This window comes from Zea mays, chromosome 6 (assembly GCF_902167145.1).
Source record: "Zea mays cultivar B73 chromosome 6, Zm-B73-REFERENCE-NAM-5.0, whole genome shotgun sequence".
Classification (NCBI taxonomy): domain Eukaryota; kingdom Viridiplantae; phylum Streptophyta; class Magnoliopsida; order Poales; family Poaceae; genus Zea; species Zea mays.
In genome coordinates this window covers 138084895-138228716 of record NC_050101.1, presented here as the reverse complement: position 1 = coordinate 138228716, position 143822 = coordinate 138084895, and the positions used below count along the sequence as shown (strand labels likewise).

At 51.2% G+C, this 143822-nt stretch overlaps 2 protein-coding genes, 1 non-coding gene and 1 pseudogene across 3 annotated transcripts; 2 read left to right on the top strand and 2 right to left on the bottom strand.

Moving 5' to 3' along the window:
- Positions 1-44394: 44394 nt before the first annotated feature.
- On the top strand, positions 44395-49100 carry LOC103630068 (probable ethylene response sensor 2). Its single transcript, XM_008651158.4, has 6 exons — positions 44395-44919; positions 45027-45999; positions 46886-47254; positions 47339-47605; positions 48203-48330; positions 48426-49100. The coding sequence occupies exons 2-6, from the start codon at positions 45094-45096 to the stop codon at positions 48643-48645; spliced, it is 1890 nt and encodes a 629-aa protein (XP_008649380.1). The 5' UTR covers positions 44395-44919; positions 45027-45093; the 3' UTR covers positions 48646-49100.
- A 784-nt stretch (positions 49101-49884) lies between these two features.
- On the bottom strand, positions 49885-52799 carry LOC100194344 (60S ribosomal protein L18-like). Its single transcript, NM_001139380.1, has 5 exons — positions 52719-52799; positions 52546-52635; positions 52095-52223; positions 51697-51879; positions 49885-50272 (listed from the first exon to the last, which is right to left on the bottom strand). The coding sequence occupies exons 1-5, from the start codon at positions 52719-52721 to the stop codon at positions 50114-50116; spliced, it is 564 nt and encodes a 187-aa protein (NP_001132852.1). The 5' UTR covers positions 52722-52799; the 3' UTR covers positions 49885-50113.
- LOC111589643 (small nucleolar RNA snoR53Y) lies at positions 51379-51454 on the bottom strand. Its single transcript, XR_004850995.1, has one exon. It is a non-coding gene; the product is annotated as a small nucleolar RNA snoR53Y (small nucleolar RNA).
- A 1061-nt stretch (positions 52800-53860) lies between the features above and the next one.
- LOC103630067 (mediator of RNA polymerase II transcription subunit 28-like) lies at positions 53861-119489 on the top strand (annotated as a pseudogene).
- The last annotated feature ends 24333 nt before the right edge of the window (positions 119490-143822 follow it).

Genomic DNA, 143822 nt, shown 5'->3' with positions numbered 1-143822 from the left:
TTCAGCCTCAACCCGCCTAGCGACCCCGCTTTGGCGGGCGCTCTCGTAGAGGCGAGTCCAAACCCACTGGGGTTTCGTATGCGGACACCTTGGGACCGGCTGACGGACGTCTCGACCTACGGGCCCTCCGGGTCCGAGGAAGACGACGAACCCTGCTTCTGTTGGGATTTCTCTGGACTTGGCAACCCCAGTGCCATGCGGGACTTCATGACCGCGTGTGACTACTGCCTCTCCGACTGTTCCGACGGTAGCCGTAGCCTCGACGACGAGGACTGCGGCCCGAGCCGCGAATGCTTCCACGTCGATCTAGGGGTTCCCTCCGAAGGCAACCATCTCGGCATGCCGGAGGACGGTGATCTCCCTAGGCCGGTGCCTCGCGTTGACATCCCACGGGAGCTAGCTGTGGTCCCCGTTCAGGCCAGGGGCCATGACCCACAGCTCGAGAAAATCCGCGGGGTGCAGGCCAGGCTCGACGAGGGAGCAGGAGCGCTTGACCGATCTGCCGGGACGCCGGGCAGGCATGGGCGGGCCAACCCCCGACCGGAGAAATACGTCATCTACCCCAGGGCTTCCAGCACCGCATCACCGACGGCGTCAGGGTCAGGCCACCACCCGCATCTAGTGGGGTAGGCCAGAACCTGGCCGCAGCAGCGATGCTTCTCCGCGTGATGCCGGAGCCATCAACCACCGAGGGGCGGCGAATCCAGGGAGAGCTCAAGAATCTCTTGGAAGGCGCCGCGGTCCGACGGGTCGAGAGCACTGCGTCCCGAAGGCAGGGGTACCCCTCGGAACCTCATGCCGCGACTTCCCGATTCATGCGGGAAGCCTCGGTCTGCACCGGGCGCACGCGCAACACCGCGCCTGCGGCCCCGGGTCGCCTCGGCAACGAGCACCGTCACCGCGATCGTCGGGCCCACCTCGACGAGAGGGTGCGCCGAGGCTACCACCCCAGGCGTGGGGGACGCTACGACAGCGGGGAGGATCGGAGTCCCTCGCCCGAGCCACCCGGTCCGCAGGCCTTCAGCCGAGCCATACGACGGGCGTCGTTCCCGACCCGGTTCCGACCCCCGACTACTATCACAAAGTACTCGGGGGAGACGAGACCAGAACTGTGGCTCGCGGACAACCGTCTGGCCTGCCAACTGGGTGGAACGGACGATGACAACCTCATCATCCGCAACCTCCCCCTGTTCCTCTCCGACACCGCTCGCGCCTGGTTGGAGCACTTGCCTCCGGGGCAGATCTCCAACTGGGACGACCTAGTCCAAGCTTTCGCCGGCAATTTCCAGGGCACGTACGTGCGCCCCGGGAATTCATAGGACCTCCGAAGCTGCCGACAGCAGCCGGGAGAGTCTCTCCGGGACTACATCCGGCGATTCTCGAAGCAGCGCACCGAGCTGCCCAACATCACCGACTCGGATGTCATCGGCGCGTTCCTCGCTGGCACCACCTGCCGCGACCTGGTGAGCAAGCTGGGTCGCAAGACCCCCACCAGGGCGAGCGAGCTGATGGACATCGCCACCAAGTTCGCCTCCGGCCAGGAGGCGGTCGAGGCTATCTTCCGGAAGGACAAGCAGCCACAGGGCCGCCCTTCGGAAGATACTCCCGAGGCGTCAACTCAGCGCGGCGCCAAGAAGAAGGGCAAGAAGAAGTCGCAAGCGAAACGCGACGCCGCCGACGCGGACCTTGTCACCGCCGCCGAGTACAAGAACCCTCGGAAGCCCCCCGGAGGTGCCAACCTCTTCGACAAGATGCTCAAGGAGCCGTGCCCCTATCACCAAGGGCCCGTCAAGCACACCCTTGAGGAGTGCGTCATGCTTCGGCGCCACTTCCACAAGGCCGGGCCGCCCGCGGAGGGTGGCAGGGCCCACAACGACGACAAGAAGGAAGATCACAAGGCAGGAGAGTTCCCCGAGGTCCGCGACTGCTTCATGATCTACGGTGGGCAAGCGGCGAATGCCTCGGCTCGGCACCGCAAGCAAGAGCGCCGGGAGGTCTGCTTGGTGAAGGTGGCGGCGCCAGTCTATCTAGACTGGTCCGACAAGCCCATCACCTTCGACCGAGACGATCACCCCGACCATGTGCCGAGCCCGGGGAAATACCCGCTCGTCGTCGACCCCGTCATCGGCGACGTCAGGCTCACCAAGGTCCTCATGGACGGAGGCAGCAGCCTCAACATCATCTACGCCGAGACCCTCGAGCTCCTGCATGTCGATCTGTCCTCCGTCTGAGCAGGCGCTGCGCCCTTCCACGGGATCATTCCCGAGAAGCGTGTCCAGCCCCTCGGACAACTCGACCTTCCCGTCTGCTTCGGAACACCCTCCAACTTCCGAAGGGAGACCCTGACGTTCGAGGTGGTCGGGTTCCGAGGTACCTATCACGCGGTACTGGGAAGACCATGCTACGCGAAGTTCATGGCCGTCCCCAACTACACCTACCTGAAGCTCAAGATGCCGGGCCCCAATGGGGTCATCACCGTCGGCCCCACGTACAAACACGCGTTCGAATGCGACGTGGAGTGCATGGAGTACGCCGAGGCCCTCGCCGAGTCCGAGGCCCTCATTGCCGACCTGGAGAGCCTCTCGAAGGAGGTGCCAGACGTGAAGCGTCATGCCAGCAACTTTGAGCCAGCGGAGACGGTTAAGTCCGTCCCCCTCGACCTCAGCGGCGACGCCTCCAAGCAGATCCGGATCGGCTCCGGGCTCGATCCCAAATAGGAAGCAGTGCTCGTCAACTTTCTCCGCGCGAACGCCGACGTCTTCGCGTGGGGTCCCTCGGACATGCCCGGCATATCGAGGGATGTCGCCGAGCACTCGCTGGACGTCCGAGCCGGAGCCCGACCCATCAAGCAGTCTCTGTGCCGATTCGACGAGGAGGAGCGCAGAGCCATAGGCGAGGAGATCCACAAGCTAATGGCGGCGGGGTTCATCAAAGAGGCGAAAAGCGTCGAGCTCAATCCCGAAAAGTGTGTCTTCGGGGTGCCCCGGGGCATGCTCTTGGGGTTCGTCGTCTCCAAGCGGAGCATCGAAGCCAACCCGGAGAAGATCACGACCATCGCGCAGCACCCCGAGCCCTTGTTGGGGACACCCGGGGGCTACACGCACCCCTGGGGAGGGCTGCTTGTCATCGCCAAAGTTCTGAAGCCCGGAACGTACAAGCTGGCCAACAGCCAAGGCGAGGTTTACAGCAACGCTTGGAACATCCAACAGCTACGTCGCTTCTACCCTTAAGATGTTTTCAAGTTGTTCGTATACCTCGCTCCCACGCGAGTTTTAGTCGTCAAGGAAGGGTCAGCCTTGCCTCGGCAGAGCCCGACCCTCCCTCGGGGGCTAAAAAGTGGGGAACCCCTCTGCGTTCAAAATTTTCAATCAAAAAGGCTTTGGCGTTCCCCGGCTATGTCGGAAGCAGGACCCCAAGGAGCGAATGCGGGTGCATGTAAGTGGCAAGGCCGACTGAGCCGAGGGACTCCTATGCCTCCGGGTTACGGACACCTCACTCGTCACCCGCCACGAAAAGTGACCCCTACTTGGGGAAGCCACCCTGTTACTAACAGGCGAAGCCGGACACGCAAAATCAAAGGGAAAGGAGTACGACTTCATGCAACGGTAACAAGGTGTTCGGGCCTCAGCGGCCGCAGAAAGACACACGTGCATCCCACAGAAAATGTTCCAACAGAGTTAGGCATCGCCTCGGGAAGGAGCCACGACTTCGGCTTCGTCCCCACCTTCGGCAAAGTCCACCTCGACTTCCGATGACGGCGCAGGTGGGAGGATCTCTGCCTCAAAGGTGGTCGCCAGCACTGCGCTTGGACCCGCGGCGGCCGCGTCGAGCCTCTGGACTTCTGCCAGGGCGGCTTCATCTTTGTCGGGAAGGCAATACCCCTCGCTGACCCGCTCCAGGTCCACAACGTAGTGGGAAGCGAGCACGGCGAAGGCCTGCCTGACGCCGTGGTGTAGCGCCTCGCGGAGTCTGCCGCGCACATGATCGCCCAAGACTTGAAGGCGACTTTGAGGGGAGCTTCCTAAGGGGACGTCGCCAGAGCCAAGGACCCGGCAAAAATCCGAGACGGCCTCGGACATGGCCGCGTGGTCGGCCTCCCTCTGCTCGACCGCCCCGGCAAGCGCCTCGGCAAGCGCCTTGGCGGACTCATCAAGGGCGGACTCGAGCTCTGCGAACAGCCAGAAGAAAGATCTCAAGCACAAGCAGAGGAAACAAGCAGAAACGAAAACCGAAGATGGCCAAGGCGTACCTCCGGCTCGGGCACGCTGCTCCGAGGCTGCTACCTGGGCTACGGCTAGGTCGGCTGCAAGGGTTTCGGCCCGGCTTTTGGCCTCGGCAGCCCGACCCCGAGATTGGTCCCGCTCCTTGACGACCCGGTCAAACTCCGACTGGTGTCGTTGCGCTTCTGCGCGCACCGCGGCCGCCTCCGCGCGCACCGCTGCTGCCTCGGCTCTCAGATCGGTGCAGAGCAACCGAAGGTCCGCCACCTCCGCACCCTGCTGAGAGAGGCGCGCAGTAGCCCCGGCGAGCGAGGTCCTCAGGGATCGCAGCGAGCCCCAGACGTCGACCTCGCGGCGGATGAACGACGACTTGGCGGCGCTCAGATCCGTCAGATCCTGAGGGAAGGAAGTGGGGCGTCACGAGAGCTGCCTTGGTCACAAAAGAGAAAAGGTATGCCTGACACCATTACCTGGAGGATTTTGGGGACGTCCCTGCAGAAAACCTCCAGCGACGACCGGAGCGACCCCACCGTTGCTTCGGCACACTCGCGGAGCTCGTCCCAGGACTGGTCCTCCCGTTCATCGTCGAGAACGAAGATGGGATCCGAGCCCTCACGGGTCCGGAACCGGAGCAGCTTGCGCCGGCCCTCGGAGCTCCGCCGTACAGCGACGAGGCTGCCACCCGGCGGGACGGGTCGCGTCTCCACGCCCCCCTCTTTCGAGGCACCAAGCGCCGACGCCTCAGCCGTCTCGACGTCGGCAGCGACCGGCCGCTCCCCGACCGGGATGGCGGCGACTTCAGTAGCGACAGGTGCCGACATCGCCGACACGTCCGGTGGGCCCGGGGCCACGTCCACATCAGCCGCCTCCCCTATCACAATGACCGCCTCAGCAGAAGAGCCAGCCTCGGGAACCCGCTCCATGGCGGCTGGTGCCGCCTGAGCCCCCTGCTGTCGAGCACCTTGCGAGAAGGTCAGCTGAACGGCAAGGCCCGGAGCGGCGCCGGCCGCGCAAGCCGGTGCTGTCTTAAGGGCCTTCCGGGGTGCCAGGTCAGTCAGGCCATGGCTTCGCTTGCTGAGGGAAGAAAGAAAAATCACGGTCGGGACATACGAACGAAAAGCCAGGACGAAGACATTCCAAGATACTTACCCGCTCCGGGCCATGATCAACCGAGCCTGGGGGAGGTCTCTCGGATCTCGACCCCCGGAGCCGCCGCCGAGGTCCGCTTCGCCGGCAGCTTCGGCACCACCCTTGCTTTGGGCGCCCTGGACGCCCGGGGGGTGGACTGCCCAGGCACTGCCACGGCGACCTGAGGGTCACTCCCCTGCGCTGCCGGCGTGGGCGGCGGCTCTCGGGGAACAGACGCCTCGGCCTGGCTCCCTGGGGTCGCCTCAACTCCTCCAGCCGAGGGGTCAAGTACCCTCTCGGATTGCCCCCGCCCCTCGGGCCGGGACCCCGGCGTCCTGACTCCAGGGACTGACGGCATCAGCCCGCTCGGGGGCTGGCTTGGCGGCTCCTGGCCTAACCCCAAGCCAGGGTTGAAGCCGAGGCGGGCACCCATGTCGTCTTCCTCGTCATCATCTTCATCATCGTCGTCTTCGTCGGGCGTTTTCGGCGACGGCTCCCTCGGGAGCCCCTCCCTCTCCTGCCGACGACGAAGCTTTTCCAAGGCGTCTCGAGCCCGCCTCCGCTCGCGGGCCCAGGCCTTCTCCGTGTCCTTCTTTTTCTTCTTCTCCGCAGCAACCCACCACGCTGCTCGGTCCGCCGCATCCTGCGGGACCCGTGGCAAGGAAGGCTTGTGCCACCCTACCTCCTGAAGACGGATGGAAATCCTGACCGTAAAAACCAAGGGCAATCCGACGCAAGAAGAAAGAGGGAGGGGACACTCACCAGAGTCACGCACCCTTGGTCAGGGCGCATCAAAGGCTGGGAGAAGGCGTCGGGGTCCGGCTTCCCCAACGCAACGGACACCCGCCCGTGGAGGACGTCGAAGGGAAGAGGATCAGAGGACATCCGCGAGCCCTCCAAGTCAGCCTCCGGTGTCATCTCCCAAAGCGGCAGCCGTCGCTCCGCCAAGGGAAGCACTCTCCGGCGGTGGATGGCGGCAATCACTCCCGCAGCGGTGAGTCCCCCCTTTCGCAGCACCTCCAAGGCCTTGAGAAGAGGTTCAAGGTTCTTCTATTTTTCGTGCGGGGTCCCGTGGCGCCAAGCATCGGCGGCGGTGGTGACTACTCGCTGGGAGAACGGCGGGAGCAACTCGCCGTCATTCCGAAGGTAGAACCACCGGCGCTGCCACCCCTTGTTCAAGGACGCAAGGATGGCGGGAATATACAGCGACGCCCGCGACTGCCTCAACAGGAGGGTGCAGCCACCGGCCCACACCGCTGCGCGGACCTTCCTCTCCCCCATCGGCGAAGCAAAAAGCTCCGCAAAAAAGAGATGGGTCCACAAATCCCAATGGGGGCGATCCCCAAGTACCCCTCGCACACCGCTACGAAGATGGCGGCCTGCGAGATAGAGTTGGGGCTGAGGTTGTGCAACTCCACCCCGTAGTGGTGCAGGATTGCCCGCATGAATCGGCTCGCCGGCACACCAAATCCCCGCTCGTGGAAGGAGACGAAGCTTACGATGTACCCCGGCGGTGGGGACGGAGCGGCCCCGCCCACGGGGGGAATCCATTCCGGCCGCTGCTCATCGGTGAGAGGGCGGAGTAAACCCTCGCCGACAAGATCCTCCAGATCACTCGCCGTCACCGTGGAAAAAGGCCATGGGTCGCGCGGCGAGATGATGGTCACCCGGTCAGCCATCACCGAGCGGAAGGGGTGGCGGCGCAAGGGACAGGAAGGGCGGTTTCCTCTTCTCTGGCTAAGTCTCTCGGGTTGCGAAGACCTGAGAGGGAGGCAGGAAGCGGAGCAAAGAACCATCGCCGGACCCTCTCCCGAGTATATAAAGACCAAGGCGAGACCGGTCCAAACGTTCCGCCCGGACCGGACGCGGGATTCAAAAACGCAAAGCAAAACAGCCATTCCCCGAATGGCTCGCGCACGAACAACGGCCGCCTCGCCAACCACTCGCCCCGTCGCATTAACTCCAAGGTGGGACAGGCGGCGCCTCTGGCAGGAGAAGCGGGCGACGCTTCGCCTTCGCCATAATGACCGCGTCAAAAAAGGTACGCCGTGTCGTTCGATTTTGTATCCTTTTCCCTTTTTCCTCTTTCTCTCTCTTGCAACAGGGACCGGGAAAGGGGGATACCCTGAAAAGGATCCTTCCCCGAGAAGGAACCAGGCTCCGAGCCCCCCCTACTGATCAGAGGTTCGAAGGCTGGCCCCTCGGAAGGGTTCGACAGCCGCCTCAGATCGCGTGGGCTCTACACCCACTACTGGTCAGAGGTTCGAAGGCCGGCCCCTCGGAAGGGTTCAACGGCCGCCTCAGGCTACTCGGGCTCCACGCCCACTACTGATCAGGGGTTCGAAGGCTGGCCCCCGAAGGGTTCACAACCGCCTCAGACGCCGAGCAAGGGATGACCATGGGTACGTTCGATACATAACCCAGGCTCGGGCTGCGCTCCCGAGGTACCCTAGGACATTTCCAAGACCAGCGGGAATGATCTTGTAACGGAATCCCATCAGAGGGAGGCATCGAGCCCTCGGACCCCGTCGCCAGGGGACCGGGTCCGGCAGATCACCCGTAGGTACTTTTGGACGTGCCTCTGGGCCCCTAGCCGACCCCTAACGAACGGGGCACGGACGTCCACTCGGATTACCCGCTTGCAGCTCACCGGAGACACCATGTTCGGCGCCCATCGAGGGCAACATGGCGCTTTCCTTCCCTCCTCCTTGTGGAAAGGCGACGCAGGGGCGTATGTAAAAAAGCCGAGTCTGTCCCTGATCACCCTCTCGCCCTGTGCAGAGGCTCGGGGGCTGCTCTCGCAAACCCGGCTCCGGCCGAACCGTTGACAGCGTCAACATACCAGCCCGAGAACTTGGGACCCGACCGTACACCCGGGCTACGGCCAGCTCGCATGAGGGAACGACCAGACCAGCCGAAGCATTACGCGAGGCATTAAGACCTCGAAGGAGTGAAACCACTCCTCCGAGGCCTCGGGGGCTACACCCGGCGGGTGCGCTCGCGCGCACCCACCGGAACAAAACGCAACCGAGAAAGGCTGGTCCCCTTGCAAAAAAGTGCGACGAAAGCCTCCAAGCGAGTGCTAACACTCCCTTCGAGGCTCGGGGGCTACTGTCCGGGCGGAACGTTTGGACCCTCAAGGCTCCTAATTCTCAGCTGGTAACCCCCATCAGCACAAAGCTGCAAAGGCCTGATGGGTGCGATTAAGTCAGGGATCAGTCCATTCGAGGGACTCGATCACGCCTCGCCCGAGCCTAGCCTCGGACAAGGGCAGCCGACCCCGGAGGATCTCCGTCTTGCCCGAGGCTAGGGCTGGAAAAAAAGCTCGAGCTCGACGAGCTGGCTCGGGCTCGCAGCAGCTCGGCTCGGCTTGGACCGGCTCGACGCTCCGAACGAGCCCGAGCCGAGCCTGTTTTTCTAGCTCGTGAAAAGAGCGAGCCAGCTCGGCTCGGCTCGGTGCAGCTCGCGAGCTGGCTCGTGGCTCGACCCAACAACAATTTGTTACATAAAATCTTAATTAGCATATAATAATAATACCGAGTAGGCAATTAATTAATGTTATTTGAGATTACTATACAAAAATAATCTATTTTATATATTATATTAGTGATATATTTATTTTACTAATTTAAAATATGTTATTTAAAATATTTTTAAGATTTTATATTATAATTTAAAGAGCAGATTTAATTTTATGCCTAGGCTCGTTGGCTCGGCGAGCCGGCTCGCGAGCCAGGAGCGAGCCGAGCCGAGCCGAGCCGAGCCGAGCCGCTTTTTCGAGCTCGTGAGATGAGCGAGCCGAGCCGAGCTCGGCTCGTTACATGAGCGAGCCGCAGCGAGCCGAGCCGAGCCGAGCTCGGCTCGGCTCGTTTCCACCCCTACCCGAGGCCCCCTCCAGCGGCGAATGTGTTCCCGGCTCGCCCGAGGCCCTGTCTTCGCCAAGAAGCAACCCCGACCAAATCGCCGCACCGACCGACCAAGTTGCAGGAGCATTTAATGCAAAGGTGGTCCGACACCCTTATCCTGACGTGCGCCTCCCAGCCGGCAGAGCCGAAGTGACCGTCGTCACTTCGCCGCTCCACCGACCGGCCTGATAGAAGGACAGCGCCGCCTGCGCCACTCCGACTGCAGTGCTACTTGACAGAGGGAGACTGACAGGCAGTCAGTCCCGGCCAAAGGCGCCATCGGAAGCTCCGCTCCGCCCGACCTAGGGCTCGGACTCGGACTAAGTCCCGGAAGACGACGAACTCCGCCCGACCCAGGGCTCGGACTCGGGCTAAAGTCTCGAAAGACGGCGAACTCCGCTCCGCCCGACCCAGGGCTCGGACTCGGGCTAAGTCCCGGAAGACGACGAACTCCGCCCGACCCAGGGCTAGGACTCGGGCTAAGTCCCGGAAGACGACGAACTCCGCCCGACCCAGGGCTCGAACTTGGGCTAAAGTCCCGGAAGACGGCGAACTCCGCTCCGCCCGACCCAGGGCTCGGACTCGGGCTCGGTCCCGGAAGACGGCGAACTCTGCTCCGCCCGACCCAGGGCTCGGACTTGGGCTCAGCCCTAGAAGACGACGAACTCCGCTCCGCCCGACCCCAGGGCTCGGACTACGCCCCGACCTCAGCCGACGGTCTCCGCCTCGCCCGACCCGGGGGCTCGGACTCGACCTCGGCCACGGGAGACAGACTCGACCTCGGCTTCGGAGGAGCTTCCACATCGCCCAACCTAGGGCGCAGACTAGCCACGTCAACAGGAGGCGCCATCATCACCCTACTCCGAGCTGACTCGGGCCGCAGGGAACAAAACCGGCATCCCATCTGGCTCGCTCCGCCAGATAGGCAATGATGGCGCCCCGCATACTCTGTGACGACGGCGGCTCTCAGCCCCCTTACGGAAGCAAGAGGACGTCAGCAAAGACTCAACCGCTCCTACAGCTATCCCTTCATCAGGCTCCAGCACTCCTCTGACGGCCACGACATCACACCAGCAGGGTGCCAAAATCTGTCCGGCTGCCACGACGGCATGTACTTAGGGCGCTAGCTCTCCTCCGCTAGACACGTAGCACTCTGCTATACCCCCCGTTGTACACCTGGATCCTCTCCTTACGCCTATAAAAGGAAGGACCAGGGCCCTCTTAGTGAGGGTTGGCCGCGCGGGGATGAGGACGAGACAGGCGCTCGCTTGAAGCCGCTCGCTCCCTCTCCCGCGTGGACGCTTGTAACCCCCTACTGCAAGCGCACCCGACCTGGGCGCGAGACGAACACGAAGGCCGCGGGATTCCCACCTCTCTCACGCCAGTCTCTGGCCGCCTCGCTCTCCCCCCTTCGCGCTCGCCCTCGCGCTCGACCCATCTGGGCTGGGGCACGCGGCGACATTCACTCGTCGGCTCAGGGACCCCCCGGTCTCGGAACGCTGACAGAGGCCTACCTCTGTACCGCCTCTTAAGAAAGACCGAGTGCTTCACTTGGACCCCCGAGGCCGAGGAAGCCCTCGGGAACCTAAAGGCGCTCCTTATGATCCTGGTGCCTCCCGCTGCCGGAGAAGCCCTCTTGATCTACGTCGCCGCTACCACTCAGGTGGTCAGCGCCGCGATCGTGGTCGAAAGACGAGAAGAAGGGCATGCATTGCCCGTCCAGAGGTCGGTCTACTTCATCAGTGAGGTACTGTCCGAGACCAAGATCCGCTACCCACAAATTCAGAAGTTGTTGTACGCGGTGATTCTGACACGGCGGAAGTTGCGACACTACTTCGAGTCTCACCCGGTGACTGTGGTGTCATCCTTCCCCCTGGGGGAGATCATCCAGTGCCGGGAGGCCTCGGGTAGGATTGCAGAGTGGGCGGTGGAAATCATGGGCGAGACAATCTCGTTCGCCCCTCGGAAGGCCATCAAGTCACAAGTCTTGGCGGACTTTGTGGCTGAATGGGTCGACACCCAGCTCCCAGCAGCTTCGATCCAACCGGAACTCTGGACCATGTTTTTCGGCGGGTCGCTGATGAAAACAGGGGCAGGCGCGGGCCTGCTCTTCATCTCGCCCCTCGGGAAGCACCTCCGCTACGTGTTGCGCCTCCATTTCCCGGCGTCCAACAACGTGGCTGAGTACGAGGCTCTGGTCAACGGGTTGCGCATCGCCATCGAGCTAGGGGTCCGACGCCTCGACGCTCGCGGTGACTCACAGCTTGTCATCGACCAAGTCATGAAGAACTCCCACTGCTGCGACCCGAAGATGGAAGCCTACTGCGACGAGGTTCGGCGCCTGGAGGACAAGTTCTACGGGCTCGAGGTCAACCACATCGTCCGGCGGTACAACGAGACTGCGGACAAGCTGGCGAAGATAGCTTCGGCACGAACAACGGTTCCCCTGAACGTCTTCTCCCGAGACCTACATCAACCCTCAGTCGAGACAAACGACACGCCCGAGCCCGAGAAGGCCTCGACCGGCCCGAGGCACCCTCGGCCCCGCCCGAGGCACCCTCGGCTACTGAGGGTGAGGCTCTGCGCATCAAGGAAGAGCGGAATGGGGTCACGCCTAATCGAAACTGGCAGACCCCGTACCTGCAATATCTCCACCAAGGAGAGCTACCCCTCGACAGAGCCGAAGCTCGGCGACTGGCGCGGCGCGCCAAGTCATTCGTCTTGCTGGGTGACGGGAAGGAGCTCTACCACCGCAGCCCCTCCGGCATCCTCCAGTGATGCATATCCATCGCCAAAGGCCAGGAGCTCTTACAAGAAATACACTCGGGGGCTTGCGATCATCACGCAGCGCCTCGAGCCCTTGTTGGAAACGCTTTTCGACAAGGTTTCTACTGGCCGACCGCGGTGGCCGACGCCACTAGAATTGTTCGCACCTGCCAAGTGTGTCAATTCTACGCAAGGCAGACGCACCTACCCGCTCAGGCTCTGCAAACAATACCCATCACCTGGTCGTTTGTTGTGTGGGGTCTGGACCTCGTCGGTCCCTTGCAGAGGGCACCCGGGGGCTACACGCACCTACTGGTCGCCGTTGACAAATTCTCCAAGTGGATCGAAGTCCGACCCCTAAACATCATCAGGTTCGAACAGGCGGTGGCATTCTTCACCAACATCATCCATCGCTTCGGGGTCCCGAACTCCATCATCACCGACAACGGCACCCAGTTCACTGGCAGAAAGTTCCTGGACTTCTGCGAAGACCACCACATCCGGGTGGACTGGGCCACCGTGGCACACCCCATGACGAATTGGCAGGTAGAACGTGCCAACGACATGATTCTGCAAGGACTCAAGCCGAGGATCTACAACGACCTCCACAAGTTCGGCAGGCGATGGATGAAGGAACTCCCCTTGGTGGTCTGGAGCCTGAGGACGACGCCAAGTCGAGCCACGGGTTTCACGCCGTTCTTTCTAGTCTATGGAGTCGAGGCCATCTTGCCCACAGACTTAGAATACGGTTCCCCAAGGACGAGGGCCTACGACGACCGACGCAACCAGACCAACCGAGAAGACTCACTGGACCAGCTGGAAGAGGCTCGGGATGTGGCCTTACTACACTCGGCGCGGTATCAGCAGTCCCTGCGACGCTACCACGCCCGAGGGGTTCGGTCCCGAGACCTCTAGGTGGGCGACTTGGTGCTTCGACTACGACAAGACGCCCGAGGGCGGCACAAGCTCATGCCTCCCTGGGAAGGGCCGTTCGTCATCGCCAAGGTTTTGAAGCCCGGGACGTACAAGCTGGCCAACAGTCAAGGCGAGGTCTACAGCAACGCTTGGAACATCTGACAGCTACGTCGCTTCTACCCTTAAGATGTTTTCAAGCCGTTCATATACCTCGTTTACATATGAAGTCTAACCATCAAGGAAGGGTCAGCCTTGCCTCGGCAAAGCCCGACCCTCCCTCGGGGGCTAGAAGGGGGGAACCCCCTCTGCGTCAAAATTTTCCTCGGAAAAAGTCTTTCTGCCAGAATATCTTTCGTGCTTTTCGACTACTTCGGTAGTGGGATCATGAAAACGACGGAGTACACGTAAGCAGGCAAGGCCGACCGAGCCGAGGGACTCCTACGCCTCCGGGATACGGATACCTCACTCATCACCTTCTGCGAGAAGTAACTCGCGTTCGGATGAGCGATCCTGCTGACCGAACAAGCCTTAATGCTCAAAAGACTTTCTGCCGAAACGGTTTTTCGGGTTTTCTCGGCTACGTCGATAATAGAATCCCACGGACGAGCAAGAGTACAAGTAAGCAGCAAGGCCGACCGAGCCGAGGGATTCCTACGCCTCCGGGATACAGATACCTCACTCATCACCTTCCATGAGAAGTAACTCTAGCTCGGATAAACGATTCTGCTACCGACGAGCAAGCCCTGATACTCGAAACAAGAGGAAAAGAAATACAGCTTTACAACGCGACGACAGTATGTTTGGGCCTCAGCGGCCGCAAAAAACATATGCATACTACAGGCGAACCGATCCTCCAGGCTCAGACGTCGATGGAGGGGGAGCAGCAGCACCCTCGGCGTCAACTCCACCTTCGGCGAAGTCCGACCGAGCCTCAGACGGCAACACGGGCGAAGGATCTCCGCTCCGAAGTACGACGTCAGCACCACGCCCGGGCCATCGTCGCCAGGGTCTCCTCCAGGAACCCGGCCCGAGCAGACGGCTCGGTCGGCCGCCCCAAAGCCTCGGCCAGCTGTCCCTCGAGGACACCAGCCCGGCTCGTGGCCTCGACAACTCGACTCCGGCGTTGGTCCCGCCAGTGGACGACCCGGCCAAGCCTCGGCCGACGAAGCTTCCTTTTTCGAGCCAACTCCGCCTCTGTCCACGCTGACACCGCTGCCCTCAGCCCCGGCTCACCGCAGAGCGGCCGAGGGTTTTTTCGACTAAGCAAGTGAAGCCTCGGGCGGCAAGGCCGACCGAGCCGAGGGATTCCTACGCCTCCGGGATACGGATACCTCACTCGTCACCTTCCGCACAGAGCAACTCACATTTGGTTAAGCGGTTCGGCTAGCCGACAGGCGAGTTCCAGTGCTCAAAATGAGGAAAGGACACGGTATTACACCCAAAAATACCTACATGTTCAGGCCCCGACAGCCATAATTAACAAACACCGGCACTCAAGGTGCCATTACAAACGGAACTCCGGTTCCACCCCCGCGGGTATCAACAACCTCCACATCGGAGAGCCTGCGGAACGACAGACTCCGGGCGACTCGCCAGCGACCTCCACAGCAGCAGCCATGGTCCTAGGACGGACGCAGCCACCAGAAGGCTCTCGTTCGCGTCCCCACTCAAGGGACGCGAACTAGATATTAAAGCCAAAGAGCCGGAGGTTGGTCCGCGGGTGGCGCTGACGGTCTCGTCGATGGAAAAGCCTACCTCTCCAGCTGCCACCACCTCAGCACCGACGGCGGCGTCCACCTGTCCACCAACACCGCACCGGCGGGCGCCGGCCGCTCCAAAGCGCACCGGCAGGTCCTCGCTCCCATCCTCGCCACGAAAACGAGAATGGAGTGAGACCTCCCGGTGCGGCTGACCACCGTCGCCCGGACAAAGGACGGAATGTTGCACCCTGGCTGGGCAGCAACAGTTCGCCTTCCCCGGCATGGCTGGGGGGCGCCTCCTCCACAGAGCTGGAGGATGGTTTCCACCCCCAGAAGCTGGAAGAGGCGGGACGCCAGCCCACGCGAAGGCAGGCCCCGGCTCGCCTCGCTCTCCGCCCCAGCAAGGATGATGAAGATCCTTGAAGCTGAGGGCGGGACTGAGGTCGCAACCCGGCTCGCTTCTCCCCACCATCAAACTGGTGGTCACCGTCTTGGGTGACCACCGACGAGAGGATGCAGTCAGGCTGCCTGATGAAAATCCTTGAAGCCAGATAGTCGCCTAGAGGGGGGTGAATAGGGCGAAACTGAAATTTACAAATATAAACACAACTACAAGCCGGGTTAGCGTTAGAAATAAAACCGAGTCCGCGAGAGAGGGTGCAAAACAAATCTCAAGCAAATACGGAGTGTGACACAAGGATTTGTTTTACCGAGGTTCGGTTCTTGCAAACCTACTCCCCGTTGAGGTGGTCACAAAGACCGGGTCTCTTTCAACCCTTTCCCTCTCTCAAACGGTCCTTCCGACTGAGTGAGCTTCTCTTCTCAAATCAAAACCGGGAACAAAACTTCCCCGCAAGGGCCACCACACAATTGGTGCCTCTTGCCTTGATTACAATGGAGTTTTGATCACAAGAACAAGTGAGAAAGAAAAGAAGCAATCCAAGCGCAAGAGCTCAAAAGAACACGGCAAATCTCTCCCGCTAATCACTAAAGCCTTGTGTGGAATTGGAGAGGATTTGATCTCTTTGGTGTGTCTAAAATTGAATGCCTAGCTCTTGTAAGTGGTTGAGAAGTGGAAAACTTGGATGCAATGAATGGTGGGGTGGTTGGGGTATTTATAGCCCCAACCACCAAACATGAACGTTGATGGAGGATGTCTGTCGTATGGTGCACCGGACAGTCCGGTGTACACCGGACATGTCCGGTGCGCCAGCCACGTCACCAAATCCGTTGGGTTCCGACCGTTGGAGCCCTGACTGCTGGGCCCGTCTGGATGTCCGGTGGCGCACCGGACATGCACTGTAGAGTGTCCGGTGCGCCAGCATGGGCGTGCCTGACTTCTGCGCGCGCTGGCGCGCATTTAATGCGTCCGCAGGTAGCCGTTGGCACCGAAGTAGTCATTGCCCCGCTGTTACACCGGACAGTCCGGTGTACACCGGACATGTCCGGTGAATTATAGCGGAGCAGCCGTTGCAAATTCCCGAGGCTGCCAAGTTCCAGAGCCGCGTCCTCTTGGAGCACCGGACAGTCCGGTGAATTATAGCGCGCCGGCTCTGAAAATTCCCGAGGCTGAGAAGTTCAGCGCAAAGTCCCCTGGTGCACCGGACACTGTCCGGTGCGCCACCGGACAGTCCGATGCGCCAGTCCAGGGAGCCTTTCGGGATGCCTTTAGCTCTCCATTTTGAACCCAACATTGGTCTTTTTAATTGGCTTGTTGTGAACCTTTGGCACCTGTATAACTCATACACTAGAGTGAACTAGTTAGTCCAATTATTTGTGTTTGGGCAATTCAACCACCAAAATTATTTAGGAACTAGGTGTAAGCCTAATTCCCTTTCAATCTCCCCCTTTTTAGTGATTGATGCCAACACAAACCAAAGCAAATATAGAAGTGCATAATTGAACTAGTTTGCATAATGTAAGTGCAAAGGTTGCTTTGAATTGAGCCAATATAACTTAATCATAAGATATGCATGGATTGTTTCTTTGTTTTTAACATTTTGGACCACGCTTGCACCACATGTTTTGTTTTTGCAAACTCTTTTGTAAATCCTTTTCAAGGTTCTTTTGCAAATAGTCAAAGGTAAATGAATAAGATTTTGCAAAGCATTTTCAAGATTTGAAATTTTCTCCCCCTGTTTCAAATGCTTTTCCTTTGACTAAACAAAACTCCCCATAAATGAGATCCTCCTCTTAGTGTTCAAGAGGGTTTTGATATATCATTTTTGAAATACTATTTTCTCCCCCTTTTGAACACGATAAGATACTAATTTGAAATTTACCAATTGAAAATCTCCAATTTTAAAATTTGGTGGTGGTGCGGTCCTTTTGCTTTGGGCTCATACTCTCTCCCCCTTTGGCATGAATCGCCAAAAACGGAATTATTAGAGCCCTTTAAGTACTTTCTTCCCCTTTGGTCATAAATAAATGAGTGAAGATTATACCAAAGATGAAGTCCTTTTGCTCTTTCCCCTAAGGATGGAGAGTGCCCGTAGCGATGGCGAAGAGTGAGTTACGAAGTGGAAGCCTTTGTCTTCGCCGAAGACTCCAATTCCCTTTCAATATACCTATGACTTGGTTTAAAATAGACTTGAAAAACACATTAGTCATAGCATATGAAAGAGACATGATCAAAGGTATACAAATGAGCTATGTGTGCAATTTAGCAAAAGAAATTGCGCGAATCAAGAATATTGAGCTCATGCCTAAGTTTGTTAAAAGTTTGTTCATCAAGAGGCTTGGTAAAGATATCGGCTAATTGATCTTTAGTGTTAATGTAAGAAATCTCGATATCTCCCTTTTGTTGGTGATCCCTAAGAAAATGATACCGAATGGCTATGTGTTTAGTGCGGCTATGCTCGACGGGATTATCTGCCATCTTGATTGCACTCTCATTATCACATAGCAAAGGAACTTTGGTTAATTTGTAACCATAGTCCCGCAGGGTTTGCCTCATCCAAAGCAATTGCGCGCAACAATGGCCTGCGGCAATGTACTCGGCTTCGACGGTGGAAAGAGCGACCGAATTTTGCTTCTTTGAAGCCCAAGACACCAAGGATCTTCCCAAGAACTGGCAAGTCCCCGATGTGCTCTTCTATTGATTTTACACCCCGCCCAATCGGCATCCGAATAACCAATCAAATCGAATGTGGATCCCCTAGGATACCAAAGCCCAAACTTAGGAGTATAAGCCAAATATCTCAAGATTCGTTTTACGGCCGTAAGGTGAGCTTCCTTAGGGTCGGCTTGGAATCTTGCACACATGCATACAGAAAGCATAATATCCGGTCGAGATGCACATAAATAGAGTAAGGAACCTATCATCGACCGGTATACCTTTTGATCCACGGACTTACCTCCCGTGTCGAGGTCGAGATGCCCATTAGTTCCCATGGGTGTCTTGATGGGCTTGGCATCCTTCATTCCAAACTTGCTTAGTATATCTTGAGTGTACTTTGTTTGGCTTAGGAAGGTGCCTTCTTGGAGTTGCTTCACTTGAAATCCTAAGAAATACTTCAACTCCCCCATCATCGACATCTCGAATTTTTGTGTCATGATCCTACTAAATTCTTCACATGTATATTCGTTAGTAGACCCAAATATAATATCATCAACATAAATTTGGCATACAAACAAATCATTGTCAAGAGTTTTAGTGAATAAAGTAGGATCGGCCTTGCCGACTTTGAAGCCATTAGCTATAAGGAAATCTCTTAGGCATTCATACCATGCTCTTGGGGCTTGCTTGAGCCCATAAAGCGCCTTAGAGAGCCTATAGACATGGTTAGGGTACTCACTATCTTCAAAGCCGGGAGGTTGCTCAACATAGACCTCTTCCTTGATTGGTCCATTGAGGAAGGCACTCTTCACGTCCATTTGATAAAGCTTAAAGCCATGGTAAGTAGCATAGGCCAATAATATACGAATTGACTCAAGCCTAGCTACGGGTGCATAGGTTTCACCGAAATCCAAACCTTCGACTTGGGAGTATCCCTTGGTCACAAGTCGAGCTTTGTTCCTTGTCACCACACCATGCTCATCTTGCTTGTTGCGGAAGACCCATTTGGTTCCTACAACATTTTGATTAGGACGTGGAACTAAATGCCATACCTCATTCCTAGTGAAGTTGTTGAGCTCCTCTTGCATCGCCACCACCCAATCCGAATCTTGGAGTGCTTCCTCTACCCTGTGTGGCTCAATAGAGGAAACAAAAGAGTAATGCTCACAAAAATGTGCAACACGAGATCTAGTAGTTACCCCCTTATGAATGTCACCGAGGATGGTGTCGACGGGGTGATCTCGTTGGATTGCTTGGTGGACTCTTGGGTGTGGCGGCCTTTGCTCTTCATCCTCCTTGTCTTGATCATTTGTATCTCCCCCTTGATCATTGCTATCATCTTGAGGTGGCTCTTTTGCTTGATCTTCTACTTCATCAACTTGAGCTTCATCCTCATTTTGAGTTGGTGGAGATGCTTGCGTGGAGGAGGATGGTTGATCTTGTGCATTTGGAGGCTCTTCGGATTCCTTAGGACACACATCCCCAATGGACATGTTCCTTAGCGCGATGCATGGAGCCTCTTCATTACCTATCTCATCAAGATCAACTTGCTCTACTTGAGAGCCGTTAGTCTCATCAAACACAACGTCACAAGAAACTTCAACTTGTCCAGTGGACTTGTTAAAGACTCTATATGCCCTTGTGTTTGAATCATATCCTAGTAAAAAGCCTTCTACAGTCTTAGGAGCAAATTTAGATTTTCTACCTCTTTTAACAAGAATAAAACATTTGCTACTAAAGACTCTAAAATATGAAATATTGGGCTTTTTACCGGTTAGGAGTTCATAAGATGTTTTCTTGAGGATTCGGTGTAGATATAACCGGTTGATGGCGTAGCAGGCGGTGTTGACTGCCTCGGCCCAAAACCGATCCGAAGTTTTGTATTCATCAAGCATGGTCCTTGCCATGTCCAATAGAGTTCGATTCTTCCTCTCCACTACACCATTTTGTTGTGGCGTGTAGGGAGAAGAGAACTCATGCTTGATGCCCTCCTCCTCAAGGAAGCCTTCGATTTGAGAGTTCTTGAACTCCGTCCAGTTGTCGCTTCTTATTTTCTTGATCCTTAAGCCGAACTCATTTTGAGCCCGTCTCAAGAATCCCTTTAAGGTCTCTTGGGTTTGAGATTTTTCCTGCAAAAAGAATACCCAAGTGAAGCGAGAATAATCATCCACTATTACAAGACAATACTTATTCCCGCCGATGCTTATATAAGCAATCGGGCCGAATAGATCCATGTGGAGTAGCTCAAGCGGCCTGTCGGTCGTCATGATGTTCTTGTGTGGATGATGGGCTCCAACTTGCTTTCCTGCCTGGCATGCGCTACAAACCTTGTCTTTCTCAAAATGAACATTGGTTAATCCTAAAATGTGCTCTCCCTTTAGAAGCTTATGAAGATTCTTCATCCCAACATGTGCTAGTCGGCAATGCCAGAGCCAGCCCATGTTAGTTTTAGCAATTAAGCATGTGTCGAGTTCAGCTCTATCAAAATCTACCAATTATAGCTGACCCTCTAGCACACCCTTAAATGCTATTGAATCATCACTTCTTCTGAAGACAGTGACACCTACATCAGTAAAGAGACAGTTGTAGCCCATTTTGCATAATTGAGATACGGAAAGCAAATTGTAATCTAATGAATCAACAAGAAAAACATTGGAAATGGAATGGTCAGGGGATATAGCTATTTTACCCAGACCTTTGACCAAACCTTGATTTCCATCCCCGAATGTGATAGCTCGTTGGGGATCTTGGTTTTTCTCGTAGGAGGAGAACATCTTCTTCTCCCCTGTCATATGGTTTGTGCACCCGCTGTCGAGTATCCAACTTGAGCCCCCGGATGCATAAACCTACAAAACAATTTTAGTTCTTGACTTTAGGTACCCAAACGGTTTTGGGTCCTTTGGCATTAGAAACAAGAACTTTGGGTTCCCAAACACAAGTCTTTGATCCCTTGTGTTTGCCCCCAACAAACTTGGCAACTACCTTGCCGGATTTGTTAGTCAAAACATAAGATGCATCAAAAGTCTTAAATGAAATGCTATGTTCATTTGATCCACTAGGAGTCTTCTTCTTAGGCAACTTAGCACGGGTTGGTTGCCTAGAGCTAGATGTCTCGCCCTTATACATAAACGCATGATTAGGGCCAGAGTGAGACTTCCTAGAGTGAATTCTCCTAATTTTGCTCTCGGGATAACCGGCAGGGTATAAAATGTAACCCTTGTTATCCTGAGGCATGGGAGCCTTGCCCTTTACAAAATTAGACAATCTTTTAGGAGGGGCATTAAGTTTGACATTGTCTCCCCTTTGAAAGCCAATGCCATCCTTGATGCCAGGGCGTCTCCCACTATAGAGCATACTTCTAGCAAATTTAAATTTTTCATTTTCTAAGTTATGCTCGGCAATTTTAGCATCTAGTTTTGCTATATGATTATTTTGTTGTTTAATTAAGGTCATGTGATCATGAATAGCATCAACATCAATATCTCTACATCTAGTACAAATAGAGGTGTGCTCAACGGTAGATGTAGAGGGTTTGCAAGATTTTAATTCTACAACCTTAGCATGTAATATATCATTCTTAGTTCTAAGGTCGGAAATAGTAGCATTGCAAACATCAAAATCTTTAGCCTTAGCAAGCAATTTTTCATTCTCAATTCTAAGGCTAGCAAGAGATATGTTTAATTCTTCAATCCTAGCCAGCAAATCATCATTATCATTTCTAGGATTGGGAATCGAAACATTACAAGCATTTGAATCAACCTTAGCTAACAAATTAGCATTTTCATTTCTAAGGTTGTTAATAGTTTCATGGCAAGAGCTTAGCTCACTAGATAATTTCTCACATTTTTCTATCTCTAGAGCATAAGCATTTTTAACCTTAACATGTTTCTTATTTTCCTTAATTAGGAAGTCCTCTTGGGAATCCAAAAGGTCATCCTTTTCATGAATGGCACTAATTAATTCATTTAATTTTTCCTTTTGTTCCATGTTAAGGTTGGCAAAGAGGGTACGCAAATTATCTTCCTCATCACTAGCATTATCATCACTAGAGGACTCATATCTAGTGGAGGATTTAGATTTAACCTTCTTCCTTTTGCCGTCCTTTGCCATGAGGCACTTGTGGCCGACGTTGGGGAAGAGGAGTCCCTTGGTGACGGCGATGTTGGCGGCGTCCTCGTCGTCGGAGGAGTCGGTGGAGCTCTCGTCGGAGTCCCACTCGCGGCACACGTGGGCATCGCCGCCCCTCTTCTTGTGGTACCTCTTCTTTTCTCTCCTCTTGCCCTTCTTGTCGTTATCCCTGTCACTGTCACTTGATAATGGACATTTAGCAATAAAGTGACCGGGCTTACCACACTTGTAGCAAACCTTCTTGGAACGGGATTTGTAATCCTTCCCCTTCCGTTGCTTGAGGATTTGGCGAAAGCTTTTGATGATTAAAGCCATCTCCTCGTTGTCGAGCTATGAAGCGTCGATTGGTTGTCTACTTGGTGTAGACTCCTCCTTCTTCTCCTCCGTCGCCTTGAATGCCACCGGTTGTGCTTCGGACGTGGAGGGATCATCAAGCTCGTTGATCTTCTTTGAGCCCTTGATCATACATTCAAAGCTCACAAAATTCCCGATAACTTCCTCGGGGGTCATTAGTGTGTATCTAGGGTTACCACGAATTAATTGAACTTGAGTGGGGTTAAGGAAGATGAGTGATCTAAGAATAACCTTAACCACCTCGTGGTCATCCCACTTCTTGCTCCCGAGGTTGCGCACTTGGTTCACCAAGGTTTTGAGCCGGTTGTACATATCTTGTGGCTCCTCCCCTTGGCGAAGACGGAAGCGACCGAGCTCCCCCTCGATCGTTTCCCGCTTGGTGATCTTGGTGAGTTCATCACCCTCGTGCGCGGTTTTGAGTAGATCCCAGATCTCCTTTGCATTTTTCAACCCTTGCACCTTGTTATATTCCTCTCTACTTAGAGAGGCGAGGAGTATGGTTGTGGCTTGGGAGTTGAAGTGCTCGATTTGGGCTACTTCATCTTCATCATAGTTTTCATCCCCTACGGATGGTACCTGTGCACCAAACTCAACAACATCCCATATACTTTTGTGGAGTGAGGTTAGATGAAATCGCATTAAATCACTCCACCTAGCATAGTCTTCACCATCAAAAGTTGGTGGTTTGCCTAATGGGACGGAAAGCAAAGGTGTATGTTTAAAAATGCGAGGGTAGCGTAGGGGAATCTTACTATACTTCTTACGCTCTTGGCGCTTAGAAGTGACGGATGCCGCGTCGGAGCCGGAGGTGGATGCCGATGAAGAATCGGTCTCGTAGTAGACCACCTTCCTCATCCTCTTTTTCTTGTCCCCACTCCGATGCGGCTTGTGGGAAGAGGATTTCTCCTTCTCTTTGTGGTGTGAAGAAGATTTCTTCTCCTTCCCTTTGGAGGAGTCCTTCTTCTTCTCCTTCCTCTTGGTGCGGGACTCTTCCGATGAAGTGCTCCCGTGGCTTGTAGTGGGCTTTTCGCCGGTCTCCATCTCCTTCTTGGCGTGATCTCCCGACATCACTTCGAGCGGTTAGGCTCTAATGAAGCACCGAGCTCTGATACCAATTGATAGTCGCCTAGAGGGGGGTGAATAGGGCGAAACTGAAATTTACAAATATAAACACAACTACAAGCCGGGTTAGCGTTAGAAATAAAACCGAGTCCGCGAGAGAGGGTGCAAAACAAATCTCAAGCAAATACGGAGTGTGACACAAGGATTTGTTTTACCGAGGTTCGGTTCTTGCAAACCTACTCCCCGTTGAGGTGGTCACAAAGACCGGGTCTCTTTCAACCCTTTCCCTCTCTCAAACGGTCCTTCCGACCGAGTGAGCTTCTCTTCTCAAATCAAAACTGGGAACAAAACTTCCCCGCAAGGGCCACCACACAATTGGTGCCTCTTGCCTTGATTACAATGGAGTTTTGATCACAAGAACAAGTGAGAAAGAAAAGAAGCAATCCAAGCACAAGAGCTCAAAAGAACACAGCAAATCTCTCCCGCTAATCACTAAAGCCTTGTGTGGAATTGGAGAGGATTTGATCTCTTTGGTGTGTCTAAAATTGAATGCCTAGCTCTTGTAAGTGGTTGAGAAGTGGAAAACTTGGATGCAATGAATGGTGGGGTGGTTGGGGTATTTATAGCCCCAACCACCAAACATGACCGTTGGTGGAGGCTGTCTGTCGTATGGTGCACCGGACAGTCCGGTGTACACCGGACATGTCCGGTGCGCCAGCCACGTCACCAAATCCGTTGGGTTCCAACCGTTGGAGCCCTGACTCTTGGGCCCGTCTGGATGTCTGGTGGCGCACCGGACATGCACTGTAGAGTGTCCGGTGCGCCAGCATGGGCGTGCCTGACTTCTGCGCGCGCTGGCGCGCATTTAATGCGTCCGCAGGTAGCCGTTGGCGCCGAAGTAGCCGTTGCCCCGCTGTTACACCGGACAGTCCGGTGTACACCGGACATGTCCGGTGAATTATAGCGGAGAAGCCGTTGCAAATTCCCGAGGCTGCCAAGTTCCAGAGCCGCGTCCTCTTGGAGCGCCGGACACTGTCCGGTGTACACCGGACAGTCCGATGAATTATAGCGCGCCGGCTCTGAAAATTCCCGAGGCTGAGAAGTTCAGCGCGAAGTCCCCTGGTGCACCGGACACTGTCCGGTGCGCCAGTCCAGGGAGCCTTTCGGGATGCCTTTAGCTCTCCATTTTGAACCCAACATTGGTCTTTTTAATTGGCTTGTTGTGAACCTTTGGCACCTGTATAACTCATACACTAAAGTGAACTAGTTAGTCCAATTATTTGTGTTTGGGCAATTCAACCACCAAAATTATTTAGGAACTAGGTGTAAGCCTAATTCCCTTTCAAAGCCGAGCGATGGCTGAAAGGTACCAACTTCCGCAAAGTTGCGTTCCTCCAACGACAGCAAGACGAAAGCGACGCGAGCGCTCCCCATCTGGGGGCTCGGAAGGTGGAAGGACACGATACATGGAGTGTGAAGACATGGTTGCCATCCAAGGGGTCACCCTCCTTTTAAAGGCAACTCTCCCCACTTGCGTCCTCAGCCGGCGCGGACTGAGTCTTCTCCAACACGCTCCAAGGTCCTCCCCCTACGACACGGGGGCTGGGTCCCACGCGTCATGCAAGCTGGCCCAGGACAAAAGAAGCCAAACCGCCACGCGCGGAGCGCACAACAGCCCAGCGGTTACAAGCATTCCTCCACTATCGCCCGGACCAGCGGGTGAAAGGGCGGACCGCCATGCAGGCGGCATGCAACCGCACCAAGGGGGCGCACCCTTTCGACTTCGACGCGTCCAGCAGGGAGGCCCAAACCCACACGTCATGTAACCGGCGCGCCGGTTACTACGTGCGAGAAACTGCACCGCCACTCGCGCCAGTACCGCGCCTCCTCGACTGCGGAACCGGTGTCGTGACTCGAGGCGGCCCTGCGCATGACCCGACAGTGCCAACCGAGCACATCGGTCACGGGTCAGTCAGACGTGGGAGAAGGCGCGACGATCGATACGGCCAGAAATGGGCCGGCAGTAATGGTGGTGGTAGGCGGGCGGAAGCAGCAGTCAAGTCGTCAGCAAGCTCACGCCCCCTCCTGGGACAGCGAGAGAACCCTCTCCCACGGCATGAAGACGACGTGCCCGTGTTCCGTTCCTCAAACGACTCGCGCACGCACAACGGGTGCCCCGCGAACCACTCGTCCCATCGCATTAACTCTGCAGCGGGACAGGCGGCACCTTTGGCAGGCAAAGCAGGCGACGCTTCACCTCCGCCATAATGACCGCGTCAAAAAAAGGTGTGCCACGTCATTCGATTTCGTATCCTTTTCCACTTCCTCTTTCTCTCTCTTGCCACAGGGACCGAGAAAGGGGATACTCCGAAAGGGATCCTTCTCCGCAAAGGAAGCGGGCCCCGAGCCCCCCTACTGATCAGAGGTTCGAAGGCTGGCCCCTCGGAAGGGTTCAACAGCCGCCTCAGAGCACTCGGGCTCCGCGCCCACTACTGGTCAGAGGTTCGAAGGCTGGCCCCTCGGAAGGGTTCAACGGCCGCCTCAGGCCACTCGGGCTCCGCGCCCACTACTGATCAGGGGTTCGTAGGCTGGCCCCCGAAGGGTTCGACAGCCGCCTCAGAGCACGCAGAGCGAGGGATGACCCTGGGTACGTTCGATACATAACCAAGGCTCGAGCTACGCTCCCGAGGTACCCTAGGACATTTCCGAGACCGACGGGAACGATTTTGTAACGGAATCCCACCAGAGGGAGGCATCGAGCCCTCGGACCCCGTCAAAAGGGGACTGGGTCTGGCGAATCACCCGCAGGTACTTTTGGAGCGCGCCTCCGGGCCACTAGCCGAACCCTAACGAATGGGGCACGGGCGTCCACTCGGATTACCCGTTAGCAACTCACTGGAGACACCATGTTCGGCGCCCTCCGAGGGCAACATGGCGCTTTCCCCCCTCCTCCTTGCGGAAAGGCGACGCAGGGGCGTATGAAAAAAGTTGAGTTTGTCCTTGACCATCCTCTCGCTCTGTGCGGAGGCTCGAGGGCTGCTCTCGCAAACCCGGCTCCGGCCAAATCGTTGACAGCGTCAACATACCAGCCCGAGAACTTAGGACCTGACTAAACACCCGGGCAATGACCAGTTCGCATGAGGGAACAACCAAACCGGCCGAGCCATCACGAAAGGCACTAAGACCTCGAAGGAGTCAAAACACTCCTCCGAGGCCTCGGGGGATACACCCGGCGGGTGCGCTCGCGCGCACCCACCGGAACGAAATGCAACCGAGAAAGGCCGGTCCCCTTGCAAAAAAGTGCGACAAAAGCCTCCAAGCGAGTGCCAACACTGCCTTTGAGGCTCGGGGGCTACTGTCGGGGACCATAATTAGGGGTACCCCCAAGACTCCTAATCTCAGCTGGTAAACCCTATCAGCACAAAGTTGCAAAGGCCTGATGGGCGCGATTCAGGCCAAGGCTCCGCTCAAAGGACACGATCCCGCCTCGCCCGAGCCCGACCTCGGGCAAAGACAGCCGACCCCGGAAGATTCACGCCTCGCCCGAGGATCCCCTCAAGCAACAGATGCACCGTAGACTCGCCCGAGGCACAGCTCGGGTAGGCTTCGCGAAGAAGCAACCTTGGCCAAATCGCCACACCAACCGACCATATCGCAGGAGCATTTAATGCAAGGATCATCTGACATCTTATCCTGACGCACGCTCTTCAGCCGACAGGGCCGAAGTGACCGCAGTCACTTTGCCGCTTCACTGACCGACCTGACAGGAATACAGCGCCGCCTGCCCTGCTCCGACTACCGTGCCACTCGCCAGAGTGAGGTCGACAGCGGCTAAGTCCAGCCTCGGGCGACATAGGAAGCTCCGCCTCGCCCGACCCCAGGGTTCGGCCCCCGTCTCGGCCTCGAAAGATGGACTTCGCCTCGCCCGACCCCAGGGTTCGGACTCAACCACGACTTAGAAGACGACGAACTCCGCCTCGCCCGACCCCAAGGCTCGGACTCAGCCTCAGCTCCGGAAGACGATGGGCTCCGCCTCGCCCGACCCCAGGGCTCGGACTCAACCTCGACCTCGGAGGAATCGCCACCTCGACCAAACTCGGGCCCGGACCGGCCACGTCGCCAGGGGGGCCATCATTACCCTGCCCCTAGCTAGCTCAGGCTACGGGGAACAAGACCGGCGTCCCATCTGGCTCGCCCCAGTAAACAAGTAATGATGACACCCCGCATGCTCCATGACGACGGCAGCTCCCAGCCCCTTACGTCAGCAAGGAGACGTCAGCAAGGATCCGACAGCCCCGACAGTTGTACTTCCGCAGGGCTCCAGCTCTCCTCCGACGGCCACGACATCACATGAACAGGGCAGCAACACCTCTCCGACAGCCACGACGGCATGTACATAGGGCACTAGCTCCTCTCCGCTAGACACGTTAGCACATTGCTACACCCCCATTGTACACCTGGGCCCTCTCCTTACGTCTATAAAAGGAAGGTCCAGGGCTCTCGTACAGAGGATTGGTCGCGCGGGAGAACGGGCCGACGCATAAGGCTCTCGCTCTCGCTCTCTCCCACGCGAACGCTTGTAACCCCCTACTGCAAGCGCATCCGCCCTGGGCGCAGGACAACACGAAGGTCGCGGGTTCCCCTTTGCTGTTTTTCCCCCTCTGTGTTCCGTCTCGCGCCGACCCATCTGGGTTGGGACACGCAGCGACAATTTACTCGTCGGTCCAGGGACCCCCCGGGGTCGAAATGCCGACAAATATTTAACCATTATTTACTGGTACATTTATAAAGTGTTACATGTACTTTTGCACAGACCATCTTCGGGGGCGAATCAAGTAAAGATGAAAGTACTACCTTCAGGAAGACGAAAATAGAAGTCAGGCGAAGCTGGAAGAAGCTCATAAGATTCTGGCGACAAGATGATAGAGGAAATACGATGATGTCCTTGTGTTGTTTGTAAACCGAATGTATAAGCTTTATGAACATGTTTGTAATTTTGTACAAAGACGGTTCATCTTCCTTATAAATACATGAACAATACCCTATATAAAGGATCTTTTGGAGGCGGCAAACCCTCATTGACCGGGCTTCCGAAGCTACCTTCGAGGTTCTTATTCTTAAAAATCCAAAGGTATGCTTGTAATTACTTAATATAAGGAAAGATGGAATAAAGTGCTAAAGCATTCGGGATGAGTTCCATATAATGTTTCACATTGTATTTTTCATATCATTTCATTAATGCTTCTCTTTAAAAACATTCATCCTTTGTTCTAACACTTCAAAGAAGTGTTATATCATAGGACGAAGGTCTTGATATTCAACTTGTGTTGCCTTGGTTTTCGATACCTTTAGGGGATTGAAATCAAGTACCAACATTGGCGCCCGCCTCCTGTGAACTCATTTCAATGACCACAACAAAGCTTTGTCATGCCACCAAAAAAGACAGCAGTGACTAGCTTCGTCCTAGCATCCTTGGACATGAACAAGGAAGAAGAAGCGCTACAGCAAGCATGCAATCAAAAGAGGAAGGCAGGCAGCCCGACTCAACAAGATGAAGCACTCGATCAAGAATTACAAATAGAGGCTATCCACCAACAAGTGGAAAAACGCAGAGAGAAGATGCTTCGTCTCTTAGAATTACAGAAGAAGATTGATGACACAACCAAAGAAATGCGCAGCATTGAGCTAGAACATCAGTACCAACACATGGATCTTCGAAATGAATACCATAACTAAGACAACCTTCGGTACGAAGCATTCAATCACAATGATTTTCTCTGTGATGATGCTTCCCCCTAGCTGTGGAGTTGCAGGCGTTACCATGGCCACCTTCGTACAAACCGCCTCAATTGCCCATGTACGGCGGTCACTCTGACCCGAAGCAATTCTTGATGAGCTACGAAACAACAATATCATCTTATGAAAGCAACACAGTTGTCATGGTTAAATTCTTCGTCATGGCAGTAAGGAGTGTTGCTCAAACATGGTATGGGTAGATGGAATCAGTTTTGTAGATTGAAGTTTTTGTATGGAAGCAAATGGTGATAGTCGCCTAGAGGGGGGTGAATAGGGCGAAACTGAAATTTACAGATATAAACACAACTACAAGCCGGGTTAGCGTTAGAAATATAAATGAGTTCGCGAGAGAGGGCGCAAAACAAATCGCGAGCAAATAATGAAGTGTGACACACGGATTTGTTTTCCCGAGGTTCGGTTCTCTCAAACCTACTCCCCGTTGAGGAGGCCACAAAGGCCGGGTCTCTTTCAACCCTTCCCTCTCTCAAACGGTCCCTCGGACCGAGTGAGCTTCTCTTCTCAAATCAAAGCCGGGAACAAAACTTCCCCGCAAGGGCCACCACACAATTGGTGCCTCTTGCCTTGATTACAATGGAGTTTTGATCACAAGAACAAGTGAGAAAGAAAAGAAGCAATCCAAGCGCAAGAGCTCAAATGAACATGGCAAATCACTCTCACTAGTCGCTAGGGCTTTGTGTGGAATTGGAGAGGATTTGATCTCTTTGGTGTGTCTAGAATTGAATGCTAGAGCTCTTGTAGTAGTTGGGAAGTGGAAAACTTGGATGCAATGAATGGTGGGGTGGTTGGGGTATTTATAGCCCTAACCACCAAAAGTGGCCGTTGGCTGGGCTGTCTGTTCGATGGCGCACCGGACAGTCCGGTGCACACCGGACAGTCCGGTGCCCCCCGCCACGTCATCACTGCCGTTGGATTCTGACCGTTGGAGCTTCTGACTTGTGGGCCCGCCTGGGTGTCCGGTGCACACCGGACAGGTACTGTTTGCTGTCCGGTGTACCAGCATGGGCGATTCTGACTCCTGCGCGCGCTGCGCGCGCATTTATTGCACCGCAGAGAGCCGTTGGCGCGGAGATAGCCGTTGCTCCGGAGTCGCACCGGACAGTCCGGTGCACACCGGACAGTCCGGTGAATTATAGTGGACTAGCCGTTGGAGTTTCCCGAAGCTGGCGAGTTCCTGAGGCCGACCTCCCTTGACGCACCGGACACTGTCCGGTGTACACCGGACAGTCCGGTGAATTATAGCCGAGTCGACCCTGGGAATTCCCGAAGGTGGGGAGTTTGAGTCTGAGTCCCCTGGTACACCGGACATGTCCGGTGGCGCACCGGACAGTCCGGTGCGCCAGACCAGGGGTGCCTTCGGTTGCCCCTTTGCTCCTTTGTTGAATCCAAAACTTGGTCTTTTTATTGGCTGAGTGTGAACCTTTTACACCTGTATAATCTATACACTTGGGCAAACTAGTTAGTCCAATTATTTGTGTTGGGCAATTCAACCACCAAAATTATTTAGGAACTAGGTGTAAGCCTAATTCCCTTTCAATCTCCCCCTTTTTGGTGATTGATGCCAACACAAACCAAAGCAAATATAGAAGTGCATATTTGAACTAGTTTGCATAATGTAAGTGTAAAGGTTGCTTGGAATTGAGCCAATATAAATACTTACAAGATATGCAAGGATTGTTTCTTTCTTATTTAACATTTTGGACCACGCTTGCACCACATGTTTTGTTTTTGCAAATTCTTTTGTAAGTCCATTTCAAGGTTTTTGCAAATGGTCAAAGGCGAATGAATAAGATTTTGAGAAGCATTTTCACACATTTGAAATTTTCTCCCCCGGTTTCAAATGCTTTTCCTTTGACTAAACAAAACTCCCCCTAAAATAGATCTTCCTCTTAGAGTTCAAGAGGGTTTTGATGATTCAAATTGAAATACTATTTTCTCCCCCTTTTGAACTCAAAAAGATACCATTTGAAAAATACTCTTGGAAAACACTAATTTTGAAATTGGTGGTGATGTGGTCCTTTTGCTTTGGGCTGCTCATACTTTCTCCCCCTTTGGCATGAATCGCCAAAAACGGAATCATTAGAGCCCTCGAAGTGCTATCTTCCCCTTTGGTCATAAATAAATGAGTTAAGAGTATACCAAAGGCGAAGTTCGGTCCTTTAGCTTTGGGCTCTTACTCTCTCCCAAAGACGAAGTCCTTTTCTTTGATGCTCATTTCTCTCCCAAAGAATAGAGAGTTGCTTGGAATGATGGCGAAGTATGAGTTACGGAGTGGAAGCCTTTGTCTTCGCCGAAGACTCCAATTCCCTTTCAATATACCTATGACTTGGTTTGAAATATTCTTGAAAACACATTAGTCATAGCATATACAAAGAAAAGATATGATCAAAGGTACATTTATGAGCTATGTGTGCAAGCTAGCAAAAGAAATTTCTAGAATCAAGAATATTGAGCTCATGCCTAAGTCTGGTAAAAGATTGTTCATCAAGTGGCTTGGTAAAGATATCGGCTAATTGATCTTTAGTGTTAATGTATGAAATCTCGATATCCCCCTTTTGTTGGTGATCCCTAAGAAAATGATACCGAATGGCTATGTGTTTAGTGCGGCTATGCTCGACAGGATTGTCGGCCATTTTGATTGCACTCTCATTATCACATAGCAAAGGAACTTTGGTTAATTTGTAACCGTAGTCCCACAGGGTTTGCCTCATCCAAAGTAATTGCGCGCAACAATGACCTGCGGCAATATACTCGGCTTCGGCGGTTGAAAGAGCGACCGAATTTTGCTTCTTTGAAGCCCAAGACACCAAGGATCTTCCCAAGAACTGGCAAGTCCCCGATGTGCTCTTCCTATTAATCTTACACCCCGCCCAATCGGCATCCGAATAACCAATCAAATCAAATGTGGATCCCCGAGGGTACCAAAGCCCAAACTTAGGAGTATAAGCCAAATATCTCAAGATTTGTTTTACGGCCGTAAGGTGGGACTCCTTAGGGTCGGATTGGAATCTTGCACACATGCATATGGAAAGCATAATATCCGGTCGAGATGCACATAAATAAAGCAATGAACCAATCATCGACCAGTATACCTTTTGATCCACGGACTTACCTCCCGTGTCGAGGTCGAGATGCCCATTGGTTCCCATGGGTGTCTTGATGGGCTTGGCATCCTTCATCCCAAACTTGTTTAGAATGTCTTGAGTGTACTTCGTTTGGCTAATGAAGGTGCCCTCTTGGAGTTGCTTTACTTGGAATCCTAAGAAATACTTCAACTCCCCCATCATAGACATCTCGAATTTCTGTGTCATGATCCTACTAAATTCCTCACAAGTAGATTCGTTAGTAGACCCAAATATGATATCATCAACATAAATTTGGCATACAAACAAATCATTGTCAAGAGTTTTAGTGAAGAGTGTAGGATCGGCCTTGCCGACTTTGAAGCCATTAGCAATAAGGAAATCTCTAAGGCATTCATACCATGCTCTTGGGGCTTGCTTGAGCCCATAAAGCGCCTTAGAGAGCTTATAGACATGGTTAGGATACTCACTGTCTTCAAAGCCGGGAGGTTGCTCAACATAGACCTCTTCCTTGATTGGTCCATTGAGGAAGGCACTTTTCACGTCCATTTGATAAAGCTTAAAGCCATGGTAAGTAGCATAGGCTAATAATATGCGAATTGACTCAAGCCTAGCTACGGGTGCATAGGTTTCACCGAAATCCAAACCTTCGACTTGGGAGTATCCCTTGGCCACAAGTCGAGCTTTGTTCCTTGTCACCACACCATGCTCATCTTGCTTGTTGCGGAAGACCCATTTTGTTCCTACAACATTTTGATTAGGACGAGGAACCAAATGCCATACCTCATTTCTAGTGAAATTGTTGAGCTCCTCTTGCATCGCCACCACCCAATCCGAATCTTGTAGTGCTTCCTCTACCCTGTGTGGCTCAATAGAGGAAACAAACGAGTAGTTCTCACAAAAATGTGCAACCCGAGATCGAGTAGTTACCCCCTTATGAATGTCGCCGAGGATGGTGTCGACGGGGTGATCTCTTTGTATTGCTTGGTGGACTCTTGGGTGTGGCGGCCTTGGTTCTTCCTCATCCTCCTTTTCTTGATCAATTGCATCTCCCCCTTGATCATTGCCATCATCTTGAGGTGGCTCATCTTCTTGATTTTGCCCTTCATCAACTTGAGCTTCATCCTCATTTTGAGTTGGTGGAGATGCTTGCGTGGAGGAGGATGGTTGATCTTGTGCACTTGGAGGCTCTTCGGATTCCTTAGGACACACATCCCCAATGGACATGTTCCTTAGCGCGATGCACGGAGCCTCTTCATTACCTATCTCATCAAGATCAACTTGCTCTACTTGAGAGCCGTTAGTTTCATCAAACACAACGTCACATGAGACTTCAACTAGTCCAGTGGACTTGTTAAAGACCCTATATGCCCTTGTGTTTGAGTCATAACCAAGTAAAAAGCCTTCTACAGTTTTAGGAGCAAATTTAGATTTTCTACCTCTTTTAACGAGAATAAAGCATTTGCTACCAAAAACTCTAAAGTATGAAATGTTGGGCTTTTTACCGGTTAGGAGTTCATAGGATGTCTTCTTGAGGATTCGGTGAAGATATAACCGATTGATGGCGTAGCAGGCGGTGTTGACCGCTTCGGCCCAAAACTGGTCCGGTGTCTTGTACTCATCAAGCATGGTTCTTGCCATGTCCAATAGAGTTCGATTCTTCCTCTCCACTACACCATTTTGTTGAGGTGTGTAGGGAGAAGAGAACTCATGCTTGATGCCCTCCTCCTCAAGGAAGCCTTCAATTTGAGAGTTCTTGAACTCCGTCCCGTTGTCGCTTCTTATTTTCTTGATCCTTAATCCGAACTCATTTTGAGCTCATCTCAAGAATCCTTTTAATGTCTCTTGGGTTTGAGATTTTTCATGTAAAAAGAATACCCAAGTGAAGCGAGAATAATCATCCACTATTACAAGACAATACTTACTCCCGCCGATGCTTATGTAAGCAATCGGGCCGAATAGATCCATATGGAGTAGCTCAAGCGGCCTGTCGGTCGTCATGATGTTCTTGTGTGGATGATGGACTCCAACTTGCTTCCCCGCCTGGCATGCGCTACAAATCCTGTCTTTCTCAAAATGAACATTTGTTAATCCTAAAATGTGCTCTCCCTTTAGAAGCTTATGAAGATTCTTCATCCCAACATGGGCTAGTCGGCGGTGCCAGAGCCAACCCATGTTAGTCTTAGCAATTAAGCATGTGTCGAGCTCAGCTCTATCAAAATCTACTAAGTATAGCTGACCCTCTAACACACCCTTAAATGCTATTGAATCATCACTTCTTCTAAAGACAGTGACACCTACATCAGTAAAAAGACAGTTGTAGCCCATTTGACATAATTGGGAAACAGAAAGCAAGTTGTAATCTAAAGAATCTACAAGAAAAACATTGGAAATAGAATGGTCAGGAGATATAGCAATTTTACCCAATCCTTTGACCAAACCTTGATTTCCATCCCCGAATGTGATAGCTCGTTGGGGATCTTGGTTTTTCTCATATGAGGAGAACATCCTTTTCTCCCCGGTCATGTGGTTTGTGCACCCGCTGTCGAGTATCCAACTTGAGCCCCCGGATGCATAAACCTACAAAACAAATTTAGTTCTTGACTTTAGGTACCCAAACTGTTTTGGGTCCTTTGGCATTAGAAACAAGAACTTTGGGTACCCAAACACAAGTCTTTGATCCCTTGTGTTTGCCCCCAACAAATTTGGCAACTACCTTGCCGGATTTGCTTGTAAGCACATAAGAAGCATCAAAAGTTTTAAATGAAATAGCATGATCATTTGATGCAATAGGAGTTTTCTTTCTAGGCAACTTGGCACGGGTTGGTTGCCTAGAGCTAGATGTCTCACCCTTATACATAAAAGCATGATTAGGGCTAGAGTGAGACTTCCTAGAATGAATTTTCCTAATTTTGCTCTCGGGATAACCGATAGGGTACAAAATGTAGCCCTCGTTATCCTGAGGCATGGGAGCCTTGCCCTTAACAAAGTTAGACAAGTTCTTAGGAGGGGCATTAAGTTTGACATTGTCTCCCCTTTGGAAGCCAATGCCATCCTTGATGCCAGGGCGTCTCCCATTATAGAGCATACTTCTAGCAAATTTAAATTTTTCATTTTCTAAGTTATGCTCGGCAATTTTAGCATCTAGTTTTGCTATGTGATCATTTTGTTGTTTAATTAACGACATGTGATCATGAATAGCATTAACATCAATATCTCTACATCTAGTGCAAATAGAAACATGCTCAACATTAGATGTAGAGGGTTTGCAAGATTTAAGTTCTACAACCTTAGCATGCAACATTTCATTCTTAGTTCTAAGGTCGGAAATGGTAGCATTGCAAACATCAAAATCTTTAGCCTTAGCAATCAAATTTTCATTCTCTAATCTAAGGCTAGCAAGAGAAATGTTTAATTCTTCAATTCTAGCAAGCAAATTATCATTATTATCTCTAGGATTGGGAATTGAAACATTACAAACATGAGAATCAACCTTAGCATTTAAACTAGCATTTTCATTTCTAAGGTTGTCAATTATCTCACGGCAAGTGCTTAGCTCACTAGATAATTTTTCACATTTTTCAACTTGTAAAGTGTAAGCATTTTTAACCTTAACATGTTTCTTATTTTCCTTGATTAGGAAGTCCTCTTGGGAGTCCAAGAGATCATCCTTCTCATGGATGGCACTAATTAGTTCATTTAATTTCTCCTTTTGTTCCATGTTAAGGTTGGCAAAAAGAGTACGCAAATTATCTTCCTCACCACTAGCATTATCATCACTGGAAGACTCATATTTAGTGGAGGAGTTGGATTTAACCTTCTTCTTTTTGCCGTCCTTTGCCATGAGGCACTTGTGGCCGACGTTGGGGAAGAGGAGTCCCTTGGTGACGACGATGTTGGCGGCGTCCTCGTCGTCGGAGGAGTCGCTTGAGCTTTCGTCGGAGTCCCACTCCCGACAAACATGGGCATCACCGCCCTTCTTCTTGTAGTACCTCTTCTTCTCTTTTCGTCTCCCCTTCTTGTCGTCGCCTCGGTCACTGTCACTTGATATAGGACATTTAGCAATAAAATGACCGGGCTTACCACATTTGTAGCAAACCTTCTTGGAGCGGGACTTGTAATCTTTCCCCCTCCTTTGTTTGAGGATTTGGCGGAAGCTCTTGATGACGAGCGCCATCTCCTCATTGTCGAGCTTGGAGGCATCTATTGGTTGTCGACTTGGTGTAGACTCCTCCTTCTTTTCCTCCGTTGCCTTGAATGCAACGGGTTGAGCCTCGGATGTGGTGGCATCATCAAGCTCGTTGATCTTCCTTGAGCCTTCGATCATGCACTCAAAACTCACAAAATTCCCGATGACTTCCTCGGGGGTCATTTTAGTATATCTAGGATTACCACGGATTAATTGAACTTGAGTAGGGTTAAGGAAAATAAGAGATCTTAGAATAACCTTAACCATCTCGTGGTCATCCCACTTTACGCTCCCGAGGTTGCGTACTTGATTCACCAAGGTCTTGAGCCGGTTGTACATGTGTTGTGGCTCCTCTCCTTTGCGAAGCCGGAACCGACCGAGCTCCCCCTCGATCGTTTCCCGCTTGGTGATCTTGGTGAGCTCGTCTCCCTCGTGCGCGGTTTTGAGCACATCCCAAATCTCCTTGGCGCTCTTCAACCCTTGTACTTTGTTATACTCCTCTCTACTTAGAGAGGCGAGGAGTATTGTTGTTGCTTGAGAGTTGAAGTGCTCGATTTGGGCCACCTCATCCTCATCATAGTCCTCATCCCCTACTGACGGTACCTGTGCACCAAATTCAACAACATCCCATATGCTTTTGTGGAGCGAGGTTAGATGAAATCGCATTAAATCGCTCCACCTAGCGTAATCTTCACCATCAAAAGTTGGTGGTTTGCCTAATGGGACGGAAAGTAAAGGTGTATGTTTGGAAATGCGAGGGTAGTGTAGGGGGATCTTACTATACTTCTTGCGCTCTTGGCACTTAGAAGTGACGGAGGGCGCATCGGAGTCGGAGGTCGATGTTGATGAAGTGTCGGTCTCGTAGTAGACCACTTTCCTCATCCTCTTGTGCTTGTCGCCTTTCCGATGCGGCTTGTGGGAAGAAGATTTTTCCTTCTTCTCTTTGTGGTGAGAAGAGGAAGACTTTTTCTCCTTCCGTTTGGAGGAGTCCTTCTTCTTCTCCTTCCTCTTGGTGCGGGACTCTTCCGATGAAGTGCTCCCGTGGCTTGTAGTGGGCTTTTCGCCGGTCTCCATCTCCTTCTTGGCGTGATCTCCCGACATCACTTCGAGCGGTTAGGCTCTAATGAAGCACCGGGCTCTGATACCAATTGATAGTCGCCTAGAGGGGGGGTGAATAGGGCGAAACTGAAATTTACAGATATAAACACAACTACAAGTCGGGTTAGCGTTAGAAATATAAATGAGTTCGCGAGAGAGGGCGCAAAACAAATCGCGAGCAAATAATGAAGTGTGACACACGGATTTGTTTTCCCGAGGTTCGGTTCTCTCAAACCTACTCCCCGTTGAGGAGGCCACAAAGGCCGGGTCTCTTTCAACCCTTCCCTCTCTCAAACGGTCCCTCGGACCGAGTGAGCTTCTCTTCTCAAATCAAAGCCGGGAACAAAACTTCCCCGCAAGGGCCACCACACAATTGGTGCCTCTTGCCTTGATTACAATGGAGTTTTGATCACAAGAACAAGTGAGAAAGAAAAGAAGCAATCCAAGCGCAAGAGCTCAAATGAACACGGCAAATCACTCTCACTAGTCGCTAGGGCTTTGTGTGGAATTGGAGAGGATTTGATCTCTTTGGTGTGTCTAGAATTGAATGCTAGAGCTCTTGTAGTAGTTGGGAAGTGGAAAACTTGGATGCAATGAATGGTGGGGTGGTTGGGGTATTTATAGCCCCAACCACCAAAAGTGGCCGTTGGCTGGGCTGTCTGTTCGATGGCGCACCGGACAGTCCGGTGCCCCCCGCCACGTCATCACTGCCGTTGGATTCTGACCGTTGGAGCTTCTGACTTGTGGGCCCGCCTGGGTGTCCGGTGCACACCGGACAGGTACTGTTTGCTGTCCGGTGTGCCAGCATGGGCGATTCTGACTCCTGCGCGCGCTGCGCGCGCATTTATTGCACCGCAGAGAGCCGTTGGCGTGGAGATAGTCGTTGCTCCGGAGTCGCACCGGACAGTCCGGTGCACACCGGACAGTCCGGTGAATTATAGTGGACTAGCCGTTGGAGTTTCCCGAAGCTGGCGAGTTCCTGAGGCCGACCTCCCTTGACGCACCGGACACTGTCCGGTGTACACCGGACAGTCCGGTGAATTATAGCCGAGTCGACCCTGGGAATTCCCGAAGGTGGGGAGTTTGAGTCTGAGTCCCCTGGTACACCGGACATGTCCGGTGGCGCACCGGACAGTCCGGTGCGCCAGACCAGGGGTGCCTTCGGTTGCCCCTTTGCTCCTTTGTTGAATCCAAAACTTGGTCTTTTTATTGGCTGAGTGTGAACCTTTTACACCTGTATAATCTATACACTTGGGCAAACTAGTTAGTCCAATTATTTGTGTTGGGCAATTCAACCACCAAAATTATTTAGGAACTAGGTGTAAGCCTAATTCCCTTTCAAATGGAAAGAATCAAAACTAAACCAAAACAAATCTAAACCAGCAACCAAACTCAATCTAGGACACAAACTCAGAACTACGTACACTTAAACTGAATTGTGCAAAGGCTAAGGCGATGGTTGTAGGACAGGAAAAGCCTGATTTTTTTGCTTTTTGTGGACTATGGGATGGAGTAAAATGAATCTAAAGGCACACGATTATACCAATCTGAATCTTGATACCACTTGATAGAGGATGAGGTCCGATCTTCCGAGAGGTATGATAACTTGATTAGGTGGATATCTCAATGTTAATGATCCAAGGCTCCAGTGAATGGCTCCTCGCAATCACTACACCACTGCTCCATTGGTTATCATCTATGACACACGAATGACCCCGCCAAGAAGGCTTATCCTTGCAAGCGCAATCAAGAACACAAGGAAGAACGTAATCAAAACTAGTATTGATCACGAGGTGGGGTCTCACAAACCGATGAATGGTGACATATTCGATGACAATGAAACTAAGCAAACCCAACCCAAATGGTGGCGATGAATGCTGATCATATAGGGTTTTGGACGTGTAAGATCCCACGACGCGTCCCTAATGGGCTCCAACGCGATACACGGACCAACAGCCCAAAAGACAGTGTCGCGGTATCGAAACAGAATCTAGACTCTGACTTGTTTCGACGATTCCCGTTGACTCCAATGGAATTTTATGTTGAGACCAGTTGGGTTGGAAATCTTATCTACTTAGTTTTATATCAATATAAAGAACGACTAAAACATAGTCTGTTTATAAAAAAAAATAGAGTTCGTATATGTCATGGGCGTCTGTTTCAGTGTGAGCTGGTCCTGAAACCAGAGGTGGGATCGCAGTCTAGTTGGACTTGGACTCCCTCTTGTTGTGGGTGCCCTAGCTTCTCCGCTTGACACCTTGGCCTTTTTCAAGTTATTATTGGTACTTTCTAAGGTTCCTAATCATCAAAACATTCATGATACTAAACGTAAGCTCTCAAATACAATTGACTAGATTAGAACGAATCTAGAGATTTAGCTATCGTGCACGTGCTCGTGTTATCGGTGCATGCATTATATGTATAGGACTGATGTCCTCATCACTCTTAAATAAAGTATTTTAACACATTCATCACTTATTTTGTATCTATAAATTGCTTTAAATTGTGTTGTGAATTTTTATTTGTCGTTGCATCAACAACAATATTTTTGGACATTCTCCGCCGCTGACCAAGAGTCGTTTTTGTCTATGCTTCATAGTAAAAAAATCGATTGATGCAAATTTCCAGATTCGGCTCCACCACTATTACATACTCCCAGTAATAGTAGCAAACTTTATATTCAGCTTTCCCAGTAAAGGCAATTTTGAGAGAACGTGTCCCTACGTGTGAAAAACAGTGCACACTGCGCCCTGATGCGGCTCTTGGATTCAGTGACGACGTGGAGTACAACAACATTGACCGTCGTGCACGAAAAATGATGGTTTGAGGCTTTGAGACGCGTACACACATGGGCAATGGGTCACACGAAAAAAACAAAAGGACTTTGCACGTGGCTGCTTTCAGAGATTTCTTCTGTTTTTTAAGTCATCTAAAAAATTCTTCACTATATCTTATTTCTCTAACAGAGATATCTAGCGAAAACTATATTAAAGATATATTTTGTTATAGTTTTTATACGTATTTATCATACTCTCAATATATATATATATATATATATATATATATATATATATATATATATATATATATATATATATATATATATATATATATAAGGAGCTCTGGGCTTTCTCCGACCACCTATGTAACCTAGTCTAGCCCGGCGCGTCCAATGCACCCACACGCCAAGCAAGGTTGTCAGGTACGCCCTCCACCCCACGTCTGTGCAGGCAAAAAAAATAGGAAGACATACATGAGTCAAACATGTTTCACTGCATGCGCGTAAATTTAAGAAAGAGATATGTGATAGTTTCTATTTTTAAATGCTTGATTTCCTCCAAAAATATAGGATCGCACCAAGAGCCATGTAGCTAGGCTCGTCAGGATCAGTTTATGATATATATTGATACTAATTATACTACATGGTGTATATATTTATGTAATTCGATACACTGCGTAAAAATATGTTACATGTTGCGTGCGCACAAAATTAGGATGATGAAAATGTACGATGAAAGGATATAGATTAGCTTACATGGAAACAAAAATTTGTATTTATATACAAAGATCATTGGAGTTTCCAGTGCACGCGTGCAAAAAAATAAGATGACATGGTTCACGCAGAGCATAAATTCATATACAAAGTCGTATAAATACATACACCATAATTGATAAAAACCTAATATCGGTTCAACTAACAGCCCCCGCGGAAATTAGGGACAGTTTTATGGCAACATAAAATCGTATTTATCGTCGTAAAAATCATCACTGGAATACATAAATAATGTAAGTAGCATGCATGAAACATAATCATCGATGACATAAACATGGATGTGATAGTTCATCGTCGGAGGACGATCCCGAGGCCGCTACATCAAAGGACGCCGCCCAAGCCACCTGATCGGAGGAGTTGGTCGTCGAATGACGCCAGAGCCACCCACGCCTCGCGTGGCTAACATCGCCAGAGACGATCGCGCCTTGCACAACCACCCGAGCGACCCGCGTCCCTCGTGGCCACCGCCGCCGCTGCCGACGCCTACCGCACCTCGCGCAATCGATGTTGCCACCGGGCCTAGAGTGTGTCGCCGCCGCCCGTTTGCTTCGAGAGCGCCGTCACCGCTTGTCTGCTCGCCTCGGGAGCGTCATCGTCGCTCCTTCCTGGTGGAGCGCCGCCGTCGGTCGACCGCCTCGAGGCAGCACCGCTGCTGGCCCCAGGATCGGCGCCGCTCGCACGCCTGAGGGAACCGCCACCGCCGCTAAAACCTAATCCACGACGGCGTGGAGGTGTTTTTATAGCAGACCGGACCTGGTCCGGGTCGACCGAATTGCACCGTCTGACATATGCTTACTCTAGTTATTAGAAGCACATTGTTTATAGTATACAATATATATATATATATATATATATATATTAGTTTTATTTAATCTATTGTCTAAATTATAAAATAGATAAAAAGGATAATAGAGTCTCTACGTGTATGAAGTAGTATCATCTATATTTAGATAAAATTTAAAGAATATGATTACATGTATACAAGAGAGAATATTCTCTTTAAGATAGAGAAGTATATAAAGTTGTCGCCAATAACTTCTCTATCTTATCACCTATCTTATTTCATATTTCAAATTTTAATATATAAATAATATAATTTACAGCGCAAATCTTTTATTTCACACAGTCTACTACGGATATCTAAACAATCTTATGTTAGGAACAACCTAAACTTCAAAAGGTCCAGTTCTCAAACGTCAGATCTCATCAGCTCTGCTCATTTCCCGTACATTAAAAGCAGGTGCAGTGCATCCAGTCCCCCTGTCGCTGTCACCGAGGATTGCCCTAATCCACCCACTAAAACAATATATTCCATAATTGTTTTATTCCCCACGGCAGATGGTATCTTCACCGGTAAGGCTGGAGATGAAAATTAAAAAGGAGTTCTCCAAAATTTAGTCTACGTCATGTGATTAAATAAATAAACCAGTATAGAGTTCTTTTAGATTGTGTATTAGACTATCTCTAACAGTTTACTTATCTTATCTCTTATTTTATCTTCTATTTCAAACTCCACTTCACGAACAATATAATCTATATTATAAATTAATGTTTTAGATAACCGTATAAGTAACCTATTGAGACACGATCTTATAGATTCGCAGTCTTTAAACTATAGGTCTTCGGATTATATAGAAATATAGGCTCCATTTCCATACCTTTTTTTGAAGAAGAACTTATCAAATGATTTGTGCTTGAGTATCCAAAAAGTTAGGGAAAATCTAAACTACTTTATTAAGTACCTAATGTGGGCATCTGGTGCTACCACAGCTTCACCCTCTCCACACCCAGCGCTCGCAGAAATAGTGCAGAATGAGCACTCAAACCCACAACCCTCTGCTAACCACTAGACCACATGTATATTAGAGCAACTCCAAGAGATTAGCTAAAAAGACTAGCCAAATTTACTGATTTTGCTACTCTCTAAAATAGATTTTAGAGAAAAAAATGTAGGCTAATCCAACAGACTCGGTAAACTTACGGACTGAATAGAGAGTGAAGCAGGCTATCCAAAATTGGAGAGCGGAGATGGAAAAATAGAGAGCCACTAAATTTGAAGAGTCGTTTACAGAGTCTATTGGATACAATTTTCTTTTAATATTAGCTAAATTTACCTTTACAAAACTATATACCTAGTCTCTTGGAGTTGTTCGAAATAAACAAAAACTATATTTGTAGTCTAGACGTCGCTCCCCACGCTCTCCCGCCTCGTGGCAACGCACGGGCACAACCTAGTATTTATAAAATGAAGAATAATGAAAATAGAACGAAAAGAAAAACATTAGCAAAAAATATCTACAATAACATTTTTAGCTTATATAGATATATAAGTGAAAGTAATTTTACCTCCGTCTACAAACTTAAGCATGTTTATTCTCTAAAATCTGTCAACACAAGTAAATATTTCTTATATACGCCCCACTTTTTCAATTATTAATTAATTTACCATTTATGGTAGCGACTAGGCACTAGACTAGTTGAACATATGTAGATTATCTTCGGTTCATGCATATAATCACCCAAAACATTGTTTTGTACTATAAACTACACCGTTTATATAGTAGAATTTGAAATAGTTAATGTGAATCGGTAATCTGCTAGAGATAATCTTATGTTGTATCACCGTAATCTTTGAGCTTCAGTGAGGAGGAACCCATTGCTTCCCCAATAGTTTTTTATGAAAAAAGTCTAAATTACTGACTCCACGTATGAACAATGTTTATATAAACTTTTAAAACTATTTTTTTATTTACCCCTCCACTATTTCGATTGGTTCAATCTACTCCTTAACAAAATTTTACTTTTTATTTTATGTATAAATTAAGTTTTTAGTTTAAAATTTATTGATCAGTAGCTAATGTCATAACTTAGGCTAGAAAAATATATTATGATTCTTTATATTTATTTTGATAGTTTAAAGATCAGATAAGATAATAAATTTAATGATACAAAACTAAATGTAAAATAATAATAATTCTTAATATATTTTTCTCACATAAATTATTATAACCTCAACAAAATATGTATTTAAAATTCAACTTTTACGTGGAGAAACAAAAAAGACAAATCTTATTAGAGAAGATTTGTCTTTTGCTTCTCTACGTATAAGTTGAATTTCAAGGCAACCTTGGACATCATAACTTATGTTAGAAAAAATATGTTATAATTATTTATCATTGTTTCACATTTAGTTTTGTATTAATAAAGTTATTATATTATCTAATCTTTAAGCTATCAAAATAATTTTTAAAACTATAATTTATTTTTCTAAATACTATGGTTTATAACGTTATATTTAAACAATAATTTTTAAAATTATAGTATCTTTAAAGCTGACCAAAACTATAAGGTTGTCATGACGACTACATCGAGAAATATTGTTACAAAACATATCCTCGATGTTGCACTTATACAACCGCAACTTGGTTGGAAGAGAGCAAAATAGAATCCGCATATTATACGATCATCTCTAAACAAAAGATGATTAGCGGCGGAGTTTCTCGTCCGGGTTTCACATCCCACCATCACCACCAAAAGGACGCCCTTTTTTCTTAGTCATTTGACTTGCAGCCACCAAGTTGTCGCATTTCTTCCCACTCCGGTTCTCATCTGCTGCTCCACGCCGATCCAACTCGGAGTCCCCACTCCCTCGAATCGCAGCTGCTGCAGCGGAGCACCAGGGTCTTGCCTCGATTTGCGGCGAAAGCACGCCGTTTTTCTGGTGGTTTGTAGCGCCGAGCGGTTCTTGATTCCGGCGCTGGTTTTGGTGCTATTGAGGAGGAGGTGGGGGTTTTCTTTCGATTGGAGGGGTAAAAGTTGCCGCCTTTCTTGCATTCCACTCTGTTCTTGGACCGGATTTCTTCTCCCTGCACGAACTCGAGCTCGAGCTCGGCTCGGGCTTCTCCAACCTCCAACGCGTAGTCCCGTCTAGTTTTCTTACATACAGGTTATTAAGCTTTTTTTTTGTAAGCCTTGGTAATTTCACTTCAAGCCGTCCCTAGTTTCAGAGAAGTTCAAGTAAATCTGAGTATATATGGTCATATGTTCTCGCAGGTGGCATTTTAGTGCTTGCTTCTTTCAAGAACTGCAGCGTCTTGATTACTGCTTTACCTCTTTGCGGATGGATGGATGCGATTGTATTGAGCCACTTTGGCAGGCCGATGATCTCTTAATGAAGTACCAGTACATATCTGACTTCTTTATCGCACTTGCATACTTCTCGATCCCTTTGGAGCTGATATACTTTGTTCAGAAGTCAGCTTTCTTCCCCTACCGATGGGTACTCATACAGTTTGGTGCGTTCATCGTTCTGTGTGGGGCAACCCACCTTATAAACATGTGGACTTTCACTACGCATACCAAGACCATAGCTGTGGTGCTGACAGTGGCAAAAGTGGCGACAGCCGTTGTGTCATGCATAACAGCTCTGATGCTTGTTCATATAATCCCTGATCTGCTGAGCGTGAAATTGAGGGAGAGGTTCCTGAAAGCGAAGGCCGAGGAGCTTGATAGGGAGATGGGGATAATAAGGACACAAGAGGAGACGGGAAGACATGTGCACATGCTCACGCACGAGATAAGAAGCACACTTGACAGGCATACTATTCTGAGAACTACACTTGTTGAAATGAGAAGAACTCTTGGTTTAGCAGAGTGTGCTGTGTGGATGCCATCACGCTCTGGAACAACCCTTCAGCTCTCACATGCACTCCATACCAATGCTCCGCTTGGATCAGTTGTTCCTATCAATCTTCCGATTGTAGCTACCATTTTTAATAGTAATCGTGCTGAGAGAATACCACATACTTCCCCATTAGCTTCAGTAAAGGCTCAGAAAAGCAAGTACGTCCCACCAGAGGTTGTTGCTGTCCGTGTTCCGCTGCTGCAGCTTACAAATTTTCAAATAAATGGTTGGCCCGAGCTATCTGCAAAAGCCTTTGCAGTGTTGGTTTTGATGCTTCCTCCAGACAGTGCACGAAAATGGCGACCCCATGAACTGGAGCTTGTTGAAGTTGTTGCTGACCAGGTAGTTATCAATTCTATTTCTGTCTTAAACTGCATTCTTATATGCATTCCATTTATATCTGGTATGGTTGTCTAGTACACTCTTGCATTAGTACTAGTGTGCCTTACCACTATAAATCATATGGTCTAAAGAAACATAAATCCACATAAGAGAACATCAGTCGAAGGTTGGAGCTTAATTCTGGTTCGCCCTCTATGGAAAGGAAAAAGATTGGAGTTCAAAACTCTAGCTCTTGAACCATTTTAGTTCTGTGCCAATTTTTTTTAAAATTATTTATTTTGTATCTTAATTAGATATTTTTAGAACATTTTTTATATCCCCAGATGCTCTTTAATAGCCTTTCAGCACTTTTCAGTTTGCAGTGGAGTGTGAATTGTGTATGACTTCAGTTGCTAACTTGCTTTAAACGACGTTATTTTATTGTGATTAAAGAAGTATTTCTTGCATAATCAGCTAACTGCTGTCATAAACTGTGTTAAGATGATTAACTCTATTTGGGGATGTAACATGTCTCCTATTGGTTTTACAAGTATTTACCTTGGTGGGCCTTCTAGAAATGAATGCTCTCTTTTTTCTCATTTTGTTTGTGTGCATGTCCTCTCTTTATTTTTTGGGGAAAATCCATAGACAAGAAATTTGCCAGGCATGTATTAATAGTGAAGAAGCAATTTAAACACCACACATTAAGAAAAATGATCACCCTCACAATGGAAGCATGTCCTCTCTCTGCACTTACAATGAGCAATTCTTGCTGATACTGAGCTTGTCTGTCCTCACATAGCACATAGATGAGACTTCCCATGAAGTATTTTGCACTGTTTGTGTTGTCTTATATCCTTAATTCATCATAAATATCATTGCTAAACGAGCCCATTCTCTCATTTAGGTGGCAGTTGCACTGTCCCATGCTGCCATTTTGGAAGAGTCCATGCAAGCCCGTGATCTGCTATTGGAGCAGAATATTGCTCTGGACGCAGCACGCCGAGAGGCAGAAATGGCTATATGTGCTCGGAATGATTTTCTTGCTGTCATGAATCATGAAATGCGGACTCCTATGCGGGCAATCATTTCTTTATCATCCCTCCTGTTAGAAACAAAACTTACTGCAGAACAGCGGGTGATGATTGAGACTATACTGAAGAGTAGCGATCTTCTAGAAACTCTTTCAAATGATGTTTTGGATATATCCAAGCTTGGAGACGGCAGCCTTGAGCTGGAAATTGCACCTTTTAATCTACATGCCACCTTTACAGATGTAAGTGCACTTTTATGCTTTACTATTCACTATTATGTTATCCACAACCACAAGGGAAATTGGTTTGACTTATTCATCTTGTAGGTGGTTGATTTAATTAAACCAGTAGCTGCATTAAAAAGGCTATCGGTAATGGTTCATTTGGCTCCAGAATTGCCCACCTGCGCAATTGGTGATCGGAAGAGGTTGATGCAGATAATACTAAATGTTGCTGGGAACTCCGTTAAGTTTACAAAGGAGGGTCATATTTCAGTTTCAGCATCTATCGCTAGGCCGGATTCTCTGAGGGACCCATACGCTCTTGACTTGCATCCAGTTCTCTCCGATGGGTCTTTTTACTTGGCTGTGCAGGTTAGTTAATGAGCACTCACTGCATTGCCACATTGGTTTAATTCCTTAATCTTCTAAAGTAGACTGAGCTGCCTATCAATGTGTGTGCTCATAGGTTGAAGTAATCGCCAGTAGATTTATAACTACTGTTTGTTATGCCCAGATAGCTAGTGCAGTACTGCAGTGGTCGAATGCCTATATTACAGCCTTGTTAGTTGTGTTCCATGTCGTACAAATTAGCCGTCTATTATCCATAATGTGCAACGCAGTACCTTGAATTAAAAAAAGGAGCCTATTTGGAGTTGATTGGTAGTCCTTGATATTATATTATAGGTTTAGGTATGCTTGTCCAGGCATGTAGCCATACTATAATTTTCATATTTGAGGAGGAACTGGCCGTTCATCTAGATGGACAGTTTTATTTAGAAAGGAAGACCTTAACTTATGAGAGATTTTCCAGATGAGTTTAGGTTGCCGTCTTCGTTTCAAAAAAAAGAAGGGTTATTATTTGCTAGTCTGCAGGAATTCCATTGGCTAAGCACACCACAACATTGATCTGCCTATTATATATACATTGCACAATATCTACAGCAAATCTGATGCCAAATAATGCTGCAGGTAAAAGACACCGGCTGTGGAATCAGCCCACAAGATATGCCTCACACCTTCACAAGATTTGCACACCAGCAAAATGCTACAAACAAATTGCGTAGTGGCAACGGATTGGGTCTGGCCCTTTCCAGAAGGTATACCAGTAAAGTTTTTTTTTCCTGAATGAATTTTGTCTCGAGAGAATTTCATCTTGGACGCTAATGTAGAGTGTGCATATATGCTCTCTCAGATTTGTTGCCCTTATGCAAGGGAACATCTGGCTGGAAAGCGAAGGCGTAGGGAAGGGCTGTACCGCAACGTTCTTTGTGAAGCTAGGACTATCTGATGCAAATCTCCGGAGGATGGTGCCTCCTGTCCAGCCAAAACATGGAAATGCAGATCCAGATGTATCATCAATAATCAACGGCGACATGGCGATTCTTCCGCGTTGTTACCAGTCGATGATATGACAAGGAACTGCAGGAGGAGCCTGATCTTGTGATATCATGATTTGAAGGTGGATTCACGGGGTTAAGGATGCTGTGTGTAGAGATTGCTCTCCCCGTTTTTTTTTTTTTTTTTTTTTTGCAGAGCCGTCGCGCTCTAGGCAAGCAGGTGCGAGTGCGATCGGGCGAATCCAAAATAGCGGGACGCCTCTACTAGGGAATTAACAGCGCAGGGAGAGCGGTGCGGTGTTTTAAGAAATTATAAGTTGTGAGATGAGTGGCGTGTTTGTTAGACGTCATTTAGGGTTTTCTAGTGTTGTACTAGTATAGTCTTGGTAGAGAGAAGCAGAAAGAAGCTGATCTGTACACGAGGCAAATGAAATGCTGATGACTACTTATAAGGCTTCTACTGTTTGTACAGTATTTTTTTTGTCTACATAAATTGCAACAGTATAGTATTTTTGTCTCTATGAATTGAATTGCAGGTGTAACAGTTCTTTAATTTAATTCGAAACGAACAACCCGTAAAACATGAAAACATTGGTGTGGTTTCATGACAGATGACATGATTTCATTTTGGAAGAATGTAAGCAAAGCGTGAATTTTAACTGTAGTTGTATTTGCAACAGTTTATATATTTGAATGTAGTTGGATTTGCATCAATCTATATATGTTAATAAATTTTCCCACAATTTATCTTACGGGACGTTTGGATTCCTTCATTTTAGATCCTTCATTTTAGAGGAATTGAAATTCACTTAATAAAGTAACTTATTTAGTTTGGAATTTAATATTCCACCACTTTCCAAAGTTCAGATATTAGTCTATCTCAAATTCATGGACTAGGGGATGGGAAATGATTTTATACAGTAGTAGAATTTGTTTCTACTCTGTAATTTACGTGACACCCTTCGTCTTACTTCTTCTCTATAGTAAAATTATAGCATCTTGCTAATAATAATATATAAATATATTTTGTATAAAACTGAATTAGCTTAATTGATATATGTCTAAATTATTATTATTAGAATGGAATTCAATTTCAATGATCCAAACGGTGATATTATCCAAACGGGCCGTAATAAAATTTAAATTCAATTTCGACCCGATCCATGCCACTAAATTTTACACCCAACCCACCTGCCTTGTTTGGCTGCATAGAATTTTAACTATGGGATTTAATCCACTCAAAATGCCTTTTCTAGCTGACAATTGCGCAGGAATGGACGATTGCAAGCAGAGCTACCACAAAAATGATACATGGAACGTCGGGAACCGTCTTAAATCATGTAGGAGTATCACAAAACAATCTTCGTGCTCAACCAGTAACGAGTAGATAATAAGGAGACGACATCAAATATCTTCCAAAATTCAAACCAGGACAACAAATTGTGCTACTAATCTCGGTACAGAGTGATGACTAATTACTGTCGACTGATCAAACACAACGGTTGCACTATGCTGATGGCAACACGGAGGGCCACAATTTGTTTTAAACCTTGAATCCACGGCTGTTCCTCCTGCCACGAGCCTTCTCGAACTTCCTTCCCTTGGAGCGCACATACGGCTTGGTGTGGCTGTGCGGCACTCCAGGAGCCTTGCCAAAGTGCCTCACTGCCTCACGGGCATTCTTGGGGCCCCTCAAGAGGACCTGCAATACGTAGCAACATAGCCAGAACATTAGTTCAAGTTTAAGGAAACCTACAATACTGCAGAACAGGGTTTATTATTTCACATGGAATAATGACAACGGCCTTTCTAAAGTCTCAACTAATATCTGGGATTTTATACAGGTGCTGATTAAGGGGGTGTTTGGTTGCTCAAGCGTTTGACTTTTAAATAAAAGTATGAAATATAGACCCAACCAACTGGACTAGATTCGTCTCGTCTTTTAATCTTCAGCTGACAAATTAGTTTTATAATCCGACTACATTTAATACCCGGAACGGGGTTTCAAACATTCGATGGGACAGGGGCTAAATTTTAGCGGGGTGTAACCAAACACCCCCTAAATAACAACTACATATGCTTGCTCAGATACTAGGAAACGTTGTGATCCCAGACAGCCCACAAAGGGAAGTCTCATCGAGCTGGGATTAGAGTATCTTATCATCATTGCAGAACAAATCAGACTACGCCCGTTGTACAAATGACTTAAATAGATGGGTAAAATTGCACAGCTTGGTAAGAAAATAGTGGACGGCAAATGAGTAAAATTCTTGAATGCGCTCAGATACAAAGGAATAGCACTTATCATGACAACCCACAGAGGGAAGTCTCATAATGAGCTGGGTAAAAACAGTATCATCATTGCAAATGTCATTCAAAAGAATAAGCTGCTACACGACCTTTGTAAAAAAGATCATGAACAGAACAAAAACCATATGCATGCTCAGATAGAAAGGAATTTTTTTATCCCAGACAACCAACAAAGGAAAGTCTAATCGAGATAGGATAAGAAATCCTATCATCATTGATAGGAGTATGTCTATTTACTGAGCCAACTACATGCACAGGTAAAATAGTACAGCACGGAAAGAAAAAATAATACCAAAATATTCTTGAATGAGCTCAAATGCAATGGAAAAGCACATATCATGACAGCCCACTTAGGGAAGTCTGAAAATGAGCTGGGTAGAAAGATTGTCATCACAAAAATCATACAAGACTAAGATCAAAATACAACTCGTAGCAAAAAAAGGATATTACAATTATGAAGATGGAAGTGTTCTAGACGAGTCAAAAAAAATAACAGACAGCTCCCTCAGCACATTGTTATACTCGTCAAAGGACATCAGTATTAGCATGGTTAATATAGACCATCACTGGGAGCCAGAAAATAAGACCAAATGACCAGTAGAAATAGATTAAAATAGAGTTGAAATACTTGCTTCTGTAAGGAATCTTAAAAAGTATCCCGCTAAACAATCAGCGCCTATAGCATGGTTAACTTACACAACACTTAATTGTTGTTAGGAGCATAAGGCTTAACTCTGTTCAGAAACACAATAGTTTAAAATGCAGACTAATGTTCACACAGCTTGTACCGTTCAACATAAAAAAAACAAAGCATACCGTGTTCTCGCCAAGTGGAGCACGAAGAGCAAGCTGGTCAAATGTGAGGCACTCGCCACCAGCATTGACAATCCTGGCCCTTGCTGTCTCCGTGAACCTCAGGGCAGTAACCTTCATTGCTGGAACCTCCTGGATCCTTTTGTCATCTGTGACTGTGCCAACAATGACAGCAATGTTCTTCTCCTGTTAACATACAAGACACTATTTCAGCACCATATCCATGGCCAAATGCAAACCAGCTAGACTAACCATTTTGCTTGTCAGCAATTTTTCATCCACTACTATTAACATACACAACTAATCTGACAATAAAGTAGCACGTGAACAAAAAAAATACAAGCACGTTACATTTCATTTTGCAATAACAGATTGTTCTCGAGTGGCTGTCAGATGCATACCTTTCCTTCCATAAACTTGACAAGGCGGCGCATGGAGATTGGTGGTCGGTTGGTTTTACTCATGAAAAGCCTCTTGAGAATGACAGCGTTGAAATTGCTCTTGGTCCTCCTGACCAAGAAACGGTAGAGCTGCACCCGAGCATAACACAAATCAAAATCGCGGGATACACAAAAACGTAGAACGACATGACACCTTTAATACATGGCAAGCAGATAACCCAAAGGTACTGCACATCTATCTATTATATGAAAGAGAGATGAATTCTTTTTATCTTCCAAAGTCGCTTCAGGCCGATGAAGCTTACAGGATTACTACACCGGCGCAACAAGCAATATCCTCGAAAATGATGCAATTGTTAGCATAACAGTATGGGACTACAGATCACACGGCATTTTCAGAACCAAACACGCGACCACGGGCAGATCTATCGAAGATAACGACGCCGCTTACCTTGACGAGGAGCTTGAGGTAGACATCGTCAGACTTGGGCGCAGTGCGCTTGGTCTTCTTATTCCTCCCACCGGCGACGAGGTCGATACCCTATGACACAGCGCGACATCCGCGTCAGGAAACAGCGCAGAAGCCATCTGGAAAGGGCTGCGAGGAATGGAACGGCTGCTCACCATTCCTGCGGGTGCGGCGGCGCTAGGGTTCCTGCGATTGCTGCTTACCTTGTCCGCCTCCTGCTCGGGAAGGAGAGAGGCGGCGGCGAAAGTGCGAAGTGGAGGATCTTTATAATGTGGGTGAAGAGGAAGACGGGTGGTGCTGCTAGGGTTTTGAATTAGTGGGCTATTGGGCTGTCATACGTGGGCCTTGATGGACTACGGAGATAGACTTTTATGGTCTATTATATTGTTTGGTTCCTTTTGACTAAAGTTTAGTTATGTCACAATAAATATAACAAGTTGAATTTCAAGGATATCATAATTTATGTTTGAAAAATATATTAGAAATTTTTATCAATATTTTATATTTAGTTTTATACCATTAAAGTTATTATTTTATTAGATTTCTAACCTATCAAAATGATTATAAAGAATCATAATATATTTTTTTAGTTACTCTAAAATATGCTATTAGCTACTAACCAACAAATTTGAACAAATAACTTGTTTTTTACGTGAAGAAAAAATAAATTTTGTTAAGGAGTAAATTGAACCAACTTAAAGGAGTGGATGAGTAAGGGTGTGTTTGGTTGGAGAGTCAACTAGAATGGAGCGATTCTATTCTAGTTTTTGAGAATACAATCGTTTTATCCTGCATTTGGCAAGTAGAGTGAAGTCCCTCCATTTTTTGTTTGGTTAAAAAGTAGAATAGAGTGAAGACGCTTCGTTCTTTGTTTGGTTAGAGAGTCATATGAGTATAGAGGGGATGAGAGGGAGCAGAGCGCTCGCATTCGGAAAAGCGCTCACATCTGGTCGTTTTTATAGAGCGGGAATATTCTAACTATTTATGTTAAATTTTCATATGGAAACTCTAGGAACCGCTCCACTCTTTTTTCTGTTGAAAATCAAACATCCAGAAAATAAGATGGAGTCGCTCCATTCTTCTTAAGTGTTCTAAAAATTAGTTTAGAGGTTTATGCGAACATTAAGAGTAATTTGGAATTTTCCTAATTAAAAAGACGTTAGAGTAAGAAGGATAATACCACCTATAAATAAGCTGAGAGCTATTAAAAGGAGTACTGCATAGAAAAAAATTCAACGGTTGTCAAAAGCAATCGGAGGCCCTTCCAAACCTCCGTCGGACACTCACCCTCTCCGGCATGGCTGAACCTACGTCGACGCAGTCGCCAGCGCAGACGCCGCCCCCGCCATCGGCGCAGCAGACTCCCGTGGAGGGCGGGCGCGCGGACCTGCTGCCGTGCCTGCCCGCGCGCGAGCTCCAGGCCGTCGACCGCTCCCTCCGGTCCTCCCACCAGAGTACGGAGTGCCGACCCCCCATCATTTCCTCCCTCTCTTCCTCTCTACTTCGCTCTGCGCTGCTGCGGCACTAGCCAAGCCTCGTGGTGCTCGTTCGGTCCACGGCGCCGTCGCGCGCCAGGTGTGCGTTGTTTTGCCTACGAGAATCCGAGATGGATGACGGGGCCTTCCTCTTTCTAGAGGGATATTTTGCATCTTTCTTGTTCCCAGGCAAATGCATAGCGATTAGTTGATTAGGTCCTGAGACTGAGGAGAACGAATCTTGTATCATTTTTTATATGCGGACTTAAATTGTGCACAATGGTTATTAGATAAGTAAAATTGCACTTTGACATTCGGTCCTACCAAACAGGATATTTAAGTGTCGCGGTTTCTACTGAGTTGCACGGTTGATGTTGAAAGGCACGCGAGGGATTTCATGGAGGCTGCGAAGAAGCTCCAGTCTTATTTCATCAGCCTGCAGCGTGAGGATCAACCAAATGCAGAAGAGATGCTTCGGAAGGTATGTTTCGCTTCATGTTCCTATGGTTAGGAGTGCAGTAGGGTGGGTCGGTTAAACTAAAGTGGGGATAGTATGGAGGATTGACTCATCTTCTCATTTGTAGTAGGATGGACATTTCACGTGATTCAATGAGCCCAACTAATCATTTTTTGTTGGTGCTATCCTTATTCCTTAGGAATAGCTAACTTTAATCACTGTTGGGCACCAAAAAGAGCTAGCGGACGGTTCGGTCCTAGGGCCGGACGGTCCGCGGTCCGGACAGTCCGCGTCTATGGGCCGGACGGTCCGCGCGCGCAGAACAGATTAGGGTTCCGAGTTTCTTGCCGTGTTTGTTAGCGAAATTCGCGGGATTAGCTCGGGGAGTTTGTTTGTAACGTGTCCAGCCCCCCTCCTCTATAAATACAGAGGTATACGGCCGATTTATAATCATCAATCGAACCTTCAATCAATACAATTTATATTTATTCTTAGGAATAGTTCTAGTCTAGTTCTAGTTTAGCCTCTCAATCCCTAAATTCTCCGCTTCTCTTCGACTCTACGTCGATTAGAGGAGTCTAGGTCGGCCTGCCCGAGCCTAGACAACTCCTAGGATCTCTCCTCCCCGACGGGGTCCCTCCTAGGAGCGAGATCCAGGCGCCGCCGGCGATCTTCCGCCACCCCTGCGCACGCGCGGACCGTCCGGCCCCAGGGCGCGGACCATCCAGCCGTCAGGCAGGAAACCTTAGCCTTGCGCCAGGCCGCGGACCGTCCGCCCCTGCGCAGAGAGCACCGCCGCTGGTTCGTGTTGAGTGATTGGCGCCCTAAAAAGGTGTCAACATACTTCTTGGCGACTCCGCTGGGGAAAACACATATAGACCTATCAAATCGGCCCTCAATGGACGGTTCAAAGGATATCTCTGAAGTTTCCACCAGCAATATCATCACGCCGACATGGGAAACCTTGCCGGCTGAGGAACAACTCCTGTTCGAGGAGCGCCAGGAGCAGCTGATCCAAGAAGCAAAGGCAAAGTTCCTGGCCGACTTCAAGGTGGACAGGAACAACAAAGTCGTTCGGCAACGGGCGACAGATCCGGCTTCGCTCCGACCTACTACGATTACCCCCAATGTAAGTAGCACCAACGAACTTCAATCTCTTAAAGCTTACATCGACGAACAACGAGAGCAGTTGCAACGTATCGTAGGGGATATACAAAACCATCATAAAAGGCTAGTGTGTGCGCTTGATAAGTCTACTATGGCAAATCTTACTTCGCACGAGGTTGAATTGAAGGAATATGTCGACGTTTCGACCACGGGGGGTCCCTGGACCGACGAGTAAAATTGTCGCTGCGTGTCCCAGCCCAGATGGGTTGGCGCGAGATGGAACACGAAAGGGGAAAACACGGCTCGTGTTATCTTGCGCCAGGGGGATGCGCTCGTAGTAGGGGTTACAAGCGTTCGCGATAGAGAGAGTGAGCCTGTTCGTCAACCCATTCTCCCGCGCGACCCTCCCGCATGGAGGCCCTGGACCTCCCTTTTATAGATGCAAGGAGAGGGTCCAGGTGTACAATGGGGGTGTAGCTATGTGCTAACGTGTCCGGCAGAGAGGTGCCTGAGCCCTGTGTACATGCCAACGTGGCTGTCGGAGAGGTGCTAGAGCCCTGTGTACGCGGTATCGTGGCCGTCGAAGGAGCGCTTGAGCCCTGTAGAAGCACAGCTGTCGGGGCTGCTGGGACCTTGCTGACGTCTCCTTACTTCTGTAAGGGGCTGAGAACCACCGTCGTCATGGACACACGTGGGGATCCATCATTACTTGTTACCGGGGCGAGCCTGGATGGGACGCCGGTCTTGTTCCCCCGTAACCTGAGCTAGCTAGGGGTAGGGTAATGATGCATCCTCTGTGGCACGGTCGGTCCGAGCCCAAGGTCGGGCGAGGCGGAGACTCCTCCTGAGGCTGAGGCCAGGGTTGGGCGAGGACACAATTCCTTCCGAGGTCGAGGTTGAGGCCGAGCCCTGGGGTCGGGCGAGGACGTGATTCCTTCTGAGGTCGAGGTTGAGGCCGAGCCCTAGGGTCGGGCGAGGCGGAGACCACCTTCCGAGGCCGAGGCAGGGGCCGAGCCCTTGGGTCGGGCAAGGCAGAGACCTCCTCTTGAGGCCGAGGCCCAATGTCGGGCGAGGCGGAGACCACCCTCCGAGGCCGAGGTTGAAGCCGAGCCCCAGGGGTCGGGCGAGGCGGAGATTCCTGTTGCGCCTGAGGCTAAACTTGACTGTTGTCAGCTTCGCCCTAGCGGGTGGCACAGCAGTCGGAGCGGGGCGAGTGGCGCTGTTTTCCTGTCAGGTCGGTCAGTGAAAGGGCAAAGTGACTGCGGTCACTTCGACCTTGCCGACTGAGGCTCGTGTGTCAGGATAAGGTATCAGGCGACCCTCGCATTGAATGCGCCTGCGATACGATCGGTTGGTGAGGTGATTTGGCCAAGGTTGCTTCACAACGAAGCCCGCCCGAGCTGGGGTTCGGGCGAGTCGAGGGTGCGCCTGTTGCTTGAGGAGGCCCTCGGGCGAGGTGTGAATTCATCTGGGACTACTGTTCCCGCCCGAGGCTGGGCTCGGGCGAGGCGAGATCACGTCCCTTGAGTAGACGGAGCCTTGACCTGAATCGTGCCCATCAGTCTCTGTAACTTGTGCTGATGGGGGTTACCGGTCGTGTTTAGGAGTGTTGGGGGTACCCCTAATTACGGTACCCGACAGTAGCCCCCGAGCCTCTAAGGGAGTGTTGGTACTCGCTTGGAGGCTTTGTCGCACTTTTTTGCAAGGGGACCGGCCTTTCTCGGTTGCACTTTATTTCGGTGGGTGCGCGCGAGCGCACCCGCCGGGTGTAGCCCCCGAGGCCTCGAAGGAGTGGTTTGACTCCTCTGAGGTCTTAATGCCTTTCGTGATGCCTTGGCCGACCTGGTTGTTCCCTCATGCGACCTGATCGTAGCCCGGGTGCATGGTCGAGTTCCAAGTTTTTAGGCTGGTTTGTTGACGCTGTCAACGGTTTGGGCGTAGCCGGGTTTTGCGAGAGCAGCCCCCGAGCCTCTGCACGGAGCGAGAGGACGATCAAGGACTGTCTCGACTTTTATTATATGCCCCTTCGTCGCCTTTCCACAAGGAGGAAGGGGGGAAGCGCCATGTTGCCCTCGGAGGGCGTCGAACATGGTGTCTCCAGTGAGTTGCTAACGGGTGATCCGAGTGAACGCATGTGCCCCATTCGATAAGGGTCGGCTAGTGGCCTAGAGGCGCGCTCCAAAAGTACCTGCATGTGATTTGCCGGACCCGGTCCCGTTCGATAGGGTCCGAGGGCTCGATGCCTCCCTCTGATGGGATTCCGTTACAAAATCGCTCCTGCTGGTCTCAGAAATGTCCTAGGGTACCTCGGGAGTGTAGCCCGAGCCTCGGCCATGTAATGGACGTATCTAGAGTCATCCCTCGCTCTGCGTGCTCTGAGGTGGCTGTCGAACCCTTCCGAGGGGCCAGCCTTCGAACCCCTGATCAGTAGTGGACGCGGAGCCCGAGTGCTCTGGGGCGGCTGTCGAACCCTTTCGAGGGGCCAGCCTTCGAACCCCTGATCAGTAATGAGCTTGAAGTCCGAGTGCTCTGGGGCAGTTGTCGAAACCCTTCCGAGGGGCCAACCTTCGAACCCCTGATCAGTAGGGGGGCTCGGGGCCCGCTTCCTTCGCGGAGAAGGATCCCTTTCGAAATATCCCCTTTCCCGGTCCCTGTAGCAAGAGAGAGAAAGGGGAAGAGGAAAAGGATATGAATTTAAATGGTGGGGCACACCTTTTTTTGACGCGGTCATCATGGCAGAGGTGAAACGACGTTCGCTTCGCCTGCCAAAGGTGTCGCTTGCCCTGCCGAGGAGTTAATGCGACGGGACGGGTGGTTCGCGGGGTGGCCGCGTGCGCGTGCCGTTCGAAGGACGGAACACGGGCGTGTTGTCTTCACGCCGTGGGGAGGGTTCCCTTGCTGCTTCAGGAGGGGACACGAGTCTGCAGGCGATTTGACCGCTACTTCTGCCCGTCTGCTGCCGCCATTACTACCGGTCCACTTTTGGCCATATCGACCGTTGCGCCTCCTCCCACGACTGACTGACCTGTGATCGATGTGCTCGATTGGCACTGTAGGGCCATGCGCAGGGTTGCCTCGAGTCGCGGCACTGGTTCCGCAGTCGAGAAGGCGCGACATTGGCGCAAGTGGCGGTGCAGTTTCTTGCACGTAGTAACCGACGCGCCGGTTACATGATGTGTGGGCCTGGGCCTCCATGCTGGATGCGACGAAGCCGAAGGGGTGCACCCCCACGGTGCGGTTGCATGCCACCTGCATGGCAGTCCGCCCTTTCGACCGCTGGTTTCGGCGAGGACGGAGGAGTGCTTGTAACCACGGGGCGGTTACATGCTCCGCGCGCGGCGGTTTGGCTTCCTCCGTTTTGGGTCAGCTTGCATGACGTGTGGGACCTAGCCCCCGTGTCGTAGAGGGAGGACCCTGGAGCACGTTGGTGAAGACTTTGTCCGTAACGCCTGAGGACGTGAGTGTGGAGAGCCGCCTTTAAAAAGGGGTCGATCCCCCGAGCGGTAGCCATGCCTTCGCACTCCCCTCATGTATCGCGCCCTTCCACCTTCCGAGCCCCCGGATGGGGAGCACCCGCGTTGCCTTCGTCTTGCTGCTGTTGAAGGAGCACGACCTCGCGGGGGTTGGCACCCTTCAGCCATCGCTCGGCTTCAAGGATTTTCATCAGGCAGCCCGGCCGCATTCCCTCACTAATGGTCACCTAGGATGGTGACCACCAGTTCGATGGTGGGGAGAAGCAAGCCGGGCTGCGACCTCTGCCCCGCCCTCAACTTCAAGGATCTTCATCATCCGTGGTGGGAAGGAGGGCGGGGCGAGCCGGGGCCTGTCTCCGCGTGGGTCGGCGACCCGCTTCTTCCTCCGGCATCCGGGGGAGGAAGACATCCTCCAGCTCTGCGGAGGAGGCGTCCTCCAGCCATGCGGGGGAAGGCGAACTGCTGCTGCCTGGCCAGGGTGCAACATTCCGTCCTCCGCCCGAGCGACTATGGCCGGCTGCACTGGGGGGTCACACAACACGTCGTACGCCACAAGGGGCAGTACTCGTGTTTTGGGACGGTCCCATTCTCGTTCTCGTGGCGAGAACGGGAGTGAGGACCTACCGGTGCGCTTTGGGGCGGCCGCCGCTCGCTGGTGCGGTGTTGGTGGGCAGGTGGCCGCTGTCGTCGGTGCTGAGGTGGTGGCAGCCGGAGAAGGTTTCTCCACCGACAGCACCGTCAGTGCCACCTGCGCTCCGGGCCTCCGGCTCTTTGGCTTTAATGGCTGGTTCTCGTCCCCCGCGAGGGGACGTGAACGAGGGCCTTCCAACGGTAACGTTCGCCCTGGGGCCATCGCTGCTGTTGTCTTGTCGTCCGAGACGGAGGTCGTTGCCTCGCTGTTGGTGCAGCGGTCGCCGGCGAGCCACCCGGAGCTTGTCGTCCTGCAGGCCCTCTGGTGTGGAGGTAGTTCATACCCGCGGGAGTGGAACCGGAGTTCTGTTTGTAATGGCACCTTGAGTGCCGGTGTTTGTTCATTGTGGCTGTCAAAGCCTGAACATCTGGGTATTTGAGCGTAATACCGTGTTTCTTCCTCATTTTGAGCACTAGGACTCGCCTGTCGGCTAGCTGAACCGCTTAACCGAGTGTGAGTTGCCCTGTGCGGAAGGTGACGAGTGAGGTATCCGTATCCCCGAGGCGTAGGAGTCCCTCGGCTCGGTCGACCTTACCACTCAAGGCTTCTCTTGCTCAGTTTAAGAACCCTCGGCTGCTCTGCAATGAGCTGGAGCCGGAGGCAGCGGTGTCAGCATGGACAGAGGCGGAGTCGACTCGAAAAGAGTCTTTGTCGGCCTAGGAGCAGGTGGCTTCCTAGGCCGAGGAGGTGCAGCGGCGGCGGTTGGAGCTTGGCTAGGTCATCCGCGAACGGGACCAACCCCGGAGTCACGCTGCCGAGGCCGTGAGCCGGGCTGAGGCCCTCGGGGGATAGCTGGCTGAGGCTACGGAGCGGCCAGCCGAGGCGTCCGCTCGGGCCGGAACCCTTGTAGAGACTCTGGCTGCGATGGCCCAAGCGTGGTGCTGGCTTCCTCCTTCGAGGTGGAGATCCTTCCGCCCGTGTCGCCGTCTGAGGCCGGGCCAGATTCCGCCGAAGGTGGAAACGACGCCGAGGGTGCTGCTGCTCCCTCTGTCGATGTCTGAACCTACAGGAACAGTTTGTCTGTAGTATGCGTATGCTTGTTGCGACCGCCGAGGCCCAAACATCTTATTGTCGTGTTATAAAGCTGTGTTTCCTTTCCTCTTGTTTCGAGTATCAGGACTTGTTCGTCGGTAGCAGAATCGCTTATCAGAGCGAGAGTTACTTTTTGCGGAAGGTGATGAGTGAGGTATCCGTATCCCAGAGGCGTAGGAGTCCCTCGGCTCGGTCGGCCTTGCCGCTTACGTGTACTCTTGCTCGTCTGCAGGATTCTGTTATCGATATAGTCGAGAAGGCACGAAAATCGTTCTAGAAGAAAAGTTTTCGAGCGTTAGGACTTGTTTGGTAGCAGAATCACTTATCCGAGCATGAGTTACTTATCGCGGAAGGTGATGAGTGAGGTATCCGTATCCCGGAGGCGTAGGAGTCCCTCGGCTCGGTCGGCCTTGCCGCTTACGTGTACTCTCGTCGTTTTCAGGATCCCGCTATCAAAGCAGTCGAAAAGCGCGAAAGACGTTCTGGCAGAAAGACTTTTTCCGAGGAAAATTTTGACGCAGAGGGGGTTCCCCCCTTCTAGCCCCCGAGGGAGGGTCGGGCTTTGCCGAGGCAAGGCTGACCCTTCCTTGACGGTTAGACTTTATTTATGTATGAAAAGAGAACGAGGTGTATGAACGACTTGAAACATCTTAAGGGTAAAAGCGATGTAGTTGTTGGATGTTCCAAGCGTTACCGTAGACCTCGCCTTGATCGTTGGCCAGCTTGTATGTTCCGGGCTTCAAAATCTTGGCGATGGTGAACGACCCTTCCCAGGGAGGAGTAAGCTTGTGGCGCCCTCGAGCGTCTTGGCGCAGCCGAAGTACCAAGTCTCCCACCTAGAAACCTCGGGGCCGAACCCCTCGGGCGTGGTAGTGTCACAGGGACTGCTGATACCGCGTCGAGTGTAGCAAGGCCACGTCCCGAGCCTCTTCCAGCTGGTCCAGTGAGTCTTCTCGGCTGGTCTGGTTGCTTCGGTCGTCGTACGCCTTTGTCCTCAGGGAACCATATTCTAAGTCTGTGGGCAGGATAGCCTTGGCCCCATAGACTAGAAAGAACGGTGAGAAACCCGTGGCTCGGCTTGGCATCGTCCTCAGACTCCAGACCACCGAGGGTAGTTCCTTCATCCACCGCTTGCCGAACTTGTTGAGGTCGTTGTAGATCCTCGGTTTAAGTCCCTGCAGAAGCATACTGTTGGCACGCTCCACCTGCCCATTCGTCATGGGGTGAGCTACGGCGGCCCAGTCCACACGGATGTGGTGGTCCTCGCAGAAGTCCAGGAACTTCTTCCCAGTGAACTGGGTGCCATTGTCGGTGATGATGGAGTTTGGGACCCCAAAACGATGGATGATGTTGGTGAAGAACGCCACTGCCTGCTCGGACCTGATGCTTGTTAGGGGTCGGACCTCGATCCACTTGGAGAATTTGTCGATGGCGACTAGCAGGTGCGAGAAGCCCCCGGGTGCCTTCTGCAAGGGACCAATGAGGTCCAGACCCCACACAACAAACAGCTAGGTGATGGGTATTGTCTGCAGGGCTTGAGCGGGCAGGTGCGTCTGTCTTGCATAGAATTGACACCCTTGGCAAGAGCGCATAATCCTAGTGGCGTCGGCCACCGTGGTCGACCAGTAGAAGCCTTGTCGGAAGGCGTTCCCAACGAGGGCTCGAGGTGCTGCATGGTGACCGCAAGCCCCCGAGTGTATCTCTTGCAATAGCTCCTGTCCTTCGACGACGGATATGCATCGTTGGAGATAGAGATGGCAACGGGGCCCCGTTCCCCGATTCCCCGCGGGGAATTCACTCATTAGGGGATGGGGATGGTTGCAATTTGCTCCCCACGGGGAATTAAATGGGAGAAAAACTATCCCCATCGGGTCTGGCGGGGACGGGTATGGTATCCTATTCCCCGTCCCCGATCCCCGCGGGGCCCCATATAAAAGCCAGCAAATATTTGGGCCCATAGAATTAAGGCCCATGAACGGTGTGCTCCGGAAGACTGGAACCCTAGCTTCCTACCGCTTTCCCCGTACGGTCGTAGCCGCTTTCTCTGCCTTTCGTTCATCTCGTCGTCGGGCCGCCGTCCTAGCGTCCAGGAGATCCGGACGAACACCCCCTCGCCGCCGCACCAAGGCTCCAGGCCAAGCGTCGCGCACAACGCACTAGTTGCAGACTTGCGCAGTGCAGGTCGCGCCGCACCAAGGCTCCAGCCTTCAGGCCAAGCATCGCGCTCGCGCACTAGTTGCAGCTTGCGCAGTGCAGGAGCACATCAACACATCCCGTCACCGCTACAAGGATTGATCAAGCATTCAAGGTTCCAGCTCAAGAGTCCAGAGAAGTGTGTACACGAGCACAAAAAAATATTCCAGGTTTGTGGCCACATGCTCGCCTAATCGCCTACAGGCTACAGGTATCTCTCAATTCCTCTCCTTCACCATTCGATTAGTTGTCATATTTATTGATCCCTCATAGGCTCGTACTAGAAAATCCATGCTATTGTGTTTATTTATTAATCCATGTATTCCATCTAATTTAGCGGTTGTGGCCGCTACAGATCCTTGCCTAGCTCCAGCCACTGTCCATTGCTGTCAGCACCATGACTTCCTCCTCACTGCCTCAAAGTTCAGGCGACGACGTCGACACAAGAAGGTGAGAACTGAGAACATAATTCCCACTCCATATTTACTTTGGAATTTGGATCTACCTGTATAATCTTATATGATTGTGGATGGCTTAATTGTTGAGTGACTAACGCTAACCCACCGGTGATCCTCACAAAGGGACACCTCGAACAAGAACTGGCTACCACATGCTACCAGTGATGCAGCAGCCACAACCCCTATTGTGTCATCTGCTACTCCCAAAATAGCTGCTGGAACTGCTGTCATGCCATGCGCTAGTGTCGGTAATTCCTCAATGTCTGATGCCATGGCTCCCCGTCATCCACCACAACCACGTGTGAAAAAGACCATCGCCAAGAAAAGAAGTCGCCTTGCTACCGAAGGATCACCTTCTGCTCCGACTACTCAAGAACAAGACGCGTCAACCGTGGCTGGTACACAACTATTAAAATCATTGGGGTTCGATTTCAAGCACGCTAACCTCTTATTTGATCTTGTTATTACAGTTCGCTTAAATTTATGGTTGCACATGTATATCTGGAATGGGTATGCATTTATACTATGTATTTATACATCCACATGTATTCTATGTTTTATATGGTTGTACATGCTTATTTATATTGTTATCGAATAGCGATGTTGTGCATATATATTCTGTGTTAAAATGCAAGAGATGGTTGTACGTGTAAGTTTATATGATCTAATGAAACTGATCACTGCTGTGCATATTTTAAGTATGTTATTTTCAATTATTGTTCATCATGTTAATTTATATTTATTTCTCAACTTTCGGATTCAGTGGCAGCCAACAGGAAACATTGTCACAACCGCAACCAGAGTCTATCAATGATTCAGAGCCAATACAAATAGATGATGATGAGCCTCGACTAGAGGATGTGGACTTTGGAACTAAGAGAAAGCTTACTTCTGTTGTTTGGAAAGATTTCAAAAAAGTCAAAGTTCGTGATGATGTCAAGGCTCAATGTCTACATTGCCACAAGCAACTTGGTGGGAAGAGCACTAATGGGACTAAACATCTCCACGACCATTTGAAAATATGCACACTAAGAAGGATCAAGCTCATGGGACAGAACAAAACACTTGCACAATCATCTTTAAGGTTAAATTCACAGGAAGGAGGGAAAATATCTGTGGAAAATTACACATTTGATCCTGAAGTTGCTAGGAGAGAGCTTGCTTCCATGATTGCATTACATGAATATCCCTTATCTATTGTTGACCATACTGGTTTTCGATGATTTGTGAGTGCACTTCAGCCATTATTCAAGATGGTGACTCAAAACACAATTAGGTATTTTTATAGTTAGCTTCAGTTTCTATTTGATGTCACATGATATTTACTTTCACTTAGTTTGTTATTAATCCCATGGTTGTATAATTTTAGGAAGGACATAATGGATGCATACAAGGAAGAACAACGAAAGGCCTTAGCCTACATGGCTGGAACAAAGTCAAGGGTGGCTATTACTACAGATTTGTGGACCTATGATAATCAAAAAAGAGGGTACATGGCTATTACAGCCCATTTCATAGATGATTCATGGACACTTAGAAACATTATCATGAGGTACTCGATCTTCACTTAGAAACATTATATCTTGCTGCCTTTTTCTGCATGTATAAATTAAAACTTGGTCTATGTGTAGGTTCATATATGTACCTGCTCCACACACAGCTGAAGTTATTTGTGAAGAGCTATACGAAGCATTGGTGGGATGGAATCTTGATGGGAGGATCTCAACTCTAACTCTTGATAATTGTACAACTAATGACAAGGTAATTCCTGATCTAATCAAGAAGATTGGAAAATCAAAGTTGATGTTAGAGGGGAGCTTGTTGCATATGCGTTGTGCTGCCCACATTCTTAACTTGATTGTTAAGGATGGTTTAGAGGTGATCAAGAGTTCAATTGCATCCATCCGTGAAAGTGTTGCATTTTGGATAGCCACGCCTAAAAGATTAGAGAAATTTGAAGAAATTGCGAAGCATGTCAAGGTCAAAGTTAACCATAAGTTAGGTCTTGATTGCAAAACTAGGTGGAATTCCACATACAAAATGCTTTGTATTGCATTACCTTACAAGGCTGTTTTTGACCGTGCAAGACGGGTTGAGAAGCTATTTGATTGTGCTCCTACTGAACAAGAATGGGCCTTTGCTAGAGAGGTGCTTGATAGGCTTAAATTGTTTAATGATATCACTGAAGTATTTTCTGGAACAAATTATGTCACTGCCAATATTCAACTTCTTAAAATTTGAGGCCAAAGAGTAGATTCGGCAGTGGGCTGTATGTGGTAATCCCATAATAGAAAAAATGTCATCTGATATGGTTGAGAAGTTTGATAAGTATTGGAAAGAAATTCAAGGACCAATGGGATTGGCCACCATTCTTGATCCTAGGTTTAAAACTGACTTTCTCCTTGGGTTCATTGAAACTCTTACCGGTGAATCGAGTCAGGCTTGTATAGAGAAACTTGACAAGGTCAAAGAGTCTCTATATGAGTTGATGAAGGAGTATGAAACGGAAGAGGATGAAGATAACACAGAGTCATCAACACCTGCACTTTTCAATTCAGGTGTACTATCCACAATCAGTGCACGTGTTGCTAGTAGAAGGCCAACAACAATGAGGTTCAAATCTGAGTTAGAGAGGTACTTGGAGGATGAGTTGGTTCCAATCGGCACAGAAAACTTTAAGATTCTTGATTGGTGGAAGGTGGCTGGTACACACTATCCCACATTAAGGAAGGTAGCACGAGATATCTTTGCAATCCCAGTTACTACAGTTGCATCAGAATCAGCTTTCAGTACTAGTGGGAGAGTTCTTAGCGAACATCGTAGCCGACTCACTCCAGATATCTTGGAGGCCTTAATGTGTTCACAAGATTGGCTACGCAATAAGTATAAAGGTGAGAATGTTGTATTATTCATGCATATTGCACAATTCTATAAATTATAAAACTCTTGTGGTCTACAAAATATTTCTTTTAATGTCTTGTGTAGGTGGCAATGAAGATACTGCAAGCTTTTGGAGTTGTCTTCAAGAAATTGAAGATGATACTAAGGTATTATGCTCCAAAGTTAATATTGACTATGAACTGTGTTACTTTTCTTGTGAAAAACCTAGCTAATTTGTATCTATTTTGTTATTGTTTGCATGTAGGGTCTTGCACTGGTTTGAGTTAAAGACTGGATGTATGTGGGCATCAATATCATCTTTGGCTGATATGACCTAAGAAACTTTTGGAGGTTCTTTTGGATAGTTGCCTGTTAGACACTGAGCAACTATATTGCTCCAACCAATGCTTTTGAAGTACTGTCATCTGGCAATTTGGTTCTGTTATATCTAGACATGAACTTATGTAATATGTTATTGGCTAGACATGAACTTATGAGTGGTGACTGATGTGTGCGGTGTGCCTATGTGTTTGGTCTGTACTCTGTAGTGAGTGAGTGATTAGTGCACAACAAGTCATCTGTCAGCAATCAGCAACACAAACAATATGAATTTAGTATGAATTAACTATGCTTACAAGCTTATTATCCTTTGATCTTTACTGGTTGGAAGTACGAAGTAATATGTAATTTAATTATGTTAGTGTCATGTGGGTAAATAGTTTAGTACATATTCTGTTATAATTATTGTTTTATAATGTGATCTGTCAGCACTCAGCACCAGTACATGTTTTAAGCGGGGGCGGGGAACCCCGCGGGGAAAAAATCCCCAAGCGGGGACGGGGATGGGGAAATTTCTCCCCCGTCGAAGCTAACGGGGACGGGGACGGGGATTTTCTTACCCCGCGGGGACGGGTATGGGAAGATAACCCCCGACGGGGAAATCCCCATTGCCATCTCTAGTTGGAGAATGCCTGAGGAGTTGCGATGGTAGAGCTCCTTTTCATCACCCAGTAAGACGAATGACTTGGCGCGCTGCGCCAGTTGCCGAGCTTCGGCCTTGTTGAGGGGTAGCTCTCCTCGGTGGAGATATTCCAGGTACGGGGTCCGCCAGTTTCGATTAGGCATGACCCCATTCCACTCTCCCTCGACGCGCAGTGCCTCACCCTCGGCGGCCGAAGACACCTCGGGCTGGGTCGAGGCCTCCTCGGGCTCGGGCGTGTCGTCGATCTTGACGGAGGGTTGATGTATGTCTCTGGAGAAGACGTCCGGGGGAACTGTTGTCCGCCCCGAGGCTATTTTAGCCAGCTCATCCGCAGTCTCGTTGTACCGTCGAGCGATGTGGTTGAGCTCCAGCCCGTAGAACTTGTCTTCCAGACGCTGGACTTTGTCGCAGTAGGCCTCCATCTTCCGGTCGCGGCAGTGGGAGTTCTTCATGACTTGGTCAATGACAAGCTGCGAGTCGCCACGAGCGTCGAGGCGCCGAACCCCTAGCTCGATGGCGATGCGCAACCCATTAACCAGAGCCTCGTACTCGGCCACGTTGTTTGACGCCGGGAAATGGAGGCGCAACACGTAGCGGAGATGCTTCCCGAGGGGTGAGATGAAGAGCAGGCCAGCACCTGCTCCTGTTTTCATTAGCGACCCATCAAAGTACATGGTCTAGAGTTCCGGTTGGATCGGAGTTTGTTGGCAACTGGGTGTCGACCCATTCCGCCAGGAAATCCACCAAGACTTGGGACTTGATGGCCTTCTGAGGAGCGAACGAGATTGTTTCGCCCATAAGCTCCACCGCCCACTTTGCTATCCTACCCGAGGCCTCTCGGCACTGGATGATCTCCCCCAGGGGGAAGGATGACACCACAGTCACCGGATGAGACTCGAAGTAGTGTCGCAACTTTCGCCGCGTCAGAATTACTGCATACTGTAGCTTCTGAATTTGCGGGTAGCGGATCTTGGTCTCGGACAGCACTTCACTGATGAAGTAGACCGGCCTCTGGACGAGTAGCGCATGCCCTTCTTCTCGTCTCTCGGCTACGATCGCGGCGCTGACCACCTGAGTGGTTGCGGCTACGTAGATCAAGAGGGCTTCTCCCGCAGCGGGGGGCACCAAGATGGGCGCGTTTGTAAGGAGCACCTTTAAGTTTTCGAGGGCTTCCTCGGCCTCGGGGGTCCAAGTGAAGCGCTCGGTCTTCCTTAAGAGGCGGTACAAGGGTAGGCCTTTTTCGCCGAGGCGCGAGATGAAGCGACTCAGAGTTGCAAGGCATCCCATGACCCTTTGTACTCCTTTCAAGTCTTTGATAGGCCCCATGTTGGTGTCACACCCGGATTTTGGGGCACCAAGATCCGGGCGCGAACATAATCACCAGGTGTGCTGGGACCAAGTCTCACACATATGATGAATCATGGCACAGGATCGAATGTCACATCTTTACTATATAACAGGAGTTCTATACAAAATAATTAAATAATTACATCATATGAGGAAACGATCCAGCAACCCAAAGTTGACTGGGAGACGACGGCCTAGACCACTCACGAACTCATCACAGCATCCTCCACGCGCCTCATCCTGTGGTACCTGTTCTTGACCTGTGGGGGGGTGTGAGACAGCAAGAGTGAGCTCACATACGTTCATCGCTCAGCAAGTTGTGGGGAACAATGTGCATGAACTCGCCAAAGGTGGGAGCTCACGTGAAGTGTAAGGCTTACCAAAGAGGATGGTTAGAGCTGAGCATTGCTTTTAAAGTTGGTCAAAATTTTATTAGCAATTACTAAGTATAAGTAAATACCAACCCAATTAAATAGTAGAACAAAAGTAACAACATCACCTGCGATGCAATGCATATGACAAATTGAGTTTAAGTTCCATAATTTAATCATGTGAGTGTCCGAGCTGCTCATGACCGTGAGCACGGCTAGTATACCAGTTTTACACTCTGCAGAGGTTGCGCATCTTTACCCACAAGTCATGTTACCCATCTGCCAAGGGATCGCGACTTCCCATACACCTCTACCGAGGAGGCGAGGCAGGGTAACACTACGAGGCCTTTACAAAGTTCCACTAGCTTCAGAAAACCCGCTACAGTTTATAGGAAGCTCCAATGCAGGAATCCCTTGCAGGACCGCCATCGCAGCAAAATCCTCCCGAGGGCCTCCCTACACTGACCACTCCCCTACTGCCCTTGCCCCTTTCGGGTAAGGTAGTCTTCCACTAGCTTTCCTAATTAATCGGCCAAGGGCGTCCCATTAAACCCTTGTGGTAGCACTGTTTTCCCGGGTGGTTCTCCATGTTCCAATTAACATAATGATCTTATCATGAACAGTGATAATAAACAGATAATAAAAGTGTGATCATGAATAATGTATCTTCATACCCAAAACCACATAAAGCACTAGCAAGTACTACCCAAAAAGTTCAGTGGTAAACAAGGTATAAAGATAGACAAACTAGGGTAACCTATTGGGTCCCATCAAAATTAACCTATGCAGATCATTATGATTAATCAGAACATGAATAGGTAAAAAGAAGTGATCAAGGGCACAACTTGCCTGGGACTTGAGATTCCAGGTACCAGGATGATCTTCAGGTGACTCGTGACCTCACGCTAGTCGTAGCAATACAGACAAACATGTATAGGCAAAATTAACATCACACCAAGCATAAGAATAACTGAGTAATAATAATCTAAGCGTCGCTACGAGATCGTGGGAACAAGAATCGCTAGATTCGGGGTTACGGTTATGAAGTTATGGTTTTCCCGAAGATCCACGTGGTTAAGTATATAATAGACTAAGTGCAACAATTTTAACCTATATCTCACAACAACAAAAAAGTTAACAGATGATAATAAATATTATGGTGAGACTAACGCAACTAGAATGGATCAAAACGGAGTTATGGTTATTGAGTTATGAATTTCTGAAATTATTTAGCACCTAGAATAGATTAATTTAATCGAGCAATTTTAATTCAAGTTTTATGGTTAAACAAAGGTACTAGGTGATAAACAATATTAATACAAAATTATTACAACTGGGATTACTCAATTTGGAGTTAAAATGAATTTACTATGCACTTTACAAGTTTCTAGATTTCTTTTTTTGTATTAAAACGAATTTCTATAAATATTTCTCTGTTTTTAAACATCTCTGGACTGGGCCTCTAATTCTGGAAAACGCAGGGGCTAAACTAAAAAGATTCTCGAGACTCAGAGGGCTGTTGTATTGGACGGCGGGTTCATTATAAAATACCCTAGGGTTTCTTTAGCAAAATGTACCCGTGAAGGGGTATGATGTGATCTGGGCCGTTGAATCCTGTTCCGACCGCCGAGATTAGACGCTGACATTATAACCTGTTATGTGAAACTGACCATTGGATCTAGCATCCACGGATGAGAAGCGATCCCACCCCGATCAATCCTCCACCGTCCGATACTACGCCAACGTTCCAGATCCCCCCCCCAGCGAACAGGTACGCTGAGACCAGATCCAGACCGCACAATCCTAATTCGATGCCTCGGGTTCATCCTACGAGGTGGTAACTCATGATCTAATCCGAGCCGGATAACACAGATCCAACGGTTGGCACTCATCCTCTTCCTCGGGTCTCTCCTCGGCGAAGTAAGCTCCCAAGACGGCGGCGCCGCCAACCTCCGTGGAGCTCGTTGGCGAAAATGTCAAGGTGCCCAGGCCGACAATCCCCAAATCGAGTAGGTGCTACGCAACACCGAGTGATTCCGAGAATAGGGACGGGCATCATACCAGTGGTTCGACCGCACAGAAGCCTGCTTCCAATGGCGCGGCGGATATCATTAGACAAGGAGAAGACGCGCAGTCTGGAGCTCGGTGGTGCTGCACAGCTTTGCGGGGAGGGTCCATGGTGATGCGATTCAGGTTATATAGCCCACCATGGGCAAGGTCCGAGTGAAAGAAGCGACACAGGGTGGTTGGAGATCCATCCGCGTGATTTGTTGCGATACGGCGTGGAGCGAGATGGTGAGCATGCGGGATCCACGGCGGAAGCGATCCGTAATTCTTGGCGCTAACAGATGAGGCCCTCGCGGCGAGCCGCACGGTGCGGGACTCTATCCCCGGAATCAGGTGACAACAACCCACCCGAATCCCGAGCCAGCATTATCGTAGTTTCTGTTGGCGCAGGCTTCGGCAGGTTGTTCGGGCAGGTCGTTACCGCTGCGAGGAATCGGGGAAGAAGATCCACAGGGCGCGCTTGGATGGAACGACGAGGAGGTGAGGCCGAGTTCATATTGCCGCGAGGTGACGGCTGATTCGCGCAAGCCCGGGCATGGTCGTTGAACCCGCGCGGTTTTTGCGGAGGGTTTGTTAGCGAGGAGGATTGCGACGGAGATCTTGAGCGGCTTGCAACGAACCGAGCGAAGTGACGGATCCGACGAGATAGCCCCACCACTCAGGGTCAGCGAGCACGCAGGTGTCTGCGGAACAGGGATCCCAGGCGCGCGGCGGGATCTACGGCAAGAGCTCCGGAGAGAAGAACACACGACATCTGACAAGGCGGGCCCGCGTTCCAGATAGCAGAAGGGAGAAGCGAGCGCACGCGGTTCCGTTTCCAGCTCGCAACCGAGAAGGACGGAAGACCTGACAAGGGTGGCCCACACGGAAGTGTCTAGTGCAAGGGATAGGCTGCTTCGTGGGTCCCACGCGTCGATGGCGTGAGCGAGCGCACGGCTGACCGAAGTGGTCCACCTGTCGGCACATGCGAAGGAGAGAAGGCTGGGCTTGCGCGGAAGGAATTCTCTTATGGGCCGAAAAGCGCAGATCTGGCCCATGCGGCGATTTTACCCTTTTTCTTTTTTTTTCTTTATTCTTTTCTCTTTTCTTTTTCAAATTTAGGTTTTCATTTCTACTTTTAGATTTCAAATTCAAATTTGAATTTCAGTTATGGATTTGTACTTATATCAAAATGTTCCAATTTACATTTGGAGATGAAGAGAATGTATTTATGTATATATTTATTCCCTATGTTTTATGTGGTATTTCTTTTCTTTTTATTTTCAAAACCCTAATTCCAATTTAGGGTTTAATCCAACTTAGTCATTATTATATTTTTATTATTATACTTATTATTTTTATTTAATGCAAAAACATATAAACTCCAACAAGATGCACTTTCTTTTATTTTAGTGTCATTGGTTTAATTTAATCACTCTTAATTTTATGTATGCTCTTCTCATGATGCAAATAAGGCACATAAAATGAGGAGACGTCCCTATATTCTTTGTATACAATTTTGAGTATTACAAATCCTACCCCCCTTAAAAATAATCTCGCCCTCGAGATTTGTAAGAAAAGGGTTACAATAGGTTTGGTCTAGAATTTTAGTTTCTCATTTGGTTTTGGGAATCAGAGTTTTGTTCAAGTTTTTTTTTCTTTTTACATAACAGTTAGTAGATGATTTGGAAAATATGAGTATTGTATGTCTAGCCATTTATTAGGTCAGATGAGGTACGATTATGGCCAGTGGAGGTTGTGGCAAGGGTATGATAAGGAGAGACTTCATCCTGAACTCTGGATCTTGATTCCTCTGGCGATCCAACTTGATCTTTGAAGACTTGAGTTGATGCTTATCCTCCTTTGACATGGTTTGTCTTCTTTGACCTTTATTTCTTGGAGTTGTCATCCGAGTTAAGGACATATGGCTAGGACATATGTGAGTAGGATGGATTGTATGGTGTAGGTAGGTTAGATTCTCTTGCTAGGTTAAAATTGTGGGGTTATGCAACTATTGGATGGTTAAGGTAGTTGCATATGGCCAAGTCGATCTGTCATTCTTAATTTAGTGCAGGGTGAACTAAGTTAAGACCCGTTCTATAGGAGTAGAGTCTAATCTATTTCATCAGTATTATCTAACATGTTTGATAAGTCACTTTAGATTAGATCAGATCTAGGTTAGATTGGTGTGACTAGTTTGACTAGATAAGATCTTATTTATTTTAGGCTAGATCATGGTTGTTACACTAGCGTGGGATAAATATGCTTATTGGGGTAAGATGAATCCATAAGGATAAGGTAGAATCTTTTGAGGTCAGATAGATTTATTAGGATAAGATAAATCTTTTCAAGATAAGATGAGAATCTATTTTTTTTAGGATAAGATGGATCTATGAGTGTAGAATAGACTTTTTCAAGATAAGATGGATTTTGCTAGGCTAGATTCTTTGATGAGGGATAACCCAGTTCATTTAGATATTTTTATAACCGTTTTTTTCTATATATATATGCAGATGTGATTGTGGACATTACTCCACAACTAATCACACTCAATCAAAGATCCAAATCAAACAAGTATCATAAGAACAAACATTCAAGCATACAAATACCTATAAAAATAGTTTTGTTTTTGTTCCTAAGAGTAGGTCTCCTATTCCTAAAGTCACTTTAGGCACAGGATTTCAAAGTGTGAAATCCACATTTGTCTTTAGAATGAAAAGGTAAGAATAATCAGAGTAAAGCGGAAATAGATGAGAAAAGATTAAGAAAAGTTTAGAAAAGAATCAGAGTAGCAAGGGTAAGTAAATATTGGTTGTCCAGTTCTATCTAGGTTTCGTCCTACAGTCAACATTCCTCTGATACCACTTCTGTCACACCCGGATTTTGGGGCACCAAGATCCGGGCGCGAACATAATCACCAGGTGTGCTGGGACCAAGTCTCACACATATGATGAATCATGGCACAGGATCGAATGTCACATCTTTACTATATAACAGGAGTTCTATACAAAATAATTAAATAATTACATCATATGAGGAAACGATCCAGCAACCCAAAGTTGACTGGGAGACGACGGCCTAGACCACTCACGAACTCATCACAGCATCCTCCACGCGTCTCATCCTGTGGTACCTGTTCTTGACCTGTGGGGGGGTGTGAGACAGCAAGAGTGAGCTCACATACGTTCATCGCTCAGCAAGTTGTGGGGAACAATGTGCATGAACTCGCCAAAGGTGGGAGCTCACGTGAAGTGTAAGGCTTACCAAAGAGGATGGTTAGAGCTGAGCATTGCTTTTAAAGTTGGTCAAAATTTTATTAGCAATTACTAAGTATAAGTAAATACCAACCCAATTAAATAGTAGAACAAAAGTAACAACATCACCTGCGATGCAATGCATATGACAAATTGAGTTTAAGTTCCATAATTTAATCATGTGAGTGTCCGAGCTGCTCATGACCGTGAGCACGGCTAGTATACCAGTTTTACACTCTGCAGAGGTTGCGCATCTTTACCCACAAGTCATGTTACCCATCTGCCAAGGGATCGCGACTTCCCATACACCTCTACCGAGGAGGCGAGGCAGGGTAACACTACGAGGCCTTTACAAAGTTCCACTAGCTTCAGAAAACCCGCTACAGTTTATAGGAAGCTCCAATGCAGGAATCCCTTGCAGGACCGCCATCGCAGCAAAATCCTCTCGAGGGCCTCCCTACACTGACCACTCCCCTACTGCCCTTGCCCCTTTCGGGTAAGGTAGTCTTCCACTAGCTTTCCTAATTAATCGGCCAAGGGCGTCCCATTAAACCCTTGTGGTAGCACTGTTTTCCCGGGTGGTTCTCCATGTTCCAATTAACATAATGATCTTATCATGAACAGTGATAATAAACAGATAATAAAAGTGTGATCATGAATAATGTATCTTCATACCCAAAACCACATAAAGCACTAGCAAGTACTACCCAAAAAGTTCAGTGGTAAACAAGGTATAAAGATAGACAAACTAGGGTAACCTATTGGGTCCCATCAAAATTAACCTATGCAGATCATTATGATTAATCAGAACATGAATAGGTAAAAAGAAGTGATCAAGGGCACAACTTGCCTGGGACTTGAGATTCCAGGTACCAGGATGATCTTCAGGTGACTCGTGACCTCACGCTAGTCGTAGCAATACAGACAAACATGTATAGGCAAAATTAACATCACACCAAGCATAAGAATAACTGAGTAATAATAATCTAAGCGTCGCTACGAGATCGTGGGAACAAGAATCGCTAGATTCGGGGTTACGGTTATGAAGTTATGGTTTTCCCGAAGATCCACGTGGTTAAGTATATAATAGACTAAGTGCAACAATTTTAACCTATATCTCACAACAACAAAAAAGTTAACAGATGATAATAAATATTATGGTGAGACTAACGCAACTAGAATGGATCAAAACGGAGTTATGGTTATTGAGTTATGAATTTCTGAAATTATTTAGCACCTAGAATAGATTAATTTAATCGAGCAATTTTAATTCAAGTTTTATGGTTAAACAAAGGTACTAGGTGATAAACAATATTAATACAAAATTATTACAACTGGGATTACTCAATTTGGAGTTAAAATGAATTTACTATGCACTTTACAAGTTTCTAGATTTCTTTTTTTGTATTAAAACGAATTTCTATAAATATTTCTCTGTTTTTAAACATCTCTGGACTGGGCCTCTAATTCTGGAAAACGCAGGGGCTAAACTAAAAAGATTCTCGAGACTCAGAGGGCTGTTGTATTGGACGGCGGGTTCATTATAAAATACCCTAGGGTTTCTTTAGCAAAATGTACCCGTGAAGGGGTATGATGTGATCTGGGCCGTTGAATCCTGTTCCGACCGCCGAGATTAGACGCTGACATTATAACCTGTTATGTGAAACTGACCATTGGATCTAGCATCCACGGATGAGAAGCGATCCCACCCCGATCAATCCTCCACCGTCCGATACTACGCCAACGTTCCAGATCCCCCCCCCCAGCGAACAGGTACGCTGAGACCAGATCCAGACCGCACAATCCTAATTCGATGCCTCGGGTTCATCCTACGAGGTGGTAACTCATGATCTAATCCGAGCCGGATAACACAGATCCAACGGTTGGCACTCATCCTCTTCCTCGGGTCTCTCCTCGGCGAAGTAAGCTCCCAAGACGGCGGCGCCGCCAACCTCCGTGGAGCTCGTTGGCGAAAATGTCAAGGTGCCCAGGCCGACAATCCCCAAATCGAGTAGGTGCTACGCAACGCCGAGTGATTCCGAGAATAGGGACGGGCATCATACCAGTGGTTCGACCGCACAGAAGCCTGCTTCCAATGGCGCGGCGGATATCATTAGACAAGGAGAAGACGCGCAGTCTGGAGCTCGGTGGTGCTGCACAGCTTTGCGGGGAGGGTCCATGGTGATGCGATTCAGGTTATATAGCCCACCATGGGCAAGGTCCGAGTGAAAGAAGCGACACAGGGTGGTTGGAGATCCATCCGCGTGATTTGTTGCGATACGGCGTGGAGCGAGATGGTGAGCATGCGGGATCCACGACGGAAGCGATCCGTAATTCTTGGCGCTAACAGATGAGGCCCTCGCGGCGAGCCGCACGGTGCGGGACTCTATCCCCGGAATCAGGTGACAACAACCCACCCGAATCCCGAGCCAGCATTATCGTAGTTTCTGTTGGCGCAGGCTTCGGCAGGTTGTTCGGGCAGGTCGTTACCGCTGCGAGGAATCGGGGAAGAAGATCCACAGGGCGCGCTTGGATGGAACGACGAGGAGGTGAGGCCGAGTTCATATTGCCGCGAGGTGACGGCTGATTCGCGCAAGCCCGGGCATGGTCGTTGAACCCGCGCGGTTTTTGCGGAGGGTTTGTTAGCGAGGAGGATTGCGACGGAGATCTTGAGCGGCTTGCAACGAACCGAGCGAAGTGACGGATCCGACGAGATAGCCCCACCACTCAGGGTCAGCGAGCATGTAGGTGTCTGCGGAACAGGGATCCCAGGCGCGCGGCGGGATCTACGGCAAGAGCTCCGGAGAGAAGAACACACGACATCTGACAAGGCGGGCCCGCGTTCCAGATAGCAGAAGGGAGAAGCGAGCGCACGCGGTTCCGTTTCCAGCTCGCAACCGAGAAGGACGGAAGACCTGACAAGGGTGGCCCACACGGAAGTGTCTAGTGCAAGGGATAGGCTGCTTCGTGGGTCCCACGCGTCGATGGCGTGAGCGAGCGCACGGCTGACCGAAGTGGTCCACCTGTCGGCACATGCGAAGGAGAGAAGGCTGGGCTTGCGCGGAAGGAATTCTCTTATGGGCCGAAAAGCGCAGATCTGGCCCATGCGGCGATTTTACCCTTTTTCTTTTTTTTTCTTTATTCTTTTCTCTTTTCTTTTTCAAATTTAGGTTTTCATTTCTACTTTTAGATTTCAAATTCAAATTTGAATTTCAGTTATGGATTTGTACTTATATCAAAATGTTCCAATTTACATTTGGAGATGAAGAGAATGTATTTATGTATATATTTATTCCCTATGTTTTATGTGGTATTTCTTTTCTTTTTATTTTCAAAACCCTAATTCCAATTTAGGGTTTAATCCAACTTAGTCATTATTATATTTTTATTATTATACTTATTATTTTTATTTAATGCAAAAACATATAAACTCCAACAAGATGCACTTTCTTTTATTTTAGTGTCATTGGTTTAATTTAATCACTCTTAATTTTATGTATGCTCTTCTCATGATGCAAATAAGGCACATAAAATGAGGAGACGTCCCTATATTCTTTGTATACAATTTTGAGTATTACAGTTGGTGATGGCCGCGATTTTCTCCGGGTTGGCCTCGATGCCCCACTCGGAGACGATGAACCCCAGGGGCATGCCTTGGGGAACTCCGAAGTCACACTTCTCGGGATTGAGTTTCACGCCCTTCGCTCTCAGACACTTGAATGTCGTTTCAAGGTCAGAGAGGAGGTCGGAGGCTTTCCTCGTCTTGACTACGATGTCATCGACGTAAGCCTCGACGGTCCGACCAATGTGTTCGCCAAACACGTGGTTCATGCACCTTTGGTATGTCGCACCTGCATTCCTCAAGCCAAATGGCATAGTAGTATAACAGTACATGCCAAAAGGTGTGATGAAAGAAGTCGCGAGCTGGTCGGACTCTTTCATCTTGATTTGGTGATAGCCTGAATAGGCGTCGAGGAATGACAGGGTTTCGCACCCAGCAGTGGAGTCCACAATTTGATCGATGCGAGGCAGAGGGTAGGGAACCTTTGGACATGCTTTGTTTAGACCAGTGTAGTCTACGCACATCCTCCATTTCCCACCTTTCTTTTTCACAAGCACAGGGTTGGCTAACCATTCAGGATGGAATACCTCTTTGATGAACCCTGCAGCCATCAGCTTGTGGATCTCCTCGCCTATGGCTCTGCGCTTTTCTTCGTCGAAACGGCGCAGAGACTGCTTCACGGGTCGGGCACCGGCTCAGATATCCAGTTAGTGCTTGGCGACATCCCTCGGTATGCCAGGCATGTCCGAGGGACTCCACGCAAAAACTTCGGCGTTTGCGCGGAGAAAGTCGACGAGCACTGCTTCCTATTTGGGGTCGAGCTCAGAGCCGATCCGGACTTGCTTGCAGGCGTCGTTGCTGGGGTCGAGAGGGACGGACTTAACCGCCTCTGCTGGCTCGAAGTTGCCGGCGTGGCGCTTCGCATCAGGCACCTCCTTGGAGAGGCACTACAGGTCGGCGATGAGGTCCTCAGACTCAGCGAGGGCCTCAACGTACTCCACGCACTCCACGTCGCATTCGTACGCGTGTCGATAGGTGGATCCGACGGTGATGACCCCGTTGGGGCCCGACATCTTGAGCTTGAGGTAGGTGTAGTTGGGGACGACCATGAACTTGGCGTAGCACGGTCTCCCCAGCACCGCGTGGTAGGTTCCTCGGAACCCAACCACCTCGAACGTGAGGGTTTCCTTTCGGAAGTTGGAGGGAGTCCCGAAGCAGACAGGTAGATCGAGTTGTCCAAGGGGCAGGACGTGCTTCCCGGGGATGATCCCGTGAAAGGGCGCCGCTCTAGCCCGGATCGTGGATAGACCGATCTCCAGGAGCCCGAGGGTCTCGGCGTAGATGATGTTGAGGCTGCTGCCTCCGTCCATGAGGACCTTGGTGAGCCTGGTGTTGCCGATGACGGGGTCGACGACGAGCGGGTACTTTCTTGGGCTCGGCACGCAGTCGGGGTGGTCGCCTTGGTCGAAGGTGATGGGCTTGTCGGACCAGTCTAGGTAGACTGGCGCCGCCACCTTTACCGAGCAGACCTCCCGGCGCTCCTGCTTGCGGTGCCGAGCCAAGGTGTTCGCCACTTGTCCACCGTAGATCATGAAACAGCCGTGGACCTCGGGGAACTCCTCTGCCTTGTTGCCCTCCTTCTTGTCGTTGTCTTGGCCTTTGCCACCTTCCACCGGTGGCCCGGCCTTATGGAAGTAGCGCTGAAGCATGACGCATTCCTCAAGGGTGTGTTTGACGGGGCCCTGGTGATAGGGGCACGACTCCTTGAGCATCTTGTCGAATAGGTTGGCCCCTCCGGGAGGCTTCTGAGGGTTCCTGTGCTCGACAACAGCGACAAGATCTGCGTCGGCGGCGTCGCGCTTCGCCTGCGACTTCTTTTTCGCCTTCTTCTTCGCGCCACGCTGGGCAGACGCCTCGGGGACGTCTTCCTGCTGGCGTCCCTGAGGCTGCTTGTCCTTCCAAAAGATGGCTTCGACCGCCTCCTAACCAGAGGCGAACTTGGTGGTGATGTCCATCAACTCGCTCGCCTTGGTGGGAGTCTTGCGACCCAGTTTGCTCACCAGGTCGCGGCAAGTGGTGCCGGCGAGGAACGCCCCGATGACATTCGAGTTGGCGATGTTGGGCAGCTCGGTGCGCTGCTTCGAAAACCGCCGGATGTACACTCACAGGGATTCCCCTGGCTGCTGGCGGCAGCTTCGGAGATCCCAAGAGTTCCCAGGGCGCACGTACGTGCCCTGGAAGTTTCCAGCGAAGGCTTTGACCAGGTCGTCCCAGTTGGAGATCTGCGCAGGAGGCAGATGCTCCAGCCAGGCTCGGGCGGCGTCGGAGAGGAACAGGGGGAGGTTGCGGATGATAAGGTTGTCATCGTTCGTTCCACCCAGCTGGCAGGCCAGCCGGTAGTCCGCAAGCCACAGTTCCGGCCTCGTTTCCCCCGAGTACTTGGTGATAGTAGTCGGGGCTCGGAACCGGGTCGGGAACGGCGCCCGACGTATGGCTCGGCTGAAGGCTTGTGGACCTGGTGGTTCGGGCGAGGGACTCCGATCCTCCTCGCTGTCGTAGCGTCCTCCACGCCTGGGGTGGTAGCCTCGGCGCACCTTCTCGTCGAGGCGGGCTCGACGGTCGTGGCGGTGGTGCTCGTTGCCGAGGCGACCCGGGGCTGCAGGCGTTGCGTCCCGCGTGCGCCCAAGGTGGACCGAGGCTTCCCGCATGAATCAGGAAGTCGTTGCGCGATGCTCCAGGGGGCACCCTTGCCTTCGAGAGGCAGAGCTCTCGGCCTGTCGAACCGTGGTGTCCTCTAGGAGATTCTTGAGTTCTCCCTGGATATGCCGCCCTCGGTGGTGGATGGCTCAGGCATCGCTCATAGTAGTATTGCCGCTGCAGCCAGATTCTGGCCGACCCCGCTGGAGGCCGGGGGCAGCCTTGCCCTGGCATCGTCAGCGACACAACGCTGGACGTCCCGGGCCTGATGACGCGCTTCTCCGGGGAGTGCTCGGCCTGCCCACTCCCGCTCGATGTTTTGCCGGAGCTGCACAAGTTGTCCTGCTTCCTCGTCGAGCTTGGCCTGCATCTCGCGGATTTGCTCGAGCTGTGTGTCCTGACCCCCCGCATGGACTGGGACCACAACTAGCTCCCACAGGATGTCAACGCGAGGTGCAGGCCCAGGGGGATCGTCATCCTCCGGCATACCAAGGTGGTTGCCTTCGTCATGACCCCCTAGATCGACGTGGAAACATTCGCGACTTGGGCCACAACCCTCGTCGTCAAGGCTGTGGCCATCATCGGAGCAATCGGAGAGGCAGTAGTCACATGCGGTCATGAAGTCTCGCATGGCACTGGGATTACCGAGCCTGGAGAAATCCCAACCAGAGTCGGTCTCGTTTTCTTACTCGGAACCCGGGGGCCCACAGGTCGAGATGGCCGTCAGTCGGTCCCAGGTTGACCACATATGGTACCCCGGAAGGTTAGGGTATGCCTTTATGAAAGCGCTCACCGAAGCGGGGTCGCTTGGTGAATCGAAGCTGAATATAAGAGACACAGGGCGGAAAACGGATGGTACCTCTCGATCGATGGACGGTGACGAAGTCGCGTCGAGGACGAACTGCACCGTTATCTCAGGTACGAGGCTAACGCCCAGCAAGCCCTCTACGAGAGTGTTGGCGTCATCTGTTCGCTTGGGGTTGGCATGTTGCGGGGAAACGACACTCGTCATCATCTCAGGCGCGAGGACAACGCCCGACATGTCCCCCGCTGGGGTGTCGGCGTCGTCGACTCGCTCGACAGCTGACGAGGTGCCGCCTCCTGCCTGGCCACGGTTGCCCCGCCTCCTCCTCCTGCGGCGAGGAAGGTGGCAGGACCAACCCGGATGCTGCTCTTCCGCCACGGGGGGGAAGACGTCACCGAGTCCACCGCCGCCGGGCGAGCTGACGGCCGTCGTTGTCGCTGTCGCACTGCGGGGGAAGGAGTACCATGTCGTAGCTGATGTCGAGGGACATGAACTCGAGACTCCCAAAGCGGAGCAGCGTCCCAGGCTGAAGAGGTTGCTAGAGACTACCCATCTGGAACTCAACGGGAAGTTGTTCGTCAACACGTAGCAGGCCCCTACCTGGCGCGCCAACTGTCGGCGTTTCGACCCCGGGTGGTCCCTGGACCGACGAGTAAAATTGTCGCTGCGTGTCCCAGCCCAGATGGGTTGGCGCGAGATGGAACACGAAGGGGGATAACGCGGCTCGTGTTATCCTGCGCCAGGGGGGATGTGCACGTAGTAGGGGTTACAAGCGTTCGCGAGAGAGAGAGTGAGCCTGTTCGTCAGCCCGTTCTCCCGCGCGACCCTCCCGCATGGAGGCCCTGGACCTCCCTTTTATAGATGCAAGGAGAGGGTCCAGGTGTACAATGGGGGTGTAGCTATGTGCTAACATGTCCGGCAGAGAGGTGCCTGAGCCCTGTGTACATGCCAACGTGGCTGTCGGAGAGGTGCTAGAGCCCTGTGTACGCGGTATCATGGTCGTCGGAGGAGCACTTGAGCCCTGTAGAAGCACAGCTGTCGGGGCTGCTGGGACCTTGCTGACGTCTCCTTGCTTCCGTAAGGGGCTGAGAACCACCATCGTCATGGACGCACGTGGGGAGCCATCATTACTTGTTACCGGGGCGAGCCTGGATGGGACGCCGGTCTTGTTCCCCCGTAGCCTGAGCTAGCTAGGGGTAGGGTAATGATGCATCCTCTATGGCACGGTCGGTCCGAGCCCAAGGTCGGGCGAGGCGGAGACTCCTCCTGAGGCCGACGCCGGGGTCGGGCGAGGACACGATTCCTTCCAAGGTCGAGGTTGAGGGCGAGCCTTGGGGTCGGGCGAGGACGCGATTCCTTCCGAGGTCGAGGTTGAGGTCGAGCCCTAGGGTCAGGCGAGGCGCAGACCACCTTCTGAGGCCGAGGCGGGGGCTGAGCCCTGGGGTCGGGCGAGGCGGAGACCTCCTCCTGAGGCCGAGGCCCAAGGTTGGGCGAGGCGGAGACCACCCTCCGAGGCCGAGGTTGAGGCCGAGCCCCGGGGGTCGGGCGAGGCGGAGATTCCTGTTGCGCTTGAGGCTGAACTTGACTGTTGTCAGCTTCGCCCTGGCGGGTGGCACAGTAGTCGGAGCGGGGTGAGCGGCACTATTTTCCTGTCAGGTCGGTCAGTGAAAGGGCGAAGTGATTGCGGTCACTTCGACCTTGCCGACTGAGGCACGCGTGTCAGGATAAGGTGTCAGGCGACCCTCGCATTGAATGCGCCTGCGATACGGTCGGTTGGTGAGGTGATTTGGCCAAGGTTGCTTCACAACGAAGCCTGTCCGAGCTGGGGTTCGGGCAAGTCGAGGGTGCGCCCATTGCTTGAGGAGGCCCTCGGGCGAGGCGTGAATTCGTCTGGGACTACTGTTCCCACCCGAGGCTGGGCTCGGGCTAGGCGAGATCGCGTCCCTTGAGTAGACGGAGCCTTGACCTGAATCGTGCCCATCAGTCTCTACAGCTTGTGCTGATGGGGGTTACCGGCCGTGTTTAGGAGTGTTGGGGGTACCCCTAATTATGGTACCCGACAGAATACACACATAATTCATCGGCTACAGGGTGTCACGACCAGTCACAACCCCTTTATGGGATGCCGATAGACATGTACCTTGGGCAACGACAGCCTCCCACGCACATCGGCGATAAATTTGCCGATCTGCGCATGTTCGGACCGTCCACACGTGAGCGCGGACCGTCCGGGCCAGCGGCTGCCGATCCCATTTTTAGAAGTGAATTACCGAGACCTGCACCCAAGCCGCCACATGCCGTGCAAACCCTAGATAACTCATTCGGACCGTCTGCGTATGGCGCCAGACAGTCCGAATATAATGTCGGACGGTTCGGCCACATGTCCGGACAGTCTGCGCACGGAGCCGGACGGTCCGCGTATTTAACCAGACGGTCCGGCACAGAGTTTTTTGAGGAGGATGGATATCCAACTCCGTATCCGTCCCAGCTAGACTCCCCATCTCACCATACGATACACCAGCACCATAATATAATCTACCAAAACCGTGAGAGTGAGTACTTTCCGGCCCCCAGAAAGCCAGAAAGGAATGGCCAGTCCTATGAGCCTCATAGGGCATGTATTAATGCGTCGCAAAACCCAAACCAATGGGGAAGAAAACAACATACCAACATCCAAACAAACTCACCCATATCGGACCAACGAGCCGGTGATCTCCCACCGGCTGCCATCGATATAGTAAGAGAGGAAATAGCTGGGGCGTTCCGAGATAAACTCGAAGTTAGTATAGTCCCCGAAGGACAGCCATATCGGAGACCTTATGATAGCCAGTTTGACCATCTCCCATACCCACAGGGGACCAGAATACCCGAATTTGCAAAGTTTTCGGGTGACCAAGGAAAAAACACGCGCGAACACATAGTCCAGTTCTTAGCACAATTAGGAGAATTGGCCAACACGAAAGCATTTCGCGTGCGTTTATTTTCACTATCTTTAACAGGAACCACGTTCGCATGGTACGCTACATTACCTCCTAATTCTATCTTGTCATGGGGGGATTAGAACAAAAATTCCATGATAACTTTTTCTCCGGTGACTATGAGTTAGATTTAGTGGATTTAGTGACCTTGCGACAAGAAAAGGATGAATCGGTTAGTGATTACATTCGGAGATTCTAGGATATGAGAAACCGATGCTTTCAAATTCATTTAACAGATAAACAACTGATGGGAATAACCTTTGATGGATTGCGCTATTATTTAAAAGAGAAATTAGAAGGCATCCAATTCTTTACGCTAGCACAATTATATCAGAGAGCTTTGGCTTGTGAAAGCCGAAGCAAAGAACTAGTTAAAACAGTTCATCATGATGTCCATATATTAGAACACAATCAAAGTAGTTCGGACGATGAACCAAAGGAAGTTTACACTACCGAAATAGTTTGGCCCGAACAGGCCAAATCTTCGGCTTGCTCCTCCTTGCAGTCAGTTCAAAAGAAACGGCAGGAGGAGATTAAGTTTACATTTAATATCGGCAAATGTGATAAGATATTCGATGAATTACTAACAATGGTAACATTAAGATCGATTATACCGTCCCACCCGCCGACGAACTAAAGCGTCGCGCATATTGCAAGTGGCACAACTCATTGTCCCATGCCACTAATGATTGTAATGTGTTTCGACGACAAATCCAATCGGCCATTAATGAGGGACGATTGAAATTTCAGGAGGACACGGAGCCCTTCCCAATGAATATGATCGACTTCAATGGCAAAAAGGTCCTAATTCGGCCTAGAACAGCCGATAAGGGCAAAGACAAAGAAGTCATCATCGGCAACGCATGGGAGGCCGATCGAGACAACAAAATTTCTTACAGGAAAGTGGTGGTCGAGAAGACTCCTGATGGAGGGGAGACACTGAAGGTGACCATCACAAACTCCGGCGCTGGAGGGCAAGCACAGACAAGGGGACATGCGCGAGAACCCATACTACACATCGCGGACGGTCTGGAGCGTTCCAGCGGACGGTCCGGCAACGCCGAAGAGCCACGGCGACCACGTACCTTCAAACCACGACGACCAGAAATAGGTACGTGGAAAACTAACACGTTCAAGGCAACTGGTCGGTTGGTAAAATCCAGCCCGACCTTTGATCAGTTATTGTCTAAATATATGAAAAAGAAGGCTGGCCCCAGCAACCGGCCACCAAAACGACCTCGCTTACCCACCCAGGAGCGACAACAGGTTAGGCCGATCGGACCACCTCACCAATCGGAAAAGACAGGAGGTCATAATGTTCAATTAAGACCTAACGTACCTGCATGGACACCTCCACCCCCATATCTACCTATGTCGTATCCATACACATACATACCTCCACCATATGTCCCAAATCAAATGTGGGGCATGCCACCATACCCATTTGGGATGCCACAGTACCTCGCGTGGGGGGCACCTCAAACATCTGTATTCAATAGGTTGACACCTCCGGTACAAGACCGATTGAGAGCCCCTCAATCTGGTCCACGAGCACAGGCCCAACAAGATTGTCGAACAACTCGGCCCCAAAGGCTGACTAATCCGTCAGGGGGCATACAGCTGCAGCCTCCAATAGTACGATAAAAGGAGACATCATTAGAATAGGAACGACAGATGTCGTCGTACAACAAAATAACGAAGGGTCGATGATTTTTGGTGAATCGGCCAACACAAACGAAAAGGAAGGTACGACAGTCAAGAAAACAGCCGATCCAAAATACTCCATGCCCCAATGGTGCCCATCGGGATTGACATGATCACAAAAGCGAAAATTACAACGTCTCAGAGCAAAGGAGAATCAGGAAAAGGAGGCGGAAAAAATATTCAATGACACGCAGCCGCAGTATCCGCCACCACAAAAGAGGTGGAGACCAAAGGTCGTTGAGAAAAATCAAACAACCACAAAGATAGAAAATAAAACGACAACTGTGCAGCTCTCTGCAGGTATGGTAGACTATCCGGCTATAAAGGCTGGATCATCTGCACAGGACGCGGACCGTCCGACCCCTGAGGCCGAACCATCCACACTACACTAAGACGCCTCCAACGACGTACCGACGCCCATGGAGGAAGACGACCTGCAAGGAGAAGACCTGGTCGACTACGGAGCTACGCTAGAACACTCAGAAAATTAGGAAAGCAAGGTGACGAATTGGTCAGGACCAGTATGACGCTTGGTGGTGTTGGGACTGACAATTCGATCAAAGCTAAAGGGGTCACGTCCGTTGAGTCAACCATCAGAACCAAGGTCACTGCGTACCATTCTAGTAAGTGGCAAGATGCCTAAGAAAACCGATGTGATCACATCGAGTTAGTTGCTTTTGGTTCGCTCAGCTCCACCAAAAGGCAGGGGGCATATGTTGGGCACCAAAAAGAGTCAGCGGACGGTCCGCGGTCCGAACAGTCCGCGCTTGTCGGGGGACCATAATTAGGGGTACCCCCAACACTCTTAAACTCGACTGGTAATCACCATCAGCACAAGCTGCAGAGCCTGATGGGCGCAATTCAGGTCAAGGCTCCGTCCACTCAAGGGACGCGATCTCGCCTCACTCGAGCCCAGCCTCGGGCGGGAACAGTAGACCCAGGCGGATTCACGCCTCGCCCGAGGGCCTCCTCAAGCAACGGGCGCACCCTCAACTCGCCCGAGGCCCAGCTCGGGCAGGCTTTGCAGTGAAGCAACCTTGGCCAGATCGCCTCGCCAACCGACCATATCGCAGGAGCATTCAATGCAAGGATCGCCTGACACCTTATCCTGACGCACGTTCCTCAGTCGGCAGGGCCGAAGTGACCGCAGTCACTTCGCCCCTCCACTGAATGACCTGATAGGAAAACAACGTCGCCTGCCCTGCTCCGACTGCTGTGCCACCCGCCAGGGTGAGCTGACAGTAGCCGAGTCCAGCCTCAGGCGCCACAGGAAGCTCCGCCTCGCCCGACCCCAGGGCTCGGCCTCAACCTCGACCTCGGAAGGCGGTCTCCGCCTCGCCCGACCCCATGGCTCGGACTCAACCTCGACCTCGGGAGGAATTGCGTCCTTGCCCGACCTCGGCCTTGGCCTCAGGAGGAGTCTCCGCCTCGCCCGACCTTGGGCTCGGACCGACCACGTCGCAGGGGGTGCATCATTGCCCTACCCCTAGCTAGCTCAGGCTACGGGGGAACAATACCGGCGTCCCATCCAGGCTCGCCTCGGTGACAAGTAATGATGGTTCCCCACGTGCGCCCATGACGACGGCGGCTCTCAGCCCCTTACGGAAGCAAGGAGACGTCAGCAATGTCCCGACAGCCCTGACAGCTGTGCTTCTATAGGGCCCAAGCGCTCCTCCGACGGCCACGACATCGCATGCACAGGGCTCTAGCACCTCTCCGACAGCCACGTTGGCATGTACATAGGGCTCTGGCTCCTCTCTGCCGGACACGTTAGCATATTGCTACACCCCCCATTGTACACCTGGACCCTCTCCTTACATCTATAAAAGGAAGGTCCAGGGCCCTCGTACGGGAGGGTGGTCGCGCGGAACTCCCTCTCTCTCCCTCTCCCTCGCGAACGCTTGTAACCCCCTACTGCAAGCGCATCCACTCTGGCGCAGGACAACACGAAGCCGCGATTTTCCCCCCTTTGTGTTCCGTCTCGCGCCAACCCATCTGGGCTGGGGCACGCAACAACAATTTACTCGTCGATCCAGGGACCCCCTGGGGTCGAAATGCCGACAGTTGGCACGCCAGGTAGGGGACTGTTGCGTGTTGACGAACAACTTCCCGTCAAGTTCCAGATGGGTAGTATCGATCAACCTCTTCAGCCTAGGATGCTACTCCGTTTCGGGAGTCTCTAGTTCATGTCCCTCGACGGCAGCTACGACATGGTACTCCTTCCTCCGCCACGCGCCAGCGACAACGACGGCTGTCAGCCCGCCCAGCGACGGCGGACTCGGCGACGTCTTCCCTCCATGGCGGAAGAGCAACATCCGGGTTTGTCCCGTCGCCTTCCTCGCCGCAGGAGAAGGAGGCGGGGCAACCATGGCCAAGCAGGAGGCGGCACCTCGTCGGCTGTTGAGCGAGTCGACGACGCCGGCGCCCCAGCGGGGGACACGTTGGGCGTTGACCTCGCGCCTGAGACGGAGACGAGCGTCGTTTCCCCGCAACACGCCAACCCCAAGCGGACAAATGACGCCAGCACGCTCATGAAGGACTTGCTGGGCGTTAGCCTCGTACCTGAGATAACGGTGCAGTCCGTCCCCTACGCGACTTCGTCACTGTCCGTCGATCAAGAGGTACCATCCGTTTTCCACCCTGTGCCTTTTAGATTCAGCTTCGATCCACCAAGCGATCCCACTTCGGTGAGCGCTTTCATAAAGGCATATCCTAACCTTCCGGGGTACCATATGTGGTCAACCTGGGACCGACTGACGGCCGTCTCGACCTACGGCCCCCCGGGCTCTGAGGAAGACGACGAGCCTGACTCTGGTTGGGATTTCTCCGGGCTCGGTAATCCTAGCGCCATGCGAGACTTCATGACTGCATGTGACTACTGCCTCTCCGATTGCTCCGATGATGGCCACAGCCTTGACGACGAAGGTTGTGGCCCAAGTCGCGAATGTTTCCACGTCGATCTGGGGGGTCACGACAAAGGCAACCACATTGGTATGCCGGAGGACGATGATCCCCCTAGGCCTGCGCCTCGCGTTGACATCCTGCGGGAGCTAGCTGTGGTCCCAGTCCCTGCGGGGGGTCAGGACACACAGCTCGAGCAAATCCGTGAGTTGCAGGCCAAGCTCGACGAGGAAGCAGGACAACTTGTGCAGCTCTGGCAAAACATCGGGTAGGAGTGGGCAGGCTGAGCACTAGTCGGAGAAGCGCGTCATCAGGCCCAGGACGTCCAGCACCGCATCGCTGACGATGCCAGGGTAAGGCTGCCCCCGGCTTCCAGTGGGGTCGGCCAGAACCTGGCTGCAGCGGCAATACTACTCCGAGCGATGCCGAAGCCATCCACCACCGAGGGGCGGCGTATCCAGGGAGAACTCAAGAATCTTCTGGAGGATGCCGCGGTCCGGCGGGCCGAGAGCTCTGCCTCTTGAAGGCAAGGGTACCCCCCAGAGCATCGCGTCGCGACTTCCCGATTCATGCGGGAAGCCTCGGTCCACACCGGGCGCACGCAGGACGCGGCGCCAGCAGCCCCGGGTCGCCTCGGCAACGAGCACCACCGCCGCGACCGTCGAGCCCACCTCGACGAGAAGGTGCACCGAGGCTACCACCCTAGGCGTGGGGGACGCTACGACAGCGGGGAGGATCGGAGCCCCTCGCCCGAACCGCCTGGTCCGCAAGCCTTTAGCTGGGCCATATGACGGGCGTCGTTCCTGACCCGGTTCCGAGCCCTGACTACCATCACCAAGTACTCGGGGGAAACAAGGCCGGAACTGTGGCTTGCGGACTACCGGCTGGCCTGCCAGCTGGGTGGAACGGACAATGACAACCTCCTGGGCCTGGCTGGAGCATCTGCCGCCCGGGCCTGGCTGGAGCATCTGCCTCCTGCGTAGATCTCCAGCTGGGATGAACTGGTCAAAGCCTTCGCTGGAAACTTCCAGGGCACATACGTGCACCCTGGAAACTACTAGGATCTCCGAAGCTGCCGCCAGCAGCTAGGAGAATCCCTGCGGGACTACATCCAGCGATTTTTGAAGCAGCGCACCGAGCTGCCCAACATCACCGACTCAGATGTCATCGACGTGTTCCTCGCCGGCACCACTTGCCGCGACCTGGTGAGCAAGCTGGGTCGCAAGACTCCCACCAGGGCGAGCGAGTTGATGGACATCGCCACCAAGTTCGCCTCTGGTCAGGAGGCGGTCGAGGCCATCTTCTAGAAGGACAAGCAGCCTCACGGACGCCAGCAGGAAGACGTCCCCGAGGCGTCCGCCCAGCGCGGCACGAAGAAGAAGGCCAAGAAGAAGTCGCAAGCAAAACGAGATGCCACCGACGCAGATCTTGTCGCCGCCACCGAGCACAGGAACCCTCGGAAGCCTCCCGAAGGGGCCAACCTGTTCGACAAGATGCTCAAGGAGTCGTGCCCCTATCATCAGGGTCCCGTCAAGCACACCCTTGAGGAATGCATCATGCTTCGGTGCTACTTCCATAAGGTCGGGCCCCCGACAGAAGGTGGCAGAGGCCACGACAACGACAAGAAGGAGGGCAACAAGGCAGAGGAGTTCCCCGAGGTCCACGACTGTTTCATGATTTATGGTGGGCAAGTGGCGAACGCCTCGGCTCGGCACCGCAAGCAGGAGCGTCGGGAGGTCTGCTCGGTGAAGGTGGCGGCGCCAGTCTGCCTAGACTGGTCCGACAAGCCCATCACCTTCAACCAAGGCGACCACCCCGACCGCGTGTCGAGCCCAGGAAAGTGCCCGCTCATTGTCGACCCCGTCATCGGCAACGTCAGGCTCACCAAGGTCCTCATGGACAGAGGCAGCAGCCTCAACATCATCTACGCCGAGACCGTCGGGCTCTTGCAGATCGATCTGTCCACGATCCGGGCCGGTGCGGCGCCCTTTCACGGGATCATCCCCGGGAAGCACGCCCAGCCCCTTGGACAACTCGATCTACCCGTCTGCTTTGGGACTCCCTCCAACTTCCGAAAGGAAATCCTCACGTTCGAGGTGGTCGGGTTCCGAGGAACCTACCACGCAGTGCTGGGGAGACCATGCTACGCCAAGTTCATGGTCGTCCCCAACTACACCTACCTCAAGCTCAAGATGTCGGGCCCCAACGAGGTCATCACCGTCGGATCCACGTACCAACACGCGTACGAATGCGACGTGGAGTGCGTGGAGTACGCTGAGGCCCTCATCACCGACCGAGAGTGCCTCTCCAAAAAGGTGCCAGATGCGAAGTGCCACGCCGACAACTTCGAGCCACCGGAGGCGGTTAAGTTCGTCCCCCTCAACCCCAGCGACGACGCCTGCAAGCAAGTCCGGATCGGCTCCGAGCTCGATCCCAAATAGGAAGCAGTGCTCGTCGACTTTCTCCGCGCGAACGCCGAGGTTTTTGCGTGGAGTCCCTCGGACATGCCTGGTATATCGAGGGATGTCGCCGAGCACTCGCTGGATATCCGAGCTGGTGCCCGACCCGTGAAGCAGCCTCTGCGCCGTTTCAACGAAGAAAAGCGTAGAGCCATAGGCGAGGAGATCCACAAGCTGACGGTTGTGGGGTTCATCAAAGAGGTATTCTATCCCGAATGGTTAGCCAACCCTGTGCTTGTGAAAAAGAAAGGTGGGAAATGGAGGATGTGTGTAGACTACACTGGTCTAAACAAAGCATGTCCGAAGGTTCCCTACCCTCTGCCTCGCATCGATCAAATCGTGGATTCCACTGCTGGGTGCGAAACTCTGTCATTCCTCGATGCCTACTCAGGGTATCACCAAATCAGGATGAAAGAGTCCGACCAGCTCGCGACCTCTTTCATCACACCCTTTTGCATGTACTGTTATATTTCTATGCCATTTGGTTTGAGGAATGCAGACGCGACATACCAAAGGTGCATGAACCACGTGTTCGGAGAGCACATCGGCCGAACGGTCGAGGCTTACGTCGATGACATCGTAGTCAAGACGAGGAAAGCCTCCGACCTCCTCTCTGACCTTGAAACGACATTCAAGTGTCTGAGAGCGAAGGGCGTGAAACTCAATCCCGAGAAGTGTGTCTCGGAGTCCCCCGAGACATGCTCCTGGGGTTCATCGTCTCCGAGCGGGGCATCGAGGCCAACCCGGAGAAAATCGCGGCCGTCACCAACATGGGGCCTATCAAAGACTTGAAAGGAGTACAGAGGGTCATGGGATGCCTTGCGGCTCTGAGCCGCTTCATCTCGCGCCTCGGCGAAAGAGGCCTACCCCTGTACCGCCTCTTAAGGAAGACCGAGCGCTTCACTTGGACCCCCGAGGCCGAGGAAGCCCTCGGGAACTTAAAGGCGCTCCTTACAAGCGCGCCCATCTTGGTGCCCCCCCCCCGCTGCAGGAGAAGCCCTCTTGATCTACGTAGCCGCAACCACTCAGGTGGTCAGCGTCGCGATCGTAGTTGAGAGACGAGAAGAAGGGCATGCACTGCTCGTCCAGAGGCCGGTTTACTTCATCAGCGAAGTGCTATCCGAGACCAAGATCCGCTACCCGCAAATTCAGAAGCTACTGTACGCGGTAATTCTGACGCGGCGAAAGTTGCGACCCTACTTCGAGTCTCATCCGGTGACTGTGCTGTCATCCTTCCCCTGGGGGAGATCATCCAGTGCCGTGAGGTCTCGGGTAGGATTGCAAAGTGGGCGGTGGAGATCATGGGCGAGACAATCTCGTTCGCTCCTCGGATGGCCATCAAGTCCCAAGTCTTGGCGGACTTTGTGGCTGAATGGGTCGACACCCAGCTTCCGACAGCTCCGATCCAGCCGGAACTCTGGACCATGTATTTTGATGGGTCGCTGATGAAAACAGGAGCAGGTGCGGGCCTGCTCTTCATCTCACCCCTCGGGAAGCACCTACGCTACGTGCTACGCCTCCATTTCCCGGCGTCAAACAACATGGCCGAGTACGAGGCTCTGGTTAACGGGTTGCGCATCGCCATCGAGCTAGGGGTTCGGCGCCTCGACACTCGTGGCAACTCATAGCTTGTCATCGACCAAGTCATGAAGAACTCCCACTGCCGCAACCCGAAGATGGAGGCCTACTGCGACGAGGTTCGGCGCCTGGAAGACAAGTTCTACGGGCTCGAGCTCAACCACGTCGCTCGACGGTACAACGAGACTGCAGATGAGCTGGCTAAAATAGCCTCAGAGCGGACAACGGTTCCCCCGAACGTCTTCCCCCAAGACCTACATCAACCCTCCGTCAAGACCGACGACACGCCCAAGCCCGAGGAGGCCTCGGCCCAGCCCGAGGCACCCTCGGTCGCTGAAGGTGAGGCACTACGCGTCGAGGAAGAGCAGAATGGGGTCATGCCTAATCGAAACTGGCAGACCCCGTACCTGCAATATCTCCACCAAGGAGAGCTACCCCTCGACAGGGCCGAAGCTCGGTGACTGGCGCGGTGCGCCAAGTCGTTCGTCTTGCTGGGTGACGAAAAGGAGCTCTACCACCGCAGCCCCTCAGGCATCCTCCAACGATGCATATCCATCGCCGAAGGTCAGGAGCTATTGCAAGAAATACACTTGGGGGCTTGCGGTCACCACGCAGCACCTCGAGCCCTCGTTGGAAACGCCTTCCGACAAGGTTTCTACTGACCAACCGCGGTGGTCGACGCCACTAGGATTGTACGCTCCTGCCAGGGGTGTCAATTCTACGCAAGACAGACACACCTGCCCGCTCAGGCCCTGCAAACAATACCCATCACCTGGCCGTTTGCTGTGTGGGGGTATGGACCTCGTCGGTCCCTTGCAGAAGGCACCCGGGGCTTCACGCACCTACTGGTCGCTATCGACAAATTCTCCAAGTGGATCGAGGTCCGACCCCTAAACAGCATCAGGTCCGAGCAGGCGGTGGAGTTCTTCACCAACATCATCCATCGCTTTGGGGTCCCGAACTCCATCATCACTGACAACGGCACCCAGTTCACTGGCAGGAAGTTCCTGGACTTCTGCGAGGACCACCACATCCGTGTGGACTGGGCCGCCGTAGCTCATCCCATGACGAATAAGCAGGTAGAGCGTGCCAACGGTATGCTCCTGGAAGGACTAAAGTCGAGGATCTACAACGACTTCAACAAGTTCAGCAAGCGATGGATGAAGGAACTACCCTCGGTGGTCTGGAGTCTAAGGACGACGCCAAGCCGAGCCACAGGCTTCTCGTCATTCTTTCTAGTCTATGGGGCCGAGGCTATCTTGCCCACAGACTTAGAATACGGTTCCCCGAGGACGAGGGCGTACGACGACCGAAGCAACCAGACCAGCCGAGAAGACTCACTGGACCAATTGGAAGAGGCTCGTGACATGGCCTTACTACACTCGGCACGGTATCAGCAGTCTCTGCGACGCTACCACGCCCAAGGGGTTCGGTCCCGAGACCTCCAAGTGGGGGACTTGGTACTTCGGCTACGACAAGACGTTCGAGGGCGCCACAAGCTCACTCCTCCCTGGGAAGGGTCGTTCATCATCGCCAAGATTTTGAAGCCCGGAACATACAAGCTAGCCAACAGTCAAGGCGAAGTCTACAACAACGCTTGGAACATCCGACAGCTACGTCGCTTTTACCCTTAAGATGTTTTCAAGTCGTTCATATACCTCGTTCTCTTTACATACATAAATAGAGTCTAACCATCAAGGAAGGGTCAGCCTTGCCTCGGCAAAGCCCGACCCTCCCTCGGGGGCTAGAAGGGGGGAACCCCCTCTGCGTCAAAATTTTCCTCGGAAAATTTTTTCTACCAAAACGACTTTCGTGTTTCTCGACTATATCGGTAACAGAACCCCGCAAAACGAATAAGAGCACATGTAAGCGGCAAGACCGACCGAGCTGAGGGACTCCTACGCCTCCGGGATACGGATACCTCACTCGTCACCTTCCGCGAAAAACAACTCTTACTCGGATAAGCGATTCTGCTACTGACGAAGATACTCGAAACAAGAGGAAGAGAAACACAGCTTTATAACACGACGGCGAAGTGTTTAGGCCTCGGCGGCCGTGAAAGACACATGCATGTTCCAAACAAACTGCTCCGGCAGAATCAGGCATCACCCGGGGGAGGAGCGGCACCCTCAGCTTCGTCTCCACCCTCAGCGTCGTCTCCACCCTCGGTGAGTTCCGCCCCGGCCCTGGACGGCGACGCAAACGGAAGGATCTCCACCTCAAAGGAGGACGCCAGCACCGCGCTTGGGCCCACTACGGCCGCGTCGAGCCTCTGAATCTCGGCTAAGGCAGCTTCATCTTCGTTGGGTAGACAGTACCCCTCGCTGACCCGCTCCAGGTCCACGTCGTAGTGGGAAGCGAGCACGGCGAAGGCCCGCCTAACGCCGTGATGCAGCGCCTCGCGGAGTCTGCTGCGCACATGGCTGCCCAAGGCCTGCAGGTGACTCTAGGGGGAGCTTCCCGAGGGGACATCGTCAAGACCAAAGACCTGGCAGAAGGTCGAGATAGCTTCAGACATGGCCACACGGTCGGCCTCCTTCTGCTCAGCTGCCTGGGCAATTGCCTTGGCGGACTCGTTGAGGGCTGACTCGAACTCTGCAAACAGCCAAACAGAATTCTTCAGACATGAGTTGAAGAATGAAGCTGAATCAAAGTCACAAAGCGGCCAAAACATACCTTCAGCCCGGGCACGCTGCTCCGAAGCTGCGGCTTGAGCGGACTGGGCAGACCCGACGGCTACGGCCAGGTCCTCCGCAAGGGCTCCGGCCCGAGCAGACACCTCGGCTAGCTGGCCCCCAAGGGCCTCAGCCCGGCTTTCAGCCTTGGCAGCCTGGTTCCGAGATTGGTCCCGCTCGCCGATGACCTGGCCAAGCTCCAGCTGCCGCTGCTGCGCCTCTGCGCGTGCCGCCGCTGCCTCCACCCCCAGCTCATCACAGAGCAACCGAAGGTCCGCTGCCTCGGCGCTCCGTTGGGCGAGGCATTCGGTAGCCTTGGTAAGCGTGGCCCTCAGGAACCACAGCGAACCCCAGACGTCGGCCTCGCGGCGGATGAACGACGACTTGGCGGCGCTCAGATCCATCAGATCCTGAGCAAGGGAAGCAGGGCATCACAAAGAATGCCCTGGTCACGCGAAAGGTATGCCTGAAATCCTTACCTGGAGGATCTTGGGAATGTCCCTGGAAAGGATCTCCATGGTCGACCGAAGCGACCCCATCGCTGCCTCGGCATACTCACGGAGCTCATCCCGAGACTGCTCCTCCCGCTCATTGTCAAGGACGAAGAGGGGTTTCGAGGCGCCGCGGGTCCAGAACCGGAGCGCCTGTCCACGCTGCTCATTGGGATCGCGCCGCACGGGGATGAGGTCGCCGCTCCTCAAGACGAGCCGCAGTTCTGCGCCCCCTCCTCCAAGGCGTCGGGACCCCCTGCAGTCGATGCATCGGGTACCCCCTCGGCTAAGGAGGCGGGCTTCCGATCACCGACTGTTGGGGACTTGTTCTCAAATGCTAAGAGTTGAGAACAAGGCAACATAAAAAATGTTAAGTGTTAAAGTCCTTCGTCCTTCGAAGCATTATGTCCCTTCGGGAAATAATGAGTTTCGGACGAAGGTCATAAGAGACATACCTTCGTAAACATAACAAGTAATGACGAAGGATTCATATAAAGCATGAAATATAATATAAGCATCATCATAGAATCATTTCTATTTTATTAACATGGAAAAATAGAAATGATTTCAAATTACAAATGTACCTTCGGTCTTGAAGAATACAAGTGTGATGTGAAGGCAAATGACAGGTTCGTGTGAACAGTACAGAGGTACTGTTCATCTATTTATAGACACAGGTCGCAGCCTGTGACAAATTACAATTATGCCCCTTGCGGAAGTTTACAACATTGACTCGGACATACATGTATAAAAAGGTCATTCTGCCTCTATGTCGGTTTAAAACGCCGAAGCTCCATGAAAAGGGACCTTCGGCCATCTCTTAGAAACGACTTTGGCCGAAGCTGCTTCTTCGTGTGAGACCTTCGGCGTACCGAAGCACGACCCCAACAGTAGCCCCTTTCGCGGTGCTAGATCGTTCTTCGTAACGAGCTTGGCCCGTGAAAAAAAACCTCTTCAGCTTCGGGAAGCCGAAGGTCCAAAAAACACCTTCCCTGAGCTCGTTGCGGAGAAACGATCCGACTTCCGAGCGCGTGCCAAGCCCACTTTGTAGAGTTACTGTTTGGTCTTTGCGGTCCACTGCACAGCGGGTATGAGTTACTGCGCGCCTGGTGTAACAGTTCCACCGCTTCGCCTTCCTACCTGCAGCACTATATAAACAAACAGGTGGGTGTGAAGTTACCACAGCATTCATTGCTATTTGCACTGTTTCGCTGCCAAAATTTTTCACCATAGCCGAAGCTTAAGTCTCAGAATCGAACGAAGGTGCTTCTCAACGTCCGCTTCGTCAGAAAGAAGAGCTTCGGAGAAAAGAAAAAAGGAAAAAGTTTTTGACTTCCCAAACTTAGAATCAAATGGCGAGAATACGATCTACTGCCAAAGTTGTACGTGAGGGAGACGAAGCCGAAGGTTCAGACACTGTGCCCATCTCCGAAGCAATGCAGCGTTCCGGTCTACTGACTACAGAAGAAATGCCTGCTGCTGAAGCAGGCCCAACAACTGCCGAAGGAAAAGAAAACATTGAAGGGACTGACTCCGAAGATGACTATCACCTTGCTATGCCCAGCAAGCCCAGTCACCTGGATTTTGGGAAATCAACTGTTTCAAAAGCTGACCTTTCGAAGATGGTGAAAGCAGGTTATTTCAATAAGGACCAGAAGAAGCTACTCCGCTTCGGGGAAGAAGAAACCACCCCGAAGCCAAGGAAGGATGAGATTGTTATTTTCAAGAGTTTTTTAAAAGCCGGGCTTAGATTCCCTCTCCACGATATTGTTGCGGAGATACTAAGGAGGTTTGGTATCTACTTTCATCAATTGACTCCTAACGCCATCGTTAGGCTCAATGTTTATATCTGGGCCCTCCGAAGCCAAGCTGTGGAACCATTTGCTGACAGCTTCTGCCGAGCTCACGAATTACATTACCAAACAAAGGCCAGAAAAGATGGGCTACATGATAATTTCGGTTGCTATAATTTTGCCTACCGGAAGACAACAAAGTGTCCTGTCATCAGCTACCGAAGCAAATGGCCAGCAGGTTGGAAATCTGAGTGGTTTTATGTAAAAGTCGATGAAGACAAAGAAAAATTGGTACAAAGCCCTCTGGAGTTAATCTTCGGAGAGACAAGGCCACAATGCCGCATTGGCGACCTAAAAGGTCCCACCTGGGCTGCTCTGAGTGAATTTGAAATTATCTCAGAACATATTGGCACCAGGGATCTAGTTCAAGAGTTCTTGGCATTCAGAGTTTTCCCTACTCTAAAAGAGTGGGAGATGCCGAAGCTGGAGGGAGAGAAGAAGAAGGGGGAGCTTGTCCGGCTTCCCTATTACTTCAAGTTCAAGAAGTTCTTCAAAAAGCCCTGCAAAGAATGGTTAGACACTGTTGAGGTGATGTGCAACGAAATCCTGGGGAATTACTCCAAAAAAGAGGATCAACTAATGACAGCAGCCTTCGGTGCCCGACCGAAACGAAGGCTGAACCGAGTGCTTGACGCCCTAGGCTTCGAATACCCAGACTACGAACAATTGAACAAGGGCGCCGAGGGCCTCAAAAGAAAAAGAGTAGCCGAAGCTCTGATCAGGGATGAAGAAATACCAGCAAAGGAGAAGAAAGTTCTCAAGAAAAGAAAAATATCTGCTCCGAAGCGCAAATCACCCGAAGAAGAGGAGACCCCCACACCGCCTTCTACCAGCGTCGTGGAGGAAATTTTAAAGGTAATGACTGAACCCATGCCTACGAAGCTAAGTCCACTAGGGCTCCAACTGACGAAGCTTTTTGAAAAGGTGGACGAGCCGGATCAACCGAAGATAAACAAACCCAAACGGCAAAGAATTATTGCGGTAACTGAGGTTATCGACAAAACTCCACCTAGGTTGTCAATTCAGAAAACGACAGCTGCTGAAGGTAGAGCTTCGGAAATCGCGGCTACCGAAGCTGCCACACCCGAAGATGTAAATTTAGAAACTACTCTTGAAAATATTGATAAAATTTTGACGGAAAACATTGAAGAAACTGCCACCGTTACTGAAGAAATCCTGGCCACAGTGCCAGGGAAAGGGAAAGAAATAGTCGAAGAAACTCCGGACGACGAAGCCTATTCTTTCCAGAATCTAATTGGGCAGAAACTGACGAAGGACGAAATAGAAGAACTCAAAGACTATGCCAAATCTTGCGGCTACAAGCCAGGAGCCCTTCTATTTGGGGGTGTAGATGATGAAAAACTAGGCTGTATTCGAGACCAGACTGGAGCTAAGGTAATCTGTACTCTATCGAAGAGTATCGGTTTTCCGAAGTTAGAGACAGACATCAGCCGCTACCGACGACAACATATCGTCGGCAGCTTGTTTTATTCTAACTTCAAGGTAAACAACCTTTTTCTCTGGTTTTTATTGCCTTTAACAATGAAAATATTACTTAACATAAGTTGTTTCTGTTCAGAGCATGCTACTGAGCAAAGCTCTGAAGATGCAGCAAGACTTGGAGGACAAAAAGCACGAAGCTATAATTGAAAACTTGGAAAGCAAAATAAAAGAGCAATCTGCCATCATTGAAAAGAAAGACTTCGAGCTCCAATCGACCGAAGGCTTGCTGGCTGAAACTGAGGCTAAAATATTAGAGTTAAATTCGAAGCTTATCAATCAATCAAAACAATTTGATCAGGAGAAGCTAGAACTGAATTCGAAGCTTAAAGCCGAAGTCCAGACCAGCTCAGAATTGAAGAAAGCATTAACAAGCCTTCAAGACAAATGCTTGAACTTTGGCAATAATTGTATTGGACGATTAAAGAAGATATTTTACTCTGTTGGAGCCAGCAGTGGGAAATTTAACCCTTCGGCGGAAAATTTACCCCAGGCCTTCGATCATATTGAAGCTGAAATCGAAGAGCTTGACGAAGTTATAGCCGGGCACGGCGACTTCTGTGCCTGGGTAGCTTCTCGGGGTACCGCTGCTGCATTTCTGAAGGCCGGCTGCGAACATGGAAAGGTTGTCAATAGGCCCAACTTCACCTTATCTTCATCAATCCTGGATGATATGCCCGACCTCGCCCGAAGTATCTCCAATAGATTTATAAAAATGGTATGGACAAAGGGCGGGCGAGAGAAAGCTGGAGACGAAGCCCGAAGTCATCTTGAACCAGTAAGAAATGACATTCCGTGCTTACCCTTTCCTTTGGGCTTGATTCTTATGATTCCTTGACTCATGTAGGATGACGAAGGTGAAGATGATGCCTAGGATATGTCGCCGAAGTTGTCGTCGAAGCTGAAGCTTAATGAAGACTAGCAGAAGTGTGCTTTAGAAAAACTCAGGATAATTTTGTAACAACTCTTGTAAATAGAATTAAACTGTTCTTCAAGGAACTTTGTACATACCTTGTAATATATTCTTACCCTTCGATTGAGGTGCTTTGATGTGGACGAAATCAGTTTTTTGAGCCGAAGGCGAAAAAACACCTTCCCTTCTTTTCGTACACAACGAAGCATAAAAGGCCGCTTCCTCTTTTTGCCGAAGCCTTTCCTTACATAACAAAACATAAAAGACTGCTACTCTTATCTGCCGAAGCTTTTATTTACATAACAAAACATAAAAGACTGCTACTCTTATCTGCCGAAGCTTTTATTTACATAACAAAACATAAAAGACTGCTACTCTTATCTGCCGAAGCTTTTATTTACATAACAAAACATAAAAGACTGCTACTCTTATCTGCCGAAGCTTTTATTTACATAACAAAACATAAAAGACTGCTACTCTTATACACAACGATTCATAAAAAACCACTTCTTCGAAACCTTTCTTTTACATAACGAATCATAACAAACCATTTATCCGAAACTTTTCTCTGTGCCGAAGCAACCATTTAGGAACACAAATGCTATGAATGAATGCTTATGCATGCAAATGCCATGATGTAATGTGCAAATGAATGTCCGAAGCGTATGTCCGAAGCCACACTCATCCATCATTTTCTTAGGAGCAAACACACGTCAGCTCTGCATTCCCTTAGGAACGACTTTGGAGCATCTTTGCCTTTTACTTAGGCAGTATCAGCGTTGACTTTTCACTGTAAGCTCTGCATCCCCCTAGGGACGTCTTTGGAGCTTCTTCGTCTTTTACTTAGACGGTATAAGCTCTGCATTCCCTTAGGAACGACTTTGGAGCTTCTTCGCCTTTTACTTTCGGCGGAATCAGCGTTGACTTTTCGCTGTGAGCTCTGCATCCCCTTAGGGACGTCTTTGGAGCTTCTTCTCTTTTTTAGTTTCGGCACTCGATGGTGCGCTCTCAGCTTTTACATTTACATTCTTTGGGGGATTTTGCTCTTATAAAACTAAAAAGGAAATTACATATGATGGCCCCATTAAAAACCTTTCTCCCCCTTTAGAAAGGAAAAGGGTGCCATGAAAAAGAAAAGAAAAGTCAAAATTACATCGAGTTATACATAAAACCGCCGAAGCTCATCCGCATTCCAAGATCTTGGAATTTCATTGCCATCCATGTCCTTCAGTCTGTACGAACCAGGCCTTGACGAAGATGCTACTAAGAAAGGCCCTTCCCATTTCAGTTGCAATTTGCCCACTGTATCCGGATTGGCCACTCTCCGAAGCACCAAGTGTCCTGGCTCAATATTTTTTAGCCGGACCTTTCTATCTCACCATTTAACTGTTTCAGCCTGGTACTTATTGATATTCTCCACGGCCTGAAGCCTGATCCCTTCTAAGGCATCTTTTTCCACGAGACAAGTATCTTCGGGACCTGATTCTGCCGAAGCAACCACTCTTATTGATCCAGCTTTGGCTTCTTCCGGGGTTATTGCTTCGTCTCCGAATAATAACTTGAATGGGGTAAAGCCTGTGAAGAAAATGGGTTTTCCTCGTGGGAAACAACGAAATTATTACATGAAAACTAACAATGTTCTTTGTTTCACAGAAAATAAAACTGAATAGAAAAGACTGCTATCAAAGGTAGGATATGTGTCAATAAATGTGCTTCGACTCTGGCACAGTGCTGTTGACTGTGCGAGCTTCGGATTGTTCTCTGAAGTCCCTTTGGTGTGGGGCATATTGACTCCCTTCTGGCTGTTGACCCTGTTGCAGTGGAGGTGGAGGCGGAGGTTGCTGCCAGGAAGCTTGAGGTTGACTTGCCGAAGCTACAGAAGTTGCAGGGTGGTTGTCTATGTATTGTGGGATGTAAGGTGGATGATACGAAGCAGTATGCATGACCTGCTTCGGCTGAGCTTGTTGAGATGCAGCTTCGGCTATTTCCTTTTGCTTCTGGATTGTAATATGGCACGTCCTGGTGGTATGGCCCTTGCTTTCTCCACAGAACAAGCAAAACAGTTTCCTTGGTTGATCTCCGAATCTTCCGTCGAAGCCCCTGGCGCCTCTGCCTCTTGGAGCTGGTGGCCGGAAGAAAGTTTGTTGTTGCCCCGAAGCCTGTGAGGAGCACTGCGGTCTGTTCTGCTGACTCCCCTTATCATCATTCTGAGTAGAGTTGTGGATGGACCTGACATGCCTCGGATAGGATCTTCCTCCGAAGCCCCTGGTCATTTCAGAAAATCTGAAGGCCTCCTCCCTTCTTTGGCGAAAGTCATTGTCAGCACGAATGTACTCGTCCATCTTTTGGAGCAGCTTCTCCAGGGTCTGAGGAGGCTTCCTAGCAAAGTATTGAGCTGGTTGGGGTCCAGCAGTTGCGGTGCTGCAGCCCGAGTCGCTGAAGCTTTCTTCGGCGCCATAGCGAGGGTCTATAGCTTCCGAAGGTGTTCAAAAAACTCGAAGTGGAAGTGAGTTCACCGGAGGTGGGCGCCAATGTTGGGGACTTGTTCTCAAATGCTAAGAGTTGAGAACAAGGCAACATAAAAAATGTTAAGTGTTAAAGTCCTTCGTCCTTCGAAGCATTATGTCCCTTCGGGAAATAATGAGTTTCGGACGAAGGTCATAAGAGACATACCTTCGTAAACATAACAAGTAATGACGAAGGATTCATATAAAGCATGAAATATAATATAAGCATCATCATAGAATCATTTCTATTTTATTAACATGGAAAAATAGAAATGATTTCAAATTACAAATGTACCTTCGGTCTTGAAGAATACAAGTGTGATGTGAAGGCAAATGACAGGTTCGTGTGAACAGTACAGAGGTACTGTTCATCTATTTATAGACACAGGTCGCAGCCTGTGACAAATTACAATTATGCCCCTTGCGGAAGTTTACAACATTGACTCGGACATACATGTATAAAAAGGTCATTCTGCCTCTATGTCGGTTTAAAACGCCGAAGCTCCATGAAAAGGGACCTTCGGCCATCTCTTAGAAACGACTTTGGCCGAAGCTGCTTCTTCGTGTGAGACCTTCGGCGTACCGAAGCACGACCCCAACACCGACCTCGAGCAGCGACACCTCAGCCATCTCAGCATCAGCGGTGACGGGTGGCTCCACGGGCAGAACGGCAACAGCCTCGATAGAAGCCGGTGCCGGTGCTGGCAGAGCGTCAGGTGGGCTCAAGGCCGCGGCCGCGCCAGCAGTCTCCCCCGACACGACGACCACCTAGATAGAGGGGTCAGCCTAGGGAGCTCGCCCCATGGCAACTCGCGCCACCTGGGCCCCCCGCTTGGGGGCATCTTGTGTGGAGGCCAGCCAACCGGCTTGGCGCGGTGCGGCACTGGCTGCAGAAGCCGGCACCGTCTTAAGGGCCTTCCTGGGAGCCAGATCGGCCGACTGTGCCTCCGTTTGCTGGGAGGAAAAGGTAAAGCAGGATCAGGACACACGAAGAAAGAGCCAGGACATAGGTATCCTCAGATACTTACCCGCTCCGGACCAAGGCCAATCGTGCCTACGGGGAGGCCCCTCGGGCCTCGGTCCCCGCAGGCGCCGCCGAGGTTCGCCCCGCTGCCGGCTTCAGCGCCGTTCCCACTTCGGGCGCCCGGGGCACCGAAGGGACGGCCTGCCCATGCGACGTCACGACGGCCCGACGATCAACCTCCTGTACGGCCGGCACGGGCGACTGCTCTCGGGGGACAGGCGGGTCGGCCTGACTCCCCGGGGTCACCTCAACTACCTCAACCAAGGGGTCAAGTACCCCCTCAGCCTGCCCCTGCTCTTCGGACCGGGACCCTGATGTCCCGGCCCCAAAGATACCGACGGCGCCAGCCCACTCGGGGGCTGGCTCGATGACCCCTAGCCCAGCCTCAGATCCGGGCTGAGGCCAAGGCAGGCCGCCATGTCATCGTCTTCGTCATCATCGTCGTCATCGTCGTCGTTAGGCGTCTCTGGCGACGGCTCCCTCGGGAGCCCGTCCCTCTCCTGCCTCCGACGACACATCTCCAAGGCATCCCGAGCCCGCATCCGCTCGCGAGCCCGAACCTTTTTCGCGTCCTTCTTCTCCTTCTTCTTCTCCGCAGCGACCCTCCGCGCGGCTCGGTCCACCGCGTCCTCCGGGACCGGTGGCAGGGAAGGCTTGTAACACCCCAACTCCTGGAGACGAACGGAAATCCCGACTGAGAGAATCAAAGGCAACCTGACACAAGATAGGAGAAGGAGCGGACACTCACCAGGGACACGCACCCACGCTCGGGACGCATCAAGGGGCTGGGTAAGGGCACCGGCGTCCAGCCTCCCCACCGTGCCCGCTACCCGCCTGCGGAGGTCATCGGCAGAGAGGGGGACCGAGGACATCTGCGAACCCTCCAAGTCGGCCCCCGGCATCATCTCTGAAAGCGGCAACCGCCGCTCTGCCAAGGGAAGCACCCTCCGGCGATGGATGGCGGCAACCACCCCCGCGACGGTAAGCCCCCCGTCTCATAGCTCCTGCAAGGCCTCCAGAAGGGGCTGGAGTTTCTCCTATTTCTCGCGCGTGGCCCCATAGTGCCAGTTGCTGCCGGCGGCAGTCACCACTCGTTGAGAAAATGACGGGAGCCTCCCATCGTCATTCTGGAGGTAAAACCACCGGCGCTGCCACCCCTTGTTCGAAGACACAAGGATGGCGGGGATGTACTGTTGCACGCGCGCCTGCCTCTAGGGATGAAAACGGGACGGATACAGCCGGATACAGGGTCATCCCATATCCTACCCTAATGTATTTCTCTCGGATACGGGACCGGATACGGGTAGTTAAGATTCGGGACGGATACAGGACGGGACCGGGTAATAATCCGGACGGGTAAGAAACGGATAACGGATACTACTCGGGTAGGTACCGGATAATTGTCGGGTAGTTCATCCGATGATATTAATTGTCCAACCATCCATAAGTTAAGAAATGCATAATCATGTATATGATAGATCAGATGTAAGAAAGAAAACCGGTAAAATTGACATCATGTAGTTCAAAGTTGCTTATCACAAGGACATTGTAGAACCAACACCGCAATATTTAAAATTCATAAATATTTTAGTTTCACTAAAAAATTGCAAATAAGTTACAAAAACTAATAAACATTTTATATAAAGATAACTCAAGTCCTCGTATGAAAATGATAAAGTGAAGTACTGATTATGTTGAAACTTGGATACTTACACTAATTTCACATGTAACTCATACAAATAAGTGAAAGTGAAAGAAAAGAAACGTGGATATCTTATAGATCTTATGATCCAAACATTTTTTATAGTTACATATGGACATATGTTGTATCTCCGTAAAATTTCACAATTTTTTGAGGCTATTTATGTATTATTAATTTCTTGTCATAGAAAATCATCAAAATACAATTAAATCATTAAAATATTGTTTAAACAAAAAATTGTTGTATTACAAAGTCATAGATCTCTTCAAGCTCTACAATTTTCATATAAACTTTATCTTCAACCGATTTCATATGTAAAAGTTATGATTTTATAACTATATTATGCAGAAAAAGAAAAAACGGGTACCCGAATTCCGGGTACCCGTATCCGACCCGGGATTTTCGGGTACTGACCGGGTATTAGTGATTCCGTATCCTACCCGTATCCGAGGTTCAATATCCGGGTAATACCCGTATCCGTCCCGAAAAACAAAATACCCGTATCCGTACCCGAAATTACGTCCCGTTTTGGTACCCGTATCCGATACCCGTTCCGGGTACCCGTCCCGTTTTCATCCCTACCTGCCTCAACTGGAGGATGCAGCCACCGGCCCGCACCGCCATGCGGACCTTCTTTTCCCTCGTCGTCAAGGCAAAAGGCTTCGCGGAGAAGAGATGGGTCCACAGATCCCAGTGGGGGTCAATCCCCAAAAAGCCTTCACAAACCGCCGCGAAGATGGCCGCTTGCGCAATGGAGTTGGGGTTGAGATTGTGCAGCTCCACCCCGTAGTAATGCAGGAGCGCCCGCATGAAACGGCTTGCTGGCACTCCGAACCCTCGCTCATGGAAGGAGACGAAACTCAGCACATACCCCGACGGCGGGGTAGGGCCGGCCCCGCTCGGAGGGACCATCCACTCCGGCTGCGGGTCACCGGAGAGGGGACGGAGCAAACCATCGGCGACAAGGGCCTCCAGATCGTCCACCGTGACGGTGGAGAAAGGCCACGGGTCGCGCGGTGGGACGACGGTTACCCGGTCGGCCATCGCCAAACGAAGGGGGTGGCGGCGGAGCGGACAAGGTGCATGGTTTTCTTTCTCTAGCTATTCCCTTGGGTCGCGGAAACCAAAGCAGGAGGCGAGCAGCAGAGTAAAGAACCACCACCGGTCCCTCTTCCGGGTATATAAAGGCCCGGGCAAGACCCGTTCAACACTTCGCCCGAACCCGCCGCAAAATTCAAACTCGAAGGCGAAACACCCGTTCCTCAAATGACTCGCGCACTCACAACGGCTGCCCCGCAAACCACCCGTCCCGTCGCATTAACTTTGCGGCAGGGCAGGCGACACCTTTGGCAGGAGAAGCGGGCGACGTTTGACCTCCGCCATGATGACCGCGTCAAAAAAGGTGCGCCACGTCGTTTAAATTCGTATCCTTTTCTCCTTCCCCTTTCTCTCTCTTGCTACAGGGACCGGGAAAGGGGATATTTCGAAAGGGATCCTTCTCTGCGAAGGAAGCGGGCCCCGAGCCCTCCTACTAATCAGGGGTTCGAAGGCTGGCCCCTCGGAAGGGTTCGACAGCCGCCCCAGAGCACTCGGGCTTCAGGCTCATTACTGATCAGAGGTTCGAAGGCTGCCCCCTCGGAAGGGTTCAACAGCCGCCTCAGACCACTCGGGCTCCGCGCCCACTACTGATCAGGGGTTCGAAGGCTGGCCCCCCGAAGGGTTCGACAGCCGCCCCAGAACACGCAGAGCGAGGGATGACTCTGGGTACGTCCGATACATCGCTGAGGCTCGGGCTATGCTCCCGAGGTACCCTAGGACTTTTCCGAGACCAGCAGGAGCGATTCTGTAACGGAATCCCATCAGAGGGAGGCATCGAGCCCTCGGACCCTATCGAACGGGACCGGGTCCGGCAAATCACCTGCAGGTACTTTTGGAGCGCGCCTCTGGGCCACTAGCCGACCCTTATCAAACGAGGCACGGGCGTCCACTCGGATCACCCGTTAGCAACTCACTGGAGACACCATGTTCGGCGCCCTCCAGGGCAACATGGCGCTTCCCCCCCTCCTCCTTGTGGAAAGGCGACGAAGGGGCGTATGATAAAAGCCGAGTCAGTCCTTGATCGTCCTCTTGCTCTGTGCAGAGGCTCGGGGGCTGCTCTCGCAAACCCGGCTCCGGCCAAACCGTTGATAGCGTCAACAAACCAGCCCGAGAACCCGGAACCTGACCATGCACCCGGACTACAATCAGATCGCATGAAGGGAACAACTAGACCGGCCGAGGCATCACGAAAGGCATTATGACCTCAGAGGAGTCAAACCACTCCTCCGAGGCCTCGGGGGCTACACCCGGCGGGTGCGCTCGCGCGCACCCACCAGAACAAAATGTAACCGAGAAAGGCCGGTCCCCTTGCAAAAAAGTGCGACAAAGCCTCCAAGCGAGTACCAACACTCCCTTTGAGGCTCGGGGGCTACTGTCGGGGACCATAATTAGAGGTACCCCCAACACTCTTAAACTCGGCTAGTAATCACCATCAGCACAAGCTGCAGAGCCTGATGGGCGCAATTCAGGTCAAGGCTACATCCACTCAAGGGACGCGATCTCGCCTCACTCGAGCCCAGCCTCGGGCGGGAATAGTAGACCTAGGCGGATTCACGCCTCGCCCGAGGGCCTCCTCAAGCAACGGGCGCACCCTCGACTCGCCCGAGGCCCAGCTCGGGCAGGCTTTGCAGTGAAGCAACCTTGGCCAGATCGCCTCACCAACCGACCGTATCGCAGGAGCATTCAATGCAAGGATCGCCTGACACCTTATCCTGACGCACGTTCCTCAGTCGGCAGGGCCAAAGTGACCGCAGTCACTTCGCCCCTCCACTGACTGACCTGACAGGAAAACAGCGCCGCCTGCCCTGCTCCGACTGCTGTGCCACCTGCTAGGGTGAGGCTGACAGCAGCCGAGTCCAGCCTCAGGCGCCACAGGAAGCTCCGCCTCACCCGACCCCAGGGCTCGGCCTCAACCTCGACCTCGGAAGGCGGTCTCCGCCTCACCCGACCCCAGGGCTCGGCCTCAACCTCGACCTCGGAAGGCGGTCTCCGCCTCGCCCGACCCCAGGGCTCGGACTCAACCTCGACCTCGGGAGGAATCACGTCCTTGCCCGACCCCGGCCTCGGCCTCAGGAGGAGTCTCCGCCTCGCCCGACCTTGGGCTCGGACCGACCACGCCGCAGGGGGTGCATCATTGCCCTACCCCTAGCTAGCTCAGGCCACGGGGGAACAAGACCGGCGTCCCATCCAGGCTCGCCTCGTGACAAGTAATGATGGTTCCCCGCGTGCGCCCATGACGACGGCGGCTCTCAGCCCCTTACGGAAGCAAGGAGACGTCAACAAGGTCCCGACAACCCCGACAGCAGTGCTTCTACAGGGCCCAAGCGCTCCTCCGACGGCCACGACATCGCATGCACAAGGCTCTAGCACCTCTCCGACAGCCACGTTGGCATGTACATAGGGCTCTGGCTCCTCTCTGCCGGACACGTTAGCATATTGCTACACCCCCCATTGTACACCTGGACCCTCTCCTTACATCTATAAAAGGAAGATCTAGGGCCCTCGTACGGGAGGGTGGTCGCGTGGGACTCCCTCTCTCTCTCTCTCCCTCGCGAACGCTTGTAACCCCCTACTGCAAGCGCATCCACTCTGGAGCAGGACAACACGAAGCCGCGGTTCCCCCCCTTTGTGTTCCGTCTCGCGCCAACCCATCTGGGCTGGGGCACGCAGCGACAATTTACTCGTCGGTTCAGGGACCCCCCGGGGTCGAAACGCCGACAGCGCCTGTGGGCCTGACGGTCCGCGCGCAGAACAGATTAGGGTTCCGAGTTTCTTGCTGTGTTTGTTAATGAAATTCATGGGATTAGCTCGACGAGTTTGTTTATAACGGGTCCAGCCCCCCTCCTCTATAAATACAGAGGTATACAGCCGATTTGTAATCATCAATCGAACCTTCAATCAATACAATTTACATTTATTCTTAGGAGTAGTTCTAGTTTAGCCTCTCAGTCCCCAAATTCTCCGCTTCTCTTCGACTCTACGTCGATTAGAGGAGTCTAGGTCGGCCTACCCGAGCCTAGACAACTCTTAGGATCTCTCCTCCTCGACAGGGTCCCTCCCGGGAGCGAGATCCAGGCGCTGCCGGCGATCTTCTGTCGCCCCTGCGCACGCACGGACTGTCCGACCGTCAGGCAGGAAACCTTAGCCTTGCACTAGGCCGCGGACCGTCCGCCCCTGTGCAGAGAGCACCACCGCTGGTTCGTGTTGAGTGATTGACGCCCTAAAAAAGTGTTAACAATCACCTTTTGCTACTTGCTTCAAGCAGTTTATAATATTCTGTACAAGCTTTACGACAGAGTCCTTGATCCTATCCCCGCATCGCCCTTTTTTTTTGCTAGATAAAGATAATTGTGTAACCCAGGAAATCTGACAGTGAATGTGATTGAATGTTTTTGTTATATTCTGATTGACTTGTGTACTGATACTGAATAGGATATTTGTTAACTCGACATTGAAGTGTTTATATTAAAAGAACTAGTGAATCCTCACTTTTAGAAAACAATGTTGCCAACGGAATTTCCAATTGCATTCTATGCACATTTTCATGCAACCGTTTCTCCAAAAATTGCCTTGGTAATAGTTGAGGGAACCACATGTGCATAGTTGCATGTCTTATTTATGATACCTATACCCACCGAATATTTATCATCATGTTGACATGTTTGGTTTTGCTTGTACTGAGCAGGTGAAAGGGAAATGTGCCCTTGGGCCATTTCTAAGTATTTTGGTGATTGAGTGTCAACACAAGTGCTTAAATGTGAATCAATGCCCATGGATGAACAAAGTGCAAATCTAGAGCAAATGTATGTTTCTAAGTCTTAGTACATTGGTTTTGTGTACTAATATACTTGTCTAAGTATTAGAAACAGGAAGAAGAGAGTTGGCTGTGTACAGCCAAGAGGCTGTTTCGGTCTGGGGCACCGGACTGTCCGGTGGTGCACCGGACAGTGTCCGGTGCGCCAGGCTGCCTCGGCCGAAGAGGCCGCTCTCGGGAATTTGCTGACGGCGTACGGCTAAAATTCACCGGACTGTCCGGTGAGCCAACGGTCGGCCGGGCCAACGGTCGGCCGCGCGATCTGCGCGGGACACGTGGCCGAGCCAACGGTCGGAAGGGGGCACCGGACTGTCCGGTGTGCACCGGACATGTCCGGTGCGCCAACGGCTCCCGCATCTGCAACGGTCGACTGCCCTGTTTAAGGAAGGAAATCGGGCACCGGACAGTGTCCGGTGTGCATCGGACTGTCCGGTGCGCCCGACGACAGAAGGCAAAGATGGCCTTCCAGATTTGTTCTCAACGGCTCCTAGCTGCCTTGGGGCTATAAAAGGGACCCCTAGGCGCATGGAGGGAGACACCAAGCAACCTTAGAGCATTCTTGATCATCCACACTCAGTCTTTGCGCATCCGATTGTCATTCTAAGTGATTCGAGCTCCGTTCTTGTGAGAACTTTGAGATAGTCTTTGAGCTCGATTCTTGGCCGTGTGTGTGCGCATTTCGCTATGGATTTGTGTGTGTTGCTTCCCTCCCTTACTCCGTGCTTCTTTGTGAATCTTAAGTGTAAGGGCGAGAGACTCCAATTTGTGGAGATTCCTCGCGAGTGGGATAAAGATAAGCAAGGCAAAACACAGTGGTATTCAAGTGGGTCTTTGGACCGCTTGAGAGGGGTTGATTGCAACCCTCGTCCGTTGGGACGCCACAACGTGGAGTAGGCAAGTTTTGTACTTGGCCGAACCACGGGATAAATCACCGTGTCTTCTCTGTGTTGAATTCTTTGTGATTGTCGTATTGTGCAAGATCTCCTCTTTAGCCACTTGGCAATTATTGTGCTAACCCTTAACAAGTTTTTGCGGCTATAAGCTTAAGTTTTTACAGGATCACCTATTCACCCCACCCTCTAGGTGCTCTCAATTGGTATCAGAGCCGTTCTCTTCAAGAAAGGGACTAACCGCCCGAAGAGATGGATCCTAAGGGGAAGGGAATCGTGATCAATGACAAGGAAAAGGAGTTCTTCGTCAACGAGCCAAAAGATGACAAATCCAACGACTCTGGCTCGGGCCACAAACGTAAAGATGGGAAGAAGAAGAAGACAAGACGTATCAAGGAGATCGTCTACTACGACAGCGACGAGTCTACTTCTTCCCATAAGGACGACGACTACGACAAACAAAAGACGGTTAACTCAAACTTCTCTTTTGATTATTCGCGCATTCCGCACAGCTCAAATGCTCATTTGCTCCCCATTCCACTTGGCAAGCCTCCTCACTTTGATGGAGAGGACTACGGATTTTGGAGTCACAAAATGCGTACACACCTATTTTCTCTCCATCCAAGCATTTGGGAGATTGTGGAAAGTGGAATGAAATTTGATAGCTCGGATAGTCCATCATTTATTAATGAACAGATCCATAAAAATGCACAAGCTACTACTGTGTTGCTAGCCTCTTTGTGCAGGGACAAGTATCACAAGGTGAGCGGCTTGGACAATGCCAAGCAGATTTGGGACACCCTCAAGATCTCTCATGAGGGGAATGATGTCACCTTACTCACCAAGATGGAGTTGGTGGAGGGCGAGCTCGGACGATTCGCGATGATAAGGGGCGAGGAGCCGACGCAAACATACAACCGGCTCAAGATCCTTATCAACAAAATAAGGAGCTACGGAAGCACGCGATGGACGGATCACGACGTCGTCCGCCTAATGCTAAGGTCATTTACCGTTCTTGATCCTCATCTCGTGAACAATATTCGTGAGAATCCCAGGTACACGAAGATGACGCCCGAGGAGGTACTCGGAAAATTCGTAAGCGGGCGGATGATGATCAAGGAGGCAAGATACGTGGACGACGCCTTGAATGGACCAATCAACGAGCCTCAACCCCTTGCTCTCAAGGCAACAAGAAGCAAGGAGGCGCTACCTAGCAAGGTGGCACAAATTGAGGCAGCCGGACTTAATGATGAAGAGATGGCCCTCATCATCAAAAGATTCAAGACGGCGCTGAAAGGTCGCAAGGGACAGCCAAGCAAGACCAAAGCCAAGGGGAAGCGTTCGTGCTTCAAATGCGGTAAGCTTGGTCATTTTATTGCTAACTGTCCCGACAATGATAGTGATCAGGACCAAGGGAACAAGAGGGAGAAGAAGAAGAATTATAAGAAGGCAAAGGGCGAGGCTCATCTTGGCAAGGAGTGGGATTCGGACTGCTCCTCGTCTGACTCCGACAATGAGGGACTCGCCGCCACTGCATTCAACAAGTCATCCCTCTTCCCCAACGAGCGTCACACTTGCCTCATGGCAAGAGAGAAGAAGGTAATCACTCGTAATGATGTCACTTATGATTCTTCTAGTGACGATGAGTCTAGTGATGATGAAATAGATTATTCTAGTTTGTTCAAAGGATTGGATAGAAATAAAATTGATAAAATCAATGAATTAATTGATGCCTTGAATGAGAAAGATAGACTCTTAGAGAAACAAGAGGATTTATTGTATGAAGAACATGATAAATTTGTAGAAGCACAAAGATCTCATGCTCTAGAAGTTAAAAGAAATGAAATGCTTTCTTGTGAATTATCATCTTGCCATGAGACAATTTCAAAACTAAGGAGCATTAATGATGAATTGAATGCTAAGTTAGAGATTGCTAGTAAATCTATCTCTTGTGTAGAAAATGTTGTAACGTGCACTAGGTGTAAAGATATTAACATTAGTGCTTATAGTGAACACCTAGCTTGCATTTCTAAATTAAATGAAGAGGTAGCTAGTCTCAAAGCCCAACTTGAGACTAGCAAAAGTGATTTTGATAAGCTAAAATTTGCAAAGGATGCCTACACAATTGGTAGACACCCCTCAATTAAGGATGGACTTGGCTACAAAAGGGAAGCCAAGAACTTGACAAGCCATAAGGCTCCCATCTCCGCCAAGGAGAAAGGGAAGGCCCCTATGGCTACTAGTGCTAAAAAGAATCATGCCTTTCTGTATCATGATAAGAGACAAACTAGAAATGCTTATAGGAGTTATAATGCTTACAATGATTTTTCTCATGCTATGTTTGCTTCTAGTTCTTCATATGAGCATGATAAAAATGTTGATAGAAGGAGTGTTGTTCATAATAAGCCTAGGAGAAATGCTGTTAATATTCCTAGGAAAGTTAATGAGCCTTCTACAATATATCATGCTTTGAATGCTTCCTTTGCAATTTGTAGAAAGGATAGAAAGGTGATTGCTAGGAAGTTAGGGGCAAAATGCAAGGGTGATAAAACTTGCATTTGGGTTCCTAAGACAATTGTGACTAACCTTGTAGGACCCAACAAGAGTTGGGTACCTAAGTCCCAAGCCTAAATTTGCCTTGCAGGTTTATGCATCCGGGGGTTCAAGCTGGATTATCGACAGCGGATGCACAAACCATATGACGGGGGAGAAGAAGATGTTCACCTCCTACGTCAAGAATAAGGATTCCCAAGATTCAATTATATTCGGTGATGGGAATCAAGGCAAGGTAAAAGGGTTAGGTAAAATTGCAATTTCTAATGAGCATTCTATCTCTAATGTATTTTTAGTAGAGAGTCTTGGATATAATTTGCTATCTGTTAGTCAATTATGTCATATGGGATATAACTGTCTATTTACAAATGTAGATGTGTCTGTCTTTAGAAGAAGTAATGGTTCACTAGCTTTTAAGGGTGTATTAGACGGCAAACTCTATTTAGTTGATTTTGCAAAAGAAGAGGCCGGTCTAGATGCATGCTTAATAGCTAAGACTAGCATGGGCTGGCTGTGGCATCGCCGCTTAACACATGTGGGGATGAAGAACCTTCACAAGCTTCTAAAGGGAGAACATGTGATAGGTTTAACTAACGTGCATTTCGAAAAAGATAGACCGTGTGCAGCTTGTCAAGCAGGTAAACAAGTGGGAGGAGCACATCACAGCAAGAATGTGATGACCACTTCAAGACCCCTGGAGCTGCTGCATATGGACCTCTTCGGACCTGTCGCCTATCTGAGCATAGGAGGAAGTAAGTATGGTCTAGTTATTGTTGATGACTTTTCCCGCTTCACTTGGGTGTTCTTTTTGCAGGATAAGTCTGAAACCCAAGGAACCCTCAAGCGCTTCCTCAGGAGAGCTCAAAATGAGTTCGAGCTCAAGGTGAAGAAGATAAGGAGCGATAATGGGTCCGAGTTCAAGAACCTTCAAGTGGAGGAGTTCCTTGAGGAGGAAGGGATCAAGCACGAGTTCTCCGCTCCCTACACACCACAGCAAAATGGTGTGGTAGAGAGGAAGAACAGGACGCTAATCGATATGGCAAGGACGATGCTTGGAGAATTCAAGACCCCCCGAGTGTTTCTGGTCGGAAGCCGTGAACACGGCTTGCCACGCCATCAACAGGGTCTACCTTCATCGCCTCCTCAAGAAGACTTCGTATGAGCTACTAACCGGTAACAAACCCAATGTATCTTACTTTCGTGTATTTGGGAGCAAGTGCTACATTCTAGTGAAGAAAGGTAGAAATTCTAAGTTTGCTCCCAAAGCTGTAGAAGGGTTTTTGTTAGGTTATGACTCAAATACAAAGGCGTATAGAGTCTTCAACAAATCATCGGGTTTGGTTGAAGTCTCTAGCGACGTTGTATTTGATGAGACTAATGGCTCTCCAAGAGAGCAAGTTGTTGATTGTGATGATGTAGATGAAGAAGATGTTCCGACAGCCGCTATACGAACCATGGCGTTTGGAGAAGTGCGGCCACAGGAACAAGATGAACGAGATCAACCTTCTTCCTCAACTATGGTGCATCCCCCAACCGAAGATGACGAACAGGTACCTCAAGTGGAGGCGCTTGATCAAGGGGGAGCACAAGATGATCGAGTGATGGAGGAAGAAGCGCAACCGGCACCTCCAACCCAAGTTCGAGCGATGATTCAAAGGGATCATCCCGTCGACCAAATTCTGGGTGATATTAGCAAGGGAGTAACTACTCGATCTCGATTAGTTAATTTTTGTGAACATTACTCTTTTGTCTCTTCTATTGAGCCTTTCAGGGTAGAGGAGGCCTTGCAAGATCCGGATTGGGTATTGGCCATGCAGGAGGAACTCAACAACTTCAAGCGCAATGAAGTTTGGACACTGGTGCCTCGTCCCAAGCAAAATGTTGTGGGAACCAAGTGGGTGTTCCGCAACAAACAAGACGAGCACGGGGTGGTGACGAGGAACAAGGCTCGACTTGTGGCAAAAGGTTATGCCCAAGTCGCAGGTTTGGACTTTGAGGAGACCTTTGCTCCTGTGGCTAGGCTAGAATCAATTCGTATCTTGCTAGCATATGCCGCTCACCATTCTTTCAGGTTGTACCAAATGGATGTGAAGAGCGCTTTCCTCAACGGGCCAATCAAGGAGGAGGTGTACGTGGAGCAACCCCCTGGCTTCGAGGATGAACGGTACCCCGACCACGTGTGTAAGCTCTCTAAGGCGCTCTATGGACTTAAGCAAGCCCCAAGAGCATGGTATGAATGCCTTAGAGACTTTTTAATTGCTAATGCTTTCAAGGTTGGGAAAGCCGATCCAACTCTTTTTACAAAGACATGTGATGGTGATTTGTTTGTGTGCCAAATTTATGTCGATGACATAATATTTGGTTCTACTAACCAAAAGTCTTGTGAAGAGTTTAGCAGGGTGATGACGCAGAAATTCGAGATGTCGATGATGGGCGAGTTGAACTACTTCCTTGGGTTCCAAGTGAAGCAACTCAAGGACGGCACCCTCATCTCCCAAACAAAGTACACGCAAGATCTGCTAAAGCGGTTTGGGATGAAGGACGCCAAGCCCGCAAAGACTCCGATGGGGACCGACGGACACACCGACCTCAACAAAGGAGGTAAGTCCGTTGATCAAAAAGCATACCGATCAATGATAGGTTCTTTGCTTTACTTATGTGCTAGTAGACCGGACATTATGCTTAGCGTATGCATGTGTGCTAGATTTCAATCCGATCCTAAGGAGTGTCACTTAGTGGCGGTGAAGCGAATTCTTAGATATTTGGTTGCTACGCCTTGCTTCGGGCTCTGGTATCCAAAGGGGTCTACCTTTGACTTAGTTGGATACTCAGACTCCGACTATGCTGGATGTAAGGTCGATAGGAAGAGTACATCGGGGACGTGCCAATTCTTAGGAAGGTCCCTGGTGTCATGGAACTCTAAGAAACAAACCTCTGTTGCCCTATCCACCGCTGAGGCCGAGTACGTTGCCGCAGGTCAGTGTTGCGCGCAACTACTTTGGATGAGGCAAACCCTCCGGGACTTTGGCTACAATCTGAGCAAAGTCCCACTCCTATGTGATAATGAGAGTGCTATCCGCATGGCGGAGAATCCTGTTGAGCACAGCCGCACAAAGCACATAGACATCCGGCATCACTTTTTGAGAGACCACCAGCAAAAGGGAGATATCGAAGTGTTTCATGTTAGCACCGAGAACCAGCTAGCCGATATCTTCACTAAGCCTCTAGATGAGAAGACCTTTTGCAGGTTGCGTAGTGAGCTAAATGTCTTAGATTCGCGGAACCTGGATTGAATTGTAGCATACATGTATTTATGCTTTTGATCATGTTCCTTTTTGCATTTTGTTGCTTATTATGGTGCTCAAGTTGTACAAACACTCCCTGGACCTCACAAGTCCGTTGCAAAGTGATGCACATGTTTAGGGGGAGATGTGTTACAACTTGACCCTTTGAGACTAACCATGTGCTTGAGTTGATGATTTAGTCTCAAAGGAGGATTGAAAGGGAAAAGGTGGACTTGGACCATGAAAGACTTCCACTGCACTCCGAAGAGAGGGTAACTTATTCCAAGTTCATCTCATGAAATCTTATTGCCATTTGCTCTTAATTGAAGACTTTGGTGAGGCAATGGGGTTATAAGGCCAAGATTGATCCCGTTTTGGTGCTTGATGCCAAAGGGGGAGAAAATAAAGGCCAAAGCGATAAATGGATCAGCTACCACTTGAGAGATTTTGAAAGAATAGAGTTTTTGTTTTGTCAAACGCTTTTATTGTCTATTATTGTCTCTCTTGTCAAAAGTTGGCTTCTTGTGGGGAGAAGTGTTGATTATGGGAAATAGGGGGAGTTTTTGAAATCTTTGATCAATCTCTTTTGGAATAACTCTCTTTATGCTTCAACATGTGTGTTTGACATAGAGATAGAGATTTGAGTTTGATTTGCAAAAAGAAACCAAGTGGTGGCAAAGGATGATCCATATATGCCAAAATTGAATCAAAATCAATTTGAGTTTTATTTGAAGTGATTTTGCACTTGTTCTAGTTGCTTTATGTTGTGTTGGCATAAATCACCAAAAAGGGGGAGATTGAAAGGGAAATGTGCCCTTGGGCCATTTCTAAGTATTTTGGTGATTGAGTGTCAACACAAGTGCTTAAATGTGAATCAATGCCCATGGATGAACAAAGTGCAAATCTAGAGCAAAGGTATGTTTCTAAGTCTTAGTACATTGGTTTTGTGTACTAATATACTTGTCTAAGTATTAGAAACAGGAAGAAGAGAGTTGGCTGTGTACAGCCAAGAGGCTGTTTCGGTCTGGGGCACCGGACTGTCCGGTGGTGCACCGGACAGTGTCCGGTGCGCCAGGCTGCCTCGGCCGAAGAGGCCGCTCTCAGGAATTTACTGACGGCGTACGGCTAAAATTCACCGGACTGTACGGTGTGCACCGGACTGTCCGGTGAGCCAACGGTCGGCCGGGCCAACGGTCGGTCGCGCGATCTGCGCGGGACACGTGGCCGAGCCAACGGTCGGAAGGGGGCACCGGACTGTCCGGTGTGCACCGGACATGTCCGGTGCGCCAACGGCTCCCGCATCTGCAACGGTCGACTGCGCTGTTTAAGGAAGGAAATCGGGCACCGGACAGTGTCCGGTGTGCATCGGACTGTCCGGTGCGCCCGACAACAGAAGGCAAAGATGGCCTTCCAGATTTGTTCTCAACGGCTCCTAGCTGCCTTGGGGCTATAAAAGGGACCCCTAGGCGCATGGAGGGAGACACCAAGCAACCTTAGAGCATTCTTGATCATCCACACTCAGTCTTTGCGCATCCGATTGTCATTCTAAGTGATTCGAGCTCCGTTCTTGTGAGAACTTTGAGATAGTCTTTGAGCTCGATTCTTGGCCGTGTGTGTGCGCATTTCGCTGTGGATTTGTGTGTGTTGCTTCCCTCCCTTACTCCGTGCTTCTTTGTGAATCTTAAGTGTAAGGGCGAGAGACTCCAATTTGTGGAGATTCCTCGCGAGTGGGATAAAGACAAGCAAGGCAAAACACAGTGGTATTCAAGTGGGTCTTTGGACCGCTTGAGAGGGGTTGATTGCAACCCTCGTCCGTTGGGACGCCACAACGTGGAGTAGGCAAGTTTTGTACTTGGCCGAACCACGGGATAAATCACCATGTCTTCTCTGTGTTGAATTCTTTGTGATTGTCGTATTGTGCAAGATCTCCTCTTTAGCCACTTGGCAATTATTGTGCTAACCCTTAACAAGTTTTTGCGGCTATAAGCTTAAGTTTTTACAGGATCACCTATTCACCCCCCCCTCTAGGTGCTCTCAGCAGGAGATTATGATAATGGAGGAAGAACTGAAGACCAAGTCTGAGCTTATTGTCAAGCACAAGAAGTTGGTTGAAGGGTGGAGAAAAGAAAGGAGCAGCTGGACAGGCACATCACCGAGCTTGAAAGGGTGTGAAGAGTGTGATTCTGCAGTTTACCTTGTAATGGCCATGAACCTTTAAGCGTGTGTTTGGTTAGCAGGTTCATGTGGTTTGGAACGGGTTCAACCTATAACAACTCGTGTTTGGTTCAAAAGGCTCGCGGGTTAGGTTGATTCTGGGTCGAAATACTTTTTAAAATGTGGGTTATAGGGATTCCTCAAAAACAAGTGAACCATTTCGACCCACTTCCTCTCCACCCTTCTGTCACCCATAAGGGTGAAAACGACCGATAACGCCCGGAAAAAACATCTCGCCGTTTTCACCCGCATAAATTTTTGTTCGGTCGGAATCGGTAAACGGGAAAGTCGAAAACGGATAACGGCCGATAAATTCCAGTATATCGAAAACGGATAAATTCGAGCAAAATTGTTCGAAATTGATCATGAAACGGTAACTGTAATCGGAAAAGCTCACAATAAACAAATCCTAACCACACAGATGTTCATTCACATCCACATACAAGTCTCATTCACAAAAGTACACAAAACACAATCTTGTCCACATATAATTGGTCATACACTCATACATGTCCACTCTTAAATTTTAACACACAACACATAAGTCTTAAAACACGATTGTTCATTCACATTCACATACAAGTCTCAACCACACAAATATACAATACATAGTTATGACCACACATAAATGATCATACATGTTCACTAAAGTTTTAACCACATAGTATATAAGTCTTAAACACGCGATACATAAACTAGAAATCATGTGGCATGTCATCTGGATCACTTGATATATCTTCTATGACATCTAAAACCCTAATCTCTAAACCCTAACGGGTATAGTTCTTGCCTCCTTTGTTTTTTTGTGGACCGGGAAAATACGGTTAAAATACGGAAAAATACCGGATTTTCCCGAGAATTCAAAAAACGGACAGTAAATATGTCTCACCGCTTACTGTACCGTTTTTGTAATAACACATCCCGTTTCCGTCCTGTTTTCCGTATATCCCGAAAAATCTGAAAACGGTCGGAAAAATCTGGTAAACGGTACCGGAAATTTACCGAATTTTACCGACCATTTACATCCTTAGTCACCCATGCCTTATCCACTCGAGACCAGCACAGGGGATCGTCACCACTGTCGGCTTGCTGGGACGAGGGACTTTTGTCGACCTACCTGTCGGCGTTTCGACCCCGGGGGGTCCCTGGACCAACGAGTAAAATTGTCGTTGCGTGTCCCAGCCCAGATGGGTTGGCGCGAGATGGAACACAAGGGGGGAAAACGCGGCTCATGTTATCCTGCGCCAGGGGAATGCGCTCGTAGTAGGGGTTACAAGCGTTCGCGAGAGAGAGAGAGAGAGAGCGAGCCCGTTCGTCAGCTCCTTCTCCCGCGCGACCTTCCGCATGAAGGCCTTGGACCTCCCTTTTATAGACGCAAGGAGAGGGTCCATGTGTACAATGGGGGTGTAGCTATGCGCTAATGTGTCCGGCAGAGAGGTGCCTGAGCCCTGTGTACATGCCAACGTGGCTGTCGGAGAGGTGCTAGAGCCCTGTATACACGGTGTCGTGGCCGTCGGAGGAGCGCTTGAGCCCTGTAGAAGCACAGCTGTCGGGGCTGCTGGGACCTTGCTGACGTCTCCTTGCTTTCGTAGGGGGCTGAGAACCACCGTCGTCATGGACGCACGCGGGGAGCCATCATTACTTGTTACTGGGGCGAGCCTGGATGGGACGCCGGTCTTGTTCTCCCGTAGCCTGAGCTAGCTTGGGGTAGGGTAATGATGCATCCTCTGTGGCGTGGTCGGTCCGAGCCCAAGGTCGGGCGAGGCGGAGACTCCTCCTGAGGCCGAGGCTGGGGTCGGACGAGGACGTGATTCCTCTCGAGGTCGAGGCCGGGGTCGGGCGAGGACGCGATTCCTCCCGAGGTCGAGGTTGAGACCGAGCCCTAGGGTCGGGCGAGGCGGAGACCACCTTTTGAGGCCGAGGCGGGGGCCGAGCCCTGGGGTCGAGCGAGACGGAGACCTCCTCCTGAGGACGAGGCCCAAGGTCGGGCGAGGTGGAGATTCCTGTTGCGCCTGAGGCTGAACTTGACTGTTGTCAGCTTCGCCCTGGCGGGTGGCACAGCAGTCGGAGTGGGGCGAGCGGCGCTGTTTTCCTGTCAGGTCGGTCAGTGGAAGGGCGAAGTGACTGCGGTCACTTTGACCTTGCCGACTGAGGCACGCGTGTCAGGATAAGGTGTCAGGCGATCCTCGCATTAAATGCGCCTGCGATACGGTCGGTTGGTGAGGCGATTTGGCCAAGGTTGCTTCACTATGAAGCCTGCCCGAGCTGGGCTTTGGGCGAGTCGAGGGTGTGCCCGTTGCTTGAGGAGGCCCTCGAGCGAGGCGAGAATCCGTCTGGGACTACTGTTCCCGCCCGAGGCTAGGCTCGGGCGAGGCGAGATCGCGTCCCTTGAGTAGACAAAGCCTTGACCTGAATCGTGCCCATCAATCTCTGTAGTTTGTGCTGATGGTGGTTACCAGCCATGTTTAGGACTGTTGGGGGTACCCCTAATTATGGTACCCGACAGTAGCCCCCGAGCCTCAAAGGGAGTGTTGGTACTCGCTTGGAGGCTTTGTCGCACTTTTTTGCAAGGGGACCGGCCTTTATTGGTTACACTTTGTTCCGGTGGGTGCGCACGAGCGCACCCGCCGGGTGTAGCCCCCGAGGCCTCAGAGGAGTGGTTTAACTCCTCTGAGGTCTTAATGCCTTTCGTGGTGCCTTGGCCGGCCTGGTTGTTCCCTCATGCGACCTGATCGTAGCTTGGGTGCATGGTCAGGTTCCGAGTTTTTAGGCTGGTTTGTTGACGCTGTCAACGGTTTGGCTGTAGCCGGGTTTGCGAGAGCAACCCCCGAGCCTCTGCACGGAGCGAGAGGGCGATCAAGGACTGTCTCGACTTTTATTATACGCCCCTTCGTCGCCTTTCCGCAAGGAGGAAGGGGGGGAGCACCATGTTGCCCTCGGAGGGCGCCGAACATTGTGTCTCCAGTGAGTTGCTAACGAGTGATACGAGTGGACGCCTGTGCCCCGTTCGATAAGGGTCGGCTAGTGGCCCAGAGGCGCGCTCCAAAAGTACCTGCAGGTGATTTGCCGGACCCAGTCCCGTTCGATAGGGTCCGAGGGCTCGATGCCTCCATCTGATAGGATTCCATTACAAAATCGCTCATGCTGGTCTCGGAAATGTCCTAGGGTACCTCAGGAGCGTAGCCCGTGCCTCGTCCATGTAACAGATGTACCCAGAGTCATCCCTCGCTCTGCGTGCTCTGGGTTGGCTGTCGAACCCTTCTGAGGGGCCAGCCTTCGAACCCCTGATCAGTAGTGGGCACGGAGCCCGAGTGCTCTGGGGCGGCTGTCGAACCCTTTCGAGGGGCTAGCCTTCGAACCCCTGATCAGTAGGAGGGCTCGGGGCCCGCTTCCTTCGCGGAGAAGGATCCCTTTCGAAATATCCCCTTTCCCGGTCCCTGTAGCAAGAGAGAGAAAGGGGAAGAGGAAAATGATATGAATTTAAATGGCGTGGCACACCTTTTCTGATGCGGTCATCATGGCGGAGGTGAAACGACGCCCGCTTCGCCTGCCAAAGGTGTCGCTTGCCCTGCCGAGGAGTTAATGCGACGGGACGGGCGGTTCGCGGGGCGGCCGCGTGCACGAGCCGTTCGAGGAACGGAACACGGGCGCGTCGTCTTCACGCCGTGGGAGAGGGCTCCCTTGCTGCTTCAGGAGGGGACGTGAGCCTGCAGATGATTCGATCGCTGCTTCTGCCCGTCTGCTGCCGCCATTACTGCTGGTCCACTTTTGGCCATATCGACCGCCGCGCCTCCTCCTGCGGCTGACTGACCTATGATCGATGTGCTCGATTGGCACTGTTGGGCCATGCGCAGGGTTGCCTTAAGTCGCGGCACTGGTTCCACAGTCGAGAAGGCACGACATTGACGCAAGTGGCAGTGCAGTTTCTTGCACTTAGTAACCGGCGCGCCGGTTACATGACGTGTGGGCCTGGGCCTCCATGCTGGATGTGACGAAGCCGAAGGGGTGCGCCTCCGCAGTGCGGTTGCACGCCACCTGCATGGCAGTCCGCCCTTTCGACCGCTGGTTTCGGTGAGGCTGTCATTCATTGGCGTAGCGCCGACGCGCAGGTGGCCGCTATCGTCGGTGCTGAGGTGGTGGTAGCCAGAGAAGGTTTCTCCACCGACGAGACCGTCGATGCCACCTGCGGTCGGACCTCCGGCTCTTCGGTTTTGACGGCTTGTCCTTGCCCCTTGTACGGGGACGTGGGCGAGGGCCTTTTCACAGCAGCGTCTGCCCTGAGGTCATCGCTGCTGCTGTTTAGCCGCCCGGAGCGGAGGTTGTTGTCGCTGCTGGTGCAGAGGTCGGCGGCGAACCACCTGGAGTTTGTCGTCCCGCAGGCCCTCTGGTGTGGAGGTAGTTCATACCCGCAGGAGTGGAACCGGAGTTCCGTTTGTAATGGCACCCTGAGTGCCGGTGTTTGTTCATTGTGGCTGTCGAAGCCTGAACATTTGGGTATTTGAGCGTAATACCGTGTTTCTTCCTCATTTTGAGCACTAGGACTCGCCTGTCGGCTAGCTGAACCGCTTAACTGAGTGTGAGTTGCCTTGTGCGGAAGGTGACGAGTGAGGTATCCATATCCCGAAGGCGTAGGAGTCCCTCGGCTCGGTCGGCCTTGCCACTCAAGGCCTCTATTGCTCAGTTTTAGAACCTTCGGCCGCTCTGCGATGAGCTAGAGCCGGAGGCAACTGTGTCGGCGTGGACAGAGGCGGAGTCGGCTCGAAAAGAGGCTTCGTCGGCCCAGGAGCAGGTGGCTTCCCGGGTCGAGGAAGTGCAGCAGCGGCGGCTGGAGCTTGGCCAGGTCGTCCGTTAGTGGGACCAACCCCGGAGTCACGCTGCCGAGGCCGTGAGCCGGGCTGATGTCCTTGGGGGACAGCTGGCTGAGGCTACGGAGTGGCCAGCCGAGGCGTCTGCTCGGGTCGGGACCCTGGAGGAGACCCTGGCTGCGATGGCCCAAGCGCGGCGCTGGCGTCCTTCTTCAAGGTGGAGATCCTTCCGCCCGAGTCGCCGTCCGAGGTTGGGCCGGGATCTGCCGAAGGTGGAAACGATGCCGAGGGTGCTGCTGCTCCCTCTGTCGATGTCTGAACCTACAGGAACAATTTGTCTGTAGTATGCGTATGCTTGTTGCTGCCGCCGAGGCCCAAACATCTTATTGTCGTGTTATAAAGCTGCGTTTCCTTTCCTCTTGTTTCGAGTATCAGGACTTGTTCGTCGGTAGCAGAATCGCTTATCCGAGCGAGAGTTACTTTTCGCGGAAGGTGATGAGTGAGGTATCCGTATCCCGGAGGCGTAGGAGTCCCTCGGCTCGGTCGGCCTTGCCGCTTACGTGCGCTCTTACTCGCTTTGCAGGATACTATTATTGATATAGTCGGAAAGCACGAAAGTCGTTTTGGTAGAAAACTTTTCCGAGGAAAATTTTGACGCAGAGGGGGTTCCCCCCTTCTAGCCCCCGAGGGAGGGTCGGGCTTCGCCGAGGCAAGGCTGACCCTTCCTTGATGGTTAGACTCTATTTGTGTACGTAAAGAGAAACGAGGTATATGAACGACTTGAAACATCTTAAGGGTAGAAGCGACGTAGCTGTTGGATGTTCCAAGCGTTGTTGTAGGCCTCGCCTTGATCGTTGGCCAGCTTGTATGTCCCGGGCTTCAAAATCTTGGCGATGATGAATGGCCCTTTCCAGGGAGGAGTAAGCTTGTGGCGCCCTTGGGCGTCTTGCCGCAGCCGAAGCACCAAGTCTCCCACCTGGAAGCCTCGGGGCCGAACCCCTCGGGCGTGGTAGCGTCGCAGAGACTGCTGGTACCACACCGAGTGTAGCAAGGTCACGTCCCGATCCTCTTCCAGCTGGTCTAGTGAGTCTTCTCGGCTGGTCTGGTTGCTTCGGTCGTCGTACGCTTTTGTCCTCGGGGAACCGTATTCCAAGTCTGTGGGCAAGATTTCCTCAGCCCCAAAGACTAGGAAGAACGGCGAGAAACCCGTGGCTCGGCTTGGCGTCGTCCTCAGACTCCAGACTACCGAGGGTAGTTCCTTCATCCACCGCCTGCCAAACTTGTTGAGGTCGTTGTAGATCCTCGGTTTAAGTCCCTGCAGAAGCATACCGTTGGCACGCTCCACCTGCCCATTTGTCATGGGGTGAGCCACAGCGGCCCAGTCCACACGGATGTGGTGGTCCTCGCAGAAGTCCAGGAACTTCTTCCCAGTGAACTGGGTGCCATTGTCGGTGATGATGGAGTTCGGGACCCCAAAGCGATGGATGATGTTGGTGAAGAACGCCACTGCCTGCTCGGACCTGATGCTTGTTAGGGGTCGGACCTCGATCCACTTGGAGAATTTGTCGATGGCGACCAGCAGGTGCGAGAAGCCCCCGGGTGCCTTCTGCAAGGGACCGACGAGGTCTAGACCCCACATAGCAAACGGCCAGGTGATGGGTATTGTGTGCAGGGCCTGAGCGGGCAGGTGTGTCTGTCTCGCGTAGAATGGACACCCTTGGCAAGAGCGCACAATCCTAGTGGCGTCGGCCACCGCGGTCGGCCAGTAGAAGCATTGTCGGAAGGCGTTCCCAACGAGGGCTCGAGGTGCTGCATGGTGACCGTGAGCCCCCGAGTGTATCTCTTGCAATAGCTCCTGTCCTTCGGCGACGGATATGCATCGTTGGAGAATGCCTGAGGGGCTGCGGTGTTAGAGCTCCTTTTCATCACCCAGTAAGACGAACGACTTGGCGCGCCGCGCCAGTCACCGAGCTTCGGCCTTGTCGAGGGGTAGCTCTCCCCGGAGGAGATATTCCAGGTACGGGGTCCGCCAGTTTCGATTTGGCGCAACTCCATTCCGCTCTCCCTCGACGCGCAGTGCCTCACCCTCGGCGGCCGAGGACACCTCGGGCTGGGCCGAGGCCTCCTCGGGCTCGAGCGTGTCGTCGGTCTTGATGGAGGGTTGATGTATGTCTCTGGAGAAGACGTCTGGGGGAACCGTTGTCCGCCCCGAGGCTAGTTTAGCCAGCTCATCCGCAGTCTCATTGTACCGTCGAGCGATGTGGTTGAGCTCCAGCCCGTAGAACTTGTCTTCCAAGCGCCGGACTTCGTCGCAGTAGGCCTCCATCTTTTGGTCGCGGCAGTGGGAGTTCTTCATGACTTGGTCAATGACAAGCTGCGAGTCGCCACGAGCGTCGAGGCGCCGAACCCCTAGCTCGATGGTGATGCACAACCCATTAACCAGAGCCTCATACTCGGCCACGTTGTTCGACGCCATGAAATGGAGGCGCAACACGTAGCAGAGATGCTTCCCGAGGGGTGAGATGAAGAGCAGGCCAGCACCCGCTCCTGTTTTCATCAGCGACCCATCGAAGTACATGGTCCAGAGTTCCGGTTGGATCAGTGCTGTTGGCAATTGGGTGTCGACCCATTCTGCCAGGAAATCCGCCAAGACATGGGACTTGATGGCCTTCCGAGGAGCGAACGAGATTGTTTCGCCCATGAGCTCCACCGCCCACTTTGCTATCCTACCCGAGGCCTCTCGGCACTGGATGATCTCCCCCAGGGGGAAGGATGACACCACAGTCACCGGATGAGACTCGAAGTAGTGTCGCAACTTTCGCCGCGTCAGAATTACCGCGTACAGTAGCTTCTGAATTTGCGGGTAGCAGATCTTGGTCTCAGATAGCACTTCACTGATGAAGTAGACCGGCCTATGGACGAGCAGTGCATGCTCTTCTTCTCGTCTCTCGACTACGATCGCGGCGCTGGCCACCTGGGTGGTTACGGCTATGTAGATCAAGAGGGCTTCTCCCGCAGTGGGGGGCACCAAGATGGGCGCGTTGGTAAGGAGCGCCTTTAAGTTTCCGAGGGCTTCCTCAGCCTCAGGGGTCCAAGTGAAGCGCTCGGTCTTCCTTAAGAGGCGGTACAAGGGTAGGCCTTTTTTGCCGAGGCGCGAGATGAAGCGGCTCAGAGCCGCAAGGCATCCCATGACCCTTTGTACTCCTTTCAAATCCTTGATAGGCCCCATGTTGGTGATGGCCGCGATTTTCTCTGGGTTGGCCTCGATGCCTCGCTCGGAGACGATGAACCCCAGGAGCATGCCTCGAGGGACTCCGAAGACACACTTCTCGGGATTGAGTTTTATGCCCTTCGCTCTCAGACACTTGAATGTTGTTTCAAGGTCAGAGAGGAGGTCGGAGGCTTTCCTCGTCTTGACTACGATGTCATCGACGTAAGCCTCGACCGTTCGGCCGATGTGCTCTCCGAACACATGGTTCATGCACCTTTGGTATGTCGCACCTGCATTCCTCAAGCCAAATGGCATAGTAGTATAGCAGTACATGCCAAAAGGTGTGATGAAAGAAGTTGCGAGCTGGTCAGACTCTTTCATCTTGATTTGGTGATAGCCTGAATAGGCGTCGAGGAATGACAGGGTTTCGCACCCAGCAGTAGAGTCCACAATTTGATCGATGCGAGGCATAGGGTAGGGAACTTTCGGACATGCTTTGTTTAGACCAGTGTAGTCTACACACATCCTCCATTTCCCACCTTTCTTTTTCACAAGCACAGGGTTGGCTAACCATTCAGGATAGAATACCTCTTTGATGAACCCTGGAGCCATCAGTTTGTGGGTCTCCTCACCTATGGCTCTGCGCTTTTCTTCGTCGAAACGGCGCAGAGGCTGCTTCACGGGTTGGGCACCGGCTCGGATATCCAGTGAGTGCTTGGCGACATCCCTCGGTATGCCAGGCATGTCCGAGGGACTCCACGCAAAAACTTCGGCGTTTGCGCGGAGAAAGTCGACGAGCACCGCTTCCTATTTGGGGTCGAGCTCGGAGCCGATCCGGACTTGCTTGCAGGCGTCGTTGCTGGGGTTGAGAGGGACGGACTTAACCGCCTCTGCTGGCTCGAAGTTGCCGGCGTGGCGCTTCGCATCAGGCACCTCCTTGGAGAGGCACTCCAGGTCGGCGATGAGGGCCTCGGACTCGGCGAGGGCCTCAGCGTACTCCACACACTCCACGTCGCATTCGTACGCGTGTCGGTAGGTGGATCCGACGGTGATGACCCCGTTGGGGCCCGACATCTTGAGCTTGAGGTAGGTGTAGTTGGGGACAGCCATGAACTTGGCGTAGCACGGTCTCCCTAGCACCACGTGGTAGGTTCCTCGGAACCCGACCACTTCGAACGTGAGGGTTTCCTTTCGAAAGTTGGAGGGAGTTCCGAAGCAGACAGGCAGATCGAGTTGTCCAAGGGGCAGGACGCGCTTCCCGGGGATGATCCCGTGAAAGGGCGCCGCACTGGCCCGGATCGTGGACAGATCGATCTCTAAGAGCCCAATGGTCTCGGCGTAGATGATGTTGAGGTTGTTGCCTCCGTCCATGAGGACCTTGGTGAGCCTGGTGTTGCCGATGACGGGGTCGACGACGAGCGGGTACTTTCCTGGGCTCGGCACGCAGTCAGGGTGGTCGCCTCGATCGTAGGTGATGGGCTTGTTGGACCAGTCTAGGTAGACTGGCGCCGCCACCTTTACCGAGCAGACCTCCCGGCGCTCCTGCTTGCGGTACCGAGCCGAGGCGTTCGCCACTCGCCCACCGTAGATCATGAAACAGTCGTGGACCTCGGGGAACTCCTTTGCCTTGTCGCCCTCCTTTTTGTCGTTGTCTTGGCCTTTGCCACCTTCCGCCGGGGGCCCGGCCTTATGGAAGTAGCGCCGAAGCATGACGCATTCCTCAAGGGTGTGCTTGACGGAGCACTGGTGATAGGGGCACGACTCCTTGAGCATCTTGTCGAACAGGTTGGCCCCTTCGGGAGGCTTCCGAGGGTTCCTGTGCTCGACAGCAGCGACGAGATCCGCATCAGCGGCGTCGCGCTTCGCTTTCACCTTCTTCTTGGCCTTCTCCTTCGTGCTGCGCTGGGCGGACGCCTCGGGGACGTCTTCCTGCTGGCGTCCCTGAGGCTGCTTGTCCTTCCGGAAGATGGCTTCGACCGCCTCCTGACCAGAGGCGAACTTGGTGGCGATGTCCATCAACTCGCTCGCCTTGGTGGGAGTCTTGCGACCCAGTTTGCTCACCAGGTCGCGACAAGTGGTGCCGGCGAGGAACTCCCCGATGACATCCGAGTCGGTGATGTTGGGCAGCTCAGTGCGCTTCTTCGAAAACCGCCAGATGTACTCTCGCAGGGATTCCCCTGGCTGCTGGCGGCAGCTTCGGAGATCCCAAGAGTTCCCAGGGCGCACGTACGTGCCCTGGAAGTTTCCAGCGAAGGCTTTGACTAGGTCGTCCCAGTTGGAGATCTGCGCAGGAGGCAGATGCTCCAGCCAGGCTCGGGAGGCGTCGGAGAGGATCAGGGGGAGGTTGCGGATGATGAGGTTGTCATCGTCCATTCCACCCAGCTGGCAGGCTAGCTGGTAGTCCGCAAGCCACAGTTCCGGCCTTGTTTCCCCCGAGTACTTGGTGATAGTAGTCGGGACTCGGAACCGGGTCGGGAACGGCGCCCGTCGTATGGCCCGGCTGAAGGCTTGCAGACCTGGTGGTTCGGGCGAGGGACTCCGATCCTCCTCGCTGTCGTAGCGTCCTCCACGCCTGGGGTGGTAGCCTCGGCGCACCTTCTCGTCGAGGCGGGCTCGACGGTCGTGGCGGTGGTGCTCGTTGCCGAGGCGACCCGGGGCTGCAGGTGTTGCGTCCCGCGTGCGCCCGGTGTGGACCAAGGCTTCCCGCATGAATCGGGAAGTCGTTGCGCGATGCTCCGAGGGGCACCCTTGCCTTCGGGAGGCAGAGCTCTCGGCCCGTCGGACCACGGCGTCCTCCAAGAGATTCTTGAGTTCTCCCTGGATACGCCGCCCCTCGGTGGTGGATGGCTCCGGCATCGCTCGAAGCAGTATTGCCGCTGCAGCCATATTCTGGCTGACTCCACTGGAGGCCGGGGGCAGCCTTGCCCTGGCATCGTCAGCGATACGGCACTGGACGTCCCGGGCCTGATGACGCGCTTCTCCGGGGAGTGCTCGGCCTGCCCACTCCTGCTCAATGTTTTGCCGGAGCTGCACAAGTTGTCCTGCTTCCTCATCGAGCTTGGCCTGCATCTCACGGATTTGCTCGAGTTGTGTGCCCTGACCCCCCCGTAGGGACTGGGGCCACAGCTAGCTCCCGCAGGATGTCAACGCGAAGCGCAGGCCTAGGGGGATCGTCATCCTCCAGCATACCAAGGTGGTTGCCTTCGTCGTGACCCCCTAGATCGACGTGGAAACATTCGCGACTTGGGCCACAACCCTCGTCGTCAAGGCTGTGGCCATCATCGGAGCAATCAGAGAGGTAGTAGTCACATGCGGTCATGAAGTCTCGCATGGCACTGGGATTACCGAGCCTGAAGAGATCCCAACCAGAGTCAGGCTCGTCTTCTTCCTTAGAACCCGGGGGCCCATAGGTCGAGACGGCCGGCAGTCGGTCCCAGGTTGACCACATATGGTACCCCGGAAGGTTAGGACATGCCTTTATGAAAGCGCTCACCGAAGCGGGGTCGCTTGGTGGATCGAAGCTGAATCTAAAAGGCACAGGGTGGAAAACAGACGGTACCTCTCGATCGATGGACGGCGACGAAGTCGCGTCGGGGACGGACTGCACCGTTATCTCCGGTACGAGGTTAACACCCAGCAAGTCCTTCGCGAGTGTGCTGGCGTCATCTGTCCGCTTGGGGTTGGCACGTTGTGGGGAAGCGACACTCGTCGTCGTCTCAGGCACGGGGACAACGCCCGACATGTCCCCTGCTGGGGTGCCGACGTTGTCGAGTCGCTCGACAGCCAACGAGGTGTCGCCTCCTGCCTGGCCACGGTTACCCCGTCTCCTCCTCCTGCGGCGAGGAAGGTGGCGAGACAAACCCGAATGCTGCTCTTCCACCACGGGGGGAAGACGTCGTCGAGTTCGCCGCCGCTGGGCGAGCTGACGGCCGTCGTTGTCGCTGTCGCGCTGCGGGGGGAGGAGTACCATGTCGTAGCTGCCGTCGAGGGACATGAACTCGAGACTCCTAAAACGGAGCAACGTCCCGGGCTGAAGAGGTTGCTGGAGACTACCCATCTGGAACTCAACGAGAAGTTGTTCGTCAACACGCAGCAGGCCCCTACCTGGCGCGCCAACTGTCGGCGTTTCGACCCCGGGGGGTCCCTGGACCGACGAGTAAAATTGTCGCTGCGTGTCCCAGCCCAGATGGGTTGGCGCGAGATGGAACACAAGGGGGGGAAAACATGGCTCGTGTTATCCTTGAGAGCACCTAGAGGGGGGGGGTGAATAGGTGATCCTGTGAAACTTAAACTTATAGCCACAAAAACTTGTTAAGTGTTAGCACAATAATCGCCAAGTGGCTAGAGAGAAGGTCTTGCACAATACGATAATCACAAAGAATTCAACACAGAGAAGACACAGTGATTTATCCCGTGGTTCGGCCAAGTACAAAACTTGCCTACTCCACGTTGTGGCGTCCCAACGGACGAGAGTTGCACTCAACTCCTCTCAAGTGATCCAATGATCAACTTGAATACCACAGTGTTATGCTTTTCTTTTCTTATCCCGTTCGCGAGGAATCTCCACAACTTGGAGCCTCTCGCCCTTACACTTTTGATGTTCACAAAGAATCACGGAGTAAGGAAGGGAAGCAACACACACAAATCCACAGCAAAATGCGCACACACACGGCCAAGAATCGAGCTCAAAGACTATCTCAAAGTTCTCACTAGAACGGAGCTCGAATCACTTAGAATGACAAACGAATGCGCAAAGACTGAGTGTGGATGATCAAGAATGCTCTAAGGTTGCTTGGTATTCTCCTCCATGCGCCTAGGGGTCCCTTTTATAGCCCCAAGGCAGCTAGGAGCCGTTGAGAACAAATCTGGAAGGCCATCCTTGCCTTCTGTCGTCGGGCGCACCGGACAGTCCGGTGCACACCGGACACTGTCCGGTGCCCGATTTCTTTCCTTAAATGGCGAAGCCGACCGTTGGCAGACTTGGAGCCGTTGGCGCACCGGACATGTCCGGTGCCCCCTTCCGACCGTTGGCTCGGCCACGTGTCCCGCGCAGATCGCGCGGCCGACCGTTGGCCCGGCCGACCGTTGGCTCACCGGACAGTCCGGTGCACACCGGACAGTCCGGTGAATTTTAGCCGTACGTCGTCGGCGAATTCCCGAGAGCGACCACTTCGCTCGAGCCAGCCTGGCGCACCGGACACTGTCCGGTGCACCACCGGACAGTCCGGTGCCCCAGACTGAAACAGCCTCTTGGCTGTACACAACCAACTCTTCTCTTTTCTTCTTCTTTCTGTTTCTGATACTTAGACAAGTATATTAGTACACAAAACCAATGTACTAAGACTTAGAAACATACCTTTGCTCTTGATTTGCACTTTGTTCATCCATGGGCATAGATTCACATTTAAGCACTTGTGTTGGCACTCAATCACCAAAATACTTAGAAATGGCCCAAGGGCACATTTCCCTTTCAATCTCCCCCTTTTTGGTGATTTATGCCAACACAACATAAAGCAACTAGAACAAGTGCAATATCACTTCAAATAAAAACTCAAATTTATTTTGATTCAATTTGGCATATATGGATCATCCCTTGCCACCACTTGGTTTGTTTTCGCAAATCAAACACAAAATCCTATCTCTAAGTCAAATCCACTTGTAGAGACATAAAGAGAGGTTTTCCAAAGACAATTGATTCAAGATTCCAAAAACTCCCCCTTTTCCCATAATCAACACTTCTCCCCACAAGAGACCAACTTTTGACAAAAGAGACAATGCAAGAGTTTTGACAAACCAAAAGCTCTATCCTACTGTTTTCAAAGTTTCTCAAGTGGTAGCTGATCCATTTATTGCTTTGGCCTTTATTTTCTCCCCCTTTGGCATCAAGCACCAAAACGGGATCAATCTTGGCCCTTTAACCCTATTGCCTCACCAAAATCTTCAATTAAGAGCAAATAGGCAATAAGAGTCTAAAGATGAACTTGGAATAAGTTACCCTCTCATCGGAGTGCAGTGGAAGTCTTTCATGGTCCAAGTCCACTGTAACACCCTGAATTTGGGGGTATAAAATTTCTTTGCTCATATTCACAAATTCAGGTGTTACTTCCCTTTTCTCATCCTTCCTCACCCTTTTCTTTCTCATTTTTATAGGAGAAAAGGGCTTATTTTATTTGTAATATAGTTTAATATGTTAAACCCTAAGGGAGTATGAATGGTTGCATCATGTTGAACCCTAGATTTCACTTTTGCTTGGTGCATAATTCTTGGAAAGTTTAATTTGAATTTGTGGCTCATTTGGATTTGAATCAAATAGAGAAAAAATAAAAAGAAAAGAGAAAACAAATTTCAGAATAAAAAGAAAAGGAAAGAAGCCCAACCCCGCCGCCCCCTCGGCCTTTCGGCCCACTAAGCCCATCCCGCGCGCGCGCCTCTCTTCCCCCCGCTCTCTCTCTGCCCTGCCGGTCCCGCCCGTCAGCGTAGCCGCCTCTCGCGCGCCCGCCTCCGCTCCCCCCTCTCTCTCTGCTCGCGGGCCCGGGCTGTCAGCCCCGTCGTCCCCGCGTAACCGCCGCCGAGCTGCGCGCGCTCGCCTTCTCCGCGCCCACGTCGCGCGTGGAGCTCGCAACTGACCCGCCCCTGGCCACTTGAGCCCCGAGCCCCACTCGCCCTCGCCCCCTCCCCCATTTGCGCTCTAGCGGACCCCTCTTCCACCTCTCCCTCGCTGCGCGCACGCCAGAGCGTCGCCGCCACGAATCCCCGCCGTCCTGAGCTCGTTTCTCGGCCGCCGTTGGAGCTCCGCCGTGTCCGTTGCCACGGTGAGCTTCGCCCCGGCGTCCGCAACCCGGGACACGCCCAAGTTCCCCCTCCCCCTCCCTATTTCTCTCTGCCCGCGCTCACCTGCCGTTCCCCGTGCAGCCGCGGAGGTCCGCCACCGTCGCCCCGGGCCACCGTCGCGCCATTCCCGCCGCCGAGGAGTCCCCGGAGCCCGCCTTGAGGTAAGAAACCTCTCCCGCCCCTATCGACCTTTGTTTTGCTCTCTGCCGCGTGTAATTCCTCGCCGGAGTAGAGTAATCCCGCCGCCGAGCCGCTCCGCCGTGAACCGCCCCCCTCCGGTGCCCCTGCCCCGACCCAGACCCCACCAGAGGACTCCCCGTGCCCTCCCCAACCTTCCCGGCCGCTCAGGTCGCCTCGGAGCCCCGCCAAACGCCTGCACCCCTCGTCTCCGGCGAGTTCTCCGCCGCGGGGACGAGCGCCGCCGCCCCAGCTAGCCGTAGGATAAGCCCAGGCCGGCCACTTGATCCCCACCGTCCGTCCCAGATCGGGCGGCCCCGTTTTAATCAGGCCAAACCCAATCCTGGCCGTCCGCCGGAGATCCAGCGGCCCAGGCCCACTTTCCCCGCACCCCGTCTCCCTGCCGTTTGGGCCCCGCCTGTCAGCCCGCCCGCGCGCGCGCTCTGCCCGCCGGCCCCGCCTGTCAGCCCGCCCGCGCGCGCTCTGCCCGCCCGGTCCCGCCTGTCAGTCGCCCAGGCCGCCGCGCGCTCGCGCGCCCGCCCGCAGGATCTAATCCTGGCCGTTCGCTTTAGATCTGACGGCAGTAGTAGCCCGATACCCCTTCGCCCGCGCGTTTTCTTAAAGAGACCCCCGGTTTGAACCCGCCGTCCCTGGTTTCTCGCAGATAAGTCCCTGGACCTTTTATTTAATTCAAAATAGGTATTTAGGGTATAATTTTAATCCCCAAACTTGTAAAATTCATAACTTTGTCATATGAACTCCAAATGAGGTGCTTCAAATTGCAAAATGCTCATGATGTTTTTGTCTATCTATTCAAACAATGTTTCTCTGCTGTTTCCATGTACCAATTAATAGTTAATCACCAGGATAGGATTAAGGCTATTGGAACCCTATTTGAGATAATTAGAAATTGGTAGACTTTAATAAAAGTTGGATTACTTAAGTTTATGGACTTAAGCACTTAAGTTTAGTAACTTAAAACCATGTAGTAATTTAATCCCACCATTGACTTAAACCTGATTAGTGGATAGTGAATCACTTTGTATAGTCCTCTACCCCAGACCTAGGGAACACCAGAGTGCCTACCCCTTTTCAAACTATGAACTTGTGATCTCTCTGCTGCATATGTTTGGCATGTTGCTTTTTGTTTGTTATCTTCCCAAGTGCATAGTGTGAATGATTACTTTACGTAGACAACGAGCAGTCTGTGTTTCCCGAGGAGGTTGCAGAGGAAGTCCCGGATCAGCAGTTTGGTGAAGGCAAGTGTCCTCTGTCCCATTATGTCCTATTTATTTATAACTTACTACCCCGCACTACTTACTTGAAACCTAAGGATTGACTAGCTTTACATTTTACTTTATCCTTGATGACCTTATGGGCTATTATAGTTAGCACTTTGCTATTGCTTTAACATAATCAATGAACATGATGTGACTATTTATGATACTGTTATCCTGATGATGTTGATGATCTTGTGATACTCTAGGGGGCTCAGGCTGTTTCCTGAGTACCTCTCCGTAAGGACTGGTTCGTTGAGAGACCACCCGGGATAACAGTGCAACCATGAGGGTGAAATGGGATGCCCTTAGCTGATTAATTAGATGAACTAGAGGTGTAGTTGCTTAGCCGTCGTGCCGTCAATGGGGTCCAGGCACAGTGCTTGCTCTGCCGAGGCTGAGTGCCGAGATTCTTTCGTTTTGCTCTTTGTTAGTCACTCTCCTGCGGGGAGGGGTACTGTGTTTATCAAACTGGAGAAACCTAACGGGCAGCTATGATCTCTAGGGAATCTTTGTAAAAGCTACGTAGTGATGCCCTGCCGGACCACCTAGGTAGTGGTCAATGGGGATTAGCTCTCCCCGGGTAGAAAGGGAATCATGACTCATGGGTAAAGTGTGCAACCTCTGCAGAGGGTAGTGAAACTGATATATCAGTCGTGCTCACGGTTAAGAGCAGCCTTGGGATCCTCTTTGATTAGAGATATAGATGGTTCGAGATACAAGGATTATGTTGTGGTTTTGGTTCGACTATGATGGTGTTGTTCCTCAATGAGGAAATGGTTCACGGGTTGGTTAATGCTAAAATCTGGCTTCTACTAATGATAAATACTTGACCAACTAAAAGCAACTGCTTGAGCCTAACCCCACATAAAGCTAGTCCACTTCAGCCAAACGGGACATTTGCTGAGTACGTTGATGTGTACTCATCCTTGCTTTACCAGAAAACACCAGGTTGTCCGCATTGTAACCACTGCTCAGGAGAAGGCGAAGCCGTGGAAGGAGACTTCCAGGAGTTCCAAGATTACGATGAATTCTAGGTGTGGGTTGGCGGCAACCCCCAGTCAGCTGCCTGTGAAGGCCTTATCTTTACTGCATTTCGCTAGCACTTTGATTTACTTGTTAAGACAATGACTATGTGGATGTCTATGACTCTATGATGTAATAAGTACTCTTTTATGTTATTACTGGAGCATTGTGTGATGATGTTCATTTATGTAATCGCTGTGTACGTGAGTTCTGATCCTGGCATGTACATAGTTCGCATTCGGTTTGCCTTCCAAGACCGGGTGTGACATAAGTGGTATCAAAGCCGTGCTGACTGTAGGACCGCTGACCTAGAGTAGCACTGGTCGTACTAAGGACTATTGACCTTCCCTCTCACCTTGACCTCTGTTGTTACTTCAAAAGTCGGTCACCTCGACCAACCCTATGTTTTACTATCTATCTATACTATACCTTGTTAAAATTTTTATCTTATTCTATCTTTGGTTTATTCACTTGTCATATTAGTTCTGCTCTTACTCTTGTGCTTACGGTGTCTTTTGTAGATGGCTCGTCTTAGACACACTGCACGTAAGTCGGTGATTCCTTTCCTGCCGTCTCGACTTGCGGAGCGTCCTCTGCACCGCACCATGTCTGGTCAGTCGAGTCACCTGGAGAGGCTGCACCACCGCATGCATGAGGAGCAGGAATGCCGGCGTCAGCACAGAGAGCAGCAGGGCTCTTCCTCCCCACCCCAGCAAGAGGTGGAATCTGTGAGGCCCCGTTCCTCTGTGGCCCAGCTGGAGGCGCCCCCTGCACCACCGCGGGACGTCCCGGCTGTTGGAGGAGCTACTGGTGGAGATCCTAGAGGAGACCCCGACGACGACGACTCAGACCACAACACGGAGTCTTCTGAGCCGCAGGAGGCGGAAGGATGGGTCGCCCGACCCATCACCCGTGACGCCACCCGCGGTTGTCACTTCCACGACGCACTCGACACCTTGCTGCACCAGGCTTTCGACCGGCACACCTGGTCGATCGAGTATCGTTGTGTAGTCTACCAGCACAGTCGCGGGAGGTACCCGGACCGCTGGGAGGCTACCTGCCTAGTTCGCCGTCCGGAGGATGACCTCCGGGGTGCGGAGGCCGTTTCGGAGCACTATTCCATCTCCGAGAGGGACACTGCAGAGGCGGCTATGCAGGATGCAGCACGACGTGCACTCTCCCAGTACTGTTCTTTGTTCGGTGGCGTGGCCGACGGTCTTAACCTTCGGTACTACCCCCGCCGTCCTACTGGCAGCACGGAGAGTGTGGTTGTCTCACCTGTTGGTGAGGCTAACCCTAGGTTGAGCAGCACAGTCAACCTAGTCGCAGTGCTTAACACTGAGCTGGATCACTCTCTGGACGAGCTAAGCAGGGCTCGAACGGAGATTGCGGAGTTGCGTGCTGAGTTGGCAGAGCGCCATCACCAGGAGGGTGGTTCTCCCGCTCCTGTTGGGACTCAGCACCCTTACCGCTCCCCGCCACGTGGTCACCACACTTATGGTTCCCCTGTCTGTAAGACCAGGATAGATCTGGATCCTTAGATCGTTAGCGTCGGAGTTTGTAATAATTCTTAAGTCAGATGTCTCAGTCTTAGGTAGTCAGTTTAGTTTGCTTATTAGTTGCTTCCATTTAGTTTAGTTTGCTTATCAGTTGTTTGCATGCTTGTTATGATGAACCTGTGTTGGATTTGGATCTTTGTAATGACTGTAGCCAACATGTGGGTTTCCCCTGCAGTTTGGCTTAGCTAGTAATGTTAATGAAGTCAGTTGTTTAGTTGGGAAACCCTTTACTCTTACTTTCCTTTCTTATCTGAGAAGCTGTGTTGAATCATGAATGAGGATCAGTGAAGCTCTTTGTTCACTCAGTGTCATGAAGAATTCTGTATTCTCTTTTCTTATGCTGAAGGGTTGTAAGATCAATGCTGATGTATGAATGTCTTCCATAGATGTCTGACAACAGGCGCCGATGCAACAGGCGTGCTCAGCAGGAGCAGCATGACCAGCAGGAGGAACATCAGAGGCAGCCTCCCCCACCACCCCCGATGTCAGTGGAGCAGATGTTCTTGATGCAGACCCAGGCAGTGCAGGCCATTGGGCAGACTCTGGCAGCCATGCAGCAGGCTCAACAGCAACCCCAACCCCAATTGCAAGTGCAGATGCCCCAGATGCCACGAGATAAGCGTGGTGAGTTCATGAGAGGGCACCCTCCTACCTTCGCCCATTCTACCGACCCCATGGATGCAGAAGACTGGCTGCGCGCAGTGGAAAGGGAGCTGCGCACCGCCCAATGTGACGACAGGGAGAAGGTTCTGTATGGTCCCCGCCAGCTAAGGGGAGCAGCCCAGTCCTGGTGGGAGTCCTACCTCGCCACCCATGCTGACCCCGAAGCCATCACCTGGGAAGAATTCAGCGAGAGTTTCCGCAGGTACCATGTGCCGGAGGGACTGATGATCGTGAAGAAGGAGGAGTTTCTGGCTCTGAAGCAGGGACCCCTGTCTGTTAGTGAGTACAGAGACAAGTTTCTGCAGCTGTCTCGTTACGCACCTGAGGATGTCAACACTGATGCCAAGAGGCAGTACAGGTTCATGAGGGGTTTGGTGGATCCCCTGCATTACCAGCTGATGAATCACACCTTCCCCACCTTCCAGCACCTGATCGATAGGGCAGTTATGACTGAGAAGAAGCGTAAGGATATGGAAGATCGGAAGCGCAAGATGAGTGGACCCCAGACCGGAGGCATCAGCCGTCCACGTTTCTCAGGCAGTTCGTCTCAGCAAGGCAGGCCTGGTCACCCACAGGGATATCAGAATCAGAATCAGCGTCCGCATCAGCAGCAGTTTCAGAGGCAGTACCCACAGCAGCAGCAGTATCGTCAGCACAGCCAGCAGGGAGGTAATCAGTATCAGAAGCAGAACAACCAGGCACCTCGCCTTCCTGCCCCAGCAGCAAATCAGAGCAACCAAGCAGCCCCAGCACAAGGAGGAGGCAGAGGATGTTTCCACTGTGGAGATCAAGGCCACTGGGCGATGCAGTGCCCCAAGAAATTGGCGCAGCAGCAGACCAACCCCAATGCTCCAACAAGGCAAGGTGTACTGCAGCCGGCAGCAGGCAATCGTAACCAAGCGTACAACCGTGGAAAGATGAACCACTTGGAGGCCGAAGCAATCCAGGATGCACCAGATGTGGCAGTAGGTATGTTCTCAATCGAATCTCATCCCGCGAAAGTGCTATTTGATACTGGTGCAACTCATTCATTTGTCACTGCAACATGGGTAGAATTGCATAACATCTCAGTAGAGGCAATGATGCCGCCCATGAGGATTAATTCGGTTGGTGGCAAAGTGCAAACAGATAAAATATGCTCAAATATAATGGTGGAAATAAGGGGGATAGGATTCCCCAGTGACTTAATAGTAATAGACACCCCTGGGATAGATGTTATTCTAGGGATGAATTGGTTAATGAAGTATGAGGCAAATGTTAGTTGTGACAAGAGGACCGTAACATTGAAGTCCCCGTTAGGAGAAGAGGTAGTGGCCGAGCTATGGATGCCTAAATCAGAAGAGGGAGTCTGTCACCGGATTTCAGTGGATAGTAAAGAGCCCAACCCGCTCAAGGCTATCAAGGTTGTGTCAGACTTTCCGGATGTGTTTCCCGAGGAGCTAACGGGCATGCCACCCGAGAGAAAAGTCGAATTTGCCATAGAGCTTATCCCTGGTACCGCCCCCATTTCCAAAAGAGCCTATCGAGTGTCTGGACCAGAATTGGTGGAACTCAAGAAGCAGATAGATGAGATGTTAGAGAAGGGTTACATCAGGCCCAGCACCTCGCCTTGGGCCGCTCCAGTGTTGTTTGTAGAGAAGAAAGATGGTACCAAAAGGATGTGCATAGACTACAGAGCCTTGAATGAAGTCACTGTCAAGAACAAGTACCCCCTGCCAAGGATAGAAGATTTGTTCGATCAGCTCAGAGGTGCCAGCGTATTCTCGAAGATAGATCTGAGATCTGGTTACCATCAACTCAGAATCTGACCCTCGGACATACCGAAGACAGCATTCATCACCAAGTATGGGTTATATGAGTTCACAGTTATGTCCTTTGGATTGACAAATGCGCCAGCCTTCTTTATGTATCTGATGAACAGCGTGTTCATGGATTATCTGGACAAGTTTGTGGTAGTGTTCATCGATGACATTCTCATATACTCTCAAAGTGAGGAAGATCATGTAGAGCATTTGAAGAGGGTATTGCAAAGACTTCGAGAGCATCAGTTGTATGCCAAGCTGGGCAAATGCGAGTTCTGGATTCATGAAGTCTTATTTCTGGGTCACATCATAAACCAAGATGGGTTGGCAGTGGATCCAAAGAAAGTAGCAGATATCCTGAACTGGAAAGCACCGAAGGATGTTCGTGGGATCAAGAGCTTCATCGGAATGGCCGGATACTATAGGCGTTTCATTGAAGGCTTCTCAAAGATTGCTAGACCAATGACAGCGTTGCTAGCGAAGAAAGTTGAGTTTAAGTGGACCCAAAAGTGTCAGGAAGCATTTGAAGAACTGAAGAATAGATTGACTATAGCTCCTGTGTTAGTCCTGCCTGACGTTCACAAGTCATTCTCAGTGTATTGCGACGCTTCGTACACCGGATTGGGATGTGTGCTAATGCAAGAAGGAAGGGTTGTAGCGTACTCGTCCCGACAGCTGAAGATCCATGAGAAAAATTATCCCACACATGACCTGGAGTTGGCAGCAGTGGTTCATGCCTTAAAGACCTGGAGACATTACCTGTATGGGCAGAAGTGCGACATCTACACAGATCATAAAAGTCTGAAGTACATATTCACCCAGTCAGAGTTAAACATGAGGCAGCGAAGATGGTTGGAATTGATCAAAGACTATGAGCTGGAGATACATTACCATCCAGGCAAAGCCAATGTTGTTGCAGATGCTCTGAGCAGGAAGAGTCAAGTTAATATGTTGGCCTCGTACCCGATGCCGTACGAGTTAGCCAAAGAGTTCGACAGACTGAGCCTCGGTTTCCTGAACAGTACGCAAGGAGTAACAGTGGAATTAGAGCCCACCCTAGAACGGGAGATCAAAGAAGGGCAGAAGGATGATGAAAACATCAACAAGATCCGGCAGCTGATCTTAGAAGGAAGAGGCAAAGACTTTCGAGAGGATGAAGAGGGAGTAATATGGTTCAAGGACCGATTGTGTGTCCCCGACCTCAAACCTATTCGGGAACTGATCCTCAAGGAAGCTCATGAGACAGCCTACTCCATACACCCTGGAAGTGAGAAGATGTATCAGGACTTAAAAAGAAGGTTTTGGTGGTATGGCATGAAAAGAGAGATCGCGGAATATGTCGCCATCTATGATAGCTGTCAGAGAACCAAAGCGGAGCATCAGAGGCCTGCCGGATTGTTGCAGCCATTGCGGATTCCTCAGTGGAAGTGGGATGAGATCGGGATGGATTTTATAGTTGGCCTACCTCGTACCCGGGCCGGTTATGATTCCATCTGGGTGGTTGTGGACCGCTTAACAAAGGTGGCCCATTTTATACCTGTGAAGACGACATATACCGGAGCAACGTTAGCTGAGTTATACATGTCACGGATAGTCTGCCTTCATGGTGTGCCGAAGAAGATAGTGTCAGATCGAGGAACGCAGTTCACCTCTCATTTTTGGCAGCAGCTACAAGAAGCTTTGGGCACGCATTTGAACTTTAGCTCAGCTTATCACCCGCAGACAGACGGTCAGACTGAAAGAACTAATCAGATCCTAGAAGACATGTTGAGAGCCTGTGCGTTGCAAGACAAGTCAGGATGGGACAAAAGGTTACCTTATGCAGAATTCTCCTACAACAATAGTTACCAGGCCAGCTTGAAGATGTCACCGTTTCAGGCGCTCTATGGACGGAGTTGTAGGACTCCGCTGCATTGGGACCAGCCTGGAGAGAGACAGGTGTTTGGCCCCGACATTTTGCTTGAAGCCGAAGAAAATATCAAGATGGTTCGGGAGAACCTGAAGACAGCCCAGTCAAGACAGCGAAGCTATGCGGACAGAAGGAGAAGAGAACTGAGTTTTGAAGTGGGAGACTACGTCTATCTGAAGGTGTCACCTATCAGGGGAGTCAGAAGGTTCGGAGTAAAAGGCAAGTTAGCACCCCGGTACGTCGGACCATATCAGATTCAAGCAAAGCGTGGAGAAGTGGCCTACCAGCTTGACCTACCAGAGAGCTTGTCAGCAGTGCACAATGTGTTCCATGTGTCGCAATTGAAGAAGTGTCTGCGAGTACCAGAAGAACAATTGCCAGTGGAGGGTTTGGAGGTCCAGGAGGATCTGACCTACATAGAGAAGCCAACGCAGATTCTGGAGTTTGCAGACAGAGTCACCCGGAGGAACACCATCAGGATGTGCAAAGTCAGATGGGGCCACCACTCTGAGGAAGAAGCAACCTGGGAACGAGAAGATGATCTGAAGGCCAAATACCCTGAACTCTTTGCTGACCAACCTTGAATCTCGGGGCGAGATTCTTTTAAGGGGGATAGGTTTGTAACACCCTGAATTTGGGGGTATAAAATTTCTTTGCTCATATTCACAAATTCAGGTGTTACTTCCCTTTTCTCATCCTTCCTCACCCTTTTCTTTCTCATTTTTATAGGAGAAAAGGGCTTATTTTATTTGTAATATAGTTTAATATGTTAAACCCTAAGGGAGTATGAATGGTTGCATCATGTTGAACCCTAGATTTCACTTTTGCTTGGTGCATAATTCTTGGAAAGTTTAATTTGAATTTGTGGCTCATTTGGATTTGAATCAAATAGAGAAAATAAAAAGAAAAGAGAAAACAAATTTCAGAATAAAAAGAAAAGGAAAGAAGCCCAACCCCGCCGCCCCCTCGGCCTTTCGGCCCACTAAGCCCATCCCGCGCGCGCGCCTCTCTTCCCCCCGCTCTCTCTCTGC

Excerpts from the sequence above, each read along its gene's own strand:
- LOC100194344 (NM_001139380.1), bottom strand. Across the intron at positions 51,880-52,094 it reads TCAAGTTTATGGAAGGAAAG|GAGAAGAACATTGCTGTCAT; the intron begins GTATGCATCTGA and ends GTATGTTAACAG. Across the intron at positions 50,273-51,696 it reads CTCCACTTGGCGAGAACACG|GTCCTCTTGAGGGGCCCCAA; the intron begins GTATGCTTTGTT and ends TACGTATTGCAG.
- LOC103630068 (XM_008651158.4), top strand. The coding sequence starts at position 45,094 with ATGGATGGATGCGATTGTATTGAGCCACTTTGGCAGGCCGATGATCTC. Across the intron at positions 46,000-46,885 it reads TTGAAGTTGTTGCTGACCAG|GTGGCAGTTGCACTGTCCCA; the intron begins GTAGTTATCAAT and ends TCTCTCATTTAG. Across the intron at positions 48,331-48,425 it reads GGTCTGGCCCTTTCCAGAAG|ATTTGTTGCCCTTATGCAAG; the intron begins GTATACCAGTAA and ends ATGCTCTCTCAG.